The sequence below is a fragment of the Monodelphis domestica genome, chromosome 2, assembly GCF_027887165.1.
Source record: "Monodelphis domestica isolate mMonDom1 chromosome 2, mMonDom1.pri, whole genome shotgun sequence".
In the NCBI taxonomy this organism is placed as follows: Eukaryota; Metazoa; Chordata; class Mammalia; order Didelphimorphia; family Didelphidae; genus Monodelphis; species Monodelphis domestica.
The window spans coordinates 44,476,012-44,614,404 of NC_077228.1; the positions used below are offsets into that span (position 1 = coordinate 44,476,012).

The window sequence follows — 138,393 nt, forward strand, 5'->3', positions numbered from 1 at the left end:
TAGGACTTCCAGTCTCTTAAGCCTGTCTCTCAACCCACTGAGCCATATAGTTTCCCCCTTCACTAGTTAGTCTTGCTAAGTACTAAGCTAGGAAGCAAGACTCAATTACGGTCGCCTGCAGCGGGGATAAATTTGACCAAGTCACGGAAAGCAAGGGAAAACACCAGGATCTCGAGGCGGGGCCAGAAGCGTGGAGAGCCAATGAGGACGAAGCCACGCCTCCCGGTGACTCGCCGTTCGACGCCTTCCGTTTCCTAGGAAATCGCGCAGGAGTCCTCGCGTTGGGAAAAGGTCGTAAAGCGATACAGGCGCAGCTCGGATGGTGAGTGCGGTTTACGGCGGGCGGCTGGGGCGCGTGAAGACTCGTGGCCAGCGGCATCACGTGGCCGGCGGCGCGCTGTTTAGAGGTCCCTAGTTCATTTGCTCTCCGCAGCCCGGCTGCGAGAGCGGCGGAGCTACTGGGCCACGGACGCTGCGGCTCCGGGAGGGCAGCGGCAGCCCGGGACTAAGGGGGCGGGGGCGGGGCCCGAGCTTGGAGGCGGAGACAGAGACTGGGGCGGGGCCCGCAAAGATAGCGCCGTGATGGCCGAAGCGCGGGGCGGGGACCAGGACCCCGGGGACGGGCCCGGGGCCAAGTTGGGGATGGGACTGGAGGTGAAGCTGGAGCCCGAGCAGGGAGGACTGGAGGTGAAGCTGGAGCTAGCGGGGGGAGTGGAGGCGAAGCTGGAGTGGGACGGGCTGCAGATCAAGGTGGAAGTGATGGACCAGCCGGGGGAGATGGTGGAGGTGAAAACAGAAGGACTAGAGGTGAAGCAGGAGCTCATAGATGGAGTAGAGGTGAAACAGGAGCTCATAGATGGAGTAGAGGTGAAACAGGAGCTCATAGATGGAGTAGAGGTGAAACAGGAGCTCATAGATGGAGTTGAGGTGAAACAGGAGGTGATAGATGGAGTCCACGTGAAGCAGGAATTGATAGATGTAGTTCATGTGAAGCAGGAATTGGTAGATGAAGTAAATGTGAAGCAGGAATTGATAGATGAAGAGCAGGAATTAATAGACAGAGTACACGTGAAACAGGAATTGATAGATGAAGTATCCGTGAAGCAGGAATTAATAGACGGAGTAAACGTGAAGCAGGAATTGGTAGATGAAGTACAGGTGAAGCAAGAATTGGTAGATGGAGAGCAGGAACAGATGAACAGAGTAGAGGTGAAGCAGGAATTTATGGATGGAGTGAAGGTGAAGGAAGAATTTATAGATAGAGTATGTGTGAAGGAGGAGTTTATAGATGGAATAGAGGTGAAGAAGGAATCTGTTGAACTAGATGTGAAGGAGGAATTTTTAGATGGGCTGATGGGAAGTAGATGGGAAATGAAAGAGGAGATGTTTGACTGGTTAGAGGAGAAGCAGATAGGTATTCCAGTGGGGAGCAAAATGGAGGTGAAGGAAGAGGTGGTAGGAGAAGAAATGAGGACAGATGAAGTAATAGGAGAAATAAAGGTAAAAGAGGAAATGCCAGATGAGGTGAGAATGGAGGAGGAGATGATGGGTGAAGCAGAAGTGAAAGAGGAGGTGGTTATTAGTGAAGCAGAAGTGAAGGAAGAAGAAGTGATGGGTGAAGCAGAAATGGAGGAGGTGATGGGCAAAGCAGAAGTGAAGATGTTAGGTGGATTGAAAATGAAAGAAGAGATAATGGATGGAATGCAAATGGAGGAGGAGCAGGAGCAGATAATAGATGGAATTCATATCAAGGAGGAGATGGGAGGAATGGAAGAAGAGAAGATGATGGAGAGCAGAATGGAGGAAAAGGAAGAAACAGTTGAGGTGAAGATGAAGACAAAAGTAGAGGTCAAGACAGAAGTGAAGGAGAATGGAATGGAAGTGAAGATAGAAATGGATATGGAGAAAGAGGTAAGTAGAATTGAGGTGAGGATAAAAGACAAAAGATGGGAAGAATGGAGGTGAAAAAAGATGGGTGGAGAGGGAGTGGAAAAAGTCATGGAGTTCAAGAGAAAATCGGGTTTTGGGTGAGGGGGAAAAAGAGATGTATGGACAGGAGCTGAAAAAAAAATGTGTTGACAGGAGGTAAAGGAAGAAGAAATGGATGGAGCCTTAGTGAGGGAAGATGGAGCAGAGCTAACAGAGGAACAGGAGCCACATAGAGAGCCTCGAGTAGGCAGCAAACGGAAGCTGGCCATGTCAAGGTAGGATGAGTGTGAAGTTGGCAGTGTGGGAGGAATGGGGCCAGTTAAGAGATTCCTTTAGGTGGATTAAAAGCTGATACTGAAAGACCAGGGCAGTAGAATTGGAATCTAGAGCGCCATAAGGTTCTTAAAGCCTTGACTGAGTTGTTGTGCTTAGTAGCAATGTTTGACATTGGTTCTGGGCACCACCAGCACCACATTTGGGGAAGAAAAAGATGTAGGAGGGATAAGGATAGGCAGTAAGTCAAAGCATTTTTCTCATGGTTTAAAGACTTTTAAGGCTTAGATAAATTACTTAGATTTTTCCCTTAACTTCTGTTAATTCTGTTTTCTTCTTTCAAAGTGGAGAGAGGTGAATGAGTAATCTGTACTTCAGTTGTGTAAATTTTAGATGAAAACCTACATTTTCCCTTAAGAGTTTTGTTTAAATCCATTGACTTTCGTTATAATTTAATCTACATTGGCAAGCAGCTAGATGGTAGTAAATAGAGCCCTAAGAGTCAGGAAGGCCTGACTTCAAATCCAGCCTCAGATATTTATTATCTGTGTGATCCTGGGCAACACATATAACTGCTATGTTTGCTTCATTTTCTTTATCTTTAAAATAGGTCTAATAGCTCTTTCTTCACAGGATTATCATTAATGTAGCTTGCCCCACAATGCACCCTGGAGCAAAGGTGCCAATCAGCCACTGGCTAAATGAGCTTAAAATGTAAAACAAAAGAAAAAAATACAATATAAGGTCAATTCGTGATTTTCTAAATAAGTGTGCAGCCCCTCAGGGATCCATTACTATTTGAGTTGGGTACCTTTGTCCTAGAAGGCAGAACTAGGAGCAGTTAATGAAAATGGCAAAGAGACAATTTTTAAAAACTTAGATTCCGTAAAACTGATAGTAGACTCCCTGCCTCTGGAGATATTATGTTTCCCTTTGTTGAAGGTTTAAAAAAAAAAAAGGTGGATGATCTCTTGTCAAGTACATTATAATAGGAATTCCTTTCGGTATGGGCTGGACTAGATGGCCACTAAAGTCTCAGTTCCGAATTTCTATCATTTGTAAAGATCCCAAGATGGGCATGTATGTCTTGTCTGAGGACCAGCCTAGTTAATATGGAGAGAGGCTCATCAACTAGATTGGCCACTTGGTGATAAATCACCTTGTAACCACAGCAACTTTTAAAGGTAATTTACTAAACTGTAGAAAGGTTGTGATGAAATCACAAATACTTGAAGTAATATTGGGAAGTATCATGCAGTGAAGCAAGAAACAAAAGGAAATGATTGATGGGTATGAAAATGAAGGGGAAGAAATTTTATTATACAGAACACATTGGCCAAGTACTGGGGACAGTGGCTTATCTGTCAACTCCACAATATCCTGGAAGTATATTTGAAGGGATTTAGCCAGGGTAATTGGAAGGGAGAAGGAAATAATGATCTCCTCTAAATGAGCAACAATGTACTGTTATATTCTTAATTTGGCTTCAAGCCCAGCAAATCCCTCTTGTTGGTCTCCTTAGTATTTTTCTAGAGAGAAAAGATGAATTCAGAAGATTTTTTTTCTACTTATGAGATGTTTGATCTATATTTGTAACTCAGAGTCATGGTGTTAAGAGACTACCAAATATCTGACACTAATAATTGCAAGAATTATATGATTTCAATCCTCTTTAAGAAAATGTTGAAAATAAGTAATTTTTCCATAATCCACATAAAATTATTGTTATTAGAGAATTTCCTAAAAGAAACTTGTGATCTTAATTGCCAAATCTACTCTTTTCTCAGTCCTCCTCCTTCTTGACATTGTCTGTGATCCTCTTTTTCATGATACTCTCTTCTCTAGAATTTTGTGGCACTTCTGGTTTTGCTTGACCTCCTCAGGCTTCTTTGCCGAATCTTCATCCAGGTCATACCCTTTAACCAAGTATGTCCTCCAAGCCTCTGTCCTGAGCTGCCTTCTCTTTTCCTTCTATACTATTTCAGTGGTGATCTTAACAACTTCTATGAATTCAACCATCATCTCTTAAGTACATATTTTTCAGATCCATTTGGCCAACCTTATCCTTTCTCTTTTCCAATGTCTGCAAGTGCTTATTGGATATAGTAAACTGGATGTCTTGCAGACAGCTCAAATTTAACTTGTCTAAAACTAAACCCATTATCTTTCCTTCAAATTCCTCTCCTCCTAACTTCCCTGTTACTGTCAAGGGCACTATCATCCTCATAGGCTCCTGGGCATCATCTCATTCCCAAATCCCCATTCCCCCATTCCTTCCCCAACCAAATGACTTGTCACCTTCCATTTTCTCTGCCTGAGTCTGGTTTATAGTCCTCCTTCTCTCCTCTGACACTGCCACCACCGTGGTGTAGGCCTTCATCACCTCATCCCAGGATTATTGCAGTACCTGCTGGTGGTATTTCTGCCTCAAGTCTTTCCCCATTCCAATCTATCCTCATTTCAAAGAGTATTCCCAAAGTTCTAGTCTGACCATACCTTCTCCCAATTCTACAAACTCTAGGGGTTTCCTGTCACCTGGAAAAATATAGAAAATCTTTTCTAACCTGCTTCCATGCTTCTCAGACCTTCCACACACATAACCCTGCCATCTAGTGACACCGACTGCCTCTCTGTTCCTTGGACATTCCATCTTCTGACCTAAAGCATTTTTTTTCTGGCCCTAGAATGCCCTCCCTCCTTGTCCCTGCCTCCAAGCTTGCTTCCAGTCTGCTAATGTCCTTCCTTCTATAAGACTTTCTCAGTCCTCCTTAATCTCAGTTTTTTCCTTCTGACATCACCCCCAGTTTATCTAGTATGATCATTGTTTGTAGATAGTTGTTGCACATTGGTCTTCCCATGCTGTCAAACTGTGAACTTCAAGAGAGCAAGAACTGTCTTTTGCCTTTCTTTGTATCCCCCACACAACATATACCCTTTATTTCACAGAACAGGAGATTGATAAATGCTAGCTGATTAACCAAAAAGGAAATCGACTAAAATGGAAAGACATGCTCTTCCATAATGCTATAAGAAAACAAGCATTTATTAAGCACATAGTATGTGCTAGAGAGTGGATTAAACTCTGGGAATATAAATATGAGCCAAAAAATGGCAAACTCTGCCTTCAAGAAGCTTACATTATGATTGGGGATGACAACACAAAACAGAGCTAAAGTTAGAAGAAAGGAAGGTGGTATCCACATGGGGAACATAGATCCTTATAGAACTGAAGTCTGTAAAAGTCAGAAGAGAAGCCAGGAGGAGGAATGAAGGTGATCAATGCTGAACCCCTTCTTTAAAAGAGGTACGGGGGAAACTCACCAACCAAATGGGCCAACAGGATGAGAGCCAGAGCAAGGTGAGATCTCGTCAGTGGAAGCAGGTGAGGTTGCAACGTCCCTGGGAAATCCGGATCACATTTAGAAGGGGAAGGAAGAGCTGCCATAAAGTATTTTTACTTTGTTTTAAACCAAAGATTATTTGTGTATATACCTCAAGTAAAGGTTTGTAAATTCTTTGTTTAAAGTTATCTATCTACAAGCAGATTACAACTTTGATGGGTATAATTATTAATAATTATATTTGTTTTTGTTTTGCTTTTTTTTTTTTTAAAGCTGTGAAACATGTGGTATGGAAGAAGCAAAGTACAGATGTCCACGTTGTATGAAATGTTCCTGCAGGTATGAAACAGACTTAATCTTCCTGTTGCTTGTGCCTTTTATGCTTCTAAATCAAAATGTGAAGTTCTTATATGTTGCTTTTTCAGTTTAGCCTGTGTGAAGAAACACAAAACAGAACTTACATGCAGTGGAATTCGAGAGAAGACAGCATTTGTTTCATTAAAACAGTTTACTGAAATTAATCTTCTGAGTGGTAAGGCACTATTTCCTCTTCTAACTAATTGATGCATCTTTTCCTTTTACCTATGTCACCTGATTTTTGTACTTTGAAAAATTTAGATTATAGGTTTTTGGAAGATATAGGAAGATCAGCTGACTACATTGCTAGAGATATTTTCTTGAAAAGACCCTCAACGAATAGAATTGTAAGTGTTCATTTCTCTTGATAAGCTTATTTGTTTAATGGAAGGTAACCACAGCAGTTGAATATTAAATCAATTTCATTTTCATAGAAGCATAGGATTTAGAGCAAAACGTTGCAGTTCATTTAGTTCAAATCTGTTATTTTGCAGATGAGGGAACTGAAGTTTATGAGTGGACTTTTCCAAGGCCACCTAAAGCTGAACTAGGAATTGAACTTAGTCCTTCGATTCCAAAACAAGTACACTTTTAAATTATATACCTCAGAATTACAAAGTTTTTTCCTCCCTAAGGTTAACTACAACATTGAAGCTCGTGATTAAGTGATCTATTATTACTTTATGTGAAAATAAAATGTATTCAGAAATGATCAAATCACAAATATTTGTTACTTATTTTTCTATTGGGTAGGTAGCAAAGAAGCATATCACATTAAAAAAAAAATTTGTTCTCTTCCACCAGTTTTATTCTTACTATTTTTCTTAGACTATCTATATTTAGTTCATTATCAGTGTGAAATAGTGCCAGAAAGAAAGATTTTCATGGAATATTCAATCTTAATTTTTCTTTGAAACTATATAACATTAAGTTTAAAGTTAGTAGACTCTTAAAGATGGTGGTTGAACTTATGATTTCATCAATTTGGGGGACTCACTAATGAAACTCTCTCTACCAGTTCATATTGACACCTTTACTTCTTGGAGAATTTTACTAGAACAGAAGTTACAAACCCATTGCCTAAACAAAAGTAAGATGTAATTGAGAAATATTTAACAAAATAATTAAAAATACAATAGAACATAGATAATGTTAAAATGGGATATGTATCCCTCAAGATCTTTATATACAATTTAGTAATCACCACTGGAGTAGAGCATTGAAAAAATAAGATTAACAATTGAAGATCTTAACTTCTTAAATTAAAAATTGAATCTCAGGTAGCGAAAGAAAATTTTTATTGAAACATTTGAATTTCTTATCCTTACCCTTAAAGTTTTTATAAAGTAGAATAAGAACATGATATAGCATATTTAAGATTTACAGAGCACTTTACTGACTAGGCAATGAGTTTTGTATTTTTAAATATACCATAGAACTCAGACAGCCATTATTACCTTTTGATAGTTGTTTCTGCATCCAAATGGATCTTTGGTTTTCTTCAGAAAAGAATACCATTGGTTATACTAGATTCATTGGATATTGATGACTCATGCTTACTAATAAATTGATAATGAGATAAACATGATAAAGTCTTCTCTTGATCACCTCAGGGCATGATTAATTCAAAATCACAATAACTCACTTTATTACATTTATTTTTTTTTTACTCAAATAATTAAACAAAGTATACTATTTTCAGGTGCCCCCATATGGCACCTGTATCATACTGAAATTTTTGCTGCCCCCCAAATAGTATTAAATATGGAATTTTATATTTAATAATATTCAATAATAAACTGTTGGTCTTAGAGGTAGAAAACCTAGATTTAGGATTTGGTTCTGGCAGTGGCTGTATATGTTGGATTAAGTCACTTAATTTCTCTGAGATTCAGTTAACTCATAAAACATACTTATATTACTTTCCTTTTTATAAGGAAGAATGCTTTGAAAAACTTTTAAAATGTGAATTATTGTAACTAAAAGTAGTTAAGTTTTATTGTCCCTTGAGGACCATAGAGTCCACAAATTATCGAATCAGATAATCTGATTTTAGTGAAATAATTTCAACTTCCTCATCAGAATTATTCTGAGAGTTGAGTAGTAAAATTTACTGGTTCATTTGATTCTTTGACTTTTGCTTATTGGTAGAAGTGCTAATAAGAAAAGGCCAGCAGGAAATTAAAAACAACTACAAAAAAAAGACCAGAATAATCTATGGTTTCTATTTGTTTTCGTATCCTCAATTTTTTTAAGTGTTTTTTTTCCCCAATTTCCAGCTACTTAAAGCTCATATATTTTAATGTTTGGTTCTTGTTCTATTAGTTAAATTACATGAAAAACCGAGCACGAAGACACAATATCGACTTAAGAATTTTACCAATTGGCTTCACCAAAAGAAGAGAGAATTCAACAATGTTTGATAGGAAGTAAGTAACTAATTGCTATAGAAATGTCTTAAATTGATACATTTATTTTACAGATTTACTTTTGATGTATAGTCTATTCTTTATTATACTATTGAAATAGACAATTGGAATGCATTGCTCTTGCCTATGAGTAACAGTGTTAAGTACTCTAGAACTCATACAATCAAGGATTTATATTCAGAAGGGACGTTAGCTGTAATGAGGAGTCAGACTTCCTTAAGATGGAGAATAGAATCTATTGAGTATTTTTTAAGGATCATACGGAATTTCACATTTAATAATGTTCAGTAATAAACTGTTGGTCTTAGAAGGAGAAGACCTTGGTTTAGGTTTTGGTTCTGGCAGTAGCTATTTGAGCATATGTTTAGACAACAGGGAGGGGATAAGTAGATATGGAGAGATTAAAGTTTAGAAAGTGAGAAGAGATACTATGATGGGGGGAGGGGAGAATCTGCTGAAGAAGACAGAGACCAAGGGATAAAAGATTTGTAAAGTGATTGTCCTCTGAGACAGAGAAGGACCATCTCTGACTGGGGTGAAGGGGGTTATAGTTAGAGGGAGGAGGGAGGAAATGAAGTGGACTTTCCAGGTGGGCTTGTTTTTTTCTTTTCTTTTTTAAATTATATCTGTGAAGTCCTCACGTGAGAAGAAGGGGGATGAGGATGGTGTGGGAAGCTTGAGAAAGCAGAAGGTTTGGAATAGCTGTGTTGAATGGGATGGGGAATCACTTAGGAAAGGGTATAGAAGGAATGAATTACTGCAGTGAGGACCTTGTAAAGACAACTTATAGTTGTAGTAGACACAGCCAGTGTAGTTTCATGACTTCCTCTAGCTCTGTTACGCTACATATGAGTAGGAATAGAGGAACTGGGTGGTGGGAGTATTTCAGTATTGGGGTTCAGTGAGGCATAAGAAGCAACAATATAAAAAATACAGGGAATTTATGTATAATAGTATACATATATAATAGTATAAAATTTAGTTGGTTCACCAAGAGATTGAGATTAGGAAGAGTATAGCTGTTACAAGGATGTTGACCTAAGAAAGTATAGAAGAGGTAGAAGGTCTAGAGGTCATAATGAGAATGTAGACTGAATAAATAGGTTTAGGAGTAGGAAGGAATAGGGAGAGATGAAATGCTCAGAGCAGGACTAAGTAGTGGAATTTCGGTGTCAGAGTTCTCCAACATGGAAATAGGCCAATTTTCCTTGAAAGAATAGCGGAGGAGAGGAGGTTCCCTATGCATTCTCAGAATCCTCTGAAAATCTTCTTTCCCCATATTTAGGCTGCATTTAGTTTATATCTGACTTTTCTTAGTTGTGAATTGATGGAGTGGTATTTTATATTTTTCCTGCTAAATTTCTGAAAAGAATAAGCTACTTGTGTCAACTCCACTTTCTTGCCAAATAACTCACTTCTCTACTTTTTGTAATGTGACTTCCAGATTTAATACTCCCCAAAGATCTTAAGATAATAGGTTTTTGAACTAGAAATGATTCTAGAAGCCATTGCCAGGAGTTCTTATCCTGGCATATGTGAGTTTGTTCTTTCTTTATTTATTGTTTTTTTAAACCCTTGCCTTCCATCTTAGAATCAATGCTCTGTATTGGTTCTAAGGCAGAAGAGTGGTAAGGGCTAGGCAATGGGGGATAAGTGATTTGCCCAGGGTCATACAGCTGGGAAGTGTCTGAGGCCAGATTTGAACCTAGGACCTCTCATTTCTAGACCTGGCTCTCAATCCACTGAGCTACCCAGTTGCCCCCCCAGATCTGAAATTATAATATGTATTCCATAATCATGAGGCACCTTTACAGAAGATTAGGGGCAGATTCTTCTCATATCTTGGGGCCAAACTTGTTCCTTATAATTTAAAAGCATTCTATTTTGATTGTTATCCAATTATCCTTCATTTATATTGTTGTTATATGTATATTGCTTTCTTTCTACCTCTGCTTCACTTAATTTCATGTTTGTTTCTCTGTAGTCTTATTAATTACTTATAGCACAATACTAATTCTGTTACATTCATGTATCATAGTTTAATTATTCCTGAAATGATGGGCATCCATCATCAACAGATAATTTTTAGAGCTGTCCTGCTTGTCTCTTTCCTAGAATTAGAATTGAAACCAAGATATTCTGACTCCAAAGCTGATGCTATTTTCCATAAAAACGTATGGTCATCAGTGACCACTTAGTTGTCTATTCCCCTTTTTTCTTATTCTTCACTTTGGCCTTTGTGCAAAATATTAACTGTTAACCCTCCTTCCAGATACTCTTTTTCTTGGGTTTGGCTTTTATGTCGTTTTCCACAGCTGTAAAAACAATCTTCCTGATGCATATACATGTCTCAACATATCACTCCCCTGCTCAAAACTTGATGTATATTCTTTTTACCTAGAAAAGAAAACACAAACCATGTCCCAGCATTTAAAACCTTCTGTTATATGACTCCCACCTACCTTTGCATCCTTGTTTGAATACATTCCCCTTCATGGCATGACTGCCTCTTTGCAATCAAACTGTATTGCTAGTTGTATCCTAATCTTGTCTTTTATTCTCTCACCTCATTCATGTGAGCCAGAATGCACCTCTCCTCATCTCTGTCTCAGGATATCCTTTTCCTTTAGAGCCCAGCCTAGTGAACATCCAATTTTTTTCCTTTAACTCACCTTCTTTACCCTCAATGGTGTGACAAGGAAATCACTTTAAAAGACTGATATATATTAATTTAAGGTCGCCAAGGAATTCAGCTATGTAATTCCTAAATGAAAACTCAAGTCAGCAGTCAATCTTTTATGGAGTTTAATTACAACAGGAGGAAGAAAGGAATTAGAGATAGAGAGAGAGAAAAGGGAGAGAAGGGAATAGGGCTTAAATACCCTTTCTGTTTAGGCTGGGCCAAAAGGCCCAAGCCCTTAGATAGCTGGGGCAAAGAAAAGAGATCAGTCCCTATTACTCACGTGACCAAAATGGAGAAACAGTCTCAGAGGCCCCCACCTTCAGCTTCCTTCAGAGCAAGCTTCTCAGAGCACACTCCAACCACTCAGACAAACTCCTCAACCAACACCCTGAGTCTTCAGAGCCCTCTATCTTTAAGGAAACCATCCAAGTTCCCTCCCCTCAGTTCTCACATCTACCAATCACTGTCCATCAATTTCCCTGTGCCAATGGAGGCTCTAGCTTAACCCAGGACCGCCCAGAGGTCTCTGGCTTTGCATATGTCTGTTGAAGGTCATATTTTCAAATAATTAAATCTTTGATCCTTTGCTACAGCCCTTCCTAAATCCTGTTAACCTGAGTAGGGTAGAGATTGGAATAATTAAATTTTGATCTATGCTGCAGCCCTTCCTCAATCCTGTTAGGACTGAGTAGGGTGGAGATTGATTCCAAGTATCTCCATTATATCAATTCTAAAATCAATCATGACTCAAAGAAATTCCTGTTCTATGCTTAAGCATAGGTCAAAGTCCTTTCCATTGTTCAGCAAAAGGTTTCTGTCCTAAAGTAATCTTAAGAAGGGAGGAGGAGGAAACTCTGCCAATGAGGTTCACATTCCAATAGCCAAGACCCACTATCAATAGGAAATTTTTCAAGTATGAAATTTCCCAATGGTGAAATTTCCAACATTTATAAGTCTAAGAAATTTTGAGGTTTACAATGGGAAATTATCACTCCTTTATTTACACAAATACTTAGAACATCTCTTTCTGTGGTGGCAAAAAAAAAAGACAACAATGAATTCAAGGGATATTCATCAATTGAATAACTGTGGCTGTCTATGATAAAGTAATGTGTTATAAGATATGAAGAAACTAAATGATATTTAAAAATTAAAAAAAAGTTATACAAATTGATACAGTGAGAAATGAGCAGAACCAGGAAGATTTATATTATAGCATCAGTATTATTAAAACGAACAAACCTGAAGACACTCTGTAAAGGGAAGAGGAATGAACTGATCAGAATCAGAAAAATAATTTAGAGAATACTATAAAAACAAGCACCTTTGACAGTTTCAAGAGCTCTAACCAGTTCGTTGACCATTCATGATTTTGAGGACTGAGAATGAAATATGACATCCCTTACATAGAGCTGATGGATTTAGAGTGTAGAAGAAAAAATGTATTTTTGTATAGAGCCATTGAGCAAACTTGCATTGCTTGACCATACATATATATTTCAAGTAGTTTTTTCTTTTTTTTTCTCAATGGAAGAGAAATTAGATTTCTGTTAATAATTTTAAAACAGAATTGAGTCATTGTAGATAGGAAATGTTGCATGCTTTTTCAGGCGAGATTACTCTGATACTACTTTTACTTAACTGTTTTACGTTGTTCCAAGACTTTTCCTGAAGTGGGAGCAATCTGTAAATGTTTGTAATGGAAAAACAAAACACATCAATAAAACTTTATCAAAAAATGATCACTCCTTGTATTTTCCTAGAGAACCCTCTCTCACATTCCATACCTTCTATCATGTTTTTGTGTGTCCATGTCTCATCCCCTTTTAAATTGTAAACTTGACTACAGGACATCCTCTTTGTATGTATAGCCAATCCCTAGCACAGCAAGACATAGCTTACTTAATAAATATTTATTAGAGTTCCCCTTTTGCTTCCATTTTTCTTAAATGAATGCCTCTACTTCTATATCACTTTTTCTTCAACCTCTACCCTATATAATTATTTTTCCATCCCTTCGGTTCTCTGAGATCACTGCCTTTTCATTGTCCTAAGAGTTAGAAGGGACTTCAGAGACTATCTAGCCTAATTCATACTTGAAAATCATATCTCTTCTTTCTCTAACAAATGTTTTTATAGACTTCTTAAGGACATCAAGTAAGGGGGATCTGCTACTTTTCATTACGGGTCTTATGGTGAGAGCTTAGGTGAATATTATGGCTAGAATAGTGACAAATATAAAAATGTTGAGGTTAAAAAAAGTTTCACAAGCCTAAAATTTTTATGTTTTTATGTTTGCCTCCTAAAGTTGATCTTATTAGATTCAACGCATATTATAACCTGTTAAGATCATCTTAGGGGGCAGCTGGGTAGCTCAGTGGATTGAGAACTATGCCCAGAGATGGGAGGTTCAAATCTGGCCTCAGCCACTTCCTAGCTGTGTGACCCTGGGCAAGTCACTTGACCCCCAATGCCTAGCCCTTACCACTCTTCTGCTTTGGAGCCAATACACAGTATTGACTCCAAGATGGAAGGTAAGGGTTTAAAAAAAAAAAAAGATCTTGAATCTGCCCAGCAAGTCACTGGCTTTCCCCTAAAGTGTGAATGAAACTTCTACCTCCCAGAGTATCACAACTCTTCTTGTTAGGTAGTTTTTCCTTACACCAAATCTTTAGCTTTCTTCATTTCCCTTCATTTGCTCAGCTGCTCTAATTGCATCTTGGGTCAAGCAGAGGAAATCTCATCACTCTTCTAATCAGTTCAGTCATTCAGGACATGTATTAATATAGTTACTGCCTTATATTGTGCCCTGGGAGAAATAGAAGGGAGAGTCCTAATGGGAGAAACAACAAGCATGTAGTAAGTTTCTATCCAAGGTCATTTTGAGAGAAAAGAATTAGCAGCTGGGAGACCAGAAAAGGCTTCACAAAGAAAGGATGGTGTTTGAACTGAGTTTTGAGGAAGATGGAGACTTTTAGATATATCAAGTGAGGAGGGAACACTTTTGAATTGAAGTTTATAGAGATAGCTAATACAAGACCAAAGAGATAGAACTTGGAGTGTCACAGATGAGCCGAAAGGTAGTTGGAGTGTGTGAGGGGGAACCATATCTTGAGAATGGAAGGGGAAGGTAGGGTGGAGCCAGGTTATAGAGGGCTTTAAGTCCCAAACGAGTTTATGTTTGACCTTAGAAGTACTAGGTGAGTGCTTTTATTATTATTGAGGATGGGAGTGACCCCTGAGAATGTGCTTTGGCAGCCATGTGAAAGGTGTTTGGAGAGGGGACAGAATTGAGACAGAAGTCAATTAAAAAGGGTATTGGAGTAGTCCAGGAGAAGAGTAATTACCCAAGGTGAGTATTGTATGAGTGAGAATGAGTTCTGCTTTGAATATGTCTGATGTGACTGAAATATTCTGGAGGCATTTGCTAATGATGCGAGACTGGGAGCAGGAGAGACTTGGACTGGATATTTAGATCTGGGAGTCATATTCATAAAGAGGGTAATGAAATCCATGCAAGCTGATATGGTCCCCAAGTGAGAGAGTATAGAGCAGAGAGCAGTGCCTAGGTACTTCAAAATTTTCATACATGCTTACAATTTGTTTTATTTAGGACTAATTCCTCCCCAATCTACCCTCTGTTTCCCCTTCTCCTTTCTTCTCTTTTCCTATTCTCATGACTTGCATTTAGTATCTTTGTACATATCATTTCCAGTTCCCATTTCTACAAACATTTAGTGTTTGCTGTATGCAGCCATCTGCAGCAGGTGCTTGGAATGCACCAAAATTAAAGAAAACCAAGGCCTTTCCCTAAATTCTCAACTGTCTAATTTCAAATCGTGCTTTTCTTTCTGACCTTCCTACTTATTATCAATGATTCAACCTTTGGTCTGATCACTGCATTCAAAGCCTTAAGTCTATTGTATTTTCTTTGTGTCTATTCATTATATCTCTTCTCTTCCTTCCTATTCACTCTGTCATCACCCTTGTAATGAGCCACCTGCTACCTTCATTCTTTGCCCTTCTAATTTATGTCTTCTAGTACAGCTAGATTAATTATGTTTCTATATTGGTTTTAAATCACCTTTCTGCCCCAAATCCTTCAGTGATTGCCTGTAGCTAACTGTTAATAATAATAATAATAATTGATAACTGAAGATCACATAAAAATATTTTAATTATTAATTTATTATTAATAATTATTATTATTTTAAAATAAAATAAAAATAATTATTAATAATTAAAATAATGTTTTAAGGATTACAGAACTCTTTAGTGACAGCACTCTTATTAGGCATTATATGTATTATAAAGTACATAATGTAAAGTAATTTTATCAAGTGATTAAGTGATTTATTCAGTCACACCAGAGATTTGGTATTTAACCCCAGGTCTCCTTATTCTAAATTTTGTGCTTTTTCTAACTGTAATGAAAAGTGCTTTAAATTTTTTTTTAGATTTTTTTTTTACTCTTAGAAATTGTGAATTTGAGGGAACCAAAGGAAATTTCCTTACATGAATAAAATTATAAAAAGGAAAAATATTATTTTATTTTTATTAGGAAGTCAAAATCTGTCAATAAGAGTTGTGAATGGAAAATATTTATATATATAATATTGGGAGTGAGGGGAGGAGGTTTAGATGTAGCAGGAGCTGCATTCCAAATTGTCATTTTGGAGGGTAAATGTTTACAAGTCTTATTCTATAGAAGTATTATCAATAAAGAAACATTTTAACTGAGACATTTATTAGGAATGTCTAGAAGCTAACCACTAGGTGTCCCTCTTGTAAAGAAATAGGAAGTTTTATTTTTTTAATGGGACATGAATTGGCATGCTTAGTTCTTATAAATTTACAGTGTTCCTAATTGTACTTAGACTGCCACCCAAACCTATACTAATGTAAATAGTGGGGTTTTTTAGTCATATGTTTTCTGGCCTTCATAGAAATATTAATACTGCTCCAGGTAAAGTATAGTATTTTCTGTAGTGTCATAGATGTATGTGTATGATGCAGCAGTTAATGCTATGAGGAGGAGGCCGAGCATGTACACACACACACACACACAAAGCTAGGACCTGATTGGTGTGTCAGTGAATCCCCTGAGGTGATCACATGTATTCAAATTTACAGGATTCGTAATTAAAATTATTTAAACTATATTAATTGGCTCAGCCCAATTGAAATATGTATTATGAATTTTAAAAAATCAATCACTTCATTAATTGCACAAATCAAGATATATCCATGTGTGTGCAGAAAGAGAAAAATCCTTCTGTATTACCATCCTAAAATACTGAGTGCCTATAAAATAACAAAGTTTGAGTAGATTTTCAAGTAAGGTAAGATTGATCACTTAATATGTACTTGCTAATTGAGGATTATTTGCTATTATTATGTCATTCATAGCTTTTCCATCTTCATGAAAAATTACAGTTATAACCTGGGCTTAAATAAACAGTATTTTTTCTAAAGTTGAACTCCTTTAGTTTGGGCAGGATCGTCCAGGTAGGTAGCACTATTCTATTGGTAGTTAGTGGATCTTTGATGTCCCTGCTGCTTCCACCAACAAAGACCACACACACACTCTTCATATCATAGTAAATGGTGTCAGGGGTTGCTGCAGCCCCAAAACTCAAGTTCATTCTGTGGCCTGCCTAGTCTTGCTTCAAGTCTAGTCTGTCAGAGTGATTTTCCTTAAGCACAAATCTGATTACCTTGCTCTCCTCCTTAGACAATCTCAGTGGCTTCCTACACATATCAGAGGACAGTCAGCTCCTGTTGAAACTTGTCTTTCCCACCTTGCTCCAAACCCTCTTCTCAGGATCATGGTACATTACCACCATCCAACCCCCTCATATGCTCACTCTGCAGTACCACCAGGCTGCCCTCTCTTTCGCATCCATGACACTCCTTGTCCTTTTCTCACCTTTAAAAGGCCCTGGCTATGATCCATCAGATCAGTCAGCAGCCATTTAAGCAGCCCTTGCTATGTTCAGGCACTGGGGTAGGCCCTAGAGATACAAGTTCCAGAAGGAGACAACCATAGTCACAAGGAGCTTATTTCTTTCTACATTCCCCCCGCCTCGGCTTCAAAGAATTCTACTCTTCCTTCCTTCGAGTTAGAACTTAAGCATCACCTTCTTATTGAGGCCTTAGTGGTCCCTACAGCTACTAACAACTTCTTCAACTACCTTGTATTTAACTTTGTATTTATCTGTATCCTACACATATTCATAAATGTATTTATATGTACTTGCCTCCCTATTGGAATGTAAATTTCTTGAGAGTAGAATTATTTCATTGTATGTGTGTATAAACAGTACCTAGTACATAGTACATGCTTAATCACTTAGTCAACATTTATTAAGTGGCTTCTATGTGCCAAACACTGGGCTAAGTGCTCAAGATAAAGAGATACCAAAAAAAGTGCCCTCGAGGATCTCACAGTCTAATGGGGGAGACAGCAAGAGCACATGTACAAAGAGAGCTATGTACAGGAAAAATAGGAGGTAACTAACAGAGAGAAGGAACTGGAGTTCAGGTGTTGTTGAGGAAGGCTACAGTAGAAGTTAGGATTTAGTTGGGACTTGAAGGAAGTCAGGAAGGTCAGTAATCAGATTAAAGAAGGAAGAGCATTTTCAGACAGAGAGAACAGCTATAGAAAATGCCCATAGCTGAGGGATGAGGAGTAAGTAATGTGTTTTCAGAACAGCAAGGAGGCCAGTGTGACTGGATGGAAGAGTATGTTACATGGTTTTGTATTTGATTCTACAGAAAACAGGGAAGTGGCATTTGTGGACTGGCATTTTAGGAAAATCATTGTAGTGACTGAATGGAAGATTAATAAAAATACTTTTCCATTGATTTTGAATGTCACCTAGTCCATCACTGGTCCTATACTCCAAGCCTTTTCCATGTGCTTTGGACCTGCCAGAGTTGGCACTCCATTGACAAGCTTTTGAAAATCCAGCATCACTTCCATGTCATGATAAGCCATAGAAACTAGGATTTTAGCTAAATGTTGATTTTAGCAGAACATTAAGTATAATCAGATTGTTTATGTTATAGGTGTTTTTTTTTGTTGTTTTTTTAGGGTATTGGGAATCTGCTTGAAACTTCTTTTTCTTTTCTTTTTTTAAACCCTTACCTTCCATTTTGATGTATATTGGTTCCAAGGCAGAAGAGCAGTAAGAGCTGGGCATTGAGGGTCTAAGCGAGTTGCCCAGGGTCACACAGGGCTAGGAAGTGTCTGAGATCTGTCTTGAACCTAGAACCTCCCATCTCTAGGTCTGGCTCTCGGTCCACTGAGCCACCCAGCTGCTCCCCTGCAATTCTAAACAGGGATAAGTAGGGATGGCAATAGTCACCAAGCCCTGAAAATTAATTCTTCTTTGGAAGTGTCTCACTCATCTGTCCTTTTGTTTCCATTACATTGGCCAACATCCTAGTGCAAGCCCCAATCATCTCTTTTTAATCCCATCTAACATAGGCCTGCCAGGTTAATCTTCCTAAAATAGTGTTCTCATTTTGTCATTACCCTGCTCAGAAATCTTCCGTATCTTTTTTGTTGATAGAAGTTAACTACTCTGACATTTTTAGAGTTTTTGAATGAGATGGCTATTAGCTGCAAAAATGGCAAAAAAATAGTGCAAAAATTGCACCTCTTTCTGCCAAATTTTCCCCAAAGTGAGCTCCCCTTATGACAGAAAAGAAAACAAATTCAGGAAAACTGATTAGCAGGTTGGAAAAAGTCTGATGTTATCTGCATTGTACACACCTATGGACCCCTGCCGGCTCAAAAGAGCCATATTCTATTCCATGAGATTTTTAATGTCTTTTTAAGAAGGACTTGTACTCACTCCATCCTGAGTGAATAGCACTGAACTTGCACAATTTATAACTTTTAAATATTAATCACTTGGTCAGGGAAAAAAAATTAAAAATTTCCACCATCCCCATCCACCATCTCTTTTTCTGAAGTAATAATTTCTTATTCTTTGGAAAATATATGCCATCAAAAATCAGTATCCTAGGATCCCACAAAATCAAAGATAATTTTTAATCTACAAAGTAATAAAAAGGATCATTTCTTCATAATATGAAAGGAAAGAATTATTTTTTTTTTCAGTTGCAGTTATACTAGCTAGCTAAGTATACCTTTATTCTTATCTCCTTCATAGTAATTGACCCAGTGAAATAGAATTAAATGTCAGACTACTAAAATAGCATATTTGGGGGAAGAGATGCCAAGGGTGAGGGAAACTGTCTTAAAAATTTTTCCTGTTACATTTTTTCACCTTGGAGAAGGTTTCAAGATCTGATAGTTATTCTTTCATTATTAATATGTGACTTGCTCCATTGTTAGCTATTTTGAAGACTTATTTGTAAACCTTTATTTATTTAGATGTTTTGTTGTCAAATGATACTGTAAAACTTATCTAATGCTTATAAAGTTCTGTGACTTATGATTATTCAGGCAGTCCCAACGGAAGGGAAAAGAAGGTACTTAGGCAGAAACTTCAAGAGAATGTGTCAAGTTGCTATTTTTTAAAGTTTTAAGTATACATGAGCCAGTAGTAGAGAAATTGTTTTCTGCTTCCTGTCGGTTTATTAACTTTTCTCAATCATGCTGACATTCCATACATTTTCATAAGGCTCAGTGTTATTTGTTCACTGTCCTTTTAATTTTGTCAAGTCGTTGATGTGTACAAGAAGAGAACCACTCCTATTCTTCATGACTTCTGTGTCTTGATTTTTCTAATTTAGTAAGTTTTGTTATTCATGATCATATGTATGGAGAGTTCAGCTTCTGTGAGCCACCTTCAGTTCATCTATCCCCCTGCATCTGAAAGCCAGAAGCAAAAATGGCAAAGAGTAGTATATCTCTTCAGAACTAATAATATTTGGGCACATGACAACTTAAAAAGTTAATTAAAAAGATTTTCCCCTAATAATAAAGAACAGGTTAGTTACTAACTAATTACTAACATGGTTACTATAATAAAAATGTTAGTAGAAAAAATGAGTGCTTTCTTACTTAAAAAGTATTTTCCTTGTAGCAACAACTCAGAGATTAAGTTTAGATTTCCCCAGTTAGCAACAGAGTTGATACTTCAACATAGGTCTTCTGACCTCAAGTTTAGGGAGTTTTACACTGTACTCTACTGTCTTTATTTTGTACTCCTGGTCTTTAAATCATTTAGCTAGAAGATAAAAATTAGAGATCTGCTTTTAGAGGATTGTGAATTTATTTTTTACTCTTTGGTATCATCTTAAAGTAATAAACATTCTCTAATAAATAGTGATAGGGTTTGGTTTTGAATTTCTGATGCAAAATATTTTCAATTAAAAGAAATAGTTTGCCAAGTGTACTCCTCAGAAAATACGCTGTAGAGAATTTTCACTTTCCAGCTATCGGGTATCTCAGGTTTGGTTTATAAGATAGATATAGGTCCGGATTGAGCTTCCTTGCTATACAGAGTAATTGAAAAGCAGAATATTTCCATTAATTAACAACCAGTTTTCTCAGAAGGGACATCATGGATAGACAATCACAATAGACAGTCTCAGGAAAAACTCCTCAACATCATGTGTTGTGCATCTCTCAGAAGGCAGTTGGGAATTGGAAGATTCTTTAAAAGAAGCTTTAATTTTCAAGGTACATTATTAGATTGGGATACAGTCACTGTCAGGGTTGTGTCCTTAAAAGTTTTTAGATAATTCAGCCTACCATTAAAACCTTAGTGACAGAACATTTAAGGCAAGAAAAGCACCCTAGAAGCTAACATTCATAATTATATCCATAGTTTCTTCAAAGACAAACCTAAGATTGTATTGTTATACATTCCTGATTCTAGGTTTAGACAGACTTGAGGTATTTTTGTCTTCGACCAGCATAAATTAAGACATTTAAATATGTTCATCTAATTGTGGAATGCTTTGAAGGGCTGGAATTATTCCTTCTCTTCTCTTGAAGATACATTCCAGAACCTTCATTTATACTTTGATCTATTTTCCTTTTCATTTCCATGGTGGGCTATGGACTGAACTGCAGAAAGTTTCTCTTCTTCGTCCCAGTGGGCCAAGTTCAGTGCTTATGTCTTTAGTTAGAGGGAGAGAGAGCATCACCACCATTGTGTAGCAACAGCTAGCCAAAGTCATTTCTTCATCATCTTTCAGTCCATTTGGAGGAGCAGTACTTTGGATGGGCTCAGTGTTAGAAATTTTGGTCTGTTCTGTTAAAGCCAAGAGGATTTTTGATTGTTGAAAATATTTTGGGGGGGAGATTAAGGGCCTTAAGATGTCAAGGGAGCATACAGTGCTATCTGGAATGAAATATGACTGTATTCTCATTGCAGCCATGCTATCTCATGGCTTAGATAATCCAAAATTACTATTTTTGCCATTTGACCAGGAGAGCACTTTATTGTTCAGTCATTTCAGTTATCTGACCCTTTGTGACCCAATTTGGAGGTTTCTTGGCAAAGTTACTTGAGTGGTTTGCCATTTGCTTCTCCAGCTTATTTTACAAATGAGGAACTGAAGCAGTGAGGGTTAAGTGACCTGCCCAGGATCACACAGGTGCTAAGTGTCTGATGCTGGATTTAAACTGAGGAAGATGAGCCTTCCTGACTCCAGGCCCAGGGCTCTGTCCACTGAGCCACCAGAGTATTAATCATATGGTAAATCTTTGACAAAGATTTGTCTAATGTATGTAACGAGTCCTTCTTAAAATGCCGAAGAGAACATATAGGGAAAGCTACATGTCCATTTGGGAAGATAGATTTAAAAAGAAAGATTACTTCTTATGGTCTGGATTGGAAGAGATGTCTATGAAACCCCTGCTCAAATGCTGAGATTCCACAATTCTTTAACAAATGAGTTTGCAGATTGTGTGCAGAGTCAGAATTGACTGATATCTAGTAATTCACTGAGTTGATTATAATTGTGTTTTTTTTATAAACCCTTACCTTCCGTCTTAGAATCAATACTGGGTGTTGGTTCTAAGGCAGAAGAGTGGAAATGGTTAGGCAATGGGGGTCACGTGACTTGCCCAGGGTCACACAGCTAGGAAGTGTCTGAGGCCACATTTGAACCCAGGACCTCCTGTCTCTGGGCCTGACTCTCAATCCACTGAGCCACCTAGCTGCTCCCTGAAGTGTGATTATAATTGTAGCCAATGTTTATGTAGCACTTTTGTTGTCTTCAGTTGTGTCTGACTCTGTGTAACCCCCATGAGTCAATGTCCATGCAATTGTCTTGGCCAAGCTACTGAAGTGGTTTGACATTTTCTTCTCCACTTTTAGGCAGGAGTTAAGTAACTTGCCCAGGGTCACACAGCTAGTGTCTAATGTTAGATTTGAACTCTGGACTTTCTAACTCCAGGCCCAATGCTCACTCTACTGTGCTGCCTATTTGTAGGTGCTATTATTACCCTCCTTTTACAAATGAGGAAACAGGCAGAGGCTAAGTGACTTGCCAAAGGTCCTATGGCTTGTAAATATCAGGTGGGATTTGAACTCAGTCCTTCCTAAGTCAGTGCCTAATGCACCACCTGCCCTCAAGTAGAGAATTTCTAATAGCCTGGATTATTCAGATAACTAAGTCTCTACAGAGTGTCTGTAAGTGCTTGAGGGATTGGCATATGTAGCTGCTGTCAATGACTGGAGCAATCATGAAGAATGACAGGAGGAAGTGGACAGAAGACAGGCCAGTAGACTTAATTAGATCCTCTGCAGAATTCTATTTAGAGCCCCAGAGAGTGAGTGAACATCTAAAAAGGAAGAAAGCCTTCACAAAGCCAACTTCGCTTTTTGGACAAGGTTCCTGGACAGATATTAAAGAGAATGCTAGAGATCCATTTTAGCCGGGCTTTAGCAGAACTTTGACAGTCTCATGTTATTGTGGGAAAATATGGAGAATTGGAGCCTTAGATAAACAGACAGTGCCACAGTGGTTGTGCTTAGCCCTGGGCTGTTTAACAGTTTCATCGGTTATTTATGCACGACACATGTGCAGATAATACAAAGCTGGGAAGGAGAGTGAACCTTTTGGATAATAGAAGGCCTTTGACAGGCTGAAATGTTGGGCTGCATATTAATGTGAACTAATAGGAATAAATATAAAAGTGTTTTTAAAATTAACTTTACAGAATGAAGCATGGCTGCAAGTAAACACTGCAGTTGAAAAATAACTGGGGGTTTATTAGACTGTAAGCTCAGGATGTTAGCACTGTGCCGGGAGAGCCTAATAACCTCATGCAGGCTTAGGTTACATGGAGAAAAACATCGTTTCCAGGACGGGCGGTGATAGCATTGCTGGACGATGAACCAGGCAGGCCACGACCAGAAAATAACAGACACATCTGAGTGCCAGGTACTGGGAAGTGACCTGGAGCGTCACTGGTGAAGGGCTATGTGTTTAGGCTAAAGAACCAGGATTTTAGCATGAAGAAGAGATTTAGAAGAGACACAATAATTGTTTTCAAAAATGTAAGAGGTCTGCTTGGTTCTGGAGGACAAAACTAGATCAAGTAAAAACTGAATTCTTAAAATTTCCCTATCTGGTAACTATTTGGGAGTTGCAAAAATAATGTAAAGCAAAAGTTCTTAACTGAGTGGGGGCAACTAGGTCGCTCAGTAGATTGAGAGTCAGGCCCAGAGATGGGAGGTCCTGGGTTCCAACCTGGCCTCAGACACTTTCTACCTGTGTGATCCTGGGCAAGTCTCTTAATTCCCATTACCCTTACTCTAATGCCTTAGAAACAGTACATAGCATTGATTCTCAGATGGAAATTGGGGGTTTAAATTTTTTAAAATTATTTCTAATGAAAGGACTGCCTTAGGCCTACTGGAAACTTGGACTGGTCTTTCATGATAGATGAACTTCTGCTTTATATTGCTGGGAAAGAAGATAAGAAAAAAATAAAGGAGGAGCAATTAGAGAGGTAGGAGGTGAACCAAACTCAAAACAACAGCTCCTTATTCAAAGGAGAAGAAACTATCTGGAATGGATGGGTTGTGGTATTTGAATATAATGGATCATATTAGGTTATCAGAAATGACAAATATTGGAACTATCAAGAAAATAAGCATTCTACATACTACAATTACATTTTAAAAAATAACCACAAAATCAAGAGAAAAAAGCATCCAAGTAAAATAAATCCAAAGAGAACTCAAAAGTAGATGTCTATATTAGCATGCATATATAATTTACATATTTTTAACAAATTGAAAGCAATGGAGTTTGTGGTTTTGCACATTCATTTGTTTAATTAAATATTTTTTGTTGGTGGTGTTGGTTACTAAGTATATTATATAAATGAATAAAATAGAATAATAGAACTTTAATAGAACAACAAAACCAATATTCTTATACCAAAAAAAAAAACAAAAAACCTCCTAGAAAGAATGTCCAGCATGTGCGCTAAAGCAAGTGTGCAATAAGATAGACAGTCCCCAAAGTTCATACTGTGTCTTAGGGTAGAGTTCTGTTCAGTTAATATGGTTTATATTATATAAAAATTCATAAAACTTGAAAATAATTCAGCCACACTCTTGAGGATCCATTGCAGGTGAACTGTGAAGGCTTCCTAGCTTCAGCAGATTGCTTTTATCTCAACTGAATACCATCACTATGGTATTCCTCCCCTCCTAGAAGTTTATTTCCATCTTATTTAAACTTTCCCTTCTCTAGCTTATTTGATGTCTGGCTTCATTGGAGAATAAAAACAAACAGGGATAGATAAGAGAAAATCAACAGAAAGGTGAAAGAAAGGTTTGAAAGATAAGCCACAGTGTTTAAAAAAAAAAAGTGGCTTCAGTTTCTAATAAGGATGATTATTTCAAAAGTCACCTTAGATAGAATCTATAAAGGGTCAAGATTTTACCCCTCTCACTTTATTGCTTTACCCTCCTAACAGATTTTAGATATGCTGCTTATGATCAGTGTTAGAGCTTACAGAGCTTTTTGGTATCTATTTTTTATGGATATGGCCAGTTTGATCCGGATAGAGAATTAATGTGGGATATTAACATTATTGCTAATATTTTCATTGATAAAATAAACTCAGGACACAGGTTACATTCCCAAACTTCCAGATGTGTAATTTTAATATTATTATACAGGGCTCTTGCTATTTCTACCTTTGTAACATTTCTCCCATCTGACTCCTTCTTAGACAACCACCACCTTAGTTCAGAGCCTCCTCACTTCTCGACAAGAGTATTCAGCAGCCTCCTACGGGCCTTCCCTTATGTATACTTCTTGTTTCCTCCATTAGAATGTAAGTTTCTGATGGGGAGGAACCATTATACTTGTTTCCCCAGTGCCTACCATATAGTAGGTGCTTAATAAATACTTGTAGATTGAGTGTTCAAAAAAGATCATAGGTATTCTTTGTCCTTTTCGGTCATGCGGTTAATGATATTCATTGTGCAGAGTAGACACTGGGAAAGCTGTAGATAGTTCCTCTGTTTTTGTTTTAGTCACTGACCCAGCAAGCCTTCTATTTATTTCTGAAATATGGAATCATAGATCTCTGTAACTAAACGATAATAATTGAGTATTTTTCTTAAACATTTCATAATATTTTACTTTGGAACTAAGTTCAAGGATCAAATATTTTAGCTCATAAATATCATAATTGTGTGGTATGTCGGAAAGGAAATTCAAATGGATTCCTATATTATAACTGTAACTATAGTTAACCAAAGTAAATATTATGATAATTCCTAAGAACTCTCCCACCTATGTGTCTGGAATGTTAAGTGCCTTCTATGAAGGTATTTGGGGGTCTATTAAATATTGAGAACTTTAGGTGAGTGGTTCTTGAAATTATCTGAGCAGTGACTGAGAATGTCTTAAAATTCCAAAGATGATAGAGGATTGATTTCCTTTTACTCTAAGAAAATGATGGACCATAAGCCCTTTTGAATTAGCATCACTGTGGAGTATCTAAAACATTCTGATTCTTTGAACCTCTCTATGGTACTACTGCTGCCTCTATGACTTTGACAGAAGATAAACATTGCTAAATGTCTTCTCCTGGAAAATTTTTGCTTATTATTTAAAACCAGTAACTGTTGAATTTGGCGTTTGGAGATTTTTACAGCATTTGAGGTTGGAAGAATACTGAGTTATTTGTCCTTTGTTATATTTGGTGAAACATATTTTAAGGGTTGGTATTGTAACAGTTAAAATTTAGTTTTTTCTACTAAAATATTATATTTTATGAGATTTATTAAAGATTATTAGAATTAAGAAATAAAGAAAATACAAAATGAGAAAAGCATGTGTCTAGGAGGGCTGAATACCCATTCAATTTCACTTATTACATCTTGAGAGACATGTACTTAGAAGCGGAAGCAGAGAGCACAAGTAGGTGGTACAGTCAATTTAAATACCTATTTTGTTCTCTGCCCAAGTGAGGACTCTTGTGATATTATAGGGCATTCTGGAAAATGCCAGGGACTTCTGGGAATTGAAATCTGGGGCTCAAATCTCCATTTTTACAGTATCCATAATTAAAGAAATACAACATACAGTTAAAATGATGATTTCTAGCAAGGTTAGTAGCTTTGTCCATGTAGGCATAAAAAAAGTACCTTCCCTCCATCCAGGGGCATTTTTTTTTTTAAATAGGCTTCAGATTTATGACTGGATGGAATTTTGTGATCTTTGATCCATTTAACTCACTGCAGATGAGAAAACTTGAGACCATAGAGGTTATTACTTTCCCTAGGTCACAAAGTAACTATCAGAGCTGCTATTAGAACTGAAATTCTACTTTATTACTATTCTCTATACAGATGTAAATTGTTAAGAAGAGCTTACATTGCTGAAAGTTAGGTGTGTAATAAATAATTGCTATTGATTCCAGCAAATTGAATTTTAGATTCAAGAATAAAGGGAGAATACCTCAAAGAGTTAATTTTACTTAGCAACCAATTTGTTGTCTACTGTTTTGCTACCGAATGTGTATTCACATGCCTCTGAAGTATAACTGCAGCCAGCTGGACTCAACTGGATATTACATAGACCAAACCATTCTGAAACATCAGTTCACTGTCCTTTATCACAGTATAAGGATATTTGTAAACTAAAAGGGCATTTTCTTGGTTCTTACAACAGTTAATATTTCTTTCATAGTAGCAAATTGAGTTCTTAGAAGTCCCTAAATTTTGGCAATTTTAATATCTCAAGATTGTCAGGGACCTCAGAAACCTCCTAGTCTAATCCATATCTGAAAAGGGATCAATATCCTTTACATACAAAATCTGATCATCCTCATTCCAATTTGGGATAGGTCTGATTAAGATTTTGTTAACCTGAAGCCAAAATTTTCTCATTGCATTGTTCTTAGTTCTGCCCTTTGGAACTAGGTAGAATGGGGTTAAACACTCTTCCATTCCTTCAGATATGGGTGGGGAGGGGGGTAACTGCCATGTCCCTGCCCCCAGAGGCTTTTAATCCTTCAGCTTCTCTTCATGGTATGATCTTAAGGATTTGCATCATCTTGTTTGGTATTCAGGATCTTCTTTAGGTTGTCAGTTTTCCTTCATTAAGTGTGGCAGCAGAACTGAACCCAGCATTCTATCTCTAGTGTAACCAGGGCAGAAGATAGAATCATTACTTCCCTAGTCTTGGACAACTGTGCCTCACAATGTGGCCGAAGGTTACATTAGTTGTTTTTAGCTGCCATTTCATGTTGTCATCATCAAATTTGTTGTCCACTAAAATCTCCTGTAACTTTCTAGACAAACTGTGTTATCTGCCCACTTATTTACGGATTTCTAAAAATTTGAATGTTAAGTCTCCATCCAAACTTTGTGTCATTTGCACAGTTTATAAGCATGCCTTTTGTGCCTTTATCCACCATTTTTTTCTTTAAAAGATGGAAACAATGGAAAGATCACTGGAGTTGGAATGGAAAGAGCTACATGTATGACATTGGACAGGTCTCACTCTTTGGGCTAAGGATTTTTCTTCTCTAAAGTGAAAGAGTTGAAGGAGAAAACTCTAAAATCCATTTTGACTCTAAATCCTTTGCTCCCATGATAAACTAGCACAAGACCAAACACTGATCCCCAAAGCATTCCGTTGGAGACCTCCTTCCAATTAGACATCAGACTTCTAATTGCTATTTCTTAGTCCAGCTATTTTACCAGTTCTGCATCTTCCTAATACCAAAACCTCTCTTGTAGCTCTCCAACTGTAAAAGGGAAAATCAAGGAAAATTAGATAGACCAGCTATGTTAGTATAATTTCCTTTATCACTTTCACTTTTTATAGGATGAAGGCAAGCTAAACATATATTAGCATTTCTGCTTTTGGTAGAAGGAATAGGACTTCCACAGATGTCCCAGTAATCAAAGTTCTCAAGTTTACCATTATTATTATATCATGCCAGGCTTGTAACTTGTTTCCTGAATTCCTCCGCATCTTCCTTTTGTCAGGTAGTTTGTAGAATATGCCAATGATATTATTTTTGTTTCTGCCTCTACTGATTTTGCCTAAATATTTCTTCTTTATCGTGGTCTGCCTTTTTTTTTTAAACCTTTACCTCTGTCAATACTGTGTCTCCATTCCAAAGCAGAAGAGTGGTAAGAGCTAGGCAATTGAGGTTTAAGTAAGTTATCCAGGGTCACACAGCAAAGAAGTATCTGATCCACATTTGAACCCAAGACTTCCCTTTTCCAGGCCTGGGACTCTTTCCACTGAGTCCTCACTGCCCTACCATGTTATATCTTAACATACAATTCACGACAGGCTTCCCCGCTCCCCCACATTTTCTTTTCCTGTAGGAATGCAATTTTAAGGCTTATAGTTGAATTTCAATCTGTAAATTATTTCTATTTTCATTATATGTGTGTACATATATCTATATATACATAATCTTATACCTGTAGATATATGTGTGTATGTATTTGTGAGCACCCACAAAGTGTTTCGGAAAGAGTACATGGTTTGGAGTCAAGGGACCCATCTTGAAACCTGGCTATCAGTGCTTGACTGTATGATCTTGGGCAATAACAGACTCAGTTCCCATGCCCTACTCTGGGAAATGGAAACTGTGATCTTTGTATTGCCTCCTCCCTGGGTCATTTGACTTGTATTTACTCATATTTTAATTGTTCACCTGATTTTCTATTCTCTTCAACTCCTATATTTTGTCTCCTGACTTTGGCATTGCCAATTTCTACTTAATCTCTTTTAGTCAAATTTTTTTTATACATTTCAGCATTAGGTAATGTTTTCCTTTTCTGTCTTCTACTTTTCATACATTAGCTGGTTCACTTGTTCTGGAATATTTTATTCTTTAGTGCTTTAGGCATGTTACTCATTTTGAAATTCTTGGTTGGACTTTTATTTTCTTGTATGGTTTTTAGCCTTTTCACTTCTCTTTGGGGCTCTTCATTTTTGAGAACAAGGGATAGTTAAGGAGCCTGCTATTCTTGAGCCTCTTTGATTATTCTTGGAAGAGAGAGAGAGAGAGAGAGAGAGAGAGAGAGAGAGAGAGAGAGAGAGAGAGAGAGAGAGAGAGAGAGAGTGTGTGTGTGTGTGATGAATAAAAATTCTACATTTTTTATGGAAGATATGCAAAATTTCTAGAATGGTAAGTTTAAAAAAAACATTAAGTTTGATCATCAGTTCAAGAAAATTTTTTATTTAGTTTAATGAACATTAACCTGTCTGAATAGTAACAGCTATTCTTTTATTCTTTTAGAGAGCAGCGCTTTTATTGGCATCTGAAACTCCTGTTTCCTCAGAGTCATGCCGAATATGTGGAAAAGGGGTATGCTTTACATGTGCTTGTGTGAAGAAATAACTTCAATGGGCAGAAACTATTGATTAAAATTAATATCATTCTATATAGCAATAGTATTTGATATCACATAGAATATGACTATCAAAAGATTAGAATTTAGAGCTGAAAGGCCTCTCAGAAAAGATTGGCTAGTCCCACCTCATGAGAAAACTGAGGTCTTTACAAAATTAACCCACCCAAATATTTAAATTGTTTGGATTTTGTCAGTTAATTTTAAAATAAATTTCTGTGAAAATAATACAGTCATGGGCACAGTAGAATTTTAGAGCTAGAAGAGACATTAGAAATTAACTATTTGATTAGAAAGTTAATAAAGCCTAATGGAATTCGTCCTTTAGCTGTTGCTAAGGGCTTCTGTTTATAGAAGCACTTGACAATAGATGATTAGATAGAGAGACAGGCATACATACAAACAAATATATTTCATTTATTTTTATTTATACACACATATGTAATACCAGTTGTATATGTTTACATTTTTGACACCTGAAAATGACTGTGTACTCTATGTAGAATAGAATATAGATTTATTCTTTTAGAGAATGCTTTGAGAAAAATGCATATAAAATGTACTGTTATCACATAGTTGTGGTATAGTTCAGATGATCATTCTGGGCTTCCATGAAGTTCTTTGACCTTTTCTCTAAGGTGAATCTTATACCAAAAATAAAGGGCTTAAGCATTTTTCTCCACACAAATATGCAGTGGTAGAATAGACCCATATGAATGATCAAGAAATATTTTGTGTATTATTTCAGAACACTCGTTTTATTAATTAGCTTCATGGTTTGAAATGATATGTGAACAAGTTGGAAAACTGATAATACTTGATGGGTATTTGTGTCTGCCCTAAACCATTGGAATGGCTAAATTTATTTTGCCTTTTTTTTTTAGCCTTCAGCAAACTTTTTTTTTCCCTTTTACTTAGCTAATTCCATTATTTTTTTATGTAAGTATATATTAAAAGAAATGTCATGTTTTCATAATTTGATTATAGTAAACTTCTCAAGATGTTGATTTTTATAAGGGGTTATAAATGTGTCCAAGAAGTCTTGTAAGCATTAATTTTTTTTTTTATTTATTTAAAACAGTGTTTGGGGAATATTGGAAAGTGATATAAAAACAAGAGATCAGTTTTTTTTTTTAAAAAGAGTATATCAAAATGCAAAAGTTCCATTTGGTTTTAAATTTAACATCTTTAGTAGAAATTCATAAATGTTATTATTTGTCTTTTCTATCTTTGGTAAAAGAGTACCTGGTGATAAGAAACTTCATGAAATTTTAAGAACCTACATTGATCCTGAAAAATCTGATCCTGTAATTCGTCAAAGGTATACTTAGAAAATCTTAACTTTCTGATGTTGGACTATGAACATTAATGATTTCTAAAACATTCTCCAGTTACTTGCTTTTTTAACAACTTATTTCAAATTCATTACCATCATTTCACTGTTAATATAACTCAGTCATCATCTGCCTCATAGTAATTCAGATTTTTTTAGTCAAGTTCTTCTCCTTACTATTACTTAATGGAAATTGTGCTATTTGTAGACAAACTTAGTGCTTGAAAATTAACTCTATCACTGATGCATATTCATTTCCTTGATAGGCTTAGCCTACTTTATGTGTGACAATGCTAAAAGATGTCTGCAGGGTCAGTTCTATCTCAGAAACTTTTCCTTTTCATTTCAGCATGCTTTCTTGGAATGTAAATAAATATATGATGTGGCTTCAGGATAATTTGAGGTATAGCTTTAGATTGGCCATCCTCTGAAGTGTCTGGACCAGTCTCAATTTGTATTGCTCTCTCGCCTCTCTCAAGGCTGAACCACAGGGATATCTCGCCTCTATATCAAAGACATTTTGAGGGCATTATTTCCTTCTATGATACAATTATTAAAAATTTCTACATCTTTGGTTGCAAGAAGTGTTACATTTTTGATAAATTATTTGCAGGTACTAACCACTCCTAGTAAACTAAAAACTAAATGAAAAATGACAATCAGATTAGCTTAATTGTGAATTTAATATTTTCAAGTGAAGATAACGTAATGAAATAATGATATGGGTAAAAGTATGAGGTAGGGGTGTTTTTGTTAGGATTTTTTCCTTCTATCACAGTACTGGTCAGAAATGTCTAGCCCTTTTGTTGGTATCTGTCTTAAAAAAGACAATAAGAAATCATGTTTGCATTTCTTTTGTTGTCACAGAATGTTACTAATTAAGGACTAATATATTTCAGGTTAAAAGTTTATGTCTTTTCTGAGACTGGAGTACAAATTTTGATGAAGATTGAAAATATGCAGCATAACTTAGTAAGGTAAAATTGTTCTTTTTCCTTCCATTCCTGCCTGGGCTCTCAAACACTATAATCCATCCAAGTAGATGATATTGATGAACCTTTTTTTATTTCTTACTGTTCCACTTTTTAAGTTGTATCTCATGAACTCTGTAAAGAGTACAAATTTTTAAACAAACACCAAGCCAAAGAAAAACCAACCCACAATCTAAGAAAATATAACAAAAGTGAAGCCTCATATTAAAAATCATTGACTTTAAAACCTTAAAATGCTAGCTTCTCTATTTTAGAAGGTTAAGTATAAATCGTTTTTTGAATGTCATCAAACCGGTCCTTTGCCAGGCTTAAAAAAAAAAAAGGCATTATTAACATTCCTGTTAGTCACTCTTAGAATTTTTGTTCCATTGGAATTTTAATTCTAAAATTAATTGATACTCCATAATCTAACAATAAATACCATTAAAATTTGGTTACAACTAAGGAAATTCTGACATGTTCAAGTTTCAAGTTCTATGTCATTTAATTTTGATTGAAAAATATAAGTATTCACATCTATTATTAGTATCAATTCCTGTTTCAATAAGTACATGTTAAGTATTTTAAGTTTATAATATATACAAAATCAAATCAGTGACAATATCTTACATATATGTGTGTATGTATAGCTTTCAGGTTTATATAGGACTTTACATGTATTCTCTCATCAATCTTTAGAATTATAATTTGAGGGAATTAAGAACTACAGATTTCTGTGAGATTTTTAGAAAATCTAAAATTACAGCAGATCAAGAAAATGCCATGTGATGATAATGAAAAGACAATTTGAGTGAGAAGTCAGTAGACCTAAATTCTAGTCCTGCCTCTATCTGTGTTTTAATAATGGAGGAATTAAAATTGAATGCTTAAATTCTTCATCTGTTAAGTGGTTTGGAAAAGTCCCTTCAAAGTTGAAAGTTGTAAACCATGAGTCAGGTATACTATTAAGATGCAAGATGTGAGATAATATTTGTAAAGAGGTTAGAAAAGTCCCCAGCACATAGTAGATACTTATTAATAAATGTCTCTTCCCTATTCTTATCCTCCTCCCCCCCAAAAAGTAGAAGTTAGAGAGAGGCTCATTTAGACTTTATGTAAAAAGACATGGCCTCTAACAAAGACAACTGTTCTGTTTTTTGGTTGTTAGAATATTCATTTGAGACCCAACCACAGAACATTTATTAGGACCTGGCCTATGCAGGGCATTGATTCAAAGAAAGGCAAAATATAACCCTTGTACACAAGGAGCTCACAGTCTGTTAGGCAACATGCAAAAGGCTATGTACAAGCAAGATATGTGTAACTAGGATTAAAGGCAATCAGGAGAGTTTCATTGTAGAAGGTGGGATCTTAGTTGGAACTGAAGGAAACCAGGAGGCCATGATGAGGAAGAAGAGCATTAGAGCATTCTAGGATTGGTGAATGAATGTCTACAGACAAGTGTCTTGTAGGGGAAATAGCAAAGTCTGTCATTGTGGATTGCAAAGTAAGTTGGGAAAGGGAAGGGAATTAGTCAGATATTAGACTGGGCAGTTAGGAAGGGGTCAAGGGCCTAAATGTCCAACGGAAGATTTCATTTTTTATTTTGGAAGTGATAGAGCACCATTGGAGTTTATTGGATGGGAGGAATGGAAGAATGATGTAGTCAGATTTGTGCTTTATGAAGATAACTTGGAGAACTGAGTGGAAGCTGAACTAAAGTGAGGAGAGACTAGATCAGATGGGGATACCAATTGGCAGGCTGCCTTAGTAGTTGAGGCATGAAGAAAACAGTGACAAAGGGTAGAAGTACGATGTATGTAAGAAGTGTCATAAAAATAGAATCTTTAGTAGAGAAATCTCTACCTTTCTCAGTGTACTATATATAGTCTCTATTCCTGTCCTATGTGTATAAATTAGGTTAGTGGGAATTTTCCCAGGATACTGTAATATTTTGAGATATTGCATGTAATTATTTTAAATCAGGAGAATATTAAACCCAAGGCAATTTAAAAATCTCATATTCTTGTTTATATCATAATTAGCATTTGAATAATAGTATTCATACTTACAATTTTAACTTGATCTTAGGAATGATTATCCAGTCTTTGCTTGAAGTCCTCTCATTTCAAGGATAACTCATATCCCTTATAGGCCATCTGGCCTATTGTGTACCTGACACAATTAGCTGATTATTAGTTTTTGCAATAAAATGCATAAAAATTGTTCACTTGTAATATTAAGTTAATTTTTTTATTCCTCTTCATTCATGTTTTGTGTCAATGCCTATTACGGACAGTGTAAAGATTAAAATTTAGGGAATATGGGGAGACTGAGGCATCTGAGGCAGGTAGAAATTAGTTTCTCTCTGCAAGAAGTATTATTTTTTTAAGAGGTTTATTAAAGGTTAAAGATTAAAGAATATACAAGTAAGAAACATGTGCCTAGGCCAGAGGCCTAGACAAAATAACCTCACATTATGCAAGAGACACGCCTGCTCCAAAATGGAAGTCCAAAAAGAGCCAAGAGAGAGAGCCTCTCAAAAGCCTTTGAATCACCTTAAATACCTTCTCGATCTCAGCCCAGGTGAGATTACAAGGCATTCTGGGGAAGTGGAGCAAAGGCTCGTGGGGATTGTAGTCCTGTATTCGAGACTATTTTTTACATAACCCCATGTGATCATTTTTGGAAAAATTAATTTTTCCCCAAAAGGATTATAAAAACATAATAAACTTAAAAGATTACAATAGTGTGAGGATAAGAGAAAAAAGAATAAAACCAATAATTGCTGAACACATTGACAAAAAGCCGTTAGGGGGCAGTCCCCTTTGGCATAAAAATATACATACAAATAAATGTTCAATCAACCACACCCAAAGTTCAATTTTGTGCAACTTGTGGTCTGGAGGCTTCTTCATGGTGGCTTCTCCAACAGTTCAGTTCTGGATTCAGAGAGGTAGCATCTTCTTTACCTAAAATTCTTCTCAAAAGGAATTTAAACTTTGCAATTTAAATAATGATATTTTTTTACATTCCCCCGTGTTGTGGGTGATTGAAAGATTCAGAATCAGTTAGGGATGCATGGCTGAGGTATGAGGTATATGAATCAATTGGCAAGAGATATTAAAAAGACATCAGAAAAATCAAAAAGAAAAGAAAAATTTCTGGATGAAAATATAGACTATCAAAGTCTTATGTGTAAAAATTCCAAGTAGAAGAAAAATAAATCTATAACAGGTCCTTCAATCAGGGCCCAATCAAAATGATCTAAGTAATGATGCATTTACCCAATCATTGCCAGGACTACAGAAAGGTACCACACTATGAGAGGCAGAAAAGAAAGGGACCAGATTATAGAAGCCAAGTAGGAGCCAAGGTTTTGGGGATACTCATCTGTGAGTATCTTCAGGGTGAGTGTGGATACAAGGAAAGCCTATGTCTTAACACATGTTAAACATAGTACCCTCGAGTCTTCACACTAGGTTCAAGACCTTTGTATTGGCCTAGAAGTGCATCAATCCATCCTAGATTTCTTTGGCTCTGTGAAATGGCTCTTGTGTGTATATCTTCTCCTGGAATCAGACAGAATCATTAAGCAAAGTCCCATAATTTATTTAAATAATTAGTGGCATCATTTTTATAGTCACAAGCTTTTTGGGCATGCTCTGACAAATGTATCTTACACTTGTAGTACTGAAAAATCAAAAGGTTAAAGAAAATCTTAATGCTGGTGACATGTGCTTCAAATATAAAAAGGAGAGAAAAAATAATAAAAAAAAACTGAAAAAGTATATTGCACATGCAAGAAAAATATAATAATAAAAGAGCTTTAAAAAATTCAAAAATATAGCTTATAATCATTGACCCTCTGTGTCAGTTAAGAAAATATAAAATACAAGGCTTTCTCACCAAAAAATGAGATCCATTTCCTCTTTGTATCTGGCCATGATCACTGTGAGTAGAAGGCAAATGAATTGAACAAGGTTAACAATTTTTTCATCTTTAAAAATACAGTAGTACAAATATGTAGATATCAAAATCCCCAAAATTCTCAATAGCCCAATTAATTACAATAGCAAACAAACACACTTTCATATTTCACATAAGTTGCTATATGACATTTTTAAAACCTATGAATTGATGGACATTTGTCACAATTTTTACAAACATAGCAATCCTTCAACCTTGGTATTTAAACATATTTTTTAAAACAAAGTAAAACTCATCTTAGGTTTAGAACATAATTAAGAAATCTATATATCATTCTGATAGAAGTAAAATAGTGAGCTGAAGAGCATAAATAAAGGGGTGCTCCTTTTTCTTGGAGGCTTATAGGGATACAAATGCCCTGAGATTAACTGCCCAACTTCCATTTACATGTGGGAAGGTTGGGGGGTTATAAAATGTATTTCACTTAAGCTAATGGGCCTTACCTCGTGGTAGGGGCAGGCAAAAATAACCAGATTGTTAAAAAAAAATTCCAAAAATCATATTTAAAAAACCCTTAAAATCAAATCCTTTGAGGTATTTAGCACATTAAAATTCCAAAGGTTGTTAATACAATTATAACCAGTTCTGAAGTCCATCTATCCTCAGCAAAATAGAAAAAAGCTGTTTTTTCATGTATGGGCTTATTCACAATAATATTTGTTCAACACAGTTATAGGGGAAAAACAACAGAATTTCAAAACTCAGTACATTCAAAATAAATTCAATCAACCTTCAGTTCAAGCAGAATAATATTGAATCCAGTAATATATGAACTTAAAATCACAAAGTTAAACCTTAAACAAAAAAGTGCAATAGAATACAGAGATTTTTATAAACCATTGGAGTCTGAAATGTCTTAGAATATAGCCTTTAGTCTCTTCAAAGTTCCTTGGGTTCTTATCCATTTAAATGTCTATTGTCTGAAGGCAGAGTAGTAAGGGCTAGGCAATGGGTTTCAAGGGACCCATCCAGGGCCCCATAGCTGGGAAGTATCTGAGGCCAGATTTTAACCCAGGACTGAATGTCTTTATGTCTGGCTATCAGGTCGCTAAGCCACCCATTTTCCTCCCCAAAGTTAAAGTTGAATCTTTGGGCTGAGTCTGCTCCCTGACAGGCAGGTAAAATCAATGAAATTGCCAGAACAGTCAAAAATTCTTTTAAACAGCCGATTGCTTTTTAAGTTTCTGTTTGAAAAATCTGTTTCTTCTCCTCTCCCTTTTCTCTCTTTCCCCTCTCCCCTGATATGATCCCTCCTCCTGCCCCAGTCCACCCACGTGGAGCCAATACACCCCTGTTTGCTTGGAGTCTTAGCTTAAGGGAAAATTACCTGGTCTCCTTTCCCTCTCCTCTCTCCCCTCCGCCCACGTGGCCAATACTGTTACCAGCTGGTCACAATGAGTCCTGAGCGATCTGCTCCAAGGATCTGGGTGATGAGCTAACTGGGGTTGTGCTCGTGGGTCTGGGGTGCAGAAACAGGCATGCAGGGCCAGAGGGCCGGGAGATCGGGAACCAGGTGATTGCAATCTTGGTTGAATCAGATCTGGATGGGGGGTTGAACGCCCGCAGGCAAAAGCGGCTGAGCCGGGTGGGGTGGGCGGCAAACGCGTGGGCGGCAAACGCAACAAGTCTGGATCGAGCAGCAGCTTTGCAAGGGTAAAAAAGATCACCTTGACCAGAGAAATGTGGCTCAAAAAAAAAAATTCTAGGTACTAGCTATTAAAACTGAATTTAAGATCAGAAAAGAAATCAGAAGATTGAAAGTTTTTTTTCCTCATTAGGTCGCCAACTGTAAAGATTAAAATTTAGGGAATATGGGGAGACTGAGGCATCTGAGGCAGGTAGAAATTAGTTTCTCTCTGCAAGAAGTATTATATTTTTTTAGAGGTTTATTAAAGGTTAAAGATTAAAGAATATACAAGTAAGAAACATGTGCCTAGGCCAGAGGCCTAGACAAAATAACCTCACATCAAGCAAGAGACGCGCCTGCTCCAAAACGGAAGTCCAAAAAGAGCCAAGAGAGAGAGCCTCTCAAAAGCCTTTGAATCACCTTAAATACCTTCTCGATCTCGGCCCAGGTGAGATTACAAGGCATTCTGGGGAAGTGGAGTAAAGGCTCGTGGGAATTATAGTCCTGTATTCGAGTCTATTTTTTACAACAGTTACGTCATAGGAACAAATATGAAGAAACAAAAAAAATGGTTCTAAGACTGTTTATAATGATAAAGTAAACATCAGCAGACCTAGTTCAAGTGCCAGGTGTAGGAAGATTGGTAGATTTGGAGATAGACTTGCTTTAAAATATTGGCTCTTCTCCTTTCTCCCCTTAATGTTTAATCACTGAACTTCCTTAGTTTCAGTTTTTGTGAGAGTTCGACTAGATCAGGGGGTGAAGCCTATGGACCTCTCTCCAAATATATCGATTTAGATTTTTTTCTTAAGTTTTGAAGTGTACTTCTAAGGAAGAAAAATACAGGTTTATACACATTAAGAAATTGTATGTTGTTTTCTTAAATTGTACTAATAGGATTTAAGAAAAAATAAAAATGGGGAAAATGAGAAATTGAAAAATAAAATTGCCAATTTGCTGTTCAGAATGAAAATTCTTAGGTGTACAAAGAGATTTTGAAAACCAAGATTACTTAGTACAATAATGATGGTACAGTATTAAATCTATCAAGAATGCTAAAAATATTCCATGATTTTCAGGCACAATATTATCTACTTTCAGATACCTTCTACTTAGTCAGCAGGGAATGTATGCTGCTGACCTCTGTGTAAATCCTTGAATATAACTTTGTGGTGAGGAACAATTTAATAATCAAAAACAAGCCACTATTTTTTAGATCTCATTTACATTATTATTTCTCTTTTGGTACTTCCTTAGTACCATTGAGATTTCTTATAACCAATCGGTAAGCATTTATTAAATATTCAGGAAGCCAAGAAGAAACTCTTGTTGGATTAAAAAGTCAGGTTTGACTCCATTAGAAATCAATGGAACTAAAGGTTTTTCTTGGTACAATATAACACTGGGGCATCAAATACAACTTCCTCAAGGAACTTAGAACATAATGGAAGTCAGAGCAGGAAGACAATTAGAATTAAGTTCTGAACTGTATTTGGTTAGCTAGTTTGTTTGTATTGCAAAATGTCTGAAAGAGAAATTAATAGAAAATAAATCTGTAACAGTAGGTTATAGCCAGATGGTGGAGGGTTTTAAATGCTTAGTGGCTAGAGGGTCTGTACTGCTGGAGATTTCTCAGCATGTGAATGGTAAAGCCATACCTACTCTGTAAGGGATGTTATTTTGGGAACTTCATGGAGGGTTAGCTGGAGAGGGATGAGGGTGGGAGTGGAGGTGGGGGTAGGGAGACCCATCAGTGACTGGTTTAGTCATCCAGGAGAAGCCTTAAGGTGTGAGCTTGAGCAATAGCATTAGTGGGCCCATCACTAGGTCTGGAATTAGAAGACTTTGGGTCATGTCTTGCTTTAAACTTGGCCAATATGATCTTGGTCAAGTCACTCAACCTTCATGGACTCAATTTATCATCTGCACAATAAAGGGGTTAGACTAAAAGGCCTCTGATGTTACTTCCAGGACTAAATATGTGCAGAGGAAAGGACTATATTAGAGAAATAACAAGGACTTAGAGACATCAGTGGTCATCTGGCATACCACATGCCTCAAAAGAATTCCTTGCCAAACATACCCAACAAGTGGTCATCAGCCTCTCTGCTTGAAGACCTCTAAGACAAATAGCCCTTAGCTGGAATCTGGAGGACCAAGAAGTGAAGATGACTCTGAAGTTGCAAACCTATGTGACTGGAAGGATAATAATGACCTAAACAGAAATAGGGAGATTTGAAGGAAAGGGCAGATTTAGTGAGATAGAAGTCAAAGCTACCAAGAATAAGAAAATAATGATGAAATTTCTATCTCCTCTTGTGCTGGTCAGACCACTTCAAAAGAGTTTTGTCCTGTTCTGGGCACCATGTTTTAGATTATCTGAAGAGCAACAAGAGGAGGACAGAATGTTGAAGAGCCTTAAGTTCATGTTATAAGAATATTGCTTAAAGTATTTAGGGTTGGTTTTTGTTGTTGTTGTTTTTTAACATGGAGAAGAGAGGGCCGGGACAAATTGAACTGTCTTTGAGTGTGTGAAAAACTTTCATGTGGAAAAGAGATTTGACTTTTTTCTATTTGGTTAGGGAAAGGTACTGCAAAGATTCATTTTTAGACATGATATAAGGAAAACCTTCCTAACAATTAGAGCTAGGTAGTGCCTCAGGAAGTGGTGGGTTCCCCCTCCTTGAAAGTCTTCAAGGAAAAGACAGATGATCACTTGTCACTTAGGTTGAATTGTGGATTCTTTTTGGGTGTGAGTTGGACTGAATATCTAACCACCTTCCTTCTTTTAATTAGTTATGTGTTTACTTCTTAAATTTCACTAGGGGAAAAAAGGTCCTTGAAGACTGGAATTGAATATGATTTCTCATCTTTACAATCCCAGGACCTATTATAATCCCTTATTGTTGTGGGTACTCAGAAATGTTTATTGAATTGAATAATGATATATTAGATAACTAGCTTGAGGTTCCTAGAAATTCTAGACTTGGATAAAGAAATGTCTTATATACTTAATGATTTTTTTACTTCAATATCTCTTCCAGTATTTAAATTATTATCCACAATTTATAAGAGCAATTGTCAAGTATCTAAAGATTTTTAAAGTATTTTTTTTTAGCATTAGCTTTCCCAAACCCAAAGCAAAAAATACTGATTTAGAGGACAGCTTCACATAGTTAGCTTACGATATATTAAAACTGTAGTTAATAAATCAGAAATACTTAGATTAGTTATCCCATTCCAAAAATTGAGATAAAGCCAAAAGCCAATTCTTTGCCCTTCCTAATTATAATGGTTGACACTTTTTGTTTCTATTTGTTAATATAACATTTAAATCTTGAGCCACAGAATGCTAGAATGCTAAATGATTTTTGAAATAATAAAGTATACATTAAGTAGTCATACTTGATGCACCTTTTCAAATTTAAACTTTTCTGGCACTGGCTGGTTGAGTTTATGTTTATGTGTGAGATTCTGAAAGGGAAATGTTCACAATTAAGAGTGAACAAGTTTCCCGATGGGTAACTAGCTTTCTGAAGTTAATATGGATGAATTTATACAAAAGAAGTAAGTCCATATTTTAGAATTAACAAGGTTGACACTAACTAACACCCATGCACATAAAAGAAATACACAGAACACCAATTTAAATCTTACCTGTGAGGGTACTCCTCCAGTGGTAGAATAGGCTTAGCATATAAAAAAATATTATTCTTCAAAATGGTTCTATGATAAGCCCTTGGCTTTAGGCAGCATCTGTAGCTCTGCTGGTGGGCACAGCTGTGAGGTTGCTTGTAGAACAGATGCAGACAGACAACTACTGAAGTAGCAATTGTAAACCTAGATGAATCTTGAATTGAAAAAAATAGGAAAAGGAGGTAGGGTGAGGTGGTGCCAAAAATAACAATAGCAGTGTGACTTGAACTTAAAAAAATTGAGAAATTAAGAGCCTGTCATTTTCATAAAAATTATTCAACATGCAAATCGTACTTTTATTATCAGTTAAATATATGCAGTGTAAGACCAGAATTGAAAAGGAACTTATTTCAAATCATTATTGTTAATAAGTTGTAAACATCAGTTGGCACTTTGAGGAGTTTTCATTTGTTCTTCTTGACCTCTTATGTCCTGTAAAGGGCCTGTTTCTCCTCTTCTCCTAGCCAGATCTTAAAGATATAGTTTGGGTGCCACCCTCTCTGGGGAATCTTCCCAGTAATTCAGTTTAACCACCATTTATTAAAATTTTTTGTCATTTATTAATTTTTTCTATGTGTACTGTGCCAGTCACAATGAAAAATAGAAAGTTCCTGTGTTTATAAAGCTAATTTGTCCTAATCCACACCATGCATTTTATCATTTATATTTTATTTTATCACCATATTTTATTCTAATCAATCTATCTGAACTGGGAATAATGGTATAAGAGAGACAGCAAGGAAACTGACCCAAATTCATTGAAGAACATTAAAACCAGATTTAAAGAATATTTTGGATAACACTAATTGTTAGGGTTTTTGGTTTATGGTTGTTTTCTCCCACATGAAACCCAATTTACCTCTTTTAAAATTCCATTCTCTTCCTGGTTCTGCCCTATGGGAAAAGCAGAATGGATGTTATCATTCTTTCACACATTTGAAGAACAACAGATACTTGAATTAACATGATGAAACCTATTTTCAGAAGACTAATTGGACATAGAAGGATGCAGGAATTAGAGAAAAGAGAACTGTTAGACTATTTGGATCATCCAGATTGGGCTAGGATGGTACCATGGCAGAGAGAATGGAGTTTACACCCTGATTTATTTTGTCTTTTCTCTTTAAAGTATATGGGCTAATGCATCCCACTTTCTTCATGGGCAAAACTACAATCTGGTATATTATTTTCAGTTCTGGGTGCCACATTTTAAGAAAGAAATTGGTAAATTGGAAATTATCCAGCCAGATACTCAGTTAAAAGCTTTTGAGGGTGGTTAGCCTAGAAAAGAGATAACAGAATGGATAGCATCCTGAATTGAATAGCATAATCTCAATTTGTTCTGATCCAGTGCAGAATATCCTGAACCTCCCTCTTGTTGTACCATATATTTTTTATTGTACTCTCAGATCCTATTAGCTTTATTGACTGCTACATCACACTGAGCTCACTGAGCTTGTAGATGACTAAAACCACTGAGTCTTTTTCACATGATTTGTGCTTAAGTCAATCCTCTCTCATTCCATACCTGAACTTTTTGTTGTTTTTTTTTTAACCTAAATATAGAACTTTACATTTACATCTGTTAAATTTCAGCTTACTTATTTAAGAATATTTTTCCAGTCTGTCAAGATTTTCTTATATTTTGATTCTCTTTTCCATTGTACTAATTCATGCCAGAATTGTCAAGCTGCTTACTGTTAACTTTATCTTAGTTGTACAAGATAAAACTAGAGTATATAGCTCTGCACTAAACACCGACCTTAAGTTAGCATTAATCTGTTCATTAAGTAGGAACACTCGTTAATTAATCCATCAAATGACTTTTATAGGGTTGCTCAGTTACACTTTGGAATATTCTGTCTCTTTTGTCATCCAGATAATATTTCTACATTTTATGATAGGGATATAAATTTACATTTTAGAGCCTCAACAAGCATTTCAGGGTCTACTTTTTTTTAATTTTATAATATTTTATTTGATCATTTCCATTCATTATTCATGATTCAAAAGATCATTTTCTTTTCCTCCCCCCCACTCCCCGTAGCCGACGTGTGATTCTACTGGGTATCACATGTGTTCTTGATTCAAACCCATTGCCATGTTGTTAATATTTGCAGTATAGTGTTCGTTTAGAGTCTCTCCTCTGTCATGTCCCCTCAACCGCTGTAGTCAGGCAGTTACTTTTCCTCAGTGTTTCTACTCCCACAGTTTGTCCTCTGCTTATGAATAGTGTTTTTTCTCCTAGATCCCTGCAGATTGTTCAGGGGCTTTACACCGCCACTAATGGAGAAGTCCATTACGTTCGATTATACCACAGTGTATTAGTCTCTGTGTACAATGTTCTCCTGGTTCTGCTCCTTTCACTCTGCATCACTTCCTGGAGGTTGTTCCAGTCTCCATGAAATTCCTCCACTTTATTATTCCTTTTAGCACAATAGTATTCCATCACCAACATATACCACAATTAGTTCAGCCATTCCCCAATTGATGGGCATCCCCTCGTTTTCCAATTTTTGGCCACCACAAAGAGCGCAGCTATGAATATTCTTGTACAAGTCTTTTTGTCCATTATCTCTTTGGGGTACAGATCCAGCAGTGCTATGGCTGGATCAAAGGGTAGATATTCTTTTGTCACCCTTTGGGCATAGTTCCAAATTGCCCTCCAGAATGGTTGGATCAATTCACAACTCCACCAGCAATGAATTAATGTCCCTACTTTGCCACATCCCCTCCAGCATTCATTACTTTCCTTTGTTATCGTGTTAGCCAATCTGCTAGGTATGAGGTGATACCTCAGAGTTGTTTTGATTTGCATCTCTCTGATTATAAGAGATGTGGAACACTTCTTCATGTGCTTGTTAATAGTTTTGATTTCTTTATCTGAGAACTGCCTATCCATGTCCCTTGCCCATTTATCAATTGGAGAATGGCTTGGTTTTTTGTACAATTGATTTAGTTCTTTATAAATTTGAGTAATTAAACCTTTGTCAGAGGTTTTTATGAAGATTTTTTCCCAATTTATTGTTTCCCTTCTGATTTTAGTTACATTGGTTTTGTTTGTACAAAAGCTTTTTAATTTGATGTAGTAGAAATTATTTATTTTACATTTTGTGATTCTTTCGATGTCTTCCTTGGTTTTAAAGTCTTTCCCCTCCCAAAGGTCTGACATGTATAGTATTCTGTGTTTACCCAATTTACTTATGGTTTCCTTCTTTATGTTTAAGTCATTCACCCATTTTGAATTTATCTTGTTGTAGGGTGTGAGGTGTTGATCTATTCCTAATCTCTCCCACACTGTCTTCCAATTTTCCCAGCAGTTTTTATTGAATAGTGGATTTTTGTCCCAAAAGCTGGGATCTTTGGGTTTATTGTATACTGTCTTGCTGAGGTCGCTTTCACCCAGTCTATTCCACTGATCCTCCTTTCTTTCTCTTAGCCAGTACCAAATTGTTTTGATGACCGCTGCTTTATAATATAGTCTGAGATCTGGGACTGCAAGACCCCCTTCCTTCACATTGTTTTCATTATTTCCCTGGATATCCTTGATCTTTTGTTCTTCCAAATGAACTTTGTTATGTTTTTTTTTCTAAATCATTAAAGAAATTTTTTGGGAGTTCCATGGGTTTGGCACTAAATAGATAAATAAGTTTGGGTAGAATGGTCATTTTTATTATATTGGCTCGTCCTATCTATGAGCAGTTAATGTTTTTCCAATTGCTCAAGTCTAGTTTTAGTTGTGTGGAAAGTGTTTTGTAGTTGTGTTCATATAGTTCCTGTGTTTGTCTCGGGAGATAGATTCCTAAGTATTTTATTTTGTCTAAGGTAATTTTGAATGGGATTTCTCTTTCTAGTTTTTGCTGCTGAGTTGTGTTGGAGATATATAGAAATGCTAATGACTTATGTGGGTTTATTTTGTATCCTGCAACTTTGCTAAAGTTGTTGATTATTTCAATTAGCTTTTTGGTTGAATCTCTAGGATCCTTTAAGTAGACCATCATGTCATCTGCAAAGAGCGATAATTTGGTCTCCTCCTTGCCTATTTTAATGCCTTCAATTTCTTTTTCTTCTCTAATTGCTACTGCTAGTGTTTCTAGTACAATGTCAAATAGTAGAGGTGATAATGGGCATCCTTATTTCACTCCTGATCTTATTGGGAATGCATTTAGTTTATCCCCATTGCAGTTGATATTAGCTGATGGTTTTAGATATATACTGTTTATTATTTTTAGGAATGACCCTTCTATTCCTATGCTTTCTAGTGTTTTTAGTAGGAATGGATGTTGTATTTTATCAAAGGCTTTTTCTGCATCTTTTGAGATAATCATGTGGTTCTTGTTGGTTTGCTTGTTGATGTGGTCAGTTATGTGGATAGTTTTCCTAATGTTGAACCAGCCCTGCATCCCTGGTATAAATCCTACTTGATCATGGTGGATGACCCTTCTGATCACTTGCTGGAGTCTTTTTGCTAGTGTCCTATTTAAGATTTTTGCATCTCTCTTCAACAGGGAGATTGGTCTATAGTTTTCTTTCTCTATTTTTGACCTGCCTGGTTTTGGAATCAGTACCATGTTTGTGTCATGAAAGGAGTTTGGTAGAACTCCCTCTTTGCTTATTATGTCAAATAGTTTATATAGTATTGGGATTAACTGTTCTCTGAATGTTTGATAGAATTCACTGGTGAATCCATTGGGCCCTGGGGATTTTTTCTTAGGAAGTTCTTTGATGGCTTGTTGGATTTCATTTTCTGATATGGGATTATTTAAGAATTCTATTTCTTCTTCTGTTAGTCTAGGCAGTTTGTATTTTTGTATATATTCATCCATATCACCTAAATTGGTGTATTTATTGCCATATAATTGGGCAAAGTAATTTTTCATGATTGCCTTAATTTCCTCTTCATCAGAGGTGATGTCCCCCTTTTCATCTTTGATGCTGTTAATTTGCTTTTCTTCCTTCCTTTTTTTAATTAGATTAACCAGTACTTTGTCTATTTTGTTTGTTTTTTCAAAGTACCAGCTTCTTGTCTTATTTATCAAATCAATAGTTCTATCACTTTTGATTTTATTAATTTCTTCCTTAATTTTTAGGATTTCTAGTTTGGTTTTCTGCTGGGGGGTTTTAATTTGATCACTTTCGAGTTTTTTCATTTGCATTTCCAATTGATTGATCTCTGCTCTCCCTAGTTTGTTAATATATGCACTCAGGGATATGAATTTACCTCTGATTACAGCTTTGGCTGCATCCCAAAAGGTTTGAAAGGATGACTCACCATTGTCATTTTCCTCGATGAAATTATTGTTTCTATGATTTCTTCTCTAACTAAACAATTTTGTAGTATCATATTGTTTAATTTCCAATTAGTTTTTGATTTGGTTTTCCATGTACCATTACTGAACATTATTTTTATTGCCTTGTGATTTGAAAAGGCTGCATTTATTATTTCTGCTTTTCTGCATTTGTGTGCCATGTTTCTGTGACCTAATGTATGGTCAATCTTTGTGAATGTGCCATGTGGTGCTGAGAAGGAGGTGTATTCCTTTTTATCCCTATTTATTCATCTTAGAAAAATTAGAATTAATAGACAGGGTCTACTATTTGTAAGCCATTGCACATATATTAGTAGGTGAGAAAGCTAAATTCAATTAAAGCTTGATTAGATTTGCAAGACTCTTGGCAGATGCATTTCTTTAGTCAGTCAATAAGACAAGTTCTGTGTGTGGGAACTAAAATGAAAGACAAAACATGATTCTCGCCCTCAAGGAGCTAACATTCTAAAGGAGGAGACAGCATGTAAATAACCATAAACTATATACAGAATGGTTAGAAAGTAACCTCCCAGAGAAAGCACAAGCAACTAGAGGGACTGGGAAGAACAAAGGTAAGATTTGAGCTGAATCTCAAAGGAATAGTGTCCCTCTACAACTTTGTGGTAAAGTTGCAGAAAAGAAGGCAAAAGGTAGTAAGAGTTTGTTAATCCAATAAGATGTGAGACCTTGCCCAGGGACCCACTACTTGTCAATTGACATATCGCTGGACACACTGAATCACCAATATGAATATTCACATTCTATGTTAAACAAGATGACATAGTGAAATTAGTATTTTCTGAAGGAACATCACTCAGGATCTCCTGAGAAAGGTAAATAAAAGGAATTGGCACAGTTACTTTTCTCCTATTAGAGGCAAAAACAAATATCATTTCAGACACTTCATCTCCTCCTATTTCAGCATTTGAAAAAAGACCACCATGAAGTTAATTGCAGTTTATACACTGATGTCTGTTGCCAAGGATAAGGAGGTAGAGAAATTGTATAAAGAATTTAGACCCAACAGAGTCAGTGAGTGTATACTTTAATAGAATTTTAAGGCAAAGGAGGGCATAGAATAGTACAGCAGAGTCATATAGAATTCGCTATGTTAGAAATTTTTAGAAAATGTGACTCGGAATTGAGAAAGAAAAGCTTAAAGAGACTATATTATCCTTTTCTCACTTTTATTATCACGAATATTCTTGGTAAGAAAATAGGGGAATAACTTCAAAATGTATATGTGATGTGAGTATAAAGAGTTAGATAATTTTAAAAAAATTAAAAGACAATAATAAGTAAGGTATCAATGACAATGATGATACCATAGTTAGACTTTTAGCAATAGAATCCCCAATATACATACTACTGGAGAATATAGAAATGTCCATAATGAAAATGGGGGAAAGATGAGCTAGATCACTACTCCTAAAAATCAATACTTGTAGGAGACAACACAATTTAAAGGATGTCGAAGGATTGATTCTCAAAATATCTGAAAGAGAATATAATTAATATTTGGGAAAATAGTGGCAATTTTTGCTGCTTAAAATGATAAATCAGAATGCTCCAACCTCTTATCCATTTCTATTTCTCCTTTCCCACCTCTGTAATATACACACTCATTGAGAGATAAGTGTGTATGTTATCTTCAGTCATGCTTTTGTAAAATGGTATTCTGCAGCAGAACACATAGGTCACAGGCTAGTGATGTATATAGAAGAATTGAGCTTTTTGTTGACTTCATAAAAACATTTCCTTCAGTATTATCTGTCATCTCAAAAGTCCTCTTCCAATAAGCTTTCCCACAAGTATATGTCAAATTATATAATTTTCTTTAAAATATTTAACAACAAAGAACTTTAGCCCTCCATGTTTTCTTAAAAATTAATATATTTGTCATTTCTTATGGCACAGTAACATTCCACCACATCATATGCCACACTTTGTTCAGCCATTCCCCAATTGATGGGCATCCCCTCAATTTCCATTTCTTTGCCACCTCAAAGAGTCATGTATGCTAATAATGGCATAAAATAACAAAAGGGCAAAATGATAAATGTTAGGTATTGTAGAAAAATGAGGACACAAATATACTATTGGTGGGATTGTGAACTGATTCAACCATTTCAGAGAACAATCTGGAATTGTGTCCAAAGGGTTTTAAGACTGAATACCTTTGTCCTAGCAATATCACTATTAGGGTTATTACCTAATGTTTTGAGAGAAGAAGGAAAAGAAACCTGTAAGTTCTAAAATATTTATAGCAGCTCCCTTTGTAGTAGCAAAGAACTGGGAACTTTTTTTAAAAAGTATTTCAGTAACTATTTCAATATAATTGGTCAGGCTTTTGTAATCCTGTATATTTTACTTAATGCTTTCAGTAACATTTTTCTGAGAAGGAATCAATAGGTTTCATCAGACTGCCAAGTGGGGTCCATAACACAAACCCCTGCTTGAGTCTATTAATTCCTCTGATGAGGATGACACTGCTTTTTTGCATCCTGCCCAAAAACATTTCACAGCCTCCTAAATGAGTTGTCTATCTTTTGAACTGTCAATATAGAAAAAAAAATAAGTGGATTAAGAATGCCAATGGTCCAGACTAAGTTGTATAGTGGGATGAATGACATGCAGAGAGTTGGTTGGTCAGTACCTCTATCTTAAACAGATGCTTCCAGTACACTGAGCTGCATAGAGGGAATCTAGCTAGATGAATTTGATTTATTTGGGAAACTCATCAGTGCTTTAATAATCCCCACCTTCTTGCTAAAATAAAAGTCCATCTTTTAAACCCCATTATTGATTTTTTATGGCTGGAAATCATGTAATCCCACAGTATCCAAAGATTCAGAGTTGTTAGGAATCACCCAGAGAACAGTGAAAGGGGAGGTGATCATTCTAAAGAGCCCTACACTATGTCCCAAAAGCAGTCGTTATTCACAAGCAGCAGCATAGAGGAAATCATCCTAGAGAGAAAGGGTTATGAAATGAATATTTGTTGGACCAGGCAAGTAGCAAGATTGGTGTACTGTATTGATATTTACGTATATAGAATATTTATCAGATCTCCAAGAAGTTAAACCTGTGGAGGTTTTATATGAGCATCTGGACAAGAATACTTAATTACATGACTGGGTTATAATTTGCACCCTTAGAGAAAGTATTCCTATTTAAGTACAGATTTATCAGAAGTAAAGAAGCACCAGTAAAGAACAAGCTTAAGAATGAGTAGAGATAAGAGAAAAGAATGTACTAATTAATGGGCAAAGAACCTCTAGTAAACATTTTTGAAAGAAATTGTGGTGACAGACCTAGAGACAGCATGCTGGTCCTGGATTCAAATGTGGCCTCAGACACTTCATAGTCATGTGACCATGGGCAAGTTGCTTCATCCCAATTGCCTAGCTTATACTGCTCTTATGCCTTGGTACCTAGTATCCATTCTAAGACAGAAAGAAATCATGGGTAAATGACCTCAGGATTTCAGTATTCATCGAATTACATTTTTACAACAACCATTTCACATTGCAGAATGAATTTTTATATCTTTTGTGTGTTAAACTCATCACATAAAGCAAGGTTCAGACACCTCCACACTTGGAAAATATAAGAGCTACAATAGGAGAAAAACTTTTCCCAATGAAACCTTCATCCACCAAGAAAGCTATGAAGATAAACCTTGACCCTAGATATTACAGGAACTACAAATAAAATAAAATAGAAATGACACAAAATACAAATCAGATTAAAAGAACTTAACGGAATACAAGTGATGGATTAAGGGAGCATTTAATTCAACTCAGAGACACGGTCTGTTTCTAATAGTAACGGGACATTGTGAGTTCCAAAAAATTGTCACATAGAAATATTTGAACAAAACTTTTAAAGCACCAGTTGTTACATTAGTGGGGGGGTGGGGGATGAATTGGACCTATTGCATCTGCATTTAGTTGTATTTTATTTTGTTTTGATTAATACTAAACTTGAAGGACTTTATTCTTTTAAAGTGCCTTCTCATAGCTGTATAACAATTGGATTTAAAATTGAATTTTTCCACTTCACTTATTTTCCTTTAAATCTTTTTCCTTGTTTATGTGACTTAGTACTTGATACATGTTCACCTAAAATAAAGAACAATAAAATTGTGATTTTTGAACACTTTTCTTGCATTTGATTCAAGGGCATTATTCGGCTCAATGCTGTAGAAAGTCTGCTTTCAAAAATATCTGTGTTTTTGGAATCTTATATTGATCTCATTAAAGTAATAAGAGGAAAAATTAAAAACTCAGTTGTACCCTTTTAAATGCTAGTAATTTTACCCCTGATTCTATCTTGAGAAACGTGACTACAAAGAATGAAATGTTAAGTACTGTATTTAGTAGATCAATATCTTACTGTTCTAGCATTTCCCCCATAAATTTAGTGGAAGGAGAGACCAGCTTTAGAGACCAGACAGTTTAATCACCACATTTTACATACAAGTAAATTAAGGTACAGAGTTGTTTTTCTAATAATTTAAACGTAGAATGTTTAGATTCAGCCTAACCTATGGAATTGTGAGGAATGTGTAGGTTCAGGATAGTGCAAGAACGAGATGAAGTTGGACTGATTCATAAGCTAAAATCATTGTAAAAATTTGGATGGGCAGTGGAGATGAGGAGGGAATAATTTGATTCTGTAAATTAGAATCAGTTCAGTTAGATAACTTGACTACATTCAGTTTAGCAAACATTTTTTAAGTACTTATTCTGTCCCAGGGCCTCTCTAAGGTACCAGGAATGCAAAGGCAAAATAGTACCTGACTTCATGGAACTTAATTCCATCAGGGGAGTCATGTATGCTAATAATGAATATAAAGTGTGTACAAAGCTTATAGACAGCGATTTCCAGTATAGTAACCAGTAGGTGTAAGGTTTGGGGGAAGGATCTTGGATAGGTTTTCTCTAGGAACTGGCATTTGAGCTGGGCTTTGAAGGAAGCTCAGGATCTCGGCTGTGGGGTTCCTAACCCACTTTAATTTACCTCATCCTGGTTAGCCTCTTTGAAGAGTTCTCCTGTGAGTTCTGTTAGCCCCAGAGAACAAAACCAGGGAACAAGAGATGTATATTTCAAAGGCATAGATTTAAATTAGGAAAGTATTTCCTAATAATGAATATTGTGCAAAAGCAGAAAGAACTGCCTCAGGAGGGGATAGGTTTCCCCTTCTTGAAAACCTTCCAGCAGAGAGACTAGACATTTAAAAGGATTCATTTCAGGGTATGGGTTTAATTAGATGACTAAAATTATTTTATTCATTTGCCCTGCTAAAACCTACTATCTCCAGTCAAGCCAGCTAATAAGTGTAGAGAATTCAAATATATATGATTAGAAAAAGGAGTATGTAAGAGAGATAACTTCAGAGGACAAGTGTAATAGCGAGGGGGACTTAGAAAGGGAAAGGAACCAGTGAACAGCTATTTGGGGACTGAATTCTATGTGGCACTTCCTCTTTTACTGAGTTGAGCAGTTACTAAAGGAGTCAGTCAGTCCAGACTAAAGGGTAAGTCTTTTCCCCACTGCTTCCTTCTTAACTGATAGATTAAAATTCCCCTCCTTCTACATAGACTCTGAATCAATTTCTGTTATAACTCAAAGTATCTAATTTATTCTGGTATAGGGTTGTTGAAAGAATGAGGAAATGAAAGGAAGGGAAAGGGCAGAGGGAAGGGGAATTCCCTGATATTTTCTTTACTAAATAGCTCTTGAAGGCTTGACCAAGGAAATCTCTTCAGGGAATATGATCTAGGTTCCCCTAAGGGGAAAAAGAGTGTGTCTCTATCCCAATGATTGGCTTCAGTTGGGCATTGAGATCTTCATTCAGTTCAAGCAAAAGGATTTTGAGATTGGTATTTCTTCCACCCAGCTCCACACAGAGTCCCAGATAAAAACCTTGGGTCTTTGGCTCCAACTTTTTGAGCCTGGATGGCATTCCACCCCACCCCACCCCCACCCCACCCCAGTCTGGTGAAAGTTTCATTTGCTCCTTTTCTCAGCATCTCTTCAAACTTCAGATTTCAGCTCCTGGTCATCCCCTTGTTCTCACAAGGAGCATTTTGAAACAAGTCTTTTATTATTATTATTGAGCCATTCAGATTGAAAAACTAGTCAACAAATTTCAGGATTTTCAAGGTCATCTCCTGTGATTTGGTCATGTAATTATTGCTAATGTGCCGATACTTTATGCTATTAGGTTCTTTGCTGGACATCATAAAAGTGGCCGACCTAAATCATGAGTCAAAAGAAATGTGACATTTGGATTGCTTTAGTATTATGGTAACGTGTTACATTAAATATATATATATATTTCTAAGATGTTTCTATAAAGCAACTGCAGTTATAGAGCTTCACCAAAGCTAAACCAGCTTAGCTTCTCAGCACACAACTAAAACTGCAAATACGTGTTTTATTGACCAAGTTAGCACATTAAGTACACTAACTATGCTGAAGCTCATGTATGATTTTGTCATCTACTAAGATTTTTTTCTAAGAGCAGGTCAAAATTAGTTTTGGTTGAAGGAAACATGAAACTAGATATTTTCATGATACTTTAATATAAAAGAGGAAGATAAATTACTGTTGCTTTCATTTTAGTTCTCAATTCCCTTTACACGCAGCTCTTGTGTGTCCTTGATAGGTTTCCTTTGTTGAACAAATTGAATAATTTACTGTTTAATCACATGTTCATAGTGAAATAACTGTACTTCTCTTCATCTTTAATGAATGAAAAATGTTGCCATTATGTTAAAAAAAAAAAGAAACATTTAGTAAATGGAAAATCCCAACTGATTTTTTTTTTAAACCCTTACCTTACAAGAACCAATGCTGTGTATTGTTTCCAAGGCAGAAGAATAGTTAGGGCCACAGAGCTAGGAAGTGTCTGAGGCTCAATCTGATCCCAGGGCCTCCCATCTTTAGGCTTGACTCTCAATACATTGAACCACCTTGCTGCTGCCCCCTATTTTTTTTAACACATTAAAATTCTATAAGGTCAACTCTTTTTAAAATTTTTTGTGAGGAAACACCATTTTCTCTACCAGCTTCAGCCTTTGTATAATTGTAATTAACTTTATACTCTAGGTATTCATATGTTTTTTCTATAGATATTCATATGTATTCTTTTCCCCCTTAGAATATAAGCTTCTGGTGAGTAAAGATGGTTTCATTCTTTGTACTTGTGTATCTAGCATTTAGTGCCCAACACCTAGTAGATGCTGAATAAAATACTTATTGATTGAATAACAGAGATAGTCATTCAGAGAGCAAGGTCTTCTCTTGCTGCTGACTATTTTGCCTCTGTGGCAAATGGTCAGGATTGGCATTAGTTCAATTGAGTTCAGAGTTAATACAGCATAGATAAACTGAAATACAGAATAAAGAGGGCATCAGTTAAATAACTCTAGATGAGGTGAAAAGCTAAGTTCACTTCTTTCTCACTATGTGACTGTTGTTCTATTTACTCTCATTTTTTCCCAAGAAAGAAATGAAACAAAATCAATAAAATCTGGTTTTGTGTCTGTCTCAAGATGCATTTTTTAAAATTATTATTCCTGAGTACTTGTTTTTCTAATCTTAATTTTAATGATTTTTTAAAGGTATTATGAACTGGATCCTTGTAAAAGTCTCATAGACAATTTGAAAGACAAAGTGGTGATTGAGTACCCAACATTACATGTGATATTGAAAGGATCTAAGAATGACATGATAATCCTCGGCCAAGGTAGGTAGAAATTAATATTTGAGTGTTAAGCTGTACTTACACAATGCCACTAAATAAACAGTAATTAAGAATACACCCATATTAATGATAGGAAAAAGGTTGGTGGTGAGTTTTTTAGGGGGGGGGTATAGACATTTACCCTTTAATTACCAGTAAGTATTTCCAGGAAAAAAAATCTGCTCTGGTTTAGTGAATATTCTGTTCTTTTTTTTTTTTAAACCCTTACCTTCCATCTTGGAGTCAATACTGTGTATTGGCTCCAAGGCAGAAGAGTGGTCAGGGCTAGGCAATGGGGGTCAAGTGACTTGCCCAAGCTCATACAGCTGGGAAGTGCCTGAGGCCAGATTTGAACCTAGGACCTCCTGTCTCTAGGCCTGGTTCTCAATCCACTGAGCTACCGAGCTGCCCCCTGAATATTCTGTTCTCTAGCTTTTAGCCTCTTATTTTCCTTCTCTATGTTGTCTGGAGCAATGCAATAGTAAAACAGGCCCTTTCATTTCAGTGTAAATATTTTCTTCCTTTTATTTACTTAATTTAATCTATTGATGAATGAGGATAGAGGGGAATCAGTCACTAACAGAAGTTTCTTTTATTGCTTATTCTTATAAAGCAGCATTTTTTTCCCTAGTTATGTCAGTTCACAAAACTGAACATTAGAGGGGTGTGGTGATTTCTACATTCCTATCAAAAATTAGTGGCCTGCTTAAGTATACGTAGTTCTCTTTTTAGCTTGTGGTTTACCTAATAGGAGATTGATTAGATTATAACTAATTTGAAGACCAGTAGAGAATTCCCTGCTTTTATCAAGTGATGAACCATATTATGATTTTTCTGACAAGAAACATAGATAAATCAGAGATATTCTATTGCACAAGGCTCTGACCATCCTGATTTGATTTTTATTTTTAAATACATAAGTAGTCTTTTCAAATAAAAAATGCTTGATATCAATCATCAATAAATTAAGAATTGGATAAGTTACAGAAGAATGAGATTTAGACCCAAAAAGGCCCTTACTTAAAGGTCTAGGTATTACTATTATAATAATATACCTAAGTTTCTTTGTTGTTATACTCAAGTGAGTCAGTATCATGCAGTGGCATAAAAGCATTTTATTTGCTATTTTTGGAGCTGAAAAGCACTGTTTAAAGTACAAAGCAAATGAATAAAAAACAAGATTCTTGCCATAAAGAAACATGCTTTTGCCTTGTGATTTAGAAGGCTGTGCATATTTTGAAGGTTGGTTGTTTTTTTTTTTAATGAGCAAATTTAATGTTCTCAAATGTAAGAAGCTGTCATCTAAAATTGACTTGTCCTTACTTGGTTGATATGCCCCAACTGTACATAGTACATTTGAGGTACATGTAGTACTAATGCTGTGCTAGTGGTTTTTGTTCTCCATCACACAGACAAACTAATAATAATAGGGAAAAGTATTCTGGTTAGCCACTCCTGAAACATCTTTTGAGAAACAGGTTTGAAACCTTCTCAAAGTGACTGGATCAAGGAGTGAACAACGTTTTGCCTCTCCTTCCCTGCCTTGATTTGGGCTCAGTCTGCATAGAGGATGGCCACCCACCCACTCCCAGAACCAGGATAGCCCAGCTCAGGCATAGCCTCCAAAAGGGGCCTCCGCCCTCACCATATCGCCTCCCCCCTGGCATTTCCTTGGGTCTTTTCATCTCTGTAGCATGTCTGTGTGCTGTTCTCTCTTAACCTCTCTTGTCTTGGCCTTTGTATGACTGTGGTCACTGGGACTTTTTAATGAGTTTATTGAAATGTCTGAGTTGGTGACTGTATTTCGAATTAGGCCCTAGTCATATCGGGTCCTCTGTGCTCCTTCTCCCTGTTCTCTCCTAACTAAACCTGATGACTTTCTCCTGGTCCTCAGTTGTCTTTGCAGCTCCACTTTTGATCAATTGATTTCATCTTTAGGACTTGCATTCTGAAAATATTTCCTTTTTGATCTTTCAGTGGATCCATGAACCTACCTCCCAGTGTTGTAAGAATCAATTGAGGTAATATTTGTAAAGCCCTTAGCACAGTGTGTGGTGTATAGTAGGTGCTTAATAAACGCTTGTTCCCCTTCCTTGTCTTTGACCCAGGCATTAATGCCTGTAGTGTGGTTTACAACCCATTAGACTTTAATTTTTTGTTACTTTGTCCAAGGTTTCCTGTGAGGGAGTCTAGGAACCTTCCTCTAGACCCTTTAATGGTGTTTGAAGGAGGGCAGGAGAGATGATTGACCAGTCATCCTTCTTTTTCTGGTCATATAAAAGTGTTAATTAAGGTTTAACTTCTGTGCCATATTCTGCCCATATTTCCAGTCCATACATTAAATCAAGCTTGGAATAATTTTAAAAGGAAGCTTCAATAAAGCCTGTACAGAGTTCTGTAAGGCCTTTTTTGCTCCACATTGGTTTAATTTATTTTATCCAGGCTCACAGGATATCACCACAGATAAAAATTTCAGTATTTTAACAAAACTGTAGAAAACCTAGTTATTTTACTCCACAAGCCTATCTAATTCTTCACATAAACAAAACATACAAGCAATGTGGGACTTTGAGATATTAATCCTAACAAGGTTTTTCCTATATTAGGATTTGAATTAGTTATATTTTCCCTCCTGTTTCTGACACATCTTTTCTCTATTGAGTCAGTAGTAAAAGACGTGTCCTTAAAATGGCCAAAACGTGGCAGGGTTTTAACTTGGAATAAACTCTTGAGATTCCTTACTTATAAATTGCAGATCCCTGAATGCTATAGTCGTTCTTATTTTATACAATCTTACTTCATGACTTTATTATTTTATGTGCTCAAAATAAATCATAACTTTAGCTTTAAGTGACAAGTTTTATTTTTTAAGGTTATATAATAATTTAATTTCTTTTATTAATATGCTTCACACCATTCTGTCTAAATGTTGGTTTCACTTGAAGCTGTATAGTACCAGCCAGTGCAAACATGTCTGTGTAAATAAACACATGGCACACAGCTTCTTTTTTCACCTTGTTTAGGAATGCATATGAAAGTAGGGCTTCCTGTAAAAATGCAGAAATAAAGGTCTGCTTTAGTAGCATACTCGAAGTCTGTAAAGTCCAAGGTTGCCATTTTCTGATGGATATATAAAGCTTGATTGAACAATGGATGCTGTGCTTTTAATGTGGAAGGTTTTAAGGAGCCAAAAATCTAGACAATTTGATTCTTGTTTCATCAATGGTATATAAAGGCCCCAGAAATAATTGTGTCTTCTTCCCATATATATATATAACATTCTATGAGTTCTTAGAAACTTCTTTGTATACCCTCAGAACATGGGATTTTTGCCAGAGTGGTCTAGCTAATAGCTTAGATTTAGGAATTTGGGAGAACCAAAGACAGCATTTTCTTTGGAAAGGCTTTGGAATTCCTCCTCCTCTCCTAAGACAAAATGTTAAATTGTTGGTCTTGAGTTTAAAGTACAAGGTGTCTCTTCATTTTGGCTCTAGCTACAGTGGTGGAGGGCAGGGGGCTGAAATGTGGTTCTGGGCTGGGATTCAGCAGTTTTCACACTTTGCTTCTGTTAAAATGTTTTTTATGATCTTTGATTGCCAAAACTTACTTTTAAAAAGTTTGCCTTCATTGATGGGATAGTAAGTAAATTTGGTGTCTTGTTTCTTTTAAATCTAGAAAATAAAATCTACATTTTTTTTATTAGCACATTGATGAAGTTATGCTGATTACTTTTGTTTAAATTTTAAAAAAAATTGTAATGTGTTGTCTTTGACTGGCCTGTCCTTGCCAAGCTTAAGACGTTTAGCAGATTGGTCCAAAGAAAGACCACCCTTTTTACCCAAATCTGGTTTATACAAAAGCCTGGAATGTAACCTATAATGTCACTCTTTGAAGTAAGAGAATGAAAACAAAAGTAATAAAGACTAAGACAGCAGTGATGATAAAAATGAATAAAAAGCTTTACTTGAATTTGTAAAATCTTTGCAATTTGAGGTAGTTACACCTGATATATGGTTTTTTTCCCCTTTAAAAAACTACCATTTTAGTGGGTAGCTTGTATTCCAACCAATAGATAAAACTGATCACATCAATCTACTTAACAATATAGACCCGTGATGGCGAACCTATGGCACAGGCATGTGGAGCCCTCTGCAGTCGCCTCCAGAGTTCTTTACTAAAAAGCCAGAGGGAGGAGGGGCTGGGCTGCTCTGCTTCCCCTCTCCATGCCCCTGAGGACATTCCTCACTTCAGGCATCCACCCCACCCCTCTAAAAGATTTGCCCTAGCTGTTCAAGGGCCAAGCAGAACATTTAAGTATTTAAAGATTCTCACATCCCTCTCCTCCCCCCCTGTTCTCATTTGTTTTCTCTCCACCTGTAAAATGGTTTCACATCATTTACCATTCTGGTTACCTTCCTGAATGCCTTTGTCATAGCTGGACCTGGGCTCCAGATACGGTCTGACCAGGCAGTGCAATGAGAGAAACGCTCAGCTTAGAGGAGTGACAAGGGCAGTGGTTGCAGTCCAGATGCTGGGCCAGGGTCCCAGCCCTCCTCTCTGCTGTCCTCTGACCTGGAGGCACCTACCGACAAGGTAGTGGAGTACCTTGAGTGCAGGGAGCCCTGGGCCTGGACTCAGGAAGACCTGACACTGACTGGCTGCGGGACTCTGGGCAAGTCATTGAACTGCTATTTGCCTGTTTTCCTTCATTGTAAATTATATAGTGACAGCACCAATCTCTCAGGAGCACAGTGAGGCTCATAGGGGTTGCTATAAAGATGCTCATTCCTTTCCCTTCCTACTTGGATGATCTTGGTTGGGCCAGTCACTCCAGGCCTCATCATTTATGTGTGAAATAATTTCTAAGAGCCTTTGTAGCTCGGCACTCTGTGGCCTCCCTGACTCTGGACACTAGTTCTCTTCATACAACCCAAGGGAATAGACTGTGCCTCAACCTCCCAGGCTACACCATCTGCTCTGTTTCTCATAACTTTGTTTTTTCCTCCTGGTTCTCTCTCCCAGAGTCCAGTTGTTGGTGTTCTCTCACTCCACAAACTGAAAGTGAAGGGTGGGGGTGGGGGTGCCCAAGTTTGAATGAGGTGGAAAAATGGAATTCCTGGGGAGTTGTGAGTTTTATCTATCTAGGTAACCTCGAGGCAGGGAGGATTTTGTCTTGTCTAATAAGTGTTTGCTGAATTGTTTGAATTGAATTGAATTGAATTGAATTGGCTCTGAAGGCCACCATGTTTTGACTGATTCATTTGTCAAAATTTAAAGATTTTATATTCTCTCTCTCTTCTTCCCCTTCCCTCCTTCCTTCCTTCCATTTGTATTTGCTAACATAAATTCACCATTCTTGCCTATTCATCTTGATTCTGCTCTCTTTTGTCATTCAATTAAGTCACACCTCCTAGCTTTATGTCAGAGTAAAGACAATTAAAAATTAGGGAAATTAAAAAACCTAAATGAAGACAGCTCTGTTAAAAAGCATATGAGCTAGATGTGGGGATATAAAAACAAAAGAGAGAGGGTTTGCCCTCTAGGAGCCTACATTCTACTGAAAGGAGTGAGAGTGAAGACCAGGAAAGGATCTTTTAATTTATTTTTGTTAAACATTTTCCAGTTATATGTTAATTTGGTGTGTCTTTTAAGGGCTTCTGCCCTGGATAAAAAGTTTGATATCTCTGGCATAGAATGGCATTAACTTGTGTGGGGAGGGGAAGATTGCCTTTCTACAAATAAAACCCAAGATTAGAAAGTGCTCCTAAAATGAGATGGTAGCACAGAAAACTATTTCCTACTTCGGTCATGGGCCACCCTCAAATTGGTCTCCTACTTTTTTCATACGGAGTTAAGGAGGGAAGGGTGACTTTTCTTCCTAGTGGGACTTGGTTGCTGGAATATAACCCCAAGTAACATCAGTAGGTCTCCTCTCACCTCTCCCTCTTGTCCAGGGGCATGTACTTCCAACTCTGATATTCCAGCATTTATATGGAGCTCTGGATTGAACTAGTCTCTCAGGCTGAATTTTTATGAACGTACCCTGAGCCCTCACTTTTTTTGTATAAAGGCCCGAAAAAGTTAAATCTTGGAAAAATTTGTTCCAACCACTCTTGCATATCCTGGATAATAATAGTGATCTCTTCAATGCCGCCAGCATGGAATCATAACCACATTGCGAAGTGACTGTTCCTAAGTCATCCCTATAGTCAGGAAGGACGTTACCTCACAAGTAATTGGCACTTTTAGTCTCTGGTACTCTGTTTATCATGGCCCAAATGTACATCACAGCTGCTGACAGGGTAGACCTGGTGAGTAGTAGTCCTATTTATTGCTCTTCCCAACTCATCCTAAGGGAGAAGAAAAGTGAGCCCAAGAACAGTCAGATCAAAAACAGTATAAATAAATATCTCAAAAATAAATATATAACTATATATTTACTTACTTTTCCAGAGAGAAATGAATCCACTGAGAATTTTGGCAATGAAAATCCAGCACTTTCTTCTGAGGAAGAAGGTGAAATCCAAGAGAGTTCCTGAGGAATATGCATTGGAAGTCTGCTTTGGGAAAGGAGGTTTTGAGTTTTGTTTTGTTTTTTAATTTAATTTTTTTAATTGCTATAATTTTTTTTGTCCCAGTTTTCATGTGAGGTGCCCAGTCAAGTTGCAAGTTTTTTCCTTTTCCTTTGATCTTCTTAGAACTAATCTTCCTATTTTCAAATGCTTAGTATAACAGATATAACTTTATTAGTTGATATCTAACCATTACTTAGATATTTTGAAGCAAGGAGACTCAGATTCTTGCTAGCCAATGAAAGATTGGGTGGGTAAACTATATGGCTAAAAGAATCTGGCTCCTTGTGGGTTCAGTTATTAATGTGTATAAATTGATCCTGGAGCAATAATCCATGGTTTTGGGGGGGGGTTAAACTTCATTTGTATCTTTCTATCTTGAGGGAAGGAAAAAATAATAATATATAACTGGGTAGTTCAATCTGCAAGGCACCTAATGTAATTAAATGGGGACTTTGATAAAATGTCTGAAGAAACAGCAGTTCCTACTGCTTAAGCCCCTGTTATACTTGCTCTCCTTATTAGAAATTACAAATGTATAATGCCATCTTCACTTCCATCACCACCATGTACGACTTCTCATTAATTTCATTAAAGTGTATACAGAATAGTTGGGTTTTGCAATCTATTTTTCATTCCTAGCAGTACCTGAAAAACTTGGAATCTGTGCTAGAGAAATGTACATATGTGTATTTATTATAGACATTTAAAATTTTTATCACATGATATCTTTGTACTTCTTATGATTTCACTTGTTGGAATTACAAAGTTTTCCTAATTTTGCTGGAATTTCTTAAGTTGTGAAATGGCTGTATAGATTAAAGGATTATACATCTGTATTGCATCTGTGTATTGAGTGATTTTAAAAAGGGAGATAAAAAGATATTGTTGAATTCATGGTTGTATAAAAATTGGAAGGAGATCTAGAAAATAGTGTGGGGCCCTAGGAAGATTAAAAATGTGTAAGAATTATAGAGGGATGAATTGAAAGGAAAGTTTATGTAATAGCTACGATAGTAACTGGGAAAGAAGAAATCTAGAAAATGGTCATGTTAAGTGAGTCTCGGGTGGAAAATAATTTATAGGTAATTTGTGTGAAATAAGTTGGTGTGATATGAGTTTTCTATATATATCCTAAGATATGTCTTAAAAGAGAATTTATTCCCCTGTCTCTTTTTGCTTCTCTGTGTTCCCCCTCCTCCCATTATAAAAACTTCTAATAGAATTTTACTCATTTGAGGGCCACATTATTTGTAAGACAGCAGACAGACAACTGAAGATTGAGATCTCAATTCATTTATGGGGAATGAATAGGTGGGATTAAAACTAATGTGAAATTTGGCTCTACTTAACATTGGGAATGGGACAAAACTGAGTGAAGTAAGCATTATAAATACCATGAAAAGCATTATTAAGCATAGCACAGAGACATGATTAAGAGAAATGGGATAAAGTACACAAAAAGAACATGTGATCTGACTATCAGGGTGGAGAGGAATTTCCTGACAGTGAAATCTGTTATGTTGAAGATTGATTTCCAAGAAAAGTGTTGAGTTCCATCCTTTCTGGAATTTAAATGTAGACTGGATAAAACCCAAAGCATTTATCCTGTACTTTCCCCTACCCTGGGGAGACTCTATGACCTAATGCATCTTTGCCATCCCTGATTTCTAGAATTCCATTTCTTAAACATTCCCACTATAGATTAATTCTATGGAAAAAGTCCACAAACATTCTTCTCTGAACCCTATCATAATACATATATATTAACTATTTAGGATTTAGGTGTGTTAGTGCAGCCCTATGCCATAGGTTTCAAAAATCTGTTGAAGTGGGGTAAAGGGATTTAATTTGCTGAGAACCCAGAAAATTTTAGAACTAGAATCAAAAACTTTTGATTCCTATTTTAATGGTCATTCTTTTCTTCTCTTCCATTTCTAGATTCTTGTGTGAATCTTAAAAATTCTCAACTCTACCTTGGAACATTATCTTAAGGTTAAGGTTATCCCCCATTTAAACAATGGAGGTACTTGATCAGGAATGTATTGGGAACTTTAAAATTACTCCACCCATACTTAGGCATACCTTAGGGGAAGATAAAGTTGTAAAACTCCTTACTGAACAATGAAAAGTACTTAACCCATACTTATAGTAAAGCAAAAGCCCTTAAGCTAGGTCTGTTTTTAGATCTAATACAAAAGGGTGCTAAGTACCTATGAAGGTCAAATTAATCACTAAAAGGGCAAGCTTAGCAAAGAGATGTGAAATATTCAGAAGTTTTAGTCTACCCAGAGAAGGTGATAACAAGATGTAAATTAAGAATGGTCTGTCCTTTGGAAAACATCTACTGTAATTGGTAGATGTGAAAATTTAGGGGAGGTGACATAGGAGAAAATTCTCTTTAAAAGGAGGTCAGAGGCCTCTGGACTTAGTTCAGCTTGGGAAGCTAAATTGGAGATCTCTCGGTGGCTGAACTTAGTTGAGCTCAGGCGCTGAACTGCTGGGTCTCTGAACACTAGAGTTTTGCTTGGAAAGATCTTGTGGTAAGTGATTAAAGACTGATTGAGTTTCTCTCCTAAAGAGAAAGGCCTAGGCCCTAGCCTTTTCCTATTATTTCCTCTTACTCTGTCTCTCTCCCTTTCCTTAATTCCTTCATTTATATTAATTAAAAACTCCATAAAACCCAGCTGACTTGGATATTTCATATTTGGGAATTTTTCCCATGGCGACCACTTATTTTTGATATAAAATCAAGATGCTAAAAATTATCTTTACGCTTTGGGCAATTCACAGTCTTGAACCCACATTTTCGCAGTCACAGTTTATAGCAACCACTCTTTTGTCTGTAACAGTTTATGGCAACCACTCTTTTGTCTATAACACTTGATAGTTTTTTTTTAAAACCCTTCTCTCCATATCAATTCTAAGACAAAAGAGTGGCAAGTACTAGTGTTATAAGTAAAAATTAATATATCTACCCAGTTATTAATTTTATAAAGTTTATTAATAGGAAAGGTAGATCAGCATAGTTTAAAATCTTTCTTACTCTTAAGTCCTCTGACTATGTATGTCCTAGCCTACAAAACCTCTTCCTCTCCCCCATTACCTGTCTCTGCCATCCATGCAAAAAGCCCAGAAAAGCCTTACCCCCCCCCCCTTTTATTCACATTCAGGACATACTCGGACACAAAACCTGGCACAACTGTGGTATTTGAAAAATGTTGAGGGACAGGTCAGGCTACTAAGGGGGGTGGGGAGATAAGATCCCCTGGGATCCTTTGGGAGACCAGTCTCCCCAATGGATCATTCAAACATAGCTATTTTAAACCTCTAAATACCTTCTAGCTAAAAGTACATACAATATTGCATTTTTCTAAGAGGAAGTTACAATAGTTAGAGATGAGAGGGAAATATGAAAAGAAAAATACAAAAAATTATTGATAGATGCATTGACAAAATGCCAATTAAAGGACAGTCCCCTTTGGCATAATAGTTTACATTCAGAATAAGTATGTTCAACCCCCTTCGGTTCAGTTCATTATATTCCACAGTTAATTCTGGATATTTTGATGCAGTATGTGGCTTCTTCAGGCATCTTTTTTCAGCACCTTCTCCAAAAAGGATCTGCTTTCTTGATTCGGGATATTGGCAAGTTCTTTTTCCTGAAATTTCTCCAAAAATTTTTAAATCTTGGATTTTAGGATAATTCCACACTAGGTAATAAGGATTAAGTGTCTTGTTCGAGTCCTACAGCTGGGAAGTAGCCAAGGTCACGTTTGAACCCAGATCCTCCTATTTCCAGGCCTGGCAGCTCTCTCCACTATACTACCCTGCTACCCTTGACATATTCTTATTGGCAAACTAACTTGTCAGATTCAGCCTCTTGCATTTCCCAAATCAGATTAAATGCATAAGACGTGAACAGGGTTTTCATTTTGTGTTTTTGTAAACAATGAGTTCAAAGGGAAACTGGGCCTTCCATAATTGCTAATTATTGCCTAAACTTTTATTTAATAGCCACAAATTACTGTAAATATGACCTACAGCTGTTCTTATTATAAATATGAATTAAAGATCACAAGAAATTATTTCAGTAGGTATTATTATAATTAGCAAAGCTTAGTTAGCAGCCAATTTGTTTTACCTGTAGCAATAATGGGCTCCACGGTTGTTCTTATTGACTATTAAAATTTTAACTGTATATACCTTTTTACTAGCATTTTTAAAACTTGGGAATGCTCTCTCCAGATTTTTATTGTGTAGAACTGCCTTTTTTTCTTAAATATTAAATCTCAGACTTTTAAAATAACTAATATCCTTAAAATGATTTATGTTGTGTCTTTAGATAAATGATTTACTTATTCTTAGAGTAGCAGAGAATGACCTTATGAGTTAAAATAATTATTCTGTAGGTAACTAAGAGTATAGCACAGGTTACGTTTATAAAATCCTAGTTGCTTCAGCTATTCATCTGAATTGTTAGAACTGTTTTCACTTTCCATTTGGGACTTTGAGTTTGCCATAATTCTGCTGATTTAAATAAATGCTTATAGTTTCACATTTTTTCCCCTGTTGCAAATTTGGAAACATTTTCCATTTTCATCAACATTAAAGAAATATGTTATTTTGAAATTTTACAGATGTTTGTTAAAGTCTGCTTCAAGAAAAAAAGCCTCACACCCAAGTTTATGTCTTATTCTTGGTGGCCAAAATAGGCATATTATAGTCTAGTGAGTTTTCTTTTCTTTTGTTTTCTGTTCGGTTTTGCATTTTTGTACCAGGGGTAAAGGGAGAGGCTCCGGCTTTAAGGAAAATACTTTGTTAGTATAAATAGATAAAGCATTAATAGGTACTTTTTTGTGCCAGGGAGTGGAGAAACCAGTCAACTAATAAAACAGTCCCTACCCTCAGATAGCTTCCATTCCAGTGAGAATAGTTACCCCAAAAAGGGAGCCTGGAAAAGGAAGATTAGAGGGATGATGTCCATCAATCAACATTTATTACTCCTTGGGGATACCAAAAAGGATTTTTTTTAAAAATGACAACCCCTGCTCTCAAGGGACTCAGCCTTCATGGGGGAGAGGGGGGACAAATGAAAACAACTGTTTATAAACAAGTCGCCTCTTTAAAGGACAAATTGGAAAGGACCAGGGAGGGCAATAATAAAGGGGAATCAAGAAAGGCTTCTTACTTCTTATAGAGAGAAAGTAGGGTTTAGTTGGAAGCAGAGATGAGGAAGGAGACTATTCCAGACCTGGAGGACAGACAGCGAATGTAGAAACATGGTCTAGAGATGACCAGCAGTCTTGAAGACCTGGATACTGACTGGCACAACAAACCAAAGCTCTCAAGAACCATGCTAACCAGAATGGAGCAAGCCTGTCCAGAGGCGGCTGGGCAGTGATCAGCTTCATCACAGGCTTCCATCAGGTCTTACCTAAAATCCCACCAATCTGCAAGAAGCCCTTCCTCATTCCTCTTAATGCCAATATCTGCCCTCTAAGATTATCTCCAATTTATCCCATCTACATCTTTTTTTGTTTGTTTAAACCTAGTTCTTTACACATTGTCTTCCTCATTATCCTATGAATTCACTGAGAACACACACTATTCTTTTTGCCTTTCTCATTTCCAGTGCTTAGTAGATTCTTAATAAACGCTTCTTCTCTAAGTAGAGCATAACTGTTGCATGATAGGAACCATTAAAAATCAGCTGTCTACTATTTGTTAGACATTCATTCCAAAGGGCAGACTATGTTCTGTCCCAGTTTGCAGTGAATAGAACAATTTGTTTCTCCAGCTTGAAACTGGAAATGTCTGTTTTAATAATCATTTCAACTTTAACCCTCTTTTATTATTTAAAAAAAAAGAGAGAGAGTCATACAGTGATTTCTAAAATTGTTTTCTTGGAAGATTGTGGTTCCAAGCTTTGCTTTGTCCTGAGTATTTTCAGCTCTTGCTTTGAATGTTGCCCTCATTCATTGATTGTTTGAAGCTTTAAAACTACCAATCATTTAACTTTGAATCCAACTGTCCCAGCATTGGAATGTTTCACAATAGGACCCAGAATATCAGTGGCATTGAAATACATGCTCATCAAATAAGAAAGACACTATTAGAACAAGTTAAAGTTTCCCAGAATTTCCAACCAAAGCCAGAAAATAAGAGGATGGAAGAGTAAAGGCCTTTCTTAAGTCAAAATCTATATAAGATGTGTACAAACATGGAAAAGATGTAAGAAACTAAAGATAAATTGTCTCCATAAGCCAACTTTTAAGTCATTAACATCTGAAATGGCCAAGTTATTTGAGAGTAAGGAATCTCATTTTTGTCCTTGCTCCCCCAGCTAAAGCAGTTAATAAAAGTTTGTTGAATTTGCATTTGCTTGTGTTCATTTATTTATTTTGTTATATGAACCAAAAGGAGTGTAATAGGTGGGATGGTAAATAAAAGCAAAAGTCACGGGGGATGCTTTTAGCTAGGGCAGGCTTGGAAGGAAGTAACCCTTTCCAACTTGCTTAGAAGCCAGGAAAAGCTCTGTGGAGGAAATGTGATTTTCAGGGGCTGTTTGTTTGAAGAAAGTTTGGAAGGAAAGCCCTCTCAAAGACAGGGGATCCTGGAAAAAAAACTTCAGAGGTGCAAATGGAATAGTTGGATGAAGAACCCTAAAACTGGAGACTGGTCCCAATCCTTAGTGCAATGGGGGAGAAACAAGTGTACATTCTCTGATAAACTCAGCCAAGAACAGGGGGGAAGAAGGTTTCAGATTTGGGGGAAAAGAGACGTTTACTGTGTGTTCTGGAAGAAAAGAAGAGTCACACCATTTGACATAGACTCTAGTCATTTCACTTCTTGTATCGGAAAACTTGCATGCTCCCGGGTTACAGCCGAGCAGACGAAGTTATTTTTGCTGTGAAAAATGATTATTCTACACCACCTCGAAATCACCATAATTTTTTTTTAAGCTTCTTGAATAGTTGGTCCTCGTCAATCCATATGGTATGAATTTGTTGTGGTAAGAAAGTCCCTAAAGTCCAATAACCAACTATTTTTCATGGAACCCTGTGGTCCTCGCCTTGACTGGGCTGCTCTGTATGCCAGAAGAAAAACAGCCTCTCTCGGAACTGAATTTGAAAAAGGAGCTGATCGTCGGTTAACCAACCTCCGATGATGCTCGGCTTTTAGGGCCCTCTCCAGCCCAGAATAGACGGCGACATATTCCATATTCCAGTCAAATTGAAGGATGTCTTAAAATGCTCTGCCCCGAACTTCTTCCTGAATAAATCAATCATTTCTTCAGCCAACATCCTTGATCCCTGAAGCTCTGCAGTTTGGAAACCTGTGCATGTGCCTTCTGTCCTACGATCAGAACGTCTCAGCTCTTCAGTTTCATTTCATTTCATTTTACTTTTAATTCAGAGTAGTGAGCAGAAGCGAACGAGCCCAATTTGCAAAAGACTATACTGTACTATTCTGGGTTAACCTATAGTTGGACACTTGCAAAGGAGAACATAATTTAAATGTTCCTTTCTAGCCTCCCTTTGTAAAGATTAAAATTTAGGGGAGATGGGGAGACTGAGGCAGGTAGAAATTAGTTTCTCTCTGCAAGGAGTATTATATTTTTTAGAGGTTTATTAAAGGTTAAAGATTAAAAATATACAAGTAAGAAACATGTGCCTAGGCCAGAGGCCTAGGCAAAATAACCTCACATCACGCAAGAGACGCTCCTGCTGCAAAACGGCCGTCCCCAAAAACCTCTCAAAAGCCTTTTCCTCAGTTTAAATCCCTTCTCGATCTCGGCCCAGGTGAGATTACAAGGCATTCTGGGGAAGTGGAGCAAAGGCTCATGGGGATTGTAGTCCTGTATTCGAGTCTATTTTTCACACCTTGGTGGTAAAGAGGGGTGACCACATAGGATATTGGATTTCTTTTTTTTTTTTAACCACTAGATTCCACCCAACTTACATACCACTAGCAATGTATGTGTATGGAGGGGTAAGGTAAGGAGAAAGAGTAGCAGAGGGAGATTTCCAGGGTTCTTTGGGCCCACAAAATTGCACCAAGTTTGGCATCCTACAATGCTATTCAGTGAAACTACAGAGTGATAAAGTCTATAAAATTTTAGCATTAGCCTAAATTAGATGAAAGTATCCCATTCTGCCAACACAACTGCTGGAGACTCTTCTCATGCTCACTGACTTGCTGGAACAGGGGGAGGTGGTCTTATCTTAAGTGCTCGCAACAGGCACTTCATTGAGTCATTTCAGCTGTGTCCAGCTCTTCCTGATCCCATATGGGGTTTTCTTGGCAGAGATCCTGGAGTGGTTGTCCATTTATATCCTTCTCCATCTTATTTGGCAGATGAAGAAACTGAGGCAGACAGCTTTGAGTGACTTGCCCAGGGTCTCACAGCTAAGATCCTGGAGTAGTTGGCCATTTCCTTCTCCATCCCATTTGACAGATGAAGAAACTGAGGCAGACAGAGTTGAGTGACTTGCCCAGGGTCACACAACTAAGATCCTGGAGTGATTTGCCATTTCCTTCTCATCTCATTTGACAAATGAAGAAACGGAGGCAGATAGGATTGAGTGACTTGCCCAGGGTCACATAACTAGGAAATATATGAAGCCAGAGAATTCAGGAGGATGAGACTTTCTGACTCCATGCCTGGCACTCTGCTGCCCATCAGGCACTACAGATAGGACAGGAATACAAAGAAAAATGAAACCGTCCCCATTTTCAAGGAACTTTTTATTCCACCGGAAGAGAAACAAGTATGTGACTGATAGTTATCAGGTGAAAGAAAAATAGGTAGAAAGATACAGGATGCCCCGAACGTCGCCTCTGATGATCCAGACCGTGTTCATCCCTTAGGGGTTACGGGTACCATCTTGAGTGCCCAGAGCCCTCAGAGAGAGAAACGGGCATGGTTGGAGGGTGGTGATGCAGGAAGGTGGGGGGAGAGCGCCTGGGATTCCCCTCCCCACGTTTTTGTCTCATCACTTATACGTTCAGCAGCCCATCTCGGCTTGTTCGTGAATTTGAACCTTTGTCTGGGCAGGCTCAAGTCTCCGGTACGACGGGGCTTTCAAGTACCAGGCTTGTCAGAGTTGGGTGAGGGTGGCCTCTGTTGATCCGAGGATTATTTTCAAGCAGCTGAGGGGTTTTCATATTAAATCCCAGTTTACTTTAAAAATCAGGAAAACACCTGGCTTCCTTTAAAAGCTTTACCCTGTAGAAATCCATGCCTTTGATTCAGTTCTCTTTTTATGAAAAGTCCAGGGTTTTCTTACTATTGTCCATAACAGTATGAACTTTTTATCAGATTAATACTTCTAGAAATGGGAATCTGTAGAAACATTATGTGCTTCTTTCTATTGTTCACATCCTTATAGATTTAAATCTGGAAAAGAGCTGAAATGTTTGATGTCCTCCATTTCACAAATGAGCACACCAAAATTCAGAGGATAAGATCACAAGGGAAGTAATTGTGATATCAAAATCACTTTAAAAGACTGATATATATTAATTTAAGGTCGCCAAGGAATTTTAAGTTTTACATAATGGACAAAATCAAGATTTGAACTCAAGTCCTCTCCCTTCAGACCCGCCCAATAAATGATTTTTCCATTGTACCACATGGTCGAGAATTGTGATGATCTTAGATTTCCCCCTCACCGTAACCCCTTGAGTCACAAGTCAATGTCTAAATGTCTCTAAATGGTTTCCTTTACATTCATTGAAATTGTTTCTTCTTGTGTTTTCAGAATTTTTTTTTTGGAGATTTCCCATCCTTCTTGGGTTCATTTCCTTTTTTTAAATTTTTATATATTTTTTCATTTATTTATCTGTTTATTTTGGTTTGTACGTTTTTATTTAATTAATTAACCAAGAATATTTTTCTATGGTTCATGTTTTTTCCCTCCCTCCCCCACCTATAGCCAATGAGCAATTCCACTGGGTTTTACATATGTCATTGATCAAGACCTATTTCCATATCATTGATATTTACATGAGGGTGATCATTTAGAGTCTACATCCCCAGTCATAGCCCCATCAAATCATGTGATCAAGAAGTTGTTTTTCTTCCGTGTTTCTGCTCCCACAGATCTTTCTCTGGATGTGAATAGCATTCTTTTTCATAAGTTTGGGCTCATTTCCTCATAGAATTTTAACCAATCAGATCTTCCCTTTCCTTCTCTGAACCCTTTGAAATCTAGTCTCCTAAAATCTAAGGCACATTTCAATCTATGTCTGACTTTCTTTTACTGCAAATTCTAAAGCGAGTGTTAACTTTCCTGCTTGCCTGAGTACTTATTTCTATTTCAATCTTAGCTACCTCTTTACTGATGAGAATCTGGTCTAGTTCCCTTTTTTGATTTCTCCATTTTTTGAAAGATACAATTTTTAAAACTTGCATCTTGTTTAACTTAAAGTAAATAAAATTTATTTTTCTCTTTCCACCTTCCCTATCCACCCCAGCCTTTAAAAAAGAAAAGAAAAACCAACCCCATAGAGAAAAAATATATTATGAAATAAAAGAAATACCCCAATTGACCATATCCAAAATATACGCCTCATTTTGCATCTTTATTCTATTATTGCTGTATTGGAGTGGGAGTCATGTTTCCTCATTGGACTCTTGGAATTAAGGTTGGTTATTGCATTTATCAAAGTTCTTGAACCACTCCAACTTCTTTTTCTTGATGATATTATTATTGTAAAAATTGATCTGATTCTGTTTGCTTCACTGTCTCAATCATGCAAGACTTGGGTTTCTAGGAAAATGTCCTTTTCGTCATTTCTTATGGCACTATTATAGTCCTGTATTCCATTTTATTTCTTTATCATAATTCCTTAAACCAACCAATTTCTTCAACCTAGATACCACTTTAGATTCTAGTTCTTTGCCACTAAAAAAAAAAAAAGAGCTCCTATAAATGTTCTGTGCACGTGGGTCCTTTTCCTCTTTGGGGTATAGGCCTGCTAAGTATTGTTGAATCCGAGGATATGGACAGTTCAGTGACTTTGGGAGTATAATTCCAAATTTCATACCAGAATGTCTAGACAAATGCACAGCTCCACCAATAGTCCATTAATGTTCCTGAAAGGATGAAGCTATTAAGGAAGAATGGGGACTTGTACAATTGTTTTTTCTTTAGGAGTGAGAGTAGAACAAGAAGACTGAAAATAGGAGAGAGACAGACAGAGGTGGAGAGAGAGAGAGGAAGAGAGACAGACAAAGTGGGGGGGGAGAGGGAGGGAGAGAGAAATGGAGAGGGGGAAGAGAAAGAGAGAGAGACAAAGGGAGAGACAGACAAAGGGGGGAGAGAGATGGAGAGAGGGGAAGAGGGAAAGGGAGACAGGGAGAGATGGAGAGAGACAGAGAAGGAGAAATGGAGAGAGAGACAGACAAAGTGGGGGAGAGAGGTAGAGAGGGGAAAAGAGATGGAAAGAGAGACAGTGGGGGAGAAAAGGGGAGGAGAAGGGGAGAGATGGAGAGAAACAGGAGAGATGGAGACAGAGACAAAGTGGGGGAGAGAGGGAGGGAGAGAGAAGTGGAGAGGGGGAAGGGAGAGATAGAGACAAAGAGAGATGGGGGAGAGAGAAGGGGAAGAGAGGGGAGAAAGAGGGAGAGAAAGATGGAGGCAGACAGAAGGAGAGAGACAGACAAGTAAGGGAGATGGAGACAGAGACAAAGTGGGGGAGAGAGGGGGAAGAGAGAGATGGAGAGATAGAGACAGAAAGGGAGAGAGATAGACAAAGAGGGGGGAGAGAGAAGGGGAGGAGAGGGAGAGAGATGGAGAGAGAGACAGGGAGAGAGAGGGAAAGAATCAGGGAGAGATGGAGAGAGACAAAGTGGGGGAGAGGAAGGAGAGAGGTGGAGAGGGGGAGGAGAGAGAGAAGGAGAGATAGAGACAGAGGGAGAGAGGTGGACAGAGAGAGGGAGAGAGAGACAGAGACAAAGAGGGGGGGAGAGAGAGAAAGGAGATATGGAGAGAGAGAGACAGAGAGGGAGAGATGGAGAGAGACAGAGACAGAGGAGAGATGGAGAGACAGAGAGGGAGACAGACAGAGAGAGAGAGAGACCTTTCCTCAGATATCTGGATAATTTATAATCCCCCTCAGTATTATATTATTTTCCTGTGCCAGATTTCTGATCTTTTAATCCATTTCTTCTGCCTGCTGCATATTTGGATAACAATATCTCATCTGTTTTTATGTTGATCTTTACCCAAATTTTTTTCACTATGCTTACTCTGGCTCCAGGAGTTCCTCACATGACTATATTTTCTCAATGCATGAAACATTCTACTCTCCTTTTCCCCCATCTTATAACTTGAAAAATATATAACCTTCCTTCCAAACTTATATTCCAGTCATGGATTCCATCCTCCCAAGTCACAGTGATGCTTGTGAGGTCAATTCCTCCATACAAGTAGCTCTAGTTGAACGTCATTCATTTTTATATAGCGTCAGAGAGTCTGTGGATGTTATTGCTGACTTCTTGCTTGAATTTTTCTCTCCAGATTTTGTAGACAAGATCACCATTTTGCTTGTCCTCCTACATTATGACTACTCTATGACAGCTATCTTAGCACCAGTTCTTTAGCACACCCCGCCCCTATCCTTTCAATATAAAGCCCTTAAATTTGAAAGATTAAGAAAATACTTTTACTCATGGTTCCATTTCTGATGCAATGGACTGCTCAGAAACTGAGGGTTAAGAGGCCATTTATTTAATAGAACCCTATTCAGCAACCTCCAGGTAAAAAACTGCCCACAGAGCAGTACAAGGAGATAAAAGCAGCCCACAAGGAAGATCCCGGATGACCAGGTACTCCCCATTGGAAGCACAGAATTATCTTGATACAACATCCTTCTTCGCCGAAGGGACCACAGCTGGGTCTCAGATCACAAAATGAGGTCCAGTTGCCTCAGATCTACACCACAGTCTTGGCACACGACATATATACACCAGCAGCTGGTGTGGGAATGGAGAAGTTGTTCTACTTCCAGTTACCTACTGGCCCACCACAGATGTCTTATAAAAATTGAGTCAACAATCATTTATTGAGTGCCTACTTCATACCAGGTACTGTGCCCAACACTGGGAATACAAAGGAGACCGAGGAGTGGTGGGATGTGAGAACCAACAGTCATAAAGAAATCCAAAGAGGACCATCTGCTGGAGAAAATGAGAACGAATAGGATCAAGGGTATATTGGCTTTGGCCAATTGGCTTTGGCAAGGATAAGAGTCATCTCTTCCTCTGAGAGTAGAGTAGAGATGGTGGGGCAAAATGTCTAAATTATGGAAGAGGAGGAAGAGGGGAGAAGAAGGAACTCCTGGCGAATAGCTGCCATCTTTCCAATAAAATAATGAGGCAAGTCCTTGGCTGAGAAAGTGGAACATTTGAGAGATTAGAAGGTTTGGAAAAAATGACCACTATAGATAGTTGAATAGTGAAGCAATTTAGGGAAGAATATAATGATTGCCTTGCTACAGCGAGGACCCAGTAAAGATACCATAAATTTCAATGGACCTAGTCAGCATGCTTTCCTAATTTCCTCCAACTCCATTTATCAGCAGCTGAATAGAAGGAAAGGAGGCAGCTGGTGAGAATAATGCAAGGTTGAAGAAGCTTGGATTGTCACAATATCGATCACCAGCTGGATGGGGGAGAGGGATTCTGGAGGGCAGGGTAGTTTAGAATTAAGCTGGTTCACCAAGAAGTCAAAGGAAAAGAAGCGAGCGTAGCCAGTGTACAGTAAGGACAAAGACAACATTCAGGATCATAAAATACAAGAAAAAATGGAATGATACATTATTTTAATCAGATACAGAAATTCAGCAGTTTGCAACCATGAAATGGAACATTTGTGAGTGATGGCAAGACCAAGAGTATGACCATCTTCTGAGTAGATGAGATAGAGTGGAAAAGTAAGTCCTTCACAGAAATTGAGTAGATTTAAGAACTGGAAAGTTAGGGTAATAAAAGGAGTATTGGTAAATATGTTGAAGTCCTCTAATATGAGGACAGGAATTCATGAAGAAAGAGAGTGAGCTAGGAACATCTAGAGATGATTGAGGAAAGAAAGAAAATTCCTAGAAACCAATAGATAATGGTCACCAAGAACTAAAAATGGGTGATATATTTGGACAGTGTTTAAAACCTCAAAGGAGAGTTGTTGAGTTTTGGTGCTAAAAGTGTGCAAATGGAAGTGGGAAGCAAAGAGTATCTTGGCTCTCCCATTGTGACCAGAGTGTGTGCAGAAGAGAAATTATAGCCAATACCAGAAAGAGTGGTGATGAAAGCACTGACCTCAGCACAGAGGCAATCTTGTAATTAGACAGTTCCCACCTTGTGTCAGGGGCTGATTTTGCATCCTGGGAGCATACCTAAAAGCAGGAAAGAGTAGGAGGCATGGGAGCCAGGAGGAACATTTGTTAGGCACACTCCATCCCTGGCCAGGAACCTGCCATTCCTACATTTTAAGCATTCAGAAATCCAAATCCTCTTCTTAGATATCATCTTAACTATCTGTTAACTTCTCAAATCTGTCTTTTCTAAAAGGACTTGGCAGCAATGCTAAAAACATTTTTTTAAAGTACCAAATTCCAAAATCTTCAGTTTTGTTCTCAATCCTTCATAATCCTCGACTTGTTTTCCAGATTCTCACTGACCAGTCATTTGTGCCCAAATGAGTCCCCAGAAGTGAGCAGTAGTCAGCCAGTTGCTGAGTTTAGAAGATAAGTCTTCTAAAGTTCGTCTTAGTCTTGGGAGGTTCTCTGTCCAGGAAGATAGTGGAACTCCATTATTCTCAAGAATTCAAATACAGTGGCTTCTTCCCCACACTCACCCTTCAACATGGCGCCATGAGCCTCCATTTCTTGATATGGATTCATAGGATGGGTAGATGAAGAGACAAGTAGTTCTTTCTTCCTCGTAGGGGCCGACATGCCCACTTTGAGGAAAAGTCTCATAAATTAGTTAATGCTTCTGGAGTTCCTCAGACAAAGAGGTGGAAAAGATCTACCCCCTCCCCTGCCCTGTGCAAGAAATAAGGGAGGTGCATTGCCTGTGGAGAATTTAAACACTAGAATAAAACCAACTAAAAGTCTCTCTGCTTTTTATTATCATCACGCACTGGCAATTCTAAACAATGTCAGTGATAAAATGCTCCTCTCCAAAAAAATCCTTTTTGTTGGTCTAAGTTCTAAACAATTACTGCATGACTGCATTTGGCCTCCGATACACAGTCTCAGCTACTCACATTCATTTCTCAAATAAGTTTTGTAATGGGTTGGAATCATTCCAATTCCTCCTCAACCCCTGGGGTTCTACATATTCTCATAGATTAAAAATGAACCATGAGGTCACCTACCCAGTTGTCCTCAGTTTCCTCATCTATAAAAGGAGAAATTTGGACGAGTTCCCTTCTAGCCCTAAATTTATAATGCTGTGGTTCTTCAGGATTAAACATCACTTTATTCAGTAAGGAATAAGGACATGATCTTTTATTAGAGGTCTAAGACTTCAGGGATCTCAAATCCTTAAAAATGGCTTTTCTATTCCATTTCATCTTTGCTTAAATTTTTGCTTGCTAGCGAGCTTAGAACCTGTGAGAGGAGATGGACATCATTTTTTTCTTGTCAGTGTGTGTTTCATATTATGATCACATGGTCTTTCTTATGTTTCCTATTTTTCCCATCTCTATGCTTGCTTGCTTTTCTTTTTTTTTAACCTTTACCTTCTGTCTTAGAATCAATATTAAGTATTGATTCCAAGGCAAGAGAGCAGTAAGGGCTAGACAATTGGGGTTAAGTGATTTGCCCAGAGTCACACAGCTTGGAAAGTGTTTTATGCTTGCTATTTTTTAAAAAGGTGGAGCCCCCTCCCCAGCTGCTGGATGGCTCAGTGGATTGAGAGTCAGGCCCAGAGATGGGATGTCCTGGGTTTAAATCTGACCTCAGACACTTCCTAACTGCGTGAGCCTGGGCAAGTCACTTGACCCCCATTGCCTAGCCCTTACCACTCTTCTGCTTTAGAACCATTACCCAAAATTGATTCTTAGAAGGTAAAGGTTTAAAAAAAAAAGAAAAAAAAGTGGGGAGACGAGGGAAGACACTTCATTAAACTAATTTCCTCATAAAATTTCATTGCAATGGCATCTATCTCCCAGGCCAGACTCCATAACCACCCTCAACTCTTCCATGACTCAACAACCTTCCTGAGGTTTTAGTCACCTACTCTCAGAACTCTGTAGGCTACTGAGCTTGGGTCTCCTGAGAAGCGTGAAGTCCTCCAACCTAGCCCCTGCTTATACCATGGCATTATCTGGGGATCAAATCCCCTCTTTGGCAGGAGGGACTCTACCATGTCTAGGTCTGCTCTCTTGCTTCCCCTCTTCCAGATTTCTTTCAGCCTCCTCTTTGGGCTGAGATGTTTTCAGCTTTGGAAGCCTGGCTGCCGGCCTGTACCAGGGATGGCATTTCCTCTTCAAAGGTCTGTGGCCACAGCTGTCCAGCCCTGTAGAAAGAGCACAAACCTTTGAAATAGCTGTGGCTTCCCTGGATGCAGAATTGGAAGTCATGAGCCCCTTTTTTTGTTGTTTAAGACCTTTGGTTTCTCCATTTGGTTGCAGCTTTCCTCAGTCACATTTGATTCTGACTAATGAGATCTGTGGCTTTTAAATGTTTGTTTTTGAATATTTGGGTGACCAGCCAACATGCCAAACTGACCGTCCTGAAAGCCTTCTCTTTTTGCAAGATCCAGTGCCTGGAGGAGAAAAGGAGAAGCTGCTCAAGAGAGACTCAGGCAGCCTCAAGGAGAACTGGGTCTGCAGCCAAGACCTCCATCTGTGGGCTCCAAGCAGGATATTTCTGAGGATTGAATGGAGATAGCACTAGTCAGTTAGCATCCTGGGTTCCATCTTGAAATTGAAGCAACTCCTTTGATTAACTGGGAGGGCTGGAAGGAGCTGTTCCACTGCCAAATTGGGGGTTTGTGTATTCACAAGCTTTTTTGTTCATTTTTCAAATTTTGCATAAATTACTCAAACTCTCCTTGTGGTTTTCAAAGCCATCTTTGTCAGGCTGGAATTTATTCCCACCTTAAAAAGCTTCCTCTACATCCTAAGGAGCCTGAAGAAACAGCACCTGCTTTATCGAGTGATTTGTCTCCGTCTGACCTTTTTCTAGATGTAAAGGAGAAGCTTGCTTCATGTGGGACAATTTCTGTAAGGGTCTTTGGGGGACATGCAGGCGATGACTAATGTCCCATCACACCCTTCCTTGTATTCGAATTCTCTTTGTACAGGTCCTGTCCCTCTAGCATAACACGAGCTTCTTGGAAGCAGGAATGATGGCATTTATGTAGGGTAAAGCCCAACCTTGTACAACTATAGAATGGGTGTTTAATTAAGGTTCTTGAATGGATGATTCTAAACATCACAAAATATCCATAAATGACTCTACAAGCATTTCTTAAAGCTCTTAACCATGCGTCATGCATTGGAGAGGCAAAGTCAAAAGTGAAATAATCCCTACTCTCAAGGAGCTTACATTCAAGCAGCGAGATAGATAGGAATGTGTGTGTGCCCCCACATACAAGCATGCCCCCATTATCTCCCTTTTGGACATAGACATATTCTTTCCCCTAGGAGAATGTTAGATAGGTAGATAGATAATGGATGGAAAGGTAATGGATTGATTGATTGATAGATGATTAATAGATAGACAAATGGAATAGATGAATGATAGAGAATAGATCTATAATAATGGAAAGAAAGATAATAGAAAGGGATGCATAGATTTTTTTGGTGGGGGGGGGGTAGAGAAAAATCCTGGGAGCTGGGGACATCAGGAAAGGCTTCGTGTAGATAGTGATGTTTGAGCACAGCTTTGAAGGGAAGAGAGGAATCTAAGGAGCAAGGAAGGAATATATTCCAGGAATGGAAGACAACCACTGAGCATAAGTGCTTCAGATTTCAAGCACCCCATCTATGTGGGTCCTCACTCTAATCCAGCACATTTTCTTACAAATGTCTATAAGTCCTAAGGGGCAGGATATGATGAGCACATACTGGCAAAAGTAATGCCAGTGCAAGCTAGAGGAGCATCTATCTCTCCCTACAGGACCCCCATTCCCCTCCTACACACATCAAGGCTCTGCTTGTTGCTTTGGAACCACATTCTGGGTTGGGACCAATCCAACTGTTTCATGGGGGTGATTTCATGGCTCTGCCCAATCCCCTTCAACCTCTCTTTTTCCTAGAGAAGGGAGCCATGATCCCCTCATTGGGATAGAGATTTCATGGCTCTCTGCTCAATCCCCCTCAGCCTCCCCTTTTCCTAGAGAAGGGAGTCATGTCCCCCTAATTGGGATAGAGTTCCAGAATGCTCAAGGTATTTACATCTAACTCAAGTCCCCTACAGAGAGTAATGAAAGCCTCCCACTGGTGCAGATTGCAGTGAGAGCTCATTTCAGAAGACTTCTTTGATATTTAGCTTAGTTGGAAAAAAATATGACTCCAGAGAGAAACTTTCCTGTAGCCCAGTTCCTTTGGGAACAGTATCCCAAGCAATGCAGACATGACATTTCTTTTCTGAGACGGAGGTGTCTCTCTCTGACATAATCCACCTTGTCCCTTCCAATTGAGAGGGCAGTTGAGAGAAAGGCAATGTAGGGCATCAGATAGCCTAGTTTCAGAACCTTAGCTCTGCTTTTTACTCCCTTCATGGCTTCAGGCAAATTCTTTTCTTTGACTCCAGCCTCTGTTTACTCATCTGAAAATGGGGAGGTTGCATTAGAAGTCCCAAAGATCACTTTCATCTCTAGTGCTCATCTCCAAAAGAAGGTTTCCTTGTAGAAATCATGTCTAATTCTTCTGGAACCTCCTAAAACTTCTGTCAAGTGGCTTCAGACTTTAGTCATCCTAGGCAAAATTCTGTTTGCCGGGCGATATGTGTCACAGATCTCTTATATTTTTGTTTCAATATGATCCCCTTTGTTTTTGTATTCTTCAGAGGTTTCACTTTTGTTTATGTAATATGACATAGGCAGGTTTTTCCATCACTCCCTTATGCCAAGATATCTATTTCCTTCATTTCCATTATTGCATCAGAGTTGGAGGGTAGAAAAAGAGAAGCGGGGGGCAGGGGGGAGAGTTTGCATGACTTGCATGGATTTTGTACCCTTCTCAGCCTTTACTTCTGTACCCAGAAGCCTTGGATTTCATTAGACAGTCCTCTATGAACTCATAGACTAGCCATTCAGAAGGCAGAGTAGGCACAGTTGTGGATTATTTCAAGTCAAAGGACTTGAATTTAAATCCAACCTATGCCATGGATTATCCATATGACCCTGGATGAATTATTGCATCTCTTGGCCTCAGTTCCCTCATCTACAAATTGAGGGAAATAAGCCTAAATGGCCTCTGAGATTTCACTAAAGTTAGACAAGATGACCTCCAAGGTCTCTTCTAGGTATGGATTTATGATTCCAGGATTCTGGGACAGCAGATGAAGGCTTGTGACCATACTCATGACAAAAACCCAATCCTCAACCCCAATAGCTCAAAAAAAAATGGAGGTCCATGACCTGAGAGATTCCCCAGTAACTGCAATGACAATGAGCTAGATTCCTGGGTCAGGAGGCTTGGGTGGTGATAGTGATGGTGAGGATGACTGACAAATTTCTATACATCATTGAGATTTGCTGCAAAGCACTTTCCATGCATTTGAGCCTCATTAGTCTTACAACAATCCTGTGATAAAGATGCTACCAATATGGCAGCCTTATCCTCTTTTTACAGATGAGGCTTGCCCCAGATCACACAGCTAATCCTTCCTATCTGAGAATCCATACCAAGCCATAATATCTTTCCAAAACTTCTTGATCACCATAAGATATTGTCCACTAGAATTCTGGAGCCTGCTTTGAAAAGAACCAGGACTGTGGTTGCCAATTAAACTAGGTGTCCCAACTCAACAAAGATGAAATATGTGCCTCAGGGAAGTCCCAGAAGGACTACGGGGCTCTTGAAAGGTGTAGTTGCTCCACAACATCTGAGTCCTTTGGGCTCTAGGATGTTTCTCCAACCTAGATTCCCTCTCCTGTTAAGTCCCTAGCTGACTTCTTCAGGATGTATCACCTGAAGATCTATAGTCAAATCCCAGTAGTTTCTTGCCTTTAAAGGTTACCTTGAAGCTAACATCTGAGAGCAAATGCCAAATTTCATATTGTAGAGGAAAAAAGAAATCCAATAAAGAAAAACTGTGGTTTGTGTCTGAGAGAAAAGGGATGTCTGTTACATTTTTTTTTAATAAGGAAGCTTCTAGGATAGTCCCATCTAGACTGAGTCACCTACTTCAAAATCAAGTGTACTCATTTGAACTGAGCTCTTGGAAAGTATAAATCACAGTCTTGGGCTTAAAAGAAATCCCATTTTTTATTATTTTAAAATATATGCATGTAACTCAGTGTTGCCAACCAGATCAGCTTTAATGAATCTGTGACTCATGTAATATAAACAAACTACCTTCCCAGGGAGTGAGAATACTGGTGGATACCATTACTGAGAGAGTCAGTAATCTTAGAAAGACTAGAAAAAAACAAAAAGGAGGAAAGGCATGTTAATTCCCTGCTTGTCAACAAAGGGAGGATGGTGACATCTACAAATTCAACAGGCCACTGAGTTGGACTAAACTTTTTGGCAAAACTGTAGAATGAATTATTAAAGGGATACTTAGTGTAGATCTGAGATAATGGCGATAAAGGGCCAGTGTGGTTTCATCAGGAACAAGTCATTCCTTAGAAATGGTTTTTAATTGAGTTGCTAGTATAATAGATCAAGGGAATATTGCCAGTGTACTTTACTTAGATGTTGATGAAGCATTTCATAGTGTTTCATGTTATTCTCATGGACGCAGTGAAAAGGTATAAACTGTGCAGGTGGATACAGAGCTGACTTAATGGCTAGATCCAAAAATAATACATAGGAGAATGAAGATGGCAATCTAAGATGCCGATTGTAATCAGAATGATGTTGCACGGTAAGGCTGCTGGAACATCACCAGACACAGTACAAAGAGGATGAGCTCAGTCTTAGGGTAGCTTGAAAAGCCCAGGAAAAGGAAATCTGTCCAATTGGTCTGTTTTGTTTTCTTTTTTCTTGACCATCTATAAAAATTTAAAGAAAGACATCACATGAATTTAATAGAATACAAATGACAAAACAAACAAATTCTGTCTTACATGTTTGACCCTTAAACTCACCCAGCCTCAGTGTCCTCATCTATAGAAGAGGGATGATAATACTGCCTAGGATGTGGGTCATAGGGTTGTTGTAAGTATCAAATAAGATATGCGTAAAGCACTTTGCAAACTTTAAAGCAAATGATAACTTTTATTATTATACAAAATGTATACCTAGAGTTCTCACTTTACTTGTTCTGCAGGCTTCTTTGTAAAGTGATTTTTTACTTAATGGGAATTTGTCTGCTGATGTGGGGGAAAGGAAGAAGAAAAGAAAAGGAGGAAGGGAGCCTCAAGCCATGGAGGGAGAGGCCAGCACATAGTCTAAAGACATGTTGAGGTTGGGGATGGAGAAGTGAGAGCAGGAGAAGGAACATGAGGCCCCTGGACCAGCCATGTGGAAGCCAAGGTAGAATGGGGAGAGGAAGAACATGCAGATCCATGTGAGCCAGACAGGGCAAAGGTTTTTCTTGGTGCAAGCTAGAAGCAATGGATCTCTCTCCCTTTCTCTCCTGTACCTCCATTCTTCTGTTTCCAATTGGAGGATTGTTTTTAGGGCTTGGTTTTTTTATTGTTTTTCTTTTTTTGGTGGTAAGATGGGAGGCTGAAGGGCATGAGTGGAGGGAGAGAGAGTACTGTACTCTCATAGTACATGTGCTTTTTTGGAATGGAGGGTTTTTTTCAGAATTTTTTATGTAAAAAATAGAATTTGCAAATAATATATCATTTAATATATTATATTAAGATATTGATATAATTATTCTATAAATATATGATAAAGAGAAAACTTGGTACAAATAAATAAATACAAAACATTTTTGTTGGGGGGCTCTAGAAGCTGGCAAAATCAAAAGATTTGTGGGAGCTTTAAAGGAAGCTAGGATTTCTTATTATGCAGAGATGAGTCAAGACAACAAGTCAACAAGCATTATAGATTTAAGCTTCTACTCTAAATCAGGCACTGTGCTAGGCACTGAGGATACAAAGAAAAACAAAAACAAACAATAGCCTCCCTGCCCTCAAGGAGCTCCAGTCTAATCTGGGAGACAGTATTTACACAATTGTGTATAATTTACACAAACATTTTCATTACATTACATCACATAAAAATGTATACAGACAAAATATAGACAGGGCAAATAGGATAATCATGGGAACTGAGAAAGTCTTCTTGTAGAAAGTGGAATTTTAGATATAACCTGAAGAGCAGGAGAACCAGATGATAAGAGATGAGGAAGGATAGCATTCCTGACTTGGAGACAGCCAGAGAAAATATGGTGATAGGAAGGAATCAAAGGTAACACCTTGGTTTCAAGCCTTGAGTGACTGGGAGGTCAGTAGTGCCCTCAACAGTAATGAAGATGTTAGGAAGGAGAGAAGGGCTTTAGGGGAAAGATAATGAGTTCAATTTTGGCCATGTCAAGTTTAAGATGTCTGCGGGATATCCTGTGCAAGAAATCCAGTAGACAACTGAAGATGTGTAGTTGGCATGTCAGGAGAGGGGTTAAGACTGGATCAAGAGATCTGAAAATCATCTGCATTAAGGTGATAAATGGGAGCTGCTGAGATCATGAAGTGAAACAGGAAGAAAAAGTCCCGGGACTCTTCTAGGGGACATCCATCAGTAGCTGGCACATCCTGGATGAAGATCTAGCAAAGGATATTAAAGAAGAGTTATCAGACAAGTAGGAGGAGAACCAAGACAGAGAAGGGTCATTAGCCTAGAAAGAAGAGAACAAATATCTAGAAGGTGATAGTATCAAAGACAGTTAAGAGGTCAAGGAAGATGAGGATTGAGAGGCCATTAGATGTGACAATTAAGAGATCATTTGTAACTTAAGAGAAAGGAGTTTCAGTTGAATGATGAGGTTGGAAAGCCAAACTACAGAGAGTTAATTAAGAAGAGAGAGAAGGAGAAATGAAGACCTCTATTGTAGATAGACCTCTCAATGACTTTACACAGAAGGAAGGAAAGCGATGGTAGAACTTAGTGGGGATGGATAGATCAAGTGAGTTTTTTGAGGATAGGAAGACATAAACATGCTTGTAGGTATTAGGGAAGCAGCCAACAGTGAAAAATGAAAGATAATTGAGGGAGGAGGATGAGAGAAGTTCAGAGAAGATGGGAATGGCATGGGATCATTTGTGCATATGGGAGAGTTTGCCTTGACAAGGAGAAAGACCACCTCTCTGTAGCGGACAGGATGAAGGAAGAAATGGGAGGAGGTGATGTAGCAGAGATGTGAGAAGAGGAAGCTCTCAAGGAATGGTCTAAATTTTTTCAGTAAATTATGAGCCTGAGAGGGAGGGAGAAGAGGTACCCATGGAGACTTAAGGAAGGCTAAAAAGGCTTGAAAGAGCAGCTTTGGTGAGTGGTATATGTTGACCCAATTGATTCTATTGCTTGGCAAGCCTGGGGAGGCTGTTGGGTTGGCAGTGGGGAGAGCATTAAATAGAAGACCATGCTTGGCCAGTGGAACTTGACCATCCAGTCAGCAGATTAGCCTGAACCTTGAGTTTCATGGAAACATTACAAAAGCTCACCCTAGTTATTCCAGCTGGTTGGATGAAGCACATTAAAGTCTTTCCCTCCAGTGTAGAGGTAGGCCGTTCAGTTACCCAGGTGCCACATCTCAGCTGTCAGGTGTGATGATAACCAAAATCAATAACAGCAGCAAAAACCCTAGGCAACCATTGGTACAAGGAGAAACAATAACAACAAACAAAACAACAAACCCAGTGAATGCAAATGTTCTAACAAAATTGGGGGGGGGGGAGGAGTCCCAGAAAGCCAGAAAACATGAGCTCATTCCAGTTGCAACCTGGCCAAATCAGCATCTGCTCCTGCATCTTCCTTCCAGCTTTCTCTCACATCCTATCCCCTAGTGCTTCTCTGCATTTGCAGAATCCTGACTGGGTCTACATACATACCTATGGGGCTCTCACTCCACAGAGAGCCAGGCCCTTTAGCAGATATCTTCATGCTATAGAAGAGGATTTCTCAGAATGTCCTTCCTAGAACATTTTACTAGGTCTGCTAGGGCCAGAGACTTTCATCTCCAGAGACTGGGAAAGGCAATATGGGACTCTATCCACCATGTGAATTGTCATTGTGTGACTGGGGCAAGCCATGCTCATCTTCCTGCCCTTTTGGGTTACTTCCACTCCAGTCTATGAACAAGAAAAAATTAATTGGACAAAGAGTATCCCATGAGAAAACCCAAGGGTTCGAGGGTTCTGCTCTGAGAGAGTCAGGGCTTATTCCTCACTGTGTCTTTCCCCCATCCCCTCTTAATTTCCCTGTTCTTTTTCTGCATGATTTGGAAGAAAGTCTACTCCTGGTGGGGCAGGGGGGAGCACTTTGTGTCCTTTGTTTCCATTCATTCCATCCTGCCAGAAGTCCTCTCTGGAAGTTGCCTTGGCTGGATGTCCTATTTGTACAGGCTAAGTAAGGCGGATGTGCATTTTATTTTTATCTATCTATCTATCTATCTATCTATCTATCTATCTATCTATCTGTCTGTCTGTCTGTCCATCCATTTGTCTGTCCGTCCGTCCATTTGTCTGTCCATCCGTCCATCCGTCTGTCCATCTATCTATCTATCTATCTATCTATCTATCTATCTATCTATCTATCTATCTGTCTGTCTGTCCGTCCATTTGTCCATCCATCCATCCATCTGTCCATCCATCTATCTATCTATCTATCTATCTATCTATCTATCTATCTATCTATCTATCTATCTGTCTGTCTGTCTGTCTGTCTGTCTGTCTGTCTGTCTGTCCGTCCGTCCATCTGTCCATCTATCTATCTATCTATCTATCTATCTATCTATCTATCTATCTATCTATCTGTCTGTCTGTCTGTCTGTCTGTCTGTCTGTCTGTCTGTCTGTCCGTCCGTCCGTCCGTCCGTCCATCCATCCATCTATCTATCTATCTATCTGTCCGTCCGTCCGTCCGTCCATCCATCCATCTGTCTGTCTATCTATTTATTTGTTTGTTTAGTTGTTTATTTTTTTATTTAGGTTTTCCCTCAATACCCCACTGCCATCTGAGGGGGTTATAAAGTCCAGAGCCTTTGCTTAGTTGGGTTTTGAACACTCCGTGATAAAATGCTCCATTAGGTTTACGACTCAAGATGAAGGGTTCTGTACTCTTCAAGACTAGAACTTCTTCCTGTGAGCTGGTAAATTCCAGGCTTTCTGCAACTGCTCTTCAAAGGGGATCACTGGTATGGCAGAGGTAAGGAACTTAGGGCTCCCAAACACCGAGTCCATTTGCCTGTGTCACTCAGTAGGTTCAGCCACGGCTCATTCATTTGGCAATTGCACCATGTCCAGTAGCCTGGAAAATTGTGACTGTGGTGAGACAGAACCAACGAGGCAGCTAATTGTGTCGGGGTTGAGCCAGTAACAGAAAAGGTGCCGCTGCCTATGGATTGGTGCCTGCAGTGCACCATCCCTAGTGGTTCATTTTCAAAAACTCCGATGTGTCCTAATACGGAGGTACAGGATGGCTGCACCATTACCGAATCTTAATGAATTCCGGTCAGTTCATTCACGTAGTGGGCAGTTCAGCCCCCCTTCAACCTCCCCCTGCCTGCCCCAGCCCAACATCCATCTTCATTAACAATCCCAAAGCCCAAGTGCCTGAGCCCGGGTCTTGGACCTGCTCCTCTAAATGCCAATCATCTCAGACGGAGCAGAGACCTCGGAGGAAGCAGACCAGAGCCAGAGAGCTGGCGAGGATCAAGGAAGGAGAGAATAGCGCAAACAGCCTGTCCTCTCCCCCCAAGCCAATGGGGAAAGCGGGAAAATGGCTGCTCTGAAAGGAGAGACAGGGGGAGCCCAAAGCATCGCACAGAGGTATTGCCTCCCAGAGCTGACATCAAAAGGGACTGTGTTTTTGACAAGCCAAACCTAAAATCCAAGAGGCCTCTTTGGGACCCCTTCATGGCTCCATTTCTTTACAAAACCTATCTCAGTTTCCACGAGGCCAAGGATCATGGCCCCGGGGTCTCCGAATGCGTCAAGTGGAAAGTGACTGCGTCTATTAAGTGGCTTCTTGCAGTCCTCCTGCTGGGGCCCTCATCTTTGTGTTAGACTACAGTGATTGTTCCCGCTCCATTTATACAAGAGCCAATGGGCTTACCTAATTCCAGCTCTACCAGGTCACTTGTGTTGCAGTGGAGTTTGAGAAGTTCTAAACTATGACCCCTCCTTCTCCCCTGCCAAAGAAAGAAAGAAGAAGGGAAGAAAGAGGACACAAATTTGTATTTGTATTGTTGCTATGGGATTCAGTTCGACTGTATTCAGATGCCGTTTCTTTTAATAAAAAAAAAAAATCAAGCTGTGTATTGCAGCAGACCAAGCTGACACGATGTTTATATTACCATGTTGCCATGGCAGTGCATATGGTTTTATTTGGTGGAAATTTGTGGTAAAAATTGAAAGAAGTCCTATGTATGCAAGACAAACAAACAAACAAACAAAAAGTCTCCAAAAATAAATATTATATATATAAATAAGAATAAATATTAATATGAAAATAAATAAGAAGCTTGGAAGGATCTGTGAAAATTACTGAATGGTAAATCAAGGACACCATCCCATGAGTTAGGCAGTTTCCCTGTGCTTGTATCATCACACAAAGCTATACCCCAACAGTGTCACAGTTAAAATTTAGGGAAACTGAGGCAGGTAGAAATTAGTTTCTCTTTAAAAGGAGTATTATATTTTTAGAGGTTTATTAAAGGTATAACTGTAAGAGTTAACATTTAGAGAAACTGAGGCAGGTAGAAATTAGTTTCTCTCTACAAGGAGTATTATATTTTTAGAGGTTTATTAAAGGTATAACTGTAAGTTAACATTTAGGGAAACTGAGGCAGGTAGAAATTAGTTTCCCTCTACAAGGAGTATTATATTTTTAGAGGTTTATTAAAGGTATAGCTGTAAGTTAAAATTTAGGGAAATTGAGGCAGGTAGAAATTAGTTTCTCTCTACAAGGAGTATTATATTTTTAGAGGTTTATTAAAGGTATAACTGTAAGAGTTAACATTTAGGGAAACTGAGGCAGGTAGAAATTAGTTTCTCTCTACAAGGAGTATTATATTTTTAGAGATTTATTAAAAGTATAACTGTAAGTTAAAATTTAGGGAAACTGAGGCAGGTAGAAATTAGTTTCTCTCTACAAGGAGTATTATATTTTTAGAGGTTTATTAAAGGTATAACTGTAAGTTAAAATTTAGGGAAACTGAGGCAGGTAGAAATTAGTTTCTCTCTACAAGGAGTATTATATTTTTAGAGGTTTATTAAAGGTATAACTGTAAGAGTTAACATTTAGGGAAACTGAGGCAGGTAGAAATTAGTTTCTCTCTACAAGGAGTATTATATTTTTAGAGATTTATTAAAAGTATAACTGTAAGTTAAAATTTAGGGAAACTGAGGCAGGTAGAAATTAGTTTCTCTCTGCAAGGAGTATTATATTTTTAGAGGTTTATTAAAGGTATAACTGCAAGTTAAAATTTAGGGAAACTGAGGCAGGTAGAAATTAGTTTCTCTCTGCAAGGAGTATTATATTTTTAGAGGTTTATTAAAGATATAACTGTAAGTTAAAATTTAGGGAAACTGAGGCAGGTAGAAGTTAGTTTCTCTCTACAAGGAGTATTATATTTTTAGAGGTTTATTAAAGGTATAACTGTAAGTTAAAATTTAGGGAAACTGAGGCAGGTAGAAATTAGTTTCTCTCTACAAGGAGTATTATATTTTTAGAGGTTTATTAAAGGTATAACTGTAAGTTAAAATTTAGGGAAACTGAGGCAGGTAGAAATTAGTTTCTCTCTGCAAGGAGTATGATATTTTTAGAGGTTTATTAAAGGTTCAGAATTTAAGAAAAATACAAGTAAGAAAGGCACGTGCCAAGTGGGCTGAGAGACCCGATTCAATTTCACTCACATCATGAGACCTGTCTGCTTGCCAGCGGAGACAGGAAGAGAAGAGACCCCACCTACAGCGGAGACCCTTTAAATCATAATTTGCTCTCAGCCCAGGGGAGAATTCAGTGAGATTACAAAGCATTCTGGGGAAGTGGAGCAAGGACTTCTGGGGATTGAAGTCCTGGATTCAAGTTTTACAATAGCCAAGGGGAAGAAAATGATTTCTAAATTGATCATAACAATCACCTACTATGTGCCAGGTGCCGTGCTAGACACTGGGGATTCAAAGATAAAAATGGAATCCTCTCTGCCCTTAGGAAGTGTGTATTCTATAAGGGTAGGAAAAAGAACATTATATATATATATAATATTCATGTTAATATATATTCATCAAATAATAGACAGCTAGCTTTCATGTGGCACTGACAGACATCCAATCTAGAATCTGCCCTACTCCTCTGCCTTTGAAGGGAAAAAGAGGATGACCATGTATAAGCTTAAAATTAATATATAATAACTCCAAATATTATATTTAATAAGATGTATTAATAACTAAAATGAAAAAGTTAGAATAAAAAGGACGCTAACTCAGTGTCACGAGAGAAGAGAGAGGTGGAGAAAAGGAATTCTGGGGAATGTAGTTCAAAGGTACAAAATTTCCACTTATACATTCCCCCTGTGATCCTTTTGGGACATGCCTAGGTACTTTCTTCCCCCATCACCTATCTCCAAGAGGAATATTGAGCTAGAATTATATCTATGCACCATACCTCAAATATCAATAGTTCAATGGCACAATATCTGGGCATGGGGAGAAAAAGCTCAATATTACTTTCTCTGATCACTCCCCCATCTTAAAATCAACACTATATTGGTTCCAAGGCAAAAGAGTGGTAAGGCTAGGCAGTGGGAGTTGGGGGTTAAGCATTAGCTAGGTAGGAGGGGTCTGGAGCCATATTTGAACCCAGGACCACTTATCTCTAAGTATGATTCTCAATCCACTGAGGCACCTCCCTGTCCTCTCTATGATCACTCTTGAGAGAAAGTAATAACTTATTATTTCCAGGAGAGATGTTTACACAAAAGACTATCACAAATAATGAGGAAACCCATTCATCCAAGCAAAAAATAGATTCAAGTTAGAAAAGTTATATAGAACAGAATAGCCCAAAGAAACAACAACAGTGAAGAAGCCCTTTGGCTGGGAGTAAGATAAACTCATCAGCCCATCCAAGAGAGGAAATGATCCTACCAAGGAGAATCTTTTCTCAGTTAACTCTGGAAGCTAGGTAGGAATTAGGTAAGCACTAGAAGTAAAGGGGCATGTTGGGGACCAGATGTGTGAAGTTCAAGAGACATTCAGAAGTTTGGGCTTGCTTCTTTCAAAGCTCGGAGACCAGATTTGATCTCAGAAGTACGAATCTTCTGAACCCCAAGCCCAGAACTCTATCTACTGTGCTACCTTGATACCCAAAATAGATAGGAAGATGTCAGATTTGAACCCAGGTCTTCTAACCAATATTCTTTCTACTGGACCATGCTGCCTCCTCTCCATTTTACTAATAAGAAAACTGAGGTTTAGAAAATTGTTCAAAGTCCCAACAGCTAATAAATGTCTGAAGTAGGATTTATTAGATTTATATGGTTGGACTGAACTATTTAATTGGTGGTCTCCAGGGATTTAATTTCTAAATCCCCAAATGAATTACTCAAGTAAATGAAATTTATGGTAATTTATTTTACAATAGAGGGAAGATATTAAGAAAGAGAGAAAAGGGGAGAGAGAGAGAAAGAGAAAGCGCCAGTTACCTCTGGACCATTTAGAAATTCTAAGGCACCAGTCCAGGGAAAGGAGTCTCAAGATGATGGGCCTTTCTCGGAGGTTCACACCTCCAGAAAGGGCAAAGAAAGAAGTCAGCCTTTACACTCACCAATGTGACCATCTAAAAGGAAAGCAGTCTGGGGGTCTCCTACACAAGCTCCTCCAGGGGTCCAGTTCCACCGACAAGTGTCTTCACTCCAAGTCTGAGTGTCTGTCTTCTAGTCTCTCCTCAAGTGTCTGTCTTCCCTCCAGCTCTGAGTGACTGTCATCACTCCAAGTACAAGTGGTTGTCTTCCAGCCCAACTCCTAGTGGCTGATGACCAGTCCAACTCCAAGTGACTGATTCTGCTCTCTGTGTGTCTCTGTTTCCACTATTTAAAGACCTTTTTCTCTTGTGTCACCTCCCCTAAATTTTACATCTACCAATCAAAGCAGATGCTCCTCTCCAGGACTGCCCACTCTTTCACACATGGGTCACTGACTTCCCACTCAATGTATGAAATGGGTGTTCATACTTTTTTTGGTTAGTTCACACCTTTTGTAGTTAGTTAATACCTTTTTGTGGTTAAAAGGGGTAGATCTACTTTAAGTACTAGGTTTACACTTTAGGGATTAGAATCTAAAAATAGACAGGGGATTACAATTTAATCTTCACAATAAAGGAAGAGCTCAGTGCCTTCATTGTTACCACTAGGGGATAGCCAAATCCAATCTTCACAGATTCAGACCTTGAATTCTTGATTTCAAATTCAATACTATGTTGCCTTTGCATTTCCTCATCTATGTACAGGTTGTATGCATTTGAACACATTTTTTTGAGGATGGGGACTCATTTTCATCTTTGTTTTTGTATCCACAGGCCATAGTGCCTCTCTTATGGTGAGTGCTTAAATGTTGGTTGAATTATGAATACGTTTTAAAACACTTTTGTGGGACTTCTTATTTATGAAGATTCAAATGTGCTGAAGAAACTTCAGAAAAAAAAAACAAAAACACCTCTTTCACCGATTGAATTTTTTTTTCCTGGTCTGCCAATCACCTTTGAAAGCCATTGGTTTTTGTCATTAGAACAGAAAATGCTCAGGAGAAGGAATTGCTTCATTTATATCTTTGTAACTTCCAAGCTTAGCCCAGTATCTGGGTTATAGCAGGTGCTTCAATGCTTAATGATTAATTGGTTGGTTGCCTGTCCTCCAGTTGACACTACGACCACCCCAAACTTCTCGTGGACTAGCCTAGACTAGAAAATAAAGTCTACAGCATACTCGACCTTAAAAATGTGTCCCATCTGCTCCCAGAGCCTTAAATAGCAGGCTTGCAAATGAGCAATCCAACATGACCAGCTCATCAAAGCTTCTCATGGTCATACTATCCTACTTTTCCAAAGAAAGGGGTCCCACAGAGGAGATAAAGTTAATGAGATTTAACTCCAAAACAATCCCCAAATCTTACTCAATCTACTTGTCCTGAGAGAGTATTCGTAAGTCTGTTTTCAAGTTCCAGTCTCCAGTTTGTTTATACATGTCCTTTCACAATGCCTTGATGTAAAAGGCTAGAAACCAATGGAAGAGTGAAAGAAAATTCTAGACAATTTTATGTTTTTAATGCTTTGGAGTTGTAATGGATCTAGGAACTAGGATCTAGGATTGAGGTATTGCTTAGTAGTGTGCTGATGCTGGCAAGGGGGATAGCAACTTGTTTAATTTTCAGTGTGAGCACTGAAATTGGTGTCACTCCAGGAATTTGCTAATAGTAAAAATCAAAGATGAATTTTTTTATTTGGTTGATTCTCTTGACTTAGAAAGACATGGAGAAAAAATATTAATTATGCAGATTAGGCTTTGAAGTTATTGTGCATATGTTTTCTCCCCAGGAGAGCCAATTAAATATTTACCAGCACACCACTGGGTAGACCCTTCAATGATACAGTACCCAATACATCCCTCCTTTCCTTTATTGAATTTCTCTTATCTATCTCCTCCAGCAACTCATCACTGCCACTGGGAACCAGTCTCTAGATCACTTAATGCTGCAATGATCCCAATAGAGCATGGGAGTTGTCTATTGATAATTGTTTTCATGATATAATTATTTCTGTATTATTTTTATGGTAATATGTTTCTCTGGTGACATTTTTAAACTACAAGATCATTTTTTTTCAGACATGTATTTTTGCCTGTATTCAGTATTAGAAGTTACTGAAGTTACCTCTTCAGTGTTTTCTTGGTTAAGTCACTGAGCTTCACTAGGGCTGAATTCATCTGTAAAATGAAGGATTCAGAATGGATGGCTTTCAAGGTCCTTTCTAGCTCTAAATCTATGATACTATGACTTCCTTGAAGACTCTGCTTGAATCCCACCTTTCCTGATTCATTCTTACCCATCTCCCTATCTGTGCACATCTGTACCTCTGAGATTATCGTCTATTTGTCTGGTTTATATCTTGTATGTATGTCATTATTTGACTATTGTTTCCCCCTTTAGAATGTGAGTTTCTTGGGTTCCCTTTCACTTAGCATAGTCTGACACTTAGTAAACCCTTAATAAATATTTGTTGACTAACAATTTTTTCCTCAGAAATTGTTATGTGAAATCATAGTCTCTTAAATTGTTGGAGTGTTAGCATCCTTCTTTACAGAATGGTAGGGTTATGTATGTGATGAAATTTTATGTTGTAGATATTTTGCATTGAGTTTACTATGTACATATTTATTTCCCTCAATAGAACGGAACCACCTTGAAGCCAAGAAGTGCTTAATTTTTTTTTTGTCCTTCATATCCCCAATGCCCAACACAAAGTGGATACTTCATGAATGCTTATTGATTGGATTGATTTGGATTGGATTGGACAATTGACCCATTCAAAGAATTATCAGCATTTGGGCATTTGATAATGTCCCACTGGTTGCCAAAGGTGGCTAAGATTGCTTGTGTTGTTGTTCAATCATTTCAGTCATGCCTGACTCTCTGTGAAACCCATTTAGGGTATTCTAGGCAGATATACTGGAGTGGTTTTCCATTTCCTTCTCCAGCTCATTTTATAGATGAAGAAACTGAAGCAAACAAGGTGAAGTGACTTGCTATGGTCATATAGTTAATAAATGCCTGGTGTTGGATTTGAACTCATGGAGATAAGTCTTCCTGACTTCAGGACCAGTGTTCTATCCCCTGTATTACTTAGTTGCCTCAAGATTATTCCGAAAACCTAGCTTAAAGGGACCTTGACAGATCATTTAGCTCTCATTTTACATCTGAGGAAAATAAGGACAAGAGAAGTAACTTGCATAGGGTCACACAGCTATTAAGCATTCTTGGGGCTAGAACATAAATTTGCTGAATTCCAGCCCAGTGCATAATTTTAACTTTTAGCAATGCCTTGAAAGAAGCAGGATGTCAGAGTAAAAAATTATAGCCAGACAAGGAGTCAAGAGAACTAAAGTTTTAGTCCCTGTTCTGCCAGTAGTTAGATGTATGACCTTGGGTAAGTTCCTTCACCTATTTGGGCTTCAGTTTCCTCATTTATAAAATGAGGGGGTTGAACTCAGTGATCTCTAAAGTTCTGCCCCACTTAAGAGTTGAGGATTCTTTGTCATCTGGTCTCCATGCAACCCAGAAGAGGAGATTTGCTGCCAGCTACTGTTGACTTGGGGAACTTCCTTCCCTTGAATTTGGTTCTGAATGCCTTTGACTTCTTCAAATTCTCTTCACTCAAAGGGCCTTCAGGAAGCCTGAATTCAGGCATAGATCCAAGGTCCAAAAGTCAGAGAGAATCTCTTCCTCATTCCACAATTACAGCTGTACCTTGGAGAGGGCAATATTTTTCTTAAGTGTTTCCTTGGTCTCCTGGTGATTGCTTATCATTTTTTTCACCACTTTGTATTAAGAAGCAAATCTCATGCTCTTCAAACCAAAACTGTGTGTTTGTAGAACCTCCTGAGAATTATTTATGCTCCTTCCTGGTCCGTCTTAAAGTCTTGTTCTTCTCAGCAATGACGATGTCATTGCAGTACGATGGCACCCAGCGAAATCCACGTTCTCACTCTTGGCATTAAATCTTGAGACAGAGAAGCAGCAGCACTTAGCAAACCCAGACTGATCTCTAGGACTGTCCCAAGAACAAATGGGCTAATGGGACAGTCAATGGATGGCCCTGAGACCATGCTCTACAGAAGTCAGCTAAAGAACTGGGATATTCAAGCAAGGGAAGGCAAGGCAAAATTTAATATTCGAAGGATTGGAGGATTCCCCTCCCCATGGAGATGATTCACATATTCTCATTTACACATCATATGAGAACATATGTAAAGTGTTTTATACACTTTAAAGTGATGTACAAATGCTAGTTGCTATTGTTATTATTGTGGATTTATTCTTAATTTGGGTATTTTTTTCTTTACCTTGATATTTAGCTCTTTGTTCTCTCTTTCCAAGACTAATTAGATATCTCCTGTAACCTTTCTTTTTTTGGTACAATTTTTGTTTATAATTAAAGATCAAGTGATAATTTTCAGTCATGGTTTAGTCATTGCTAGAGCAACTAACTTCTTGGGATGATGGGATTTATATTGGGAAGGAATTTTAGGTATCATCTATCCCAGGGCTATGGGCAGACTAGATGGCACAAGTGGATAGAGTACCACTTTTGGAGTCAGAAAGGCTTATTTTCATCAGTTTATTTGGCCTCATATACTACCTGTGTGACCTTAGACAAATCACTTCACCCTGTTTGCCTCAGTTTCCTCATCTGTGAAATGAACTGCAGAAGGAAATGGCAAAACACTCCAGTATCTTTGGCAAGAAAGCCCCAAATGGGGTTCATGAAGGGTCAATTATGCCTGAACAACATCCCAGTGGTTCTCAATTATTTTTATGTCACTGACCCCTCTGGCAATCCACTGAAGCCTATAGACTACTTCTCCAAATAATTTTTTAAAATACATAAATCAAAATATGACAGATTACTAAGGAAGTAAATTATATTTAAATGCAGTTATCAAAATATCTGTTTTCAAAATCCAAATGTCCATCCAATTAAGAATCCCTGAGGACCAAATGCCTCATTTGTAAAAAACAATTAAAAGTTAAATCATCTGTTAAAACCTTAATATTGAACATTAATGCAACTAATCAAACTTGCTTGGCAACAATTTACATTTAAGCTAATTCAGACCCTTCTCATTATAGTATTCTTAAGTACATAAATACAATAGATTATAAAAATAATCAGTTATGTTGAATGACAAATAAAATACATATATTAAAAATAAAAATATTTGGTGGGGCATCTGGTTAAGAATTCCTGATATGGTCAAACTCTTCACTTTTTAAAGATTGGTAAGCCATTCATTAAAAGCACAATATTGGACATCAATACCACTATTTAAACTTGCTTAGTAATAATTGTGCTTACTAACAATTTACAGTTCATTCATTTAGAGCATCAGATATTATAAGAGCACTTCAGTGCCTTCCTTTGTCTCCAACAGAATTTTTTGCTTGCCCATTCAGTCATATCCATTTTTCCTCTTTTGCGACTGTAGTGAGTATATACTTGATTTCAACCATTCTAATTTATTTGCTTTGAATTATTTTATAAGGGAGCCTAGGTGGTACAGTGTGGATAGAGCTCCAGTCCTGGGGTCAGAAGAACTGAGTTCAAATTGAAATCTAGAAACCCTAAACTTGTAGCCTAGTAAGATCTGATGAACCCCAAGTTTTAGGACTAGCTTGTAAGTTGGAGACCCCAAAGCTTGTGCTTGTTTCCTGTTCCTGTGAGAATCTAAGCTTAAGGGAATCTCAGGCTAACAGTTTCAGACTGAATAATGGATCCTAAAGTAAAGGCAATCCCTGTCAGGTGGGACCAAGCCCAAACCAAGTGACTCTTCTTGTCTCCAAAAGCCTCCCCCACTGTGTCACACCCTCCTTTCAAGGATTGAACTCAGGACCTTCAGCTTATGAGACTGGCGTGCTTCCTACTGCACTAAAGAGTAACTTAGGAAGCAGAACTCTGCTTCAGTTCTTGTAAGTCTTCCTAAGTTTTTCTGAGCTCCTCCTGCTTGTCATTTCTTACTGCACAATAATATTTCTTTACAATAATATGCTATAACTTACTCAGCCATTCTCCAGTTTAATGGGTATCCCCTCACTTTCCAAATCTTTGCCACCCTTAAAACAGCTGCTTTAAATATATTTGTCCATAATGGTCCTTTCCTTTTTTGTGTGTTTTACTTTTATCTCTTTGGGATACAAACCTAGTAATGGTATGGCTGGGTCAAAGGATATGTATTTTTTATAGTCCTTTGGTACAGGTCCAAATTGTTCTCCTGGGTGGTGAATCGGTTTACAACTCCCCCAATTAATGCATTCATGTCCCAGTTTTCTCACATCCCTCCAAGCTTTGTCATTTTCTTTTTCTGTCACAAGAAGCAATCTGGTAGGTATGGGGTGGTCCCACAGAGTTATTTTAAATTGCATTTCTCTAATTAATAGTGATTCAGAGCATTTGATGCATGACAATAGAGTGCTTTAATTATTTTGTTTGAGAACTGCCTGTTTATATCCTTTGACCATTTATCAATTGGAGAATGATTTGTATTCTTATATATTTGACTCGTTTCTCTATGTGTCTGAGAAATGAAACCCTTATTAGAAAGACTTATAAAAACTTTTTGTGCCATTATGATTCCTGTGTATTATTTTCTACCCTCTTTACCTCTGTTTAGTTTCTGAACTCCACTTCCCTGATTTTGCCTTCTTTTCTGTTAGTCTCATCTCCTCTTATCCCCTTCCCCTCCTACTTTCCTGTAGGGTAAGATAGCTTTCAATACCCAATCGGTTGTGTATTTTCTTCCCTCATTGAGTCAATTCTGATGAGAGTAATGTTCACATGCTCCCATCCTCACCTCCTCCATCTTCCCCTCCACTATGAATGCTCTTCATGGCTCTTTTATGTGCAGGAATGTACCACATTCTATGTTTCTCTTTGTAATAGTAGGATCTGAGAGGGAAGGATTGAGAGGGGAACGGGGGGATGGAAGGAGAGAGGGAAATGGGGAAAGAGGGAGAGAATATTCTTCTTCTTCTCTCTTTTTTGGGAGAGAGGTAGCCAAGTCTTGTCCCCCTAACAGAGGGAATATGTCTCCTCAGAGAATAGTTCTGGGAGTAGAAAGACACCCACTGTCACTTCCCTTCAGAAACTTGGGGTCACCCCACTGTCAAGGAGAGATGTTGTTCCTTGGGTTACACAGTTTGGATCCCTGGGATCCTGAGCTAACCTTACCCTTTTAGGGAGAGTTGTGATACTCCCCAAATCTTGTCCCCTTTCCTAGTGCCAGAAACCAACCAGACCTAATTCTAAAGTAGTAAATTCATTTGAGTTTACACCAAGAAGGAGAGGTAGGGGTGTCAGGCAAGTAAAGTGGGGAATAGGAAACCCTAACATTGGTCCCCTCTGGCAGGCTGCCCCACCCCCAAGTTCTCAGGGTTCAAGGCTGAGTGCCTTGAAACCTCCTCTGGCCAGCTGCTGGTTGATCCCTATTCCTCAGCTAACTAGCTTTTAATTCAGGAGTCTAGGAACAGGTCAGGGAGAGAAAGAATCTCAGGGAAAGATCTGGATGGCTCTGGTCAGTGTGAGTCCAAATTCAAAACCCCCTTTAGAATTCAGGTAGTTGTTCTTGAAGAGTCTTGGAGGTGTTTGGGGGTCCCAAACTGATGGGCTCTTTCTCAGCTTCCAGGAAAACCTCCTTTCCTCCTCCACCTCCCAGGCTGGAAGACTGTTGACAGTTGGAGTTTCTCTCTCTCTGCCCCTCCTCTTTTACTCTCCAGCTGATCTCTCCTTCAGCTTGGCATCTCTTTACAACCCCCTGAATCTCTCTTTCTTACATTACATCTTCCTCCTTTTCCCAAGGCATTCCTCTTTCCCATGCCTCAAATTTATTTAATTTTTATATCATTGCATAATTTTAAACTCACACCTTTGCCCTCTGTTTATACCCTAATAATGGCAAAGTTTTTTGGTGTTACAAGAATCATCTCCCCTTCCTGTTTACCATATATATGTTTCTCTTGAGTCTTATATTTGAGAGTCAAGTTTTCCATTCAGTTCTAGTCTTTTCATCAAGAATGTTTGAAAGTCCTCTATTTCATTGAATACCTATTTTCCCTCTGAAGGATTTTGTTCAGTTTTGCTGGGTAAGTGATTCCTGGGCAAACTCATAGCTTCTTTACACATTGGAATATCACATTATAACTTTAATGTGGAAACTGCTGAGTCTTGTGTTATCTTGACGGCATGATATTTGAATTACTTCTTTTTGGCTGCTTGCAGTATTTTCTCCTTGGCCTGGAAGTTTTGGAAATTGGCTATAATATTCCTGAGAGTTATTCTTTTAGAATATCTTTTAGGAGGTGATTAGTGGATTCTTTAAATTTCTATCTTGTACTCTGGTTCTAGAATATCAGGGCAGTTTTCCTTGATATTTTCTTGAAAGATGATGTTTAAGCTCTCTTTTTTTATCATGGCTTTTCAGGAATAAAATAATTTTAAAATTATCTCTCTCACATTTATTTTCCAGTTCAGTTGCTTTCCCCATGAGATATTTCACATTTTCTTCTATTTTTTTCATTCTTTTTACTTTCACTGTTTCTTGATGTTTCATGAAGCTATTAGGTTCCACTTGCCTAATTCTAATTATTAAGAAATGATTTTCTTCAGTGAGTTTTGATACCTCCTTTTCTATTTGGCCAATTCTACTGTATAGTTTTTTCTTTTCCTCAGTGAATTTTTGTACTTCTTTTCCCAAAGGACCAATTCAGTGTTTCAAGAAGCTTTTCTCTTCAGTGAATTTTTAATATCTTTTTCCATTTGGCCAATTCTGCTTTTTAGGAAGTTCTCTTCTTTGGATTTTTGTGTCTCTTTTATAAATTGGTGTATTCTGTTCTTTGTCTTAATTTCTTCAGTACTTTTTTTGTGCCTCCTTTACCAAGCTGTTGACTCTTTTTTTCATGATTTTCTTGTATCGCTCTCATTTCTTTCCCCAATTTTTTTCTTACCGCTTTGATTTGATTTCAAAGATCCTTTTTGATCTCCTCCATTAACTCTATTTTGGGCTTCAAAGCAATTAATAATTTTCTTGGAGGCTTTGGATGCAGCAATATTGACTCTGTTGACTTCTGAATTTGTCTACCCTGTCACCAAATAACTTTCTATTTTGAGTTTCTTTTTTTGTTTGCCCATTTTCCTATTTTCCTGCCTTTTTCTTTTCTTTTAGTTGTAAAGTTGATCTCTATAATTGTGGTGAAGGGCTCTTTGTGCATCTGCCTGCAGAGCTGGCAGATCTATTTGCTTTTAGCTCTTCCGAGATCAGTAAGGAGAGATGTGTTTTATACTCTCTGGGCCTATGCTCTGGTCTGTGAGTAATCCCAAGCACTCTTTTACCCTTTGGAACTGTGACTTGCTTCCCTGTGGCTATAAGTGCTGGTATATGCTGGTGCTTTTCCTCACCCTGCCACTGAGCCCCAAGACTGTGACTTGGTTCTGTGTATGGGCAATATGGCAAGAGTCTTGCACCCAGAGTCAGCAAAGGGACCGCTGTGATCTCCTTCTAAGTAGTTGTCTGACCCATCCCCTCCCCCTTACCATCTATAGCTGAGAGTTCTGGAAGCTTTGGCTATTGCTTTAGTTGTGCCCAAGACCTGCTGCCTCTATAGGGTCTGCCCTCTATCTCTGCATTCTACATCCCTTGTGCCCACCTTCTAAGCTGTTTTGGGCTGAAAAATTACTTCACCTTGTCTTTTTGTGGGTTATGCTGCTCCAGAATTCATTTTGAGGTGTGATGTTATTGCTTTTGGGAGGGTAATCTGGTGGAAATCATATGGATCCCTCTACCTTCTTCACCACCTTGGCTCTGCCTCTTAAATAGGGAATTATTAACAAAGGGAAGGTCCTAAGATTTAAAAGGATTAGCTAATGTTTCAAGATAAAATATTAGTTGGGACTTAAAGAAAGACAGGGAAGACAGTAGGTAGAGTTAAGAAGGAAAAACACTCCAGGCATGGGGGACAGTCAGAAAAAAAATACCTAGAACCAAAAGATGGATTGTCCCAATCATGGAAAAGTATGAAAACCAGTGTCATTGGATCAGAGTATGCACTGAGGAATAAGGTATAAGACCACTGGAAAAGGAGAAAAGGAAACTTTGGTTATGAAGGGCTTTGACTGCTAAAAAGAATCCTTTGTATTTAATCTTGGAGGCAATAGGAGTCACTGAAGTTTATTAACTAGGGGGAATGACATCATTGGAACTATGCTTTAGAGAAATCACTTTGGTGGTTGAATGGAGAAGAGCAAAAATTGCCCTTTAGAGTGGGGACTGCCTTTCTCTCTGCTTATATTGGTATTTTCAGGGCTTAGCACTGTGCCTGGCACAAAGTAAGTATTTAATAAATGCTTGTTGACTCTGCTTGGAAGACAACAGGGTCATATAAGTGTGTACAGAATAAATACAAATAAATAGGATTGCTCAATTTAAGATTTAAGTAAAAAATAAAAACAAGAAGCCAAAAGGTTGATTAGATGGTGTTTGAGCTGCCTCTTGAAGGAAAAGAGGAATTCAATGAAGGAATCATATTCCAGGCATGAAGGACAGTCAATGCACATATATGAGAACTGAGAAAAGACTTCATATCTGCCAATTAGGAGGTCACAGCTAACTTTGGAGCAATCTGTTTCAGGTGAACGATAAGGTCAGAAATCAGATTTTAAATGGTTGAAGAGTGAGAGAAACAGAAGTAGAAGCAGCTAGTGTAGACAGGTGTTTTTTTTTTTTCTAGGAGTTTGACTATGTAAAAAGGAAGAGAGATCTAGGACAATAGCTTAGAGAAGGGTGGTAAAGTCAAGTGAAAGTTTTCCAAGGATAGGGGAGGCCTGTGCTTATTACTATGTGCCAAATGCCCCATAGGTGTTAGAGATGTTTTACAGACAAAAATAAAGATAGTCCCTGTCCCACAAGAAGCTTACATTCTATTGGGTGGAAACAACATCTGCACATTGAAATAAACAATAGATTTCAAGTAATTACTGAAGGATCTACTAGGAAGAGCACCCTATTAACAATCTGCTAATGATACAACTGGAGTTCCAGAGGGCATACTTGAAGAGTAGGGGAAAAGTGGAGTAGGGACAAGTGAAGTATGTGGCTGATGTGGATATTTTTGAGGTGGCATTGATACATAGGGGTTTGTGTGTGTGTGTGTGTGTGTGTGTGTGTGGTTCTTTGTGGTTCTATTTGGGGTTTTCTTAGTAAAAGTGCTAAAGAAGTTTCCTTCTTTAGCTCATTTTACAGATGAGGAAACTGAGGCAAATATGGTTAAGTGACCTGCCTAGGATCATACCACTAGCAAGTATCTGGGGCTGGATTTGAGTTAATGAAGATGAGTCTTCATGATTCCAAACCCAATGCTCTACCTATTGTACAACCTAAACACAGCGATAAGACAATATTATATATATATATATGTGGCAGATACATATGTAAAGTGAGGAGTGGGGTGCTTACAATGGGGGAGATCAGGAAAAGCTTTTTATTAAAAGATGAAGCTCTGGAGAGCTAGGATTTCTAAGATTTGGAGGAGAGAGAACATTCCAGCAATGGGGGTCAGTAAAATCTTCTGAAATGTTCTGGACAGGTAGGTTGAAATCAGATCTAATTGGAGGGAGTGGAAGGTAGTGACATGCCTTTCTGAGCTCTGTTCCTGACTCTCCAAACTTCTTTCTCCATTATGATCCAGCAGTCCTCTCATCCTAGAAGATCCCTCCACTCTTCAGCCCCATTCTATGATTGGTCAGTTTCTCCTAGCACCCAGGCCAGCTATGTAGACTCCTTCATTCCTATCTACTTCCTCCTCTACCCTGCCATTGAGCAGATAGATTCCTTCCCCATTCTACTTCTAGTTCTCAATTTCCTTTTCTCCTTTTAGGATGTAAGCTCCTTGGTTCTCTTCACATTCCCGGTGTTAAGCATGATGTCTGCCATATAGTAAAGGGCTTAATACTTGTTGACTTGACTTGAACATGTAGGCACAACAGGATTGGCAAATAGAAACTGGCCCTATTTCGAGGAAGAAGAGAAAGGAAAAAATGATAAAGCCTTCCTTGGGGAGAAGGGGGTGGGTTAGAAGGGAGGTGACATAGTACTTTACTTGCAAAACAGATGCCATAATACCCAGGGGGGTTGTGTCCACTGCCTCCCCCTCTATCCCCTGGAATCGATTTCCTAGCTGACTAAGTATTTGGTCTTTGCCTGGAAGAGAGAACCACAAAAATGCAATTATATTTGTTGCCTAATGAGCTAATCAGACTCATGGGTCTGCATGGCATTATTTCTATAAAACAGTACTTCTTCGAAATAGCTCATATCTGGAAACTAAAACACATCTGCCTGTCAGACTGGGAACAGTCGGGTGAGAATGCATTTGGCAAGCATGCGGACAACCCAAGAGGACTAGCCTATAATCTATATGGGATTTGGTATGTCAATCTGGTCATTGCCAGGCCTGACATCCATTCTTGTCTTCCAAGAGGATGATCCTTTCTCCCTGGAGCTCAGTGGCATGAGAAACTCTACAAACACATGGATCACATTAGCCAGTTTGGACTCATTAGCCCCTTTGGTGATGCTTGTTAAGGCTTCATTGCTCTTTAGTTAGAAGCCATACTTGTTCCATTTCTTAATGTAGCATTTGAAAAGGGAATGGATGAAAACCACTGCTTTGTCATCGTTCTCTGTTTGAGGATAATTATAATAATGAGAGATAGCATGATGCAGTGACCTGACCTCAGAGCCAGAAGGAACTGGGTTCAAATCTGACCTTTGATATATGCCAGCTGTGTGATTCAGGGCAAATAACTTACCCTCTCATTGCTCTAGGCAGAGAAAATACTGATCTATCTTGGTCTGCCATGTTGAATCTACCATGTTGAGTGTCCTCATCTGACAGTTCTCCATACCATTGAAATCACAGTTCTAATCCATAATAATTATAATAATAAAAATAAATATATCATTTTATATACATTATAACCTTGAGAAAATCACAATCTCTGTGGGCCTCAGTTTCCTCATCTGTCAAATGAGAAAGTCGAACTACATGGCTTCTGAGGTCTCTTCTAACTCTCGAACCATGATTCCCTTGATCTCCCTTGACCCTCACAATAAGCTTGTGAGGTTAATACTACAGTGATTATTATCTACATTTTACAGATAAAGAAATAAATTTAGAGAAATTATGACTTGCTCTGGATCTCATAGCTAATGAGTCCCCAAGGTGGCATTCTGGCTCAGATGTTTTCCTTCTGCTTTTTAGATAGTCTCAGTCCCAAGCACCAAGTTCCTGAAGAGCTGTCTCCTTTCTCTTCTCACCTCTCTCATCTCCTTTCACATCCTGAGTGAAAATGTATCTCTGGATTCTTTCCTATTATTTACATCTGTGAAGCATATGGGGCTGATGTTTCTACTGGAATCACTGAAGAAGGCAATGGTGGTATGGGAATTTACATTTTCCACAATTTCAATTTATAGTCTTTGAGACTAAGCTTTAATGTATTTAACTGTTTTCAGTATGGCTCCAGTGACCTCCAAAAATCAAAGGCTTCTCATCCATCTGAGCCGACTTCTCACTGTATCTGTAATCCTCTTTGTGGTAGGACCAATAGATAGACAGACAGACAGACAGACAGACAGACAGACAGACAGATAGATAGATAGATAGATAGATAAAGTCTCTAGCATCTATGTATAAAGTTTTTTCTTTTAAAAAGCAATGAAAACATCCTCAAGATTTCAATGGACTGAACCATGGAAGAAGATCCCCAGTTGCCTAAAGTATAAAAAGTCCAGGGCATTAGAAATCATTAGGTAGTACAGTGGGTAGAGTGCCAGCCCTGGAGTTTCTTGAGTTCAAACCTGACCTCATATACTTCCTAGCTGTATGACCCTGGGTAAGTCACTTAACCCTATTAGCCTCAGTTTCCTCATCTGTCAAATGAGCTGGAGAAGAAAATGGCAAACCACTCCAGTATCTCATCCAAGAATGGGGTCATGGAGACTTGGACATGACTGAAAACACTGAACAACAACAACATGAGTCTCTTAGAATCTGGTCTTAGAACTGGAAAACTTGGGTTCAAGTTCTGGCTTTAATATATTATAGTCCTAAGAACCTGGAAGTCCCTTAACTTTTTGGGTTCTCAGTTGCCTCATCTTTTAAAAAATGAGTTGGAGCAAGTGGCATCTAAGGGCCTTTCCATACCTTCTAAAGGAATGATTCCACACTCTCAGTGGCCCCTGGCAACTTTCTATGACTCAATCACAAAGCAGTTGCTGGTCTATCAAATTGTTAAAGGGAATTAGTTTACTGGAAGTTCCCCACACCAATGAAATCCTAGGTCTAGTCCCTTTCTCACTCCACAACTGCCAAATGTACAAGGTACTGCGCTGAGTATTGGGAAGGCACAACATTGTCAAGATTTGAATTCAAGCTTTCTGCCTCTAAATCTAATGCTCTTTTTTCACCAGACCTTTATGTCGGGCTCTAAGATTTACAACATGCTCTTCCCCCCCCACACACACACACAAACTTGAGGGAGAGGTATGAGTACTATTTTCACCATCTCACAAAAGGGAAACTCAGGATCAGAGAAGCATAATGAGTTCAACAAGGCCATCTCCCTAAGTCCATCTAATCTGACCTGGCATTTATTAAGCTTTGGCCATGTTCAAAGCACTGGAAATACAAAGACTTCCCAAGATTTGAACCCAAGCCTTCTGACTCTAAATCTTGACAACTTCCATCTGTATATAGCACCTTAAGGTTTACAAAGTGTTCTACTTAAAACCCTGAGAGGAAGATAGCAGGAAGTGTAGTTATTTCCATTTTATGAATGAGGAAACTGAGGATTAGAGAGGCTTAATGATTTGCCCAAGGGGAAAGGAGAAGGAAATAAGAATTTATTGAGTGACCCCTATGTGCCAGGTACTGTGCTGAGCACTCTGATGAATATTATTTCATTTGGTCAGGGTCTCAAAGCTGCTAAATGCCAAAGATAGGTCTCAAATTCAGGTCTTCTAACTCCAAGATCAATATATTCTTTCCACAACCTTACTCCAGAGAAGGAATCTATCTTCAGACCAAGCTCCTTGGAGCAGGAATTGCTTTGTCTTTTCAATCTAGCATAATATCTGGCATGTGTTGTTGTTCAGTCATTTAAGTCAGTTCTCATTTTTCATGACCCCTTTTTGTGATTTTTTGACAAAGATCCTGGAGTGGTTTGCCATTTCCTTCTCCAGATTATTTTACAGATGGAGAAACTGAGGCAAAAGGATACATGACTTGCCCAGAGACATGCAGTTAGTGAGTGTCTGGGGCTGATTTAAAACTGATGTCTTCATGAATTCAGGTCTGGCACTTGATCCATTGGGCCACCCAGTTGTCTACCTGGAACATAGTAGATGCTTAATAAATGCTAAATTGCTTCATTGGAATTCAGGAAGATAGGATTATAGCATCAGAGATTCAGAGATGGAAGGGACCTTATGGATCATTTCATCCAAATCCTTCACTTAAATTTTTTTTTCATCTAACAAGCATTTCTATTTTTCTTCTTCCATCTTCCTACCCCCACTGGAAGAATAAAAAAAGAAAATCTAGGTCCTTGTAGCAAATAAAAATAGTTAGTTCCTATATTGGCCTTTTCACATTTTGAAGATTAGTGCATTACTTCTTTGTCAGGAAGGTAGCATTCTTTATCATCCATCTTTTGGGGATCACCATTGATCAGAGTTCTTACGTCTTTCTGAATTGTTCATTTCTACAATGTTGATATTATAGTATAAAATGTTCTGTTGGTTGTGTTTACTTCACTGTTTCAAACTCCCTCATCTTTTTGATTAAGAAACATAGGATCTTACTGTTGCTCCCTGAACTAAATGAAAAACATTTAGAAGACAGTAGGATAGAACCCCCTGATGAAGAATACCAATTTTCTGAAAGAATATGAGGGATAAGAGAAATGTAATGATTTTGGTTTAGGTCAATTGAGCATGAACTTGCTGAAACTCCAGTTTCACTTGATATGCAAAATATTTGTCAAATGGAAGATGTGAGAAAATTCAATACTGGAGGGGATATGGAAATATAGGCACACTAATGCATTGTTGGTGGAGTTGCAAATTAGTACAATCACTTTGGAAAATAATTTAGAATTGTGCAAATAAGATGGCTAAAATATTATGAGATTTGGCCCAGAGATTCCACTTTGAGGCATATATACCAAGGAGATCACTGACAAAAATAAAGGCTCTATAAACCACAAAATATTTATAGCAACATTTTTTTATAGTTGCAAAGAACTGGAATCAAAGTAGATAGGTACACATAGATTAGGGAATGATTAAACATATTGTGATATACAAATATAATTATTGTGCTATAAAAATGTTGAATATAGAGAAGCATGGAAAGACATAAACTAATGCAAAGTGAAGTAAACAGAATCAGGAAAATAATATATACTAAACCACAATAATGTAAATTGAGGAATAACACAAAACAATAAAAATATATGTTTTAAAAATATAAAAAAGCCTCACTGGGTACTTCCCCTCTTTTGTAGGTGTGGAATATTATATCTAAAGTAAGATTTTTTTCTGAGTTTTCTTTCATTTTTCTTTTTTATTCTTTGTTATAAGGGATTGCTCTTTGGGAAGAGAGAGATACATGAGGAAACTAGGCAATATAAAGACAAAACACAGCAATAAAAATCTACTAACAAAAAAATGCTTTTTGATTAATTTATTTGTCTCTGGGGAAAGTATTAGGGTGGACCAATGGAATGGACAAGTAGACTGCATCCTTAAGAATGGAAGTTTCCCTGGACTTTCCTTCTAGTCTGGTCCTCACATCTGTGGGGAAACTTAGAGAGCATCTGAAGCAGAGTAGGGATATTGATTACTTAGTCTAAGAAGATGGGGAACAGCAGGAGAGGATGAGGACTGCAAGCATCCACTGGGGACTCTAAATTCTGTATTTTGAAGCCAACATTTACAAAGGCCTTCTCCCTCCCAAGTCTGTTGCCCCCCAAGAAACCTATCCCATACCACCACCCCCCCCAAGAAGTCTGTGGCATTCTGGCAGAATTTTGAAAGCCACTAGGGGAAAAAGAGTGAGGTTGGTCAGTGTGGTTGAGCTCAATGCAGGTTTTGCTGGGTCAGTGGAATTTTTGAAGCCTAATTTACTTTTTCCACTCTGTCCTCAGGCCTGGATAAAATGGTCTCTTTTAGACATTTCTTACAGTGCTTCTCTTCCTCCATCATTGGCATATCCTCTCCACCCACCCGCTCCCCATGGACAAGGAACCCTCCAGCACGGTATTTGCTTCATCATTGGCCAGTGTCATCCCTCAGATCTGTGGGCAGCAGCCCAGAGGCCTGGAAGCAAGCTTCGGCCAGCCACCCTATTCATCAGACCACCCTCAAAGAACTTTCTGAAATCTCCCAGGTAGTTAATCATCTCCCTCTCCACAGAAGAACTATTTAATCATTTACCAGTGTAGATAAAGAAAAAACCCAGCTCTCCAGGGTGCCTCTGATTGGTAGGTAGATTGAGATGGTATGGACACAGTCAAGGTTGGAAGTTCAAAAGGGTTTTGAAAAATGTTTTTCTATACAATCCACAGCCTGTCTTGTGTTGGGCACATCTGATATAAGGTATTAAATCCAGATATTCAGCTACCAAAGCTTAAACTGCCTTGAAAATAATATAGGGTTAGTCCTCTGGCTAATTAGATAAGATTCTCTTTGGCACTTTAAAAAAAAGGCAAGGTTTAAAAAAAAAAAGATCTGAGGGGTATGGAGAGGGTTGATATCCATTTTTACTCCTTTCTAAATTTCTCTCTTGGATCTTGAAATCATCATTTTTTTCCCAGGGAACTATAACTTCACTCAATTATTATTGTTAAGACTTTTAGGCATATATGTTTTAAATATTCTTATATATGTGACTCAAAAGCTACTATTCTTTCTATTGTCCCATGTAGGTAGCCCCAGAGAACTTGCAGAAGTATAAGAAGAAATTCTTCCAAGATGATTCAACCCTAGACACAAAACAGAATAGGGATAAATGTAAACTATTGCATTTTGGTTCAAAAAATCAACTACCCAAGTTTAAAAGGATCTATGTGAAGTAGGACAATAGTCTTTGAGAGAAAAGCTTGACTGAAAAATTGATGTGAATCAACAGTGTGATGTGTGAGCTGAAAAAGCTAATCTAAACATCATTAATGGTATAACTTCCAAAACAAGGGCTGTAAGAGTTTCATTTCCTTGGCCAGACTCTGGAATATTGTGTTCCATTCTGGCTACTCTATTTTAAAAGGTACATTGGCAAAAGGGAAGAGTTACTATCATGGTAAAAGGTCTGAAAATATCAATTAAGTAGTTAAAGGAGAAAAAAGCAGGGGGTGGGAAGTGGGAGATTAGTTTGTAAAAGAGATGAGGACGTAATATTTTCACTTAGACTAGTAAATTTATTGGCATAAGGAATTCAGTAGAGGAAACGTCCTCCACCAATGAATAGCAACAACTCCCCAGTGGAATATGAAGTGGAGGTGAAGGAGAATCAATATGAAATTAAATTGTAAAGATCGATGGGAACCAGATTAAGAAAGGAGAGAGAAGATTTTTTCGTTTTATGAGGACAAGGTGAAATGGTTAGGTATGTTGTTTGTTTGTTTCTTAGAAAATCACTGGCTGCAAAATGGAGAAGGGCATGGCTAGAGGTGGGGAGATCAATCAGGAGGCCTTTGCACTAGCCCAAGAAAGAGGTGATGAGGGCCTGAATTCACATAAAGGTTGTAAGAGTGGAGAAAGAGGAAAGTTGTAAAATAGTTTGTGGAAGTAGGATTCCAAAGACGAAGGATTAGAGAGTAAGAAAGAGGAAAGGCAGCAACATAGAGGAAGTAACTTGAAAGATATTTGGAGACACCATCTTGTTCAGGCTGGCCACTTGATTCTGCCTCTAAGATAATGTGGTTCATTCAGCCTATTCTGTCATTCCAATGCTAACTGAATAATAATAATAATATCAAATATATCAGCTTTGAATGCTAGTATTTGCATTCTATCAGACCAATAGGGGAAGTTTGTCCTAAAGAGGATGAAGAAACTCTAGTCATGCTCTCTCAAAGTCTAGGTTCTTTTGTTAACATTGAGCAATGCATCATATATAGCTTATTTAGCTAGGTGCAGAAAGATCTGAGTTCAAATCTGGATTCAGTTACTTATTATCTGTGAGCCCAGGGCAAGTCACTTAATTCTCTTTGCCTCAGTTTCCTCATCAGTAAAATGAACTGGAGGAGAAAATGGCAAACCACTTTAGTATTTCTGCCAAGAAAACCCCAAATGGGGTCAGAAAGAGTTGAACACAACTAAAATGACTGAACAAGAACAAGAGGTACCATGGTAGGACATTAAACATAATAGGAGTAGAAGTAGTAGCTAGCATTTATAATCCCTCCTATGTTCCAGACACTGTATTAAGTACTTTACAAATATTATTTCACATAATCTTCATGACAACCTTGGAAGGTAGATACTTTTATTATCCTCATTTTAAAGCTAGAGAAACTGAGGCATAGTTTTTGTGACTTGTCCAGGGTCACACTGATACTAAATGTCTGATGCCAGATTTGGATCTCAGTCTTCCTGACTCTAGGTGCAGCATTCTATCCAAATTCCCATCTTGCCTCAGACATTAGCTATTTGATCTTGGACAAGTTACTTAACCTCTGTTGGCCTCAGTTTCCTTGTCTGTAAAATGGAGACACTGGGAAAACAACTTGAATTGGATAAACTAGTTAACTCCTCCACTAGCCCTGTATCTTGATTCCTAATTAATTACTGACTTTTCAGTTTATATCTCTGATTTTCTACTCAGCTAAGTCCCTTGAATCTTAGGATAAAAAAAGAAACTCTAGTACTGATTCAGCCTGAACTTTTATTGATGAGTGTCTGGCTCTCAGTCTGGACCTTGCCCCTCTTCCCAGGAGGTGACTATCCTCCCTTCTTTCTATTTGTTTTAATATCAGTATATGATGGTGCTTGGGGTTCAGGGTGAACAAGGGGAAGAAGAGTAGACAGCACAGTTTTCTCTTTAGCAGCTGTTGACTGTTTCGTAAGATGATGCTGTTTCTACCCTTTGCCTCTTGTTAGTCAGTCAATATTCATTAATTGCCAACTATATTGCTGGTCACTTCTTCTAAAGTCAGTTTTATGCTTGGATGCCAGGTTTTCCTTGCTAGCTGGCAAAAAGACTGTGGTACATGCCAATGGGATAAGGAAGTCTGGGGGGCTTTCTTAGCCTCCCTGTTGTGATGACTGCATTGTATCAGTTTCATTTCTCCAAGAAAAGATCAAAAACTTTACCTTTGTCCATTTCTCATTTTTCAGTTAATAACTTCTTCCAATTGATTGGAAATCAGCTGATGGAGTCAAAGTTTTTTTTTTTTTTAGATCTTCAGCTTGTCTTTTAATTTGGAATTTACTTTGACCTTTGCTTTAATCAGAATAAAGAAAGATGATTCCAAAATGACTGAATTATAAAAAAAAATCAAAGATTTGGAAATTTAGGGGATGTCCATTAATTGGGGAATGAGTGAACAAGTTCATGATTTTAAGGGAATATTATTGGGCTATGAGAAATGAGGAACAGGATGATTTTTTAAACCTGGAAAGACCTACTCGAAGTGATGCAAAGCAAAGTGAGAAGAATCAGGAGAACATTGTTAAACAGTAAAAGCAATATTGAACTATGGGCAATTGTAAATGCCTTAACTATTCTCAACAGTATGAGAATCCAAGACAATTCAAAACACTATCCATTGCCAGAGAAAGAACTGGTGGATTTTGAATACAGATTGAAGCCTACCATTTTTTACTTTATTTTTTTCATGAGTTTGCTTTTTTTTGTGGTGTTTCTTATTCCATAACATGACAAATATGGAAATAGGTATTCATAATAGCACACCTAGAATATATCTCACATAGAGCTGTCTCAGGGAGGATGGAGGGAGAGAATTTGGAACTCAAAATGTAAGAAAATGTTGTTAAAATTGTTTCTACATTTAATTTGGGGGAAAATAAAATGTTACTTCAAAATTAAAATAACTGCTACAAGTTACAAATCACTTCTTGGCTATTAAGATATACTTTGTTTCCTTTTTTAAGAAAAAGTTTCTAGGGGTAGCAGGGTAGCTCAGTGGATTGAGAGCCAGTCTTTGAGGTACAGGGTTCAAACCTGACCTCACTTTCTAGCTTTGTGACCCTGGGCAAGTCACTTAACCCCCATTGCCTAGCCTTTACTACTCTTATGCCTTTTGGAACCAATATACAGTATTGATTCTAAGACAGAAAGTAAGGGTTTTCAAAAAAGTTTCTAGAACCTTTCAACTAACTGCCTCCCAGAAGAGGGTATTCATGATACTTGACTATGAGGGTTCTGAAGACTCCCTAATTCTTTTGCTTCTTTTATTTATTGTTTTTAAACTTCATTTTCCAATCCAGATTTTTTAAAAAGTCATACTTTCCATCTTAGACTCAATACTGTAACTTAGTTCCAAGGAAGGAGAGTGGTAAGGGCTAGGCAATGGGAGTTAAGTGACTTGTCCAGGGTCACGCAGTTATGAAGTATCTGAAGTCAAATTTGAATCCACAACCTTCTGTCTCTGGGCCTAACTCCAATCTGGTTTTCTTCACTCTCTTATGTGCTTAATTTTCCATGGATCATCATAAGCTTTAGAAATGAAAGAGACATAAGAGATCACAGAATTAAAACCATACAGTATAGAAGCTGGAAAGAACCTCAGGTGTCTTCTAGTCCAGTAGATGGATAAAAGGAATCCCCACTACAGCCTACTGGACAAGTGGTCATCCAGACTCTGAAGACCTCCAAGGAGGAGATCCCACCACCTCTGAAGGCAGCCTGTTCCATTTTTAGACAGCTTGAATTGTTAGGAAGATTTTTTTCCTAACAGGAAGCCTAAATTTGCTTCTTCGCAAACTCCCAATCGTTGTTCCTAATCCTCCCTCCAAAGCTAAACCCAGATCAAATCTCTCCTCCACCTGATAGCCCTCCAAATACTTGAAAAAAGATACTCTGCTCCCATTTCCCCCCACCATTGTCTTCCCCCTCTCCTATCTTGTGTCCAGGCTAAACATTCCCAGGTCTTTCCATGGATTTCTGGCGTGTTCATCTTCTCTTTTCGACCGGGTAGATAAGTTCCAGGAGGACAGAAATTGAGACAGACTTTTTTTTGTTTGTTTGTTGGCAAGACAAGGCATGGGAAAGGAGCAGGTGTGGTCAATTGTGCTAGGAGAGTGCATTTACCAAGCTAAGAAAAGAAGCAATGTTAGCATCAGTAGTGGGGTTTTTAACCCTTATTTTCTGTCTTAAAATAAATGCTGTGTATTGGTTCCAAGGAAGAAGAGCAGTAAAGCAATGGGAGTTAATTGACTTGCCCAAGATCATACAGTTAGGAAGTGTCTGAGATCAGATTTTGAATCAAAAAGATAGGTCTTCCTGATTCTAGGACCCTTGATGGAAAGGGATTTTTTTTTATTTTTGTCACTGTATCCCTGGCACATAACATAGTGTCTTGTTTGCATTTTAATTTTGGATACGGACTTGGGATTGTTTTTGGTGCCAGGCACTATGCTAAAGGCTTTAAAATTATTATAATATTTAATGCTCAAAATAACTGTTGCTATTATCCTCATTTTATAGATGAGGAAACTGAGGCAAACAGAGGTTAAGTGAATTGCCAGGGGTATGCAGCTAATAAGTGTCTGAGGCCAAATTTGAACTCAGGTCTTCTTGACTTCAGGTCATACCCTACTCCTTTTTATCCACTGTACTACTTAGTTGCCTTCTGGTCTTAGAGAGTTATCCCCATCACCAAGCAGTTCAGAGGTTTACCTGTGTTTGCCAGCGGTAGTATGTGAACCCATATTGCTTCTATTATGTTTGTTAAATGGAATTGATTTAAAGTCTACAAGTGATATATAAGGTCCTCACATTTTATGGATTCCTTATGGATTGTTTTTAAGGACCAAAAAAAGTAAAATGATTTGTCCAAGGTCACCCTGCTAGCCAAGGAGGGATTCAAATCTCAACCCGTTTGACTCCAAATTCAACAACTATTTCATGCTATTTTAGTTGTCTTGCTATAGTAAGAAAATAAAAATCCTTTCATTTAAACATTGTTTCTGCCCTGGAGGACCATCTCTTATCCTGTCATAAAAATGTTCTTCTGTTCCATTCACTTATTTCTACAATACATTAAAGTTTACAATTCCTTTCCCCACAACGACCCCATAAGACTGGTAGCATGAATATTCTTCTTCCTATTCTGCATCCAAAGAAACTGAGAGGTGGCCCACTTGGAACCATCTGGCTCTTGAGTTCTAGAGCCAGCACTCAGACTCAGTTCTTTGGGGCAATGCGGCATCAGAACTCCATTCAAATGAAGGAGATAATAACAAGGATACAGGATACAGACAGAATAGAAGGAGGTAGCCTTACAGAGGAGGACCCAAATGGCAGGCGGCCCTAGAAAAAGCCTGCCAAAGGTGACTTTTAAATGTAGCCTTAAAGGAAGATGTTTCCATTCTCTTCTTCTTTACCCACAAAACCAGGGTTTATGATTCTAAAAACACAAGTCTTCTTGGTAGCTGGGGAGGAGATTTTAAGAATAATGAAAGCCTAAGTGTGGGATTCTGCTTCCTGGGCAAAAAGCACGGATGTCTGAGAGGAGCATCTCTGGATCCCCATCACCTCTGCCCCCTGAAAGGTAGCCGCCATTTGTGGGAAAGAGAACTCTGATGACTGAGTCAGGAGCTCTCATCTGTCCCCCCCAGTCTTCAGACCTGCCAGCTGTTTTGAGGATATCCTGTAGGGAAGTAAAATTTTATTTTTATGAAGTGTTCAAGGTCTCGCTGATGGTGTGGTAACACCAGTCTTTTTCCACTTCAAGCAGAGAGTTTGTTGTGCCAGGAATAATCCCGCCCCCCTTTCCCTGGAGTCTGGTGTTCCCACTGATGTACAGGGGGATTTCCAAAGGCAATTCCCATGAAAGCTAATGGGAGGTGCATGCCTGGACTTTGACAGGAGTGTGTACCTTTTCTTGGTCAATGGAGAGCAGTTTGTTATCCTGTCGTCCGGAGAGACCAATGTGGGAACAGTTTTTCCTATTATGGGACAGAGCAAACTTTCTGGGGTTTGAAAGTAGAAACTTACAGGCCTCCTTTAGCTTCAAGTATATAGATGCTTCCGGTGACAGTTCTGGAAATCACACTAATGGGCATGTAAAGGGTCTGGTGCAAAGCTAGATGTCTACAAGAAGAATTCAATTTGAAATGCATTTTCTAGGGACAGCTAGGTGGCTTGATGGATAGACAGCCAGATCCAGAGAGGAGAGTTTCTGGGTTCAAATCTGACCTCAGACACTTCCTAACGGAGTGACCCTGGACAAGTCACTTTACCCCCATTGCCTAGCCCTTACCACTCTTCTATCTTGAACCAATACACTCTATTGATCCTAAGACAAAAGGTAAAGGGTTTTGTTTTTAAAGGAATACATTTCCTCAGTGCCTTCTATGTGCAAGGCACTGTGGGATTCAGAAATGGACTGGAAGCCCCATGTGCTCCTGCCTACAAGAAGTCCTTCCAGACCTGTCCTGGTTATTAGGGCATTTTTCTATTGAAATTAATCTATACTTACTTTGTAGCTACACTTTCCCAGTCCCCCCCCCCAACCTCCCTAGTTAGTTGTTCACTCTCCCTCCTAAAATTACTTTATGTCATTCTGTGTCTTATTCATTTGTTTTCATCCAGACCTTTGATGTTGTTAGTGTAGGGAACTCCATGTATGGAAGCAACTTCCACCAATGCAGATTGTCAACAAATAAATCTCCCACGGTTGCCTTGGGGCACTCGGAGATTAAATGGCTTGCCTCCACTCATAACTGTTAGTCTGTAAAAAGGGAAGAACCTAGAACCAAGTTTTATGGGGTCATCCCCCTTCCTACCATACCATGCTGCCTTTCCTTAGAACTCTGGGATTGTAGCTTAGAAAGTACCTCCATCTACTCCAACAATGTCACCTCATTGTTTTACAGATGAGGAAACTGAGACCTATAAGAGGCAAGAAAACCCAAGTTTCTTATGCCAGAGCCAATAGCCTTTCTGCTTGCTTCTCCTGAGTATTTTGAATTTACTTATCTGTATATATATATATATATATATATGCTCCATATAGAATCCTCTCCTCTAGAATATACACTCCCTGAAGGCAGAACATGTTTAGTTTTTTGGCTTTGTATCACCTATGCCTTTGTGTAAAATTTCTCATTTCACAAGTTACACATATTATGCTAGGAGCCCAATGCATGCTTGAATTGGACAGTTCAAGGGCCTTACTCAAGAACCTGACCCTTTAGTAGGATAACTGAAGAGTGCAAATGTTGAGCAAGGGATGGATGGTAACCAGAAGCATTTTTCTTCTCGTGGGAGCTGTTTTCAGTATGTCGAAACATTTTGACACGAATCTTAATTGATGAGCTCTATCAGAGGTCTAGCAAGTGCCCAAGACTCCCTTACATTTCAGGGAGATCACACCAAAGGTGTGGAAGTCAATGGAGAGACCTGTTGATTTTGAAATTATTAAAAAGTTGAAAAGAGATTCTTTTTTTCCTTCCTTCCTTCCTTCCTTCCTTCCTTCCTTCCTTCCTTCCTTCCTTCCTTCCTTCCTTCCTTCCTTCCTTCCTTCCTTCCTTCCTTCCTTCCTTCCTTCCTTCCTTTCTTCCTTCCTTCCTTCCTTTCTTCCTTCCTTCCTTCCTTCCTTTCTTCCTGCCTTCCTTTCTTCCTTCCTTTCTTCCTTCCTTCCTTCCTTCCTGCCTTTCTTCCTTTCTTGCCTTCCTTCTTGCCTTCCTTTCTTCCTTTCTCCCTCTCCCCTCTCTCTTTCTTTCTCTTTTTTCTTTCTTTCTTTCATTCTTTCTTTTCTCTCTTTCTTTCCGCCTTCCTTCCTTCCTTCCTTCCTTCCTTTCTTTTTTTCTTTCTTTCCTTCCTTCTTTCTTTCTTTCTTTCTTTTTTTCTTTCTTTCTTTTTTTCTTTCTTTCTTTCTTTCTTCCTTCCTGCCTTCCTGCCTTCCTTTATTCCTTCCTGCCTTCCTTTATTCCTTCCTGCCTTTCTTCCTTTCTTGCCTTCCTTCTTGCCTTCCTTTCTTCCTCTCCCCTCTCTCTTTCTTTCTCTTTTTTCTTTCTTTCATTCATTCTTTCTTTTCTCTCTTTTTCTCTTTTTCTTTCCATCTTTCTTTCTCTTCTTCCTTCCTTCCTTCCTTCCTTCCTTCCTTCCTTCCTTCCTTTCTTCCTTCCTGCCTTCCTTTCTTCCTTCCTTCCTTCCTTCCTTCCTCCCTCCCTTTCTTTCTTCTTTCTTTCTTTCTTTCTTTCTTTCTTTCTTTCTTTCTTTCTTTCTTTCTTTCTTTCTTTCTTTCTTTCTTTCTTTCTTTCTTTCTTTCTTTCTTTCTTCCTGCCTTCCTTTATTCCTTCCTGCCTTCCTTTCTTCCTTCCTGCCTTTCTTCTTGCCTTCCTTTCTTCCTCTCCCCTCTCTCTTTCTTTCTCTTTTTTCTTTCTTTCATTCATTCTTTCTTTTCTCTCTTTTTCTCTTTTTCTTTCCATCTTTCTTTCTCTTCTTCCTTCCTTCCTTCCTTCCTTCCTTCCTTCCTTCCTTCCTTCCTTCCTTCCTTCCTTCCTTCCTTCCTTCCTTCCTTCCTTCCTTCCTTCCTTCCTTCCTCTTATCTTCTGTCTTAGGATCAATGTAAGCATTTGTTGGCAGAAGAATGATACGGGCCAGACAATTAGACTTAAGTGACTTGCCCAAGGTCACTCATCTAGACGGTGTCTGAGAGCAGATTTAAACTTAGGACCTCCTGTCTCCAGGCCTGGCTTTCTAAACACTGAGCTACCTAGCTGCCCACTGAAGGTAGAGTTCTGATATTTTTGTTCAGGGGAACAAGAATCTAAAATCACATACCTAATGAGTGCCTGTAATTTATTGTTTAACTCCCTCCAGACAGATTTTGAACAGTTGACTCAGATTTTTTTCTGATTCAAGGGAAAAGAAGGAAGGGAAGAAATTAGCATTTATTGAGTGCATAAGTATTATTGTTCCCATTTTACAGTTGAGGAAACTGAGGTTGAGTGACTTGCCCACCATCTCAGCTAGTAAATATCTGAGATTGAATTTGAACTCAGCTCTTCTTAACCCAGCACTCTATCCACAGTGCTATCTTGTTGCCTCTAAAGAACATACCATCTTTTATATGGGACAATGGCATTATAGAATAGTCCATTAGTAGTAATTGTCTTGAGTAGTTATTTTTGCATATCTTGAGTAATTTTTCAATTTTTCAAGTAATGGTGGCACCTCTGCCTCAGCATCCATGCCACCCTCTGCCAATTTTTTAGCCCAAGCTGGCTCTAAGCCATTTTGGAATATAAGAAATATCTTTGGTAGGACAAGAGCTCAGGGAACAAAATCCCAGGATCATACACTTTTATATAGAACTAGAAAGTCACTAAGTACAAACCCTTCATTTTTACAGATGAGGAAACTGGAGCTCAAAGATCACACAACTAGTAAATGCCAACAAGGGAAGTGAACCCAAGTTTTCCTGAATCTACATCCAGTTTTCTTTCTATTGTGTTCCTTCCCTTCTTGAGTCTCCTACAGGCCACTGGACTGGCTACAGGCAGATTATTCAACTTCTCTGGACTTTATCTAATATTCTCTGAAAAGGAATCTGATAATAATAGTAATAATAATAAATGATATTTATATAGCATTTTGAGGTTCACCAAAGGCTTTGATCCTTGCCAACAACCCAATGAGAGTGCTATTATTATTTTGTTGTTACTCAGTCATGTCTGACTCTTTGTGACTCCATTTGGGGCTTTCTTGGCAAAGAAACTGAAGTGGTTTGCCAGTTTCTTCTCCAGCTTGTTTGACAGATGGGGAAACTGAGACAAACAAGTCTGTGACTTGTCCAGGGACATACAACTAGTAAATTCTGAAACTGAATTTGAACTCAGGAAGTTGTCTTTCTGACTTCAAACCTGGTATACTATCCACTGCTCCATCTAGCTACTATTATTACTCACAGTTTATCAGTAATTCCTACAGATCAGTACCTCCATTGGGAGGGTTTGCTGAGGTCTTTTCAAGGCTATTTTCCTTCTTTGGTGTCCACCTGTCTCTAAGCTCTCACCTGTGGCTCCAAGAAGCTGTAGCATGCACAATGGCCAAGTCTAGGTAAACTGTCTCAGCAGGAGGGGTAAATCAGATTGATGGTAACTGACAGACCTCAAGCCCATCAATGAGTTGGGGGGGAAGTGCCTACCCCAAGCATATGAAGATTTCTCTTGGCATAGAGGATGGATGGGAACAATTTGTTCCACTGGCCATGAAAGCAGCAAAAGCAAGTGCTGGGGAGCCCTTAGCATTTGGTTAGACCTAGAAGTTGCCAAGGTCATTCACTGTATCCCAGGCATCACCAGCCATCTTGGTTTTTGTCTTGCCAATGGACTTCGATGACTCTGGAAGAATGATTAAGTTCAATAACTTTGGGCAACTTTGCCTCACTTAAATCCAATCTATTTGCAAGTCAAAAGACATCACCAGTGATGTCATTTTGGTCTTCTTCAAGTCCAAAGGACAACAACTAAGCACCCAATCTACACTTTATGGATGAGGTGAAGTGCCTTGCCCAAGGGTCCTGGAGCTTGTAGTTGAGTATTTCAGAAAGAATCTGTACTTAGCTCTTTCCAAGTCCAAATCCAGTTAGTATTCTAGGCACTATATTACCTGATTAAGTTCTGGAAAAGGGGTTTGATTTGATGAGAGAGGATCTAGGTTTCAATTCTGAGTCTGTCTTTTGTTTCAAATGGTACCTATTTAATCTTCCCAGGCCCAGAGCTTCTTCAAGTATAAAATGAAGATTTGGGATGATCTCTGATCTCCCTTCCAGTATTCAGTTTGTGACACTATGAAATCAAAGGGTTTCTGTCCAGAGGAAACTACTCTCTGTAGCAGCCATGAGGGAGAATGTCACTCCCTACCCACAGCCCAGGAAAGTTCTTTGTGTACTGGCAGATTTGCTGGTGATATTCAGAGGTGGTCTGGATGAAATCCATGTCTCTGATGAACTGATTAAATTATCTCGCTACTAGTTTAAAGATTTCTTAAAAAGTATGAAAATGAGCCATAAATGGAATTGGTGAATACGATCCATGTCATGCCATGAAAGCCAGGTATAGGAGTAGAAGAAGGAGTGTTTATAGTTGTGAGTTGTTTGAAAAGTAATTATTTTTTCTCCCCCCCCCCCAGGTCAAATTTTACCTATGACGGTGAGTTTCTATGGTCTGACTTACTAAGTTGTTCCATAATAAGAGAGGTGTCCAGGGATTACTCTATTTATAGAAAAAAACCAGGATTTTTGAAGTGAGCATCTCTTCCTGTATTTTTTTTCCTTCACACATCTGTTCTCCATCAAGCTCTCTGCTTTCCTTTGACTGAATCCTCAAGTCATTCCACAGATATGGCTTCATACATTTCTAGCATTCTGCTTAATGACACGATATAACCAGGGGCTGGGGGGAGTATAAGCAGTCCTGAGCCTGAAGAACATTATCAAAAAAGGCTTATTTTGGGGAGTGAAACCTGGAAAAGAAGGTACCTCTTGAACCATGTTGTTTTGGGCTTTTTTTATTTCAAAATTCAAAGGTATCTTGAAAAGAAGTTGCTTTTTTTTTTTTTAAACCAAGTACTGGATATAATAGGATCAGCTAATTTAGAATGAATGAAGCCTGATCCTAATCTTTACTCTACTACTTGCTATCTATGTGATCTTGGACAAATACCTCATCTTTCCTAGGCTTCAGTTTCCTTATCTGTACAGTAGAGGGTCTAGAATTCATGACCACTAAGTTCCCTTCCAACCTTTAAATCTATGATCCTACAGTAAATAATCTTAGTCAAGTTACATGGAAACCCTGATTGCCAACTACCTAGATAATCTTCTTAATTCACTAATAATTGTTTTTTACTTGCAAGACATACATAGATAGAAAGATGGAGAGAGAGAGAAATAGAGCATAGAGATGGGTGGATACATGGATGGAGAAAGGAACTGATGGATGGATGGGACAGAGAGAAAGAGAGAGAGAGAAAGGGAGAGAGAGAGAGAGAGAGAGAATTACTGGCTGCATCTCAAAAACTGGATTCTTTATGTTAATGAGATCAAGGTCCTCAGTGCAATTTGTTCTGCTCTTTTCCCATGGACACAAATGACATACTTAACTCTGGCCAGGTAACTTGAAAATGAATATAAATTTATCATTGATACTAGAGAAAACACTCAAAGAAAAAATTTTGCATATGCCTGAGAACACATTTATTCATTTTCAAAAGTCACTGCTTATTGACATAGACCTTCCCTGCTGGACCTCGAAGACTAGATCAATCAATGAAACACTCTGCCCTCAGGAAGTTTACATCAATGGCTTTTCCTGTTCTAAGCCTATTATCCTATGGCCCCATATCAGTAAATGTGCTACAAAGTATTTCTTTAGATTCACCTAAATATCAAAAGATTACCTTTTTAAAGTTGTAACAGAACTTACCCCCACACACACCTCCCCACACACACCCACACACTACAGTTGAGGAAGCTGAGATCCAGGGAAGTTAAATGATTTTTCTAAGGTCAAACAGGCAGTAATTATCAGAGATTGAATTTGAGTCTACATTGTCTGACTCCATAATCAGAGCCCAAATCTGCCAACATCTTACAGCTTTTAGCTTTGAAACTTCCATTATGAAAAAGACTGAGACCATGAGGAGTGAAAATCATAGCAAATCATAGCAAAATATCAAATCATAGCCAAGTGAAGATTAAACTATATACATCTAGACAGCTTTATCATATGGCAGATGTGAGACATAGTTAAGAAGATCTGAGTTCAAATCCAACCTCAGGCACTTACAAGCTATGTGTGACCCTAGGCAAGTAATTTAACCTCTATATGTCTCCATTTCTTCATCTGTAAGTGGGGGGGGGGTGGCAATAATAATAATAGAAGACCCCACCTTCCAGAATTGTTAGGAAGATAAAATGAGATAATATTTATAAAGCACTTTGTAGCACTTAAACTGCTATATGGATGTTAACTATTCAAGATATGGAGGGTTTTTTGGTCTTTTGGGGAGATGGGGAGATTTCCATTTTAGACTTAGAACAAAAACTGTCAGCAGATGAAACCAATATGTTCTAAGTCTCTTAATTTGTTCCTTTGCTAATTTGTTTTTTTATCTTCAGGTTTTCTCTGTAAAAATGGAGATTTTGAACCCTAGATTTCAATCCCCAGAAGTTCTTGGTATTTCCCAGAATTCCCTATAATCTCACCTGAGTCTCCACATAGGTGAGATCACAATTGGTATTTAACTGGCAGTAAAGCCTACCAAGCTCTTTTCTCTTCCATTGCAATGATGTAGGAAGTTAGTGGTAAACTAAGCTCGGGGATTCTGAATTGGTTAATCAGCCATGGGCACGTGGTTTTTATTTTGTATCTTCTTGATTCCTTGATTTCTAATAATCCTTAATAAACCTCATAAAATATAATATTTTGTTATTAGAGATATAATTTAATTCTTACATCTCCCAGGATCTACAAGAAATGGAAATAATTTGGTTTTATTGGTCTCTGGTTATAATTTACTCACTCCTAACTTTTAACAAAATCAGCTGTTGATCATCAACCTGTTAGAATTTACTAGGGTTGATATTAAAGCCCCCTCCCAGTCCCCTAATTATCTCTCCTTTTGATGTGAAAGTACTGGTCGAGGGCCTTGTCAATAATCATTTCACAACTGGGTTTCTTTGGTCAAATACCATCTGCCCAAGCATTTAGAGCCTGGTGGAAAGAGGCATTTTGGGAGATCTTCCATAGTTGGACCATAGTCTCAGAATCGATGTCTGGGAATGTGTAAATCCTATCCTGGATTTACATGTGAATCCAGCAAGAATGTATCAGGAAACCTCACACCTTTATTAAGTTACCCTTCCTATAGCACAGAGAAGTTTAGCTGCATTGGAGCTGGTGGGGGCCAGGTGGTGGTCCTTGAATTCCCAAACACCTAAAGTCTGGACTACCTGAGGCAAAATCCCTATAGCTAAGACGACATAGATTGTAATTTTTCAGGCCAGACACTTGTCCACGTTTTTTAAATGGTAATTATTCTTAACTCCCTTGGCTTTTAATAAAGCTACAAATTCAAAGCTCATATAGTATTGGCTGCTTCCTTACACAGCCTTGAAAGTTAACTTTGGAGCAATCACCTCACATGGGCCCCCATCAGCTACCTCCTCCCCACAGAAAACCTCCAAACCTACCTTCACTTACATCCTGAAATTTTAAGTACTCTTAACAGAGAGCAGACCGAAATATTTCATGATGGATTTGAACCGAAGCCAAGGAGGGAGAAACGATGAAAGGAAAGCCTCTCTATGAAAGGTTTATTGTCCAGTCTTTCTATAGATGCCGATTTCTCAACAACAGGCGACCAGCATTTTCCCAAACATTGATACAGCCTTCTCAACTCCTCCTGGCCCCATTAAACAGGTCTTTTTCTTCAAGAATGCCAGTCATCTAGCCTTTGACCCTCTGGATAGCCAAACTCCATTCATGTCCCCCCAATATAAAGTGTAATTATAAAAAAAGAGAAGGGGGAGGGGGAGGCAACCAGGTCTCTTCTCTCTATTGGAAAAGTACTTGAAATTCCTGGCATTCCTCTCCATTTAATAGCATGTTTACTTAATCACTAGCTTATTAGGATTAACACAAGTCATTGCTTCAAGCTCATTTAGGGACAGCACACTTGCCTTGCCTTCTCCAGATGGCAGAATTCATTCCTCACTCCCACCCCGCCTTTTTTTTGCCCTTTAAACCCAACTTCTTTAATTTGCAATAAATCATTATACAGAAGGATGGATAAGACAGCCTCATCCCATTATTCAGCCAAGCATCATTTTAACAAAGCGTTTTCATCTACATTTTAGATAGGATATTGTCTAAATTTTGAAGGCTATAAGTAGCAAATAGTCCTTTGTGACATGATAAAGGACCAATGCTATTCCTTTTCTAGTGTGAGCAGCCTGGGTTATGAATTAATTGAGGATTTTTTTTTCTGCTTCTAAGTTTTATTGAAGCTTTTTTTTACATCATTTATACTGTCTTCTCCAAAGTTAACAAGGATCTCTTAATTGTCAAATCTAATTTTTTTCTACTCTGATCCTTCTGATCTCTTTGAATATTTGATATTACTGAGCACTTCCTCCGGTCCTCTTTTCTTTTTTAAAATCTGACTTATTTCCTTTTCAGCCAACAAGGATTTTTCCCTCCTCTCATTAAAAAAAAAGGAAAAGAAAAAAGAAAAGCCCTTATAACAAATAGTTATATTCGATCAAAACATATTCCTGAATTGGCCATATCCAAAAATATTGATTCATTCTGCACGATGGGTCCATTTCCCCTCAGTCAGAAGGAAGGTAGATTAACTAATATTTCTCATAGTGGATGTCTTTCCTCTCCTGACCCACACACTCAAATACAATAAACCAGGAGATTTTTTAAATGCCTAACAATTAGTGTCTAGTGAGTCTACTACATTTATTTCACAGACTATACTTGTTTGGGGAAGGATAGTGAAATAGTCTGTTTCAATAGGCTCTGAACTCCTATGGGGAAAAGCCACTAGTTGTTATGAATTGTATATATAATAAAATATACATGTATCATATATGTGTGCAATTTCCTCATTCTGACCTTATGGCATGACTATCTGATCCTAATTCCCAAGATTTTTCTACCCTGAAGAAATGAAGGCAATGATTTCCATTTTTGTACCCTCCCCCTGCCCCTGCCCCTCCAAATTACTGAACTATCTAGGAAAGCACAGAGGTATGGGGGGGGGGGGCGGTGGGGGGGGTAACTCCACCTGGAGTCAGATGCCCTGTATTTGAATCTCAGTTCCATCACTTACTATCTATAGGAAATCAGCAAGTCACTTCACCTTCTTTGGCCTGTTTCCTCATCTGCAAAGTAAGGTTTGCCCAGATGACCCCTAGCACCCCTTCTGGCTCTAAATCTATGATTCTATGTTCCTGTGACCTCTTAAAGTCTCTGTTTCCTTCTCTGTAAGAAGTGAAAGACCAGATGAGTCCTGGGGTCCTTTCCAGCTCTGGATCTATGAGCCATACTCCAAAGTTAGGTAAATATTTCTTTATTAAATGATTACTTCCATAAATAAAATTTTTTTCACTGAATATAAAATTAAAATCATTTACAACTTATTCCAGTATTACATTTTTTCCCAAGAAAAGCTACATTTTTTGATAAATAAAAACATTCAGTCTTAAAACAGCTGGTTTCTGTTTGCAGTTCAGATGCAGTTGGTACATCATAGCTGCCACTCATGCTTACACTCACAGAGTGCCACATCAGGGAAGGGTGGAAAAATTTCCAATTTGCTTCTATAAAAAGGATCAAAAAGTCTTCAGGTGTCCCACTATTCACATCATCTCTTTTTAAAAAGGCATAGAGAGAGAGAAAAATATGTTTACCAAATAATTTACAAACAGAAAGCAGAATGTTGTCAATATAACAGGCTCCAAAATGAAGCAATAAAATGGTGCTCCAATACTATGAAGCATTAAGTATTCTCAAATCTCGGTTGCCTTGGTGTCCATCTGCACAGTGCACTCGGAAGTTTCAAAAATACCTTAAAGGTGACTCAAGAATGAGTAAGGCGACAGACACTTCTACAATAGGGCTCCTTCTCCCTCCCCCATCCCAGCCCAACCCCAAGAGTCTTGGTATTTCCCATTCTGACACTGCCTCCCCTCAGTTTCCCTCTCCAGCCCAATGGGCTGTTTAGTCCCTAAATTTGTGGATGTCGTTGAACAGCCTGTAAAAGGGGAAGGTGCCTTCAGGGACCTGTGGGCAGCTCTGCATGCATTTGCAAGACTGGATCATCATGACGTTCTTGGTGACAAGCTCCCCGTCCTCACAGCGGAATCGGACCTTGACTGTCCTGGTCTGCTGGGGTGTGCAGCATCTTCCATCCAGGCAGTTGCCACAGTATTTGGGGCGGTAGTTTTTGAGGCTGGTGCATCCCGCAAAGGTAAACTTCTTAGGGTTGGAAGACTTCTTGGTCTTGTTGCATTTCTTTCCCTTCTGCAAGAAGACATGGAGGAGGGGGAGGGAAAGCCAGCAATTATTTCTCTGGGAAGAAAAACCACGGCACGTGTGCCTGGTAACAATTTCCACGAAGCTTGAGCTACCCACAATTCTTAATCTTTTAAGTTAGAAACTGACCTTGAACATGCTATATACTGTCTGGCCACAGGGGCGCACTTCACAAATTCTGGTTTCTTTAACCAAGCGGCATTGAGGGTTGTCATTGGTTACTCTGGTCGAGACTCCAGTTCCACAAGTCTTGGAGCAATGGGACCATGAAGTTGTTTGAACAATGCATTTTTGGCTATGAAATAGTCCATGTACGATGCGTGGCTCCAATCCAAAAACTATAATGGGGGGGGGGGGGGGAGAGGACGGAGAGAAGGAAAAGAGAGAAGAAGAGAGAAGAGGGTTATTATGAGTTTTCAATGGTCCACTATATACACAGAAAGAAACAACTTTGAAACATCTAACAGTTTAAACTAATACGAGAATTCTCTCAACTGCTCCCTTTACAAGATTTAAACGTCTACTTACCGGGGAGCTGTTTTAAAGGGGTGCCTCCTTTTCCGATGGCTATTAACTCGTTGTTTTTGGTCAGTTCGATTTCAGAGGCTCCTATTTCAAGCCCCTTGCCCACGAACCCATCCAGATCATCCAGGGCATCTTTGGCGATGTCGTCGTCACACACCCATTCCTCACAGCACTGCCCGGCCACTTTGACCAGCCTGGGGTTCGTGCAGCCCAAGTTGGGCAGAGTCAGTTCTTGAGGGCACAGGGGAATGCACCCCACCGCTCCGTCGATGCATGTGCACTGGTGTTTACAGTTGGGTTGGAAACTTTCACCGTTCTGGTATATTCTCGAGTTATATTCACAAGGTCTTCCCTCGGACTGGGCTGCAGAGAGAACCCCAAAAAAGGGAAGGGGGAGAAAGGGGAGAGATAGGGTTAACACTCCCAATCACGATTCGAAGCTCCTACATATTTTCTGCTCTGTTAAATTCAGTTTATGGTAAAGTTCCCCTACAATTCCCCGGAGCCCCAAGACTAGAACAATAAGTTAGTCAGGAATCACTTTTCCGTATGGGCTTTTAGCGGGGCCCAGACATACTGAATTGCATTCCAGACTGCTGAAATCATCTGCCTTTCTGCCAAGCTACCAACAACAAAGCATAGCCATACATGGCCTCAGTAGGACCAAACTGGTGGACTACAGGGGACTATTATTATTGTTATTGTTGCCCTTGGTTTAGGGGGCCAAACCGCAAGCATCTCACCTCTGCAGATCCCCTTTAGAGCAGTGGAGCTGGCGCCGAAGTTGCATTCCAGTCCCTTGGTGTGGTCGCAAGGCTGCAGTTTACTGCAGTCTTCGTTGAGCTGTTTAGCACAGACTTTGCAGCATCTACAGTCGTCCAGAACCAGGCCCACTCCTGGAGCACATTTGGGCACCTCGAGGGGACACTGGCAGGAAGCTGGGCAGGTGGAGAACGCCTGAAGCGAGAAAGGGACACAGTGAAAGGCTGAAGAGTGCCAAGGAGCCCCGGGGTCAGGGAGATCTCAAGGCTTGGAGCTAAAGCGCCACTCTGGCCGGACCGGTGTGGCTTCTAAGGTGGCCAAGTTCATTCGGGGACCGAACGTCCCTGAGAAGGTCTCAAGGTTTTCAAGGGGCAGGGCAGGTTCGATAATGGAAGGCTTACAACAAGTTTGCCTCTCTGACTTTCTCTTTCGCCCCCTCCCCACCCAGGGCTGCGGTTGGGGCTGGGGACAGCGCTAAGGGGATCCCTTTAGGAGGAAAAGTAAGCAAGCTGTACGAGGGCTGCAAAACTTACCAGCCTGGCTAAATGGAAGAAGGTGACGGCAAAGGCGAGAACTCTGGCTGCCTGGGCACTCATTGTTAGGCGTAGGAATAGCCCCCGAGCTATTGCAGCAACAAAAAGAGAGAGAGAGAGAGGGAGAGAGAGAAACACACAAGGGTAACTTTAGGCAGAGCCGGGGAAGTCTTGAGCCTGACTAGCGAGGCTGGTACTGGGCTCTGAATCTGCCTTCGGGGAGAGACGACTCAAAGATCCGGCAGCAGGCGCGACTTCTTCCTCGGAGATCGGAGGCTCAGCAAGAGCAGCTGCTGCGGGCTACTTGCAACTGCCGAGGTCACCCAGCACGCTTTCGGGGGAGATTCTCTTGCAGTCTGCGGAGGAGCCGAGGACGGCGCCTTTTATACTCTGAGCCCAGCTCAGCCGCGTGTTGCAGCTGAGTGACGTAGGCGCTTGTCTGAGCGTTCCAGAATTCTCAAACATCTCAGGAATGCTTCTTTGGCGCGGGCTCCATCCAAGCGCCTCCCCTGGCTTCCTTGCACCTTTTTTGTCCCAGACCCATCAAGAAAACAGCCCATTTTTTCCACTTTAAATAACCACTTAGATCTGGGAGGATTTTCCTTGCTGGAGGCTGGGGAAAAGAGGAGGTGTGTAATGCAAAGTGGGGAAAGTGATCGCAAGTGCAATGGGGACCCGGGAAACAGATAAAGAACTAACTGGGGGGGTTGGAGGGTGGGAGGATCCGAGAGGGAGGAACAAAAGCATATTTATTTGCTGATTTTTATTTTAATAGGCAGGCTCCTAAAGCTTTCGTCCCCGGAAGGCAGCGAACTGTTTTATTTACACTGAGAGACTGAGTAAAGCATCTTTGGAGGCATGAAGGGTGGGGGGGAAGAGGGAAGGGAGAAACTGGGGAGAGGAAGTCTTTCTGATACATACTAGTATTCATTACTGAATGTCCCCAAACTTTAGCCTACTGTATTGATATACAGTATCTGTACATTAGAATGTATGCTGCAAATGAATACTGGCGTTTATGAATGAAAGTAAAACAACAAGCCATTTCTCGTTATTGGGCAACCTTTCGAGCAATGCTCTCCTCTGCACCCCTCAGCTCAAACTTGTTCGTGTTTGGAGGTACCTACTTTTGTCCTAGCCTAGTGCCTGGATTTGCAGTTGCCATAGGCTCGCAGGGAGAGTGCTTTCTACTTCATATTCTTAAAGGCAGATGATAAGCAGCTAACCAGGAATGAAATGATGACTTCTATAGATGTTTTACTTCAGTCACTCACAGGTCCTGCAGGAATTCTAGTTTGGACTCCATTCCCAACTGCATTTTGCTGAAAACCTATGGGTGGAGAGGGGATGAAAGAGGGAACAAGGGCCAATTCCCACCTAAGAATCTGCTCCTAAACTTGAAATGTACAGTATTTTGAAAGTCTTACCTACGGATCTCTTGGACTGGAAACTTCCCTTCTCAGGGCAATTACATTGAACTTCTGCCTAGGCTTATTTTTAAATGTGGTATTGAGAAATAAAAATGTTATTTAAAAAGGTAGTAGCTAGCTGTGTCATTTTTCCATGACAAAAATAGTCCCAGATGGTTTATAAGTGTCATATTCTACCTGCTACTTTCTGAGTAAAGACCCTATGAATGCAATTTATTCTCTGAATATCACCAACACCCTCAAAGAAATTTACAGTTATGTTAAAACTATAAAAAGCAACCTCAGGTCTCATAACTTATGATGGACAATGCACAGATATCTCGGTCTCTTTAATGCTTGCTATTGGAACAAAACTTCAATTCTTTTCCAGTTTTAGGCCTATTCTAAACAAAAATAAATGAATAAATAAGCTAATTTAGCAAGGTAGACCCTAGGTATTCAAAACTAACATTTCTAGGAAATATTGAACTTTCCATGACCCTTCTTATAGCAGGCAAGGGTAAGCTATAGTACTAGTGGCACTTTTCCCTTGAAAAGGAAGAAAGAGTTGAATTTCTCATGCCAAGAAATATTCATTCTCCTCAACTAGTATAGTATTTACTGAGAATGTAGGGCCTGATTTAAGGCTATTACAGACAAATGATTCTTTTCAATAAAATCAAACCGTTAAAGGTTAGGCAAATAAATAAAAGGTTTAGGCCCTGCTCTCACCCATAACTAAACTCATCCTATTGGCTAGGATGTCCCTTCCTCGAATTCAGATTCCTTTAACAGTTTTTAGTTAATGAAGGACTCAGGAGGAGGGTGTCTGTGGAAGGGAGGAGGGAGGAAGCATGGAGAGAGAATGGAGACTGGAGAGAAGAGTTCCTGGCTTCTGTTGTGGCGTCTTTTCTATTTGACTTCATGGCTGTAAGTATTTCCAGATGGTGAATCAGACACCAGACGTAACAATATTTCCATATTTGGTATAGCAGTAGCCTGCATTTTTAACATTTTTCTGCCTCTGTTATCCAACCACAAAGCATTCTCGACAGCTTTAAATGTTGTTAAATATAGACTTCACTTCTGTTCCCAGGGCAGGAAATTCTTCGGAATTCCTTGTTTTTCACGCAATCATGCTTTAAAAGAAAATAACAGTGGAGGATCCAATTGGCTGTATATAACCTATTCGTTTATTGGTGATGGAGGGGGAGGGGAGGGGAAAGAAGCCTGATCTGCTACACCACCGCATTTTTTAAGAAATACCATACCAGGGATTCTTTGAAAAATCGGATTAAAGTTTTTGACACTGGGTGTGTGGGCTTGTTTCTTTAGTTCTCTTCAGGATGGAGGAGGACCAGAGTCTGCCTGAGAGGAGAAATTTATAAACCCCTCCAGCCAGTGGCCCAAGAAGAAGCATGAAGGGTGGAGTAGAGAAGGGGAACGAAGGCGGGGTGGGGGAGGGGAGTAGGGGGAAGAGAAGAGCAGCGAGGAAAAAAATGAAGGGGTGGGGGCAGCTAGTGGGGTGTCTGCTATTAACCTGTGTGCATAGTATTACCATACAGTATGTCCTGTGTGCAACTGTGAATAAAGGACAGGCTTTTAGGAGCGAGGAAAAGCCGCAGTTCCACACGTTCCTCTCTGAAGGATGGTCCAGAAACCCCAGACGTCTCGTCGCCTTCTCGTTTCCACCTCTGAGAGAACCAGAGAAGATCATTTCATGTTGACGGACTGGGGGGAAATGTGCAAATGTTTATGGGTAAGTGTTGCTTCGGGTGCTAATTCTGCTGGAGGGTTGTTTTCTTTCTTTCTTTTCTTTTCATTTGGTACCATTTTCAGGAATAAGAGCAGCCTTATTTCTTTAGGCTGTGAGCCACAGAGAAGGGGCTTGTCTTCTACAGTTCCTTCCTGACCTGGGACTGAGTTGTGGGGACAATTCTTGCGTTAATGATGTCAGGGGAGTACAAAGGATGAAAAAGGGGGGCCACTTGTGTGATTGGTAGTAACTTAGAGTAATAATAACCTTGGATTGTTTTTTCAGTCATCCCCCCCCCCCCCCATCACGCATATATCCAGGTATGCGTGTATTTCGGCCGTACCATTTACTTGCTTATTTATTATTATATGTTCACGTTCACACTTTTGACAACTTTTGATTTTAGGACCAATCCAACCTTCCTCCATGCCCCCCCACCCCCCTGCCCAAGAATTGAACATCAGTTGTGACTCATCCCCATCCGTCCTTACTCAAAAAGATCATTAAAGAGGAACCCCAGGTAAAAACTGGGAATTTGAGCAAAGGAAGTATACAAAGTGAGGGAGCACAGCTTTATAAGGGCATACTTTAGAGAGCCTGGAAGAGACCTTAGAAGAGCGTGTAGTACAACCATCTCATTTTACAGATGAGAAAACAGATCTTTGAGAGGCTAAGTATGACCTTCTCCAAGATCACAGTAAGAGGGGTGGAAACTAGAACCTTTCAAAATCCAACCCAGTGCTCTAGAGCAGTTGTAAACCCTCTCCCCACCCCCACCCCACCCCCATCACCCCGACAAATCCATCCAGCATCTTAGGTCACTCTGAGTTCTAACATTCTATTCCTTTCATTCAACATTCCTTTCTATTGTATGCGGTTGTCTTCGGCTGTGCTTTCGTGAAACTGATTTCTCTCCGGGGCTGCACGCACTTCGGTCTTGGCTGAGAGCCTGCTGCAGCCGTCTAGGGGAGCTCGAGTAGACGGGTTGACAGTCCGTCCGCTCCCGGCCCGCGCCTCCGTCTCCAGACGCTGTCAGTGCAGCTGGGGCTCGGAAAGGGAGGGAAGGGCTTCGGGGTTGGCAGATGCCCCCCTGCTGCTGCTGCCGCTGCTGGAAGAAGGGGGTGGGTGGGGTAGGGGAGCCGCCGCCGGCTGGTAGCAGGCCCTGCCCCCTTTTTCATTTAGGCTTTTGCTAGGAGGAGACGCTCACGTTGCCAGAATCCGAGATTTCCGGCGGCGCTAGGTCCAGGACATTTCCAGCCCAGGCCCATATTTGGTGAAAGTCTTGAGGAGCTCCGTCATCCTTCGACGCTGCTAGGCGGGCGGTTCCAGCCAGGGCCTTTGAGATTGCCGCTAGAAATCGCGGGCCTTTGACCCTGCTGCATTCCTGAAAATGTGGGTCGTCTAGGAGAACCCCGGGCCTTCCTCCTTCCTCCCCCCCTCCCTTGTCTCAGGGGACCCATCCCCCGGCTCGGGAGTGCCTCCAGGTTGGAATCTGCCAAGTACGCAGTTTTTTTTTTTTTTTTTACTTTCCATTCCAAGAGTCATTTCATCATTAAGAAAAAAAAGAAAGAAAGAAAACACACACACACACACACACACACACACACACACACACACACACACACACACACACACGGGATATCCTGCGGAGGGTTACAACCCTTTCCTTCCTTTCCACCACTTTGGGGATCTCTCCTGCGAGTGTTAAAAATGCGCTGGAGGAGGGGAGGAGGAGGTATGGGAAGGGAATCCCCTGCCTGATGGTAGTCCCGGTTCCCTCCCTTCCTCCCTGCCCCCACAATAATACACGAGTCCTCGCCTGTTTGTGGGCTGCCTCCAGCTCTAAGGCCTCACTGTTCTTGTTTGTCTCATGTATTAGGCTGGGACTGGCTATCTGGGTTTGGGTCACTTTCCTCTACTACCACTCCGGTGACGCAGCTTTCCTAAAACAATCGGTTGTTGTTCTGTCCTAAGTGGCCAGGTCCTGGACTACTCAGAGATGTCTCAATAATTCTCTGCATCGTTTTTTTTCTCAGGCTAAAGCCTTTTCAAATTAGTTTCTTCTACGCAATGTCTCCTATTAGATTTTAAGTACTATGCCTAGGTAATTACATGTAGTCTCTTTCATCAAAATATAAAGTTCTGGAAGGCAAGTTCCGGTTTCTGCGTTTCTTTGACTCCCTAGGGCTTTCTACAGCGTCTGATGCTTTAGAAAAGTCGTTGGCTCAAAACACCTGCCCCACCCAAGATAGATTTGGGGGACTTGGGGTAAGGATTGGGAAAAGGAGGATGTTTGGACTCTAGACTGGCATTCTGCCCAGTGCTATAGGAAAAATGGTACAAATAGGTAAAGTTTGAGTTTTCCACCTGCCCACAACCTCTCTTGTTTATTAGTCTGTCTCACCTTCCTCCAGAAGCTCCTGGTCTTCATCCTTACATCTTCCCCAAGTGTGGAACCAAGAGAAAAGTTTCAGGACTCTTGATTCTCTACCTGTTCTTAAAAACTTCTCTTGGCTACACATAGCCACAACACATATGATAACCAGCTGATAGAAATTCATATTCATTGAGAATAGCTGAGACTTTTCAGATCTCCTATTTGTCGATTTTGAATGGACTTTGGCTCTCCATAAGGTTAAAAAAATTCTGTTTAGGGCAGTTCTTAACCCTTTTTTGTGGTGTAAACCCTTTCTTGGGAAATGTTTTTAAGTAATTGAGGGAAATGTTCAGTAGAGGTCTGTCGTTGAGAATCCCTGCTTTAGAATCAACCCAGTGAAATTGAGGGAGAGCCAGCTATTGTGTCAGGAACATCTGGGGTTCTCATTCTTCATCTGACCCACATTTGTGTGATCTGGAGAAAGTCACTGTATTTTTTGTCCTTCCCTCCCCCCCCCCCCCCATAACTCTAAAGAAAAGTTTCAGAGCAGATATCCATCTGAACTGGGAGAAGGAACTTTCTCGCTGTGAGTTCCCTGTACCACTAAAACCACAGATTTAGTCCAAAAGAAAATTGTCTAAAGATCAATAATGCCACCCAATTCATGCTGGATAGACAGTCCAACATTTAAAATCGGTTGGATCTCCATTCCCACAACATACTCCAGGCCCCTTTCCCCTCCCTGTCCTTTTCCTTTTTCTTCCCCCACCCCCAATAATGTTGTAAGTAGCTGGCATTGCCTTGGAAACATCCCAGGATGTACTCAGCACATCTGTATCCAATGGGAAGTGTATCTTGTTGTTTATTTCCTTTCTCTGGAGGCAGTCCATAGGAAACTAGGCATTAATAGTTCCCTACCTTACAGAAGTTTTTTGTTTTGTGATAGTGTAAAAGTGTTTCATAGGAACAGACTTGGAGATCCCTCTTCCACCCCACCCTGCAATGTGATGTGGCCAGATGTTCTGTAATAGTGACAGATTGCCATCAGAACTGGCTGGCTTCAGATCAGTGAGCTGAGAATTGACCTTCACCTCTTATATTCTGTAGTCTGCGATATGTTGTAATTTGTGCATTACAGGGCAAACAAATTGCAAACACACACTATTGCCAGCAGCTACAACAAAACAAAGCAGAGTAACTCAGCTTTAAAAGCTTGTTCTCTGCAGGTGGAGAATGGAGAACTTTTCAGAGATCTGACAGCACCTGATATTCCATGTGTGACCTTGGGCAAGTCACTTAACCACTATGAACTTCAATTTCTTCATTTTAAAAAATGAAAGGTCAGACTAGATGGCTTCTTTTCAATGCTAGATTCATGATCCTAAGTCTACTCCACTAATTCTGTGTGTTGGAGGGATGATGGAGTTGAATTGTGTTGTGAAAATAATGGATGGAGAATAAAAAGCCTAGGATTGTAATTGTAACTCTTTAACTCACAAGCTGTGTCTAAATGGGCAAGCCACTTTTCATAGGATTATAGAACTAAAAGAGAGCTTAAGGACCATCTATCTAGAACTTTTCTTTTACAATAAAGGAAATTGAGATACAAAGGGACACAGTGACCTTTCCCAAGTCACATGCCTGTATAACATCCCCTTGATTTTGTACTTTAAGGTTTTCAGGAGAGTATGGATAGAAAGCTAGCCTCTAGAAAAACAGCTCTGCTATGCACTAGTTTCCTGATTCTGGGCAAGTCACTTAACATGTCATTTGCAAATGGGATTAAGATAGCATCTACTTCACAGGGCTGTTGTGTGGATCAAATGATATTTATAAAATGTTTTGCAAACCTTAAAACTCTACACCAGTGCTAGGTATTTTTATTCTCATCATTATCAATTACTATTTTAGTCTTCCTGTAACAAGTTGTTATTCTGCATCAGTGAAGGGAATTTCCACCCCAGAAATACCCTACTGGTGTTTTCAACAACCCTGTGAGAGTGATAATGCCTCCATTTTACAGGTGAGGAAACAGACTTAGAGGGTAGATAGTTATTGCAAAACATAGGATGAGAACCAGGTTCTTTCTGTCCAGTAACCTTTCTACTATATGATACTTCTCCCCCAATCCTTTTAAAGAAGGCTCTGAATTTTCCAGTCAACTCAGATCCAGGGTAGCTAGAGGTAGAGCCACTAGTGGACTTGCTATCTAGAAGACTTGAGTTCAAATCTTCACACAGTTTCCTTATTTGTCAAGGGGAGATAACAATATGACCTACCTCCCAGCATTCTTGTGAGACTCGAATGACATAGTATTTATGAAAACTTCCCAAGCCTTAAAGTACTACATAAATACTACTACTGTGTATTGATTCCAAGATGGAAGGGTGGTAAGGGCTAGGCAATAGGGGTTAAGTGACTTGTCCAGGGTCACACAGCTGAGAAGTATAAAATGAAGTTAGGGAAGTGTATTGAGCAAGATCATCTATAACATCCCTTCCAGCCCTAAAATTCTATAATCCTTTGGTGTGGTCTATATGTGATCAGGATTCAGACTCTGGTCATGATATACATCATGAATCCAGAGCTGATTATATCTGACCCTTTAATTTTACAGATGAAACAACTGAGGAACAGAGGTTTAATTAAGTGACTTGCCCACCCAATAAGTATCTGCAGTGGGCTTCAAATCCAGGTCTTCCTCACTCCAGTCATGGCAGTACCTTGTTTCTCTTTTAGGGTAAATCATGGTAGTTACTCTGATCCACCTCAAACGTGTAGGGATATTCACCCAGACCCTCCTGCCATCTCATCACGGATATGTCATCTGCTCATTTTTCTAAACCGATCAGGAATCTAGATTTGTTTTCAAGCAATGGGGAGCCCTGGCTTTTAAAGGCAAAACCCGTCACGGATGGGTAAGAGAGCTCAGGAGGCTTCTCTCCCTTCCATCCCTGCCTCAGCTTGTTTTAACTGCCTCTGAAACCTGCAACAGGGACAAGAGATGTGTCAGAACAGAGAGGAAAAAAATATTTTTGAGACCTTTCCACCATAACCTAGTTTTGCCGTTTTTGTGACTTGAGGCAAACTAAACTGTATACCTTCCATAGTCACCCACACAACAGAAAGGAATTGGGCCACACCAGGCAACCTGTATGGCAACCCCTGAGGACAATAATACTCATCAGAACTCATATTTCTTTAGTGCTTTAAAGTTTCCAAAGCAGCAGTGTATCTTACATACAGGAATCCTTGAGGCTTTGGGAGATATTAATAAATAGAAATGAAGTTGGCAACTAGCCAGAGCACATGCCAGTTTACAGTGTCTTGTATTTCTCCAATGCTTCCTTCTTCCTTTTCTTTCTCCTCTGCTTCTTGGCAACAGACAGACCTGAATTCTAATCTTGTCTCATTCACTTGCCAGCTGTGTGATTCTGAGCAAGTTGTTTAGCCTCTCTTTGCCTCAATTTCCTCATCTATAAAATAGAGATAATAACAGGACTTACCTCCTAGAGTTGTAGAGATGAAATGAATTATCATATGCAAAGCACTTTGTCAGTCTTAAGTTTGTAGTTATGACACCTCCTTTATCTTGAACTTAGTTTCTTTGCCTATGTAGTAAGGGGCAATTGGTCTAGACCAGTGATGGCAAACCTATGGCATGGGTGCCAAAGATGGCACACAGAGCACTCTCTGTGAGTGCATACCACACTTCCCCTCAGCCCCCCCCCCCAAGTTCATTACTAGAAAGGCAGAGAGATTTGGGGGAACTGCTCCCCTCCCCCCTCTACTGTGCCTGATGACATTTTATCACATTCCCCCACCCCTCTGCCCAGCAGTCCAATAGGTATGCACAGGGAGTAAGGTAGGTGGCTCACAGGTGGCAGAGTCTCTACACTCATTGAGGACATTGTTCACTTCACCCGCCCCTCAACCCAGCAACCCAATAGGAGCGGTTCCTCCCTCTCCTGTGTGGGGTAAAGGCAGGGGGCATATTCAGCATATTGGAGTGAGGGGTATGGCACTAGGTCTGGGGGTCGGGGGGGGGGGGGGTTGGAAGGACAAGGTACTCCATCTCTAAAAGGTTCACCATCACTGGTCTAGTTCAAAGATGTCAAGTACATGGCCTGCAAGATACCAGAAATGTGATTTTTTTTAGCAAAATAAATTAAAATACAATAAAATATAGATAATATTCTGTTTTAAAACTAAATCATTATGTGGTCTGCAAGGATTATGGTATACTGATTTCAGTGGACCTGTTTCTATCTGAGTTCGACACCACTGGTCTAGGTGGCCTCTAAGATCTCTTGTAGGTCTAAATTCATAATCCTGTGACCACATATAGACTATTTAATAGCTGTGATCTCCAGTGTAGGGTCAAAGTACTTCCTAGGGTCTCATTTCAATTTTGCTAGTGATTGGATAAGGCAACTAGGTGGTACAGTGGATAAAGTGCTGGGCCTGGAGTTAGGAAGACCTGATCTAGCC

General features: G+C 38.7%; 2 protein-coding genes and 1 long non-coding RNA gene across 3 annotated transcripts in view; 2 read left to right on the forward strand and 1 right to left on the reverse strand.

Annotated features, from left to right (window-relative positions):
• The first annotated feature begins 339 nt into the window (after positions 1-339).
• On the forward strand, positions 340-61,950 carry ZNHIT6 (zinc finger HIT-type containing 6). Its single transcript, XM_056815401.1, has 11 exons — positions 340-1,911; positions 2,083-2,204; positions 5,817-5,882; positions 5,969-6,075; positions 6,162-6,247; positions 8,226-8,329; positions 29,746-29,814; positions 31,098-31,178; positions 32,090-32,167; positions 54,418-54,542; positions 60,993-61,950. Exons 1-11 carry the CDS (start codon positions 583-585, stop codon positions 61,076-61,078), a joined length of 2,253 nt encoding a protein of 750 aa, XP_056671379.1. The 5' UTR covers positions 340-582; the 3' UTR covers positions 61,079-61,950.
• Positions 61,951-125,559: 63,609 nt separating this feature from the next.
• On the reverse strand, positions 125,560-128,731 carry CCN1 (cellular communication network factor 1). Its single transcript, XM_007480592.3, has 5 exons — positions 128,361-128,731; positions 127,809-128,022; positions 127,069-127,428; positions 126,670-126,878; positions 125,560-126,528 (listed from the first exon to the last, which is right to left on the reverse strand). The coding sequence occupies exons 1-5, from the start codon at positions 128,421-128,423 to the stop codon at positions 126,226-126,228; spliced, it is 1,149 nt and encodes a 382-aa protein (XP_007480654.1). The 5' UTR covers positions 128,424-128,731; the 3' UTR covers positions 125,560-126,225.
• Positions 128,732-130,554: 1,823 nt separating this feature from the next.
• The window catches only part of LOC103104126 (uncharacterized), a 114,368-nt gene continuing 106,529 nt past the window's right edge, over positions 130,555-138,393 (forward strand). The window contains exon 1 of the long non-coding RNA XR_001627635.2: positions 130,555-131,528. This is a non-coding gene — a long non-coding RNA (uncharacterized LOC103104126). The remainder of the gene's footprint in view (positions 131,529-138,393) is intronic.

What these genes read in the sequence shown, in the direction of transcription:
- CCN1 (XM_007480592.3), bottom strand. Translation starts at nt 128,423, where the DNA reads ATGAGTGCCCAGGCAGCCAGAGTTCTCGCCTTTGCCGTCACCTTCTTC. An exon ending in TCTAAAGGGGATCTGCAGAG is followed by an intron (nt 127,429 to 127,808) that starts GTGAGATGCTTG and finishes TTCTCTCTGCAG; the next exon opens with CCCAGTCCGAGGGAAGACCT. An exon ending in CCCTTTAAAACAGCTCCCCG is followed by an intron (nt 126,879 to 127,068) that starts GTAAGTAGACGT and finishes CCCCCATTATAG; the next exon opens with TTTTTGGATTGGAGCCACGC.
- ZNHIT6 (XM_056815401.1), top strand. Translation starts at nt 583, where the DNA reads ATGGCCGAAGCGCGGGGCGGGGACCAGGACCCCGGGGACGGGCCCGGG. An exon ending in TGTATGAAATGTTCCTGCAG is followed by an intron (nt 5,883 to 5,968) that starts GTATGAAACAGA and finishes TTGCTTTTTCAG; the next exon opens with TTTAGCCTGTGTGAAGAAAC. An exon ending in TCAACAATGTTTGATAGGAA is followed by an intron (nt 8,330 to 29,745) that starts GTAAGTAACTAA and finishes TTATTCTTTTAG; the next exon opens with AGAGCAGCGCTTTTATTGGC.